General features: G+C 46.4%; 3 protein-coding genes across 5 annotated transcripts; 1 reads left to right on the forward strand and 2 right to left on the reverse strand.

Moving 5' to 3' along the window:
* The first annotated feature begins 1231 nt into the window (after positions 1–1231).
* On the forward strand, positions 1232–18923 carry LOC136588586 (uncharacterized). The gene is made up of 13 exons (XM_066587935.1): positions 1232–1346; positions 4835–5524; positions 6861–6974; positions 8957–9016; positions 9222–9354; positions 9432–9488; positions 11679–11741; positions 12942–12998; positions 13095–13157; positions 13430–13495; positions 17569–17625; positions 17705–17758; positions 18415–18923. Exons 2-13 carry the CDS (start codon positions 4844–4846, stop codon positions 18726–18728), a joined length of 1719 nt encoding a protein of 572 aa, XP_066444032.1. The 5' UTR covers positions 1232–1346; positions 4835–4843; the 3' UTR covers positions 18729–18923.
* Positions 18924–22652: 3729 nt separating this feature from the next.
* SPAG9 (sperm associated antigen 9) lies at positions 22653–102060 on the reverse strand. 3 transcript variants are annotated; one of them, XM_066586614.1, is made up of 30 exons: positions 101672–102060; positions 72493–72613; positions 70166–70236; positions 68268–68362; positions 55363–55510; positions 55031–55226; positions 50303–50399; positions 50001–50122; positions 49500–49557; positions 49195–49347; positions 48692–48743; positions 48454–48584; positions 48210–48266; positions 47869–48042; positions 46617–46758; positions 45360–45452; positions 44986–45153; positions 42066–42237; positions 41266–41487; positions 38543–38735; positions 37810–37935; positions 37621–37701; positions 31668–31735; positions 31210–31358; positions 30941–31112; positions 29538–29651; positions 28931–28969; positions 27100–27276; positions 26875–27018; positions 22653–26770 (listed from the first exon to the last, which is right to left on the reverse strand). In XM_066586614.1, the coding sequence occupies exons 1-30, from the start codon at positions 101978–101980 to the stop codon at positions 26652–26654; spliced, it is 3963 nt and encodes a 1320-aa protein (XP_066442711.1). In that variant the 5' UTR covers positions 101981–102060; the 3' UTR covers positions 22653–26651. The 3 variants fall into 3 exon arrangements, with proteins under 3 accessions (XP_066442711.1, XP_066442712.1, XP_066442713.1); XM_066586615.1 differs by lacking the exon at positions 28931–28969; XM_066586616.1 differs by lacking the exons at positions 68268–68362; positions 70166–70236; positions 72493–72613; positions 101672–102060 and adding an exon at positions 62140–62315.
* Positions 102061–109229: 7169 nt separating this feature from the next.
* LOC136587959 (E3 ubiquitin/ISG15 ligase TRIM25-like) lies at positions 109230–115156 on the reverse strand. Its single transcript, XM_066586815.1, has one exon. The coding sequence runs from the start codon at positions 114970–114972 to the stop codon at positions 113392–113394; it is 1581 nt and encodes a 526-aa protein (XP_066442912.1). The 5' UTR covers positions 114973–115156; the 3' UTR covers positions 109230–113391.
* Positions 115157–144179: the final 29023 nt, after the last annotated feature.

The raw sequence follows: 144179 nt of genomic DNA on the forward strand, positions 1-144179 counted from the left end.
TGTACCAGTGCCCTCTGCTGATCACTTGCAGCTATTTCAGTAAGTGTAGTACCAGCGCCCTCTGCTGATCACTTGCAGCTATTTCAGTAAGTGTCATACCAGCGCCCTCTGATGCTTACTTGCAGCTATTTCAGTGTCATACTGGCACCCTCTGCTGCTCACTTGCAACTATTTCAGCATGTATCATACCAACCCCTTCTGCTGCTCACTATGTGTCCAGCGCCCTCTGCTGACTTCCAGCTATTTCAGTAAGTGTCATACCAGCGCCCTCTGCTGCTCACTGACAGCTATTTCAGCATGTGTCATACCAACGCTTTCTGCTGCTCAGTGTGTCGTACCAGCGCCCTCTGCTGATCACTTGCAGCTATTTCCGTATGTGTCGTACCAGCGCCCTCTACTGATTACTTGCAGCTATTTCAATAGGTGTCATACTAGCGCCCTCTGCTGCCCACTTGCAGGTATTTCAGTAAGTGTTGTACCGGCATCGGCTGCTCACTTGCAACTATTTCAGCATGTGTCATACCAACCCCTTCTGCTGCTCACTATGTGTCCAGCGCCCTCTGCTGACTTCCAGCTATTTCAGTATGTGTTGTACCAGCGCCCTCTGCTGATCACTTGCAGCTACTTCAGTAGGTGTCGTACCAGCACCCTCTGCTGCTTACTTGCAGCTATTTCAGTATGTGTCGTACCAGCGCCCTCTGCTGCTCACTCTGAATATATAGTGTGTGCTTGTGCTAGCCACAGCTGTTGCTTATTGTGTCGTACCATCGCCCTCTGCTGTTGACTGGCAGCTATTTCAATCTGTCGTACTAGCGTCCTCTGCTGCTGGTTCACTCACACGTATATCGTTTGCTTGTGCTAACCGCATCTGTTGCTTATTGTATGTGCGCCGTGCATCAGCGCCCTCTGCTGGTCACTTCCGGCTATTTCAGTATGTGTTCAGCAGCGCCCTCTGCTGCTGGTTCACTCACTCACACGTATATTGTGTGCTTGCGCTAACTGCATCTGTTGCTTATTGTATGTGCGCCGTGCATCAGCGCCATCTGCTGTTCACTCTGAGTATAGTGGTTGCTTGTGCTAACAGCATCAGCGCCATCTGCTGTTCATTCTTTGGCCATTTTGCTGGAGACCAATCTCTCCTCACAGCGCGTCATGCGTTCTTTCCCCTGTTTTTTATTTCCGTCTTACCATGTGACTAGGGTTGTGCGCTCATTGGTTGGTTTTTGTCATGTGATGCGACTCCATTAGCTCGCAGCAAAGAAGCGAAGCTCACAGCCATCCTTGCGCCTTCTGCATCCCGCCAGCGCCGGGCATTTACCAACGGGGACATCGGCTCTTACGGTCAGGTCTGTGATCGTTATGTGTAACCCCCCCCCCCCCCGCTGTGCGATGGTGTGGCACCACAAGTTCCAGCATGCCTAGTGGGCGTTGGAAGCTCCATAATACACCTATGGGCTCAGAGCTGGACATTAAGCACTGCCATTCCGGTAATCCGGCACGTGTGGGATTCCAGATAGTTGGTTGCACGGTCTCTGGGATGTCACAGTATTCTGGAGCTAAGAGGCTGCGCAGAGCGGCACGGAAATTCCTGATAGCCCCCCGACAGTGAATGATAAGACCCCCGCACCAGCGGAGATGACAGCTGACGGGTATCAGAGGGCGCCTCTATTACTGTCCAGACCAATCAGTATAAGTGGGCGGTCCTGTGGATGAGTGATCACACTAATTGGAGGCGATCGGAAGAGACCTCCATTCCTGGGCGACAGTTGCCAGGCCGACTGTCGGGGCGCTTCTTGCCCCGTGGAGGTGCTTGCAGGCTCTTCACGCTCGTTCCGTCATAAATGCTGAAACAAATATTGCAGCACGCGAATGGCGCCCCCTGGGTGGAACCCCTCTAGCCGGGGGCTGCGGTCAGGTGCCTGCCCTAGAAGGAACCCCTCTTGTCGGGGGGCTACATTCAGGTGCTCCCCCTGGATAGAACCCCTCTAGCCTGGTGCTGCGGTCAGGTGCTCCCCCTGGATAGAACCCCTCTAGCCTGGTGCTGCGGTCAGGCGCCCCGCCTGGATGAAACCCCTCTAGCTGGGGGCTGCGTTCAGGTCCGCTCACCCACTGGATGGAACCCCTTAGTCGGGGGGCTGCATTCAGGTGCTCCCCCTGGATGGAACCCCTCTAGTCGGGGGCTGCGTTCAGGTGCTCCCCCTGGATGGAACCCCTCTAGTCGGGGGCTGCGTTCAGGTGCTCCCCCTGGATGGAACCCCTCTAGTCGGGGGCTGCGTTCAGGCGCTCCCCCTGGATGGAACCCCTCTAGTCGGGGGGCTGCGTTCAGGCGCTCCGCCTGGATGGAACCCCTCTAGTCGGGGGGCTGCGTTCAGGCGCTCCGCCTGGATGGAACCCCTCTAGTCGGGGGGGCTGCGTTCAGGCGCTCCCCCTGGATGGAACCCCTCTAGTCGGGGGGCTGCGTTCAGGCGCTCCCCCTGGATGGAACCCCTCTAGTCGGGGGGCTGCGTTCAGGCGCTCCCCCTGGATGGAACCCCTCTAGTCGGGGGGCTGCGTTCAGGCGCTCCCCCTGGATGGAACCCCTCTAGTCGGGGGGCTGCGTTCAGGCGCTCCCCCTGGATGGAACCCTTCTAGTCGGGGGGCTGCGTTCAGGCGCTCCCCCTGGATGGAACCCTTCTAGTCGGGGGCTGCGTTCAGGCGCTTCCCCTGGATGGAACCCCTCTAGTCGGGGGGCTGCGTTCAGGCGCTCCCCCTGGATGGAACCCCTCTGGTCGGTTGAACCCCTCTAGTCGGGGGGCTGCGTTCAGGCGCTCCCCCTGGATGGAACCCATCTAGTCGGGGGGCTGCGGTCAGGCGCCCCCCCCCCCCTGGATGGAACCCATCTAGTCGGGGGGCTGCGGTCAGGTGCCCCCCCCCCCCTGGATGGAATCCATCTAGTCGGGGGGGCTGCGGTCAGGCGCCCCCGCCCCCCCGGATGGAATCCATCTAGTCTGGGGCTGCGGTCAGGCGCTCCCCCTCGATGGAACCCCTCTAGTCGGGGGGGCTGCGGTCAGGTGCCTCCCCTTGAATGGAACCCCTCTAGTCGGTGGGCTGCGGTCAGGTGCTTCCCCTTGATGGAACCCCTCTAGTCGGGGGGCTGCGTTCAGGTGCTCCCTCTGGATGAAAACCCCTCTAGTCGTGGGCTGCGGTCTGGCGCCCCTCTGGATGAAAACCCCTCTAGTCGGGGGGCTGCGGTCTGGCGCCCCTCTGGATGAAAACCCCTCTAGTCGGGGGGCTGCGGTCTGGCGCCCCTCTGGATGAAAACCCCTCTAGTCGGGGGGCTGCGGTCTGGCGCCCCTCTGGATGAAAACCCCTCTAGCCGGGGGGCTGCGGTCTGGCGCCCCTCTGGATGAAAACCCCTCTAGTCGGGGGGGCTGCGGTCTGGCGCCCCTCTGGATGAAAACCCCTCTAGTCGGGGGGGCTGCGGTCTGGCGCCCCTCTGGATGAAAACCCCTCTAGTCGGGGGGGCTGCGGTCTGGCGCCCCTCTGGATGAAAACCCCTCTAGTCGGGGGGGCTGCGGTCTGGCGCCCCTCTGGATGAAAACCCCTCTAGTCGGGGGGGCTGCGGTCTGGCGCCCCTCTGGATGAAAACCCCTCTAGTCGGGGGGGCTGCGATCTGGCGCCCCCTTGGATGAAAACCCCTCTAGTCGGGGGGGCTGCGATCTGGCGCCCCCTTGGATGAAAACCCCTCTAGTCGGGGGGCTGCGGTCTGGCGCTCCCCCCTTGATGGAACCCCTCTAGTCGGGGGGCTGCGGTCAGGCACCCCCCTGGATGGAACCACTCTAGTCGGGGGGCTGCGGTCAGGCGCCCCCCTGGATGGAACCCCCTGAACTTATTCTGGAGGTCCCACAATGTCCCTCAGTGTCCTGTAAGAAGGCTACACACCTTACTTACTGATCTGTGAAGCTGGTTCAGGTGGGCGGCGGGGATGACTGTGCTGCACGCCCCGCTATTGTCTACAGCAGGGAACCCCTGTAGTACTGGCACCAGCCCCTACATCCGCTTGTCTCAGTAGTGCAGCCTCAGGCTTGGTTATTTCCAGAGACTAGCTCATAGTGTACAGCAGGGGGCACATCAGCCTTATGGTTGTCCTCAAAGGGCCAATTATAATTATAAGACTGTGTAGTAGTGGGGGGTCCCCCTGCAGCGGCTCGTGTAGTAGTGGGGGGGTCCCCCTGCGGCGGCTCGTGTAGTAGTGGGGGGGGGGGTCCCTGCGGCGGCCCGTGTAGTAGTGGGGGGGGGGGGGGGGGGGTCCCTGCGGCGGCCCGTGTAGTAGTGGGGGGGGGGGGGTCCCTGCGGCGGCCCGTGTAGTAGTGGGGGTCCCCCGGGGGGGGGGTCCCCCTGCGGCGGCTCCAGCCATATCAACCCCCTTCCCTGTTGGCCTCTGGCCGGGCAGCATCCCTACAGGCATTCCACTCATCTCATCTGCAGCTGTTGAGTCTATGACTACTTACCTCTCCCCTCAAGTCTGTTCTGCGGACCGGAGCAGCAGGCGGGCTTAGTGGATTGCCTGGGGGGGCCACATAGAATGGGGTGTGGGCCTTGTGTTTTTGGTGGATGCGGTATAGAAGGTGACTATAAGGGACATCTGGTTTATTTCTGATAATCCAGAAGCTTTCATCTTTTACAACCTCTTTTTGTGGCAGACGCCCCCCATAGTAGTGCCAGCTTGTAGGCCCACCATAGATAGTGTCTGTCTGTCTTCTCTCACCACTGATCTCTATCTGGCTCTGGAGCATTGGGTAGGATGGCGGTCTTTCTACCTCAGATCACTGACCGGTTCTTCTTGTTTCTCCAGGCGGGGGCAATGCCGAGCTGCATAGTAAAGGGCTGCACCCACTACACTGGCATGAAGGCCATCAACCCCATGCTCACCATGCACGTCTTCCCCCGGGAGCTCAGTCGCATTAAGCTCTGGCTGCAGCAGATCGGTCAGAACTTCGGGGACATCGACACTTTTGCTCTCAAAGTTTTGGACGCATCAAGAACGGGTAAATACCGCATATGCTCCGTCCACTTTGCACCCGGCAGTTACACCTCCCAGGGGAGCAGGGTTGTGCTGAAACATGACGCCATTCCCACCTTGTTCCCCGGGAAGTACCCCAAACCTCCGCCAGACAGGAAGCCGAATCCTGCGCAGGACAAAAAGCAGGAAACTACAGGTAAAAGGGACAATACGGACACACCGGCGCCAAAAACCGACACCCAGAAAAAGGAGGCTGGCCCGCCGGCCAATGTGGACTGTCATAAGAGGCTTCAGGAAGGAGTGCGCCGAACACAGGGTCCCAAGCAGAGCCAGACCCGGGGTGCCCCGCGGGAGCAGCTCTTAGATGTCAATGGCCGATATGCAGGTCCTGTATACAAGTCGCCTGGACAGAAGGAAACGAAAACCAAACCAGTGGAGCTAAGCGATAATTCGTCTTTACCGCCAGCAGTGGACAGCGCAGAAGAGAACAGACGCGCGTTATGGTCTCTGGAGAATGTAATGGTGAGTACAGAAAACCCGCTATAATCTGCGTTACTCTAGTTACATCCACAGCTGCATTCAGAGTCACTGGTTTTCTTGTGGAATTATTCTGCATGGAAGTTGCATATTTCCGCACCAAAATCAGCGCATATAAATACGGATTTTGATGTGGAATTGCTTGCAGGATTCTGCCATTTTTCATTCTGCATCAAAGTCTGCAGATTAGAGGAACAGATTTTGGTGCTGAATATTCTGGCAGAACGCAAATTCTGCAACATTCTTACAGAATAATTCTGCCTGGGTGAAAGCACTCCTGAAGTGACGCTCCATAGAGGTGTGACTGCAGCTCTGGATGTAACTGGAGTAGGCTCAGAATGTGTGCAAGATATTGGGACTTCTAGGCTGGGTTCACACAGGACCGAAATCTCATGGAAATACCGCAAGATTTTCGCGGTAGAAATGCAGCTTCAAAACCCACGCCTTTCGCCACAGATTTTGCAGCGGCTTCGCCGCCTGCATTCCACTACGGCCATCTCTCCCCTTAGACATGCTGCTGACTTTGAAACGTGCGGCATGTCAATTTTAGCACGGCTTAGTCGCAGCAGATCGGCCGCAGCGTGTGGACAAGATTTTTGAAAATCTCGTCTACTTTGCTGGCTATCCCGGGATAAAAAGCTGTGGGCGAAATGTCCGTGCAGTAAGTGCACACGGACATGCCGCGGCAATTACGCCCTGTGTCAACCCAGCCTTAAAGGGAACCTATCAGCAGTTATGAGCGCTAGAAAAAAAGTTATAGTGCTCGTACATCAGGTGTCCAGGGAGGTATTTCTTATACTTACCCAGCTCCTCGATCCAGCACAGTCACCCCAGAAAGTCAGCAGGAAACTGCAGCCGGACCGCTGTCTCCACACTGTGCGCATGCTTGCAGTGATTGCTATGGGAGAGCACAAAAACAAGTCATAGTCCCCACTGACTTTCTGGGGTGACTTCCCTAGGTAAGTATTAAAAAAAAATCCTCCCCAGACTCCTGGGTACCTGCCGTATGAGCACCATAACTTAGCTTATAGTGCCCATACCTGCTGACGGGTTCCCTTTAAAATCCTTTGCTTTACTTATTTAAATTGTGGGGTGATGCTGGGAGGAGTGACGGTCTAGTTAGTTGGAGTGTGAATGGTTACCCTCTGTCAAGATACTTTGGAGGACGCAGATTTAAGACGGTTGTATGAAGGGAGATAAGCTGCTGCCGGGTACCACTTATCTTTAAGCCAACAATAGGATTGAAATTGATCCCGATGGATCTGTCCCCTTCATGACATTAGGTAAATGCCTCTTCTCCTTTCTTCCCACATGTTTGTAGGTCTCGCTGCTGCAGCATCTGGCAGAAGCTCCACTCACCTCCCGATCACAAAAACAGAAGACCGGCCGGCTGCTGAACCAGACTGCTGAGATCATCTCTGTGCTGACCGGAGAGGTGAGCGCTCCAGTCACGGGGAGGACTGGTTCTAGTCGGTATTATTGTATCTTGACGCCACCGGAAGCTAGGGGTTTGACGCCCCTCTCACACCCCTAGCTTCTGATAGGGTCAAGGCTGGAAGGTCCTAGCAGCGCGTGCATCGATTACTGCCTGCCTGCAGCCTTAGGCTGACGGTTAGTTCGCTTCTTAGGCTTACATTATGAGTTGTAAATGCTGCCATGTTACCGCTGTAACATGGCAGCATAAACATCTAATAATATAAGGCTAAGAAGAGAAGTAACAGTCAGCTTAAGGCTGCAGGCAGGCAGTAATCGATGTACACGCTGCAGCGATCACTGTGAGCGGACCAGCTGTCCCCGCCTCTCGGCACTTCAGTGGTGCGTCCCGCAGCCGCCGCAGCCCCTGTGCTCCCTGATGGCCACTCACCGCGATGTTGCGGCTGGCCGCGCATGTGGTCCACAGCCAGCCGGCCGCCGCCTCAGTGCTGCGTCCCAGTGCTGCGTCCCAGTAGCCGCCGCAGCCTCTCTGCTCCTTGACGGGTGCTCCCCCGTGTACCTCTCCCAATCTTGCCACTGGCCTCGCATGTGCTCTGCTACCAAGACAGCCGGTCAGCCGCCCTCCGCCTCTCTCCCGGCTGTCAGATGCCTTCAGCCCACCGCCTCTGTAATGATGATGGCTGCTCACCGCTCCTAATGCTGCGGCACTCCGAGCTTGTGGTCCGGAGTTAGGAATCCTTAGTGGCCTTCCAGGACCAACAGGCCAACCAGATGTGCAGCCAATCACGTTCAGGGGCGTAACCCCCCCCCTGTCAATCTTGGCTCCACCAGGACTTCCTGGTGGCGTCAAGATACAATAATACCGTTCTAGTCTACAAGTGGCCAGCATCTGGCGCTGTGTGTGTATACTGGCCAGCCATGACATGAAGACTTAATGTTGTGTAGGATCCCTCGTGCCACCCACGCAGCTCTGACCAGCTCAGTCATGGACGAGACCTGTGGTATCTGGCGCCATGACATTACTGCATTCTCCATATCCTCTTAAATAGTTACTTTCTTTCCAACATACTTTGCACATGCCTCTTTCTCTATTTATCAAGCTGCTTCCCTTTTCGCACTCCCATCTAAACGACTCATTCACTCTGAAGAAACTGCTAAAATCTATTGTGGGGTTCGTTTAGACCTACTGATTTCTAGTTTAAATCCCCTTACTGAGTATTGTGAACAGTGCATCACCTGTCCCTGTATACTGGCTGTAAACAACCTCTCCCCCAAATGGTATGATTCAAAGTTTCCATGCAGACCATTGGCTTCCACCAGCTTGTCTTGCCCTAATGCATCCTAGTGCCACCTCTTCACTGTGACGCAAGCACCTGGCCATCAACATGATGTGAAAGAATAAGGGGCCACCACCTTCTGTTGTTCCATGGTTCAGTTCTGATGCTCATGTTCCCATTGTAGGTGCTATCAATTGTGGACAGGAGGCAGCATGGGCACTCGATCTATGGCAAGCTACGATGATCAACCTGTGCCAGTGCCACCCCATACATAGCAAGCTTTCTATCATAGCCGGCCATAACTCTTTCAGCAATCTGTGCTACTGCAGCTCTTCTCTGGGATAAGACCAATTTTTTTCCTCACGCACATCAGTGAGCCTTGGTCACCTGTGATTGTCCTTCCTTGGACCCTCTTGGTAGATGCTAACTACCAGGAACCTCCACAAGACCTGTTTTGGAGATCACAATTTGGCCCTTGACAAGGTTGATGAGATCTTCACACTTGACCATATTTCCTGCTTCCACAAATCAACTTCAAGAACTGACTGTTCACCTGCGGCCTCATATATCCTGACCTTTGACCAGTTCCATTGTCACTGTCATGGCTGATCTGTGTACATGTATCATGTTTGACTGTACATGTATTTGAGTGTTTTATACATTTGAATCAGCTGTAGCTGACCTGCTGTTTTCTTCCACTAAACAGGAGTGGACAGTTGTGAAGAAGAACTCGCACATCAGCAAGTTTTACAATATGATACGAGAGGTGGGTGGAAATGTTGGGTCAGGGGATGCGCCAGGTGTTGGGTGGGTCAGGGGATGCGCCAGGTGTTGGGTGGGTCAGGGGATGCGCCAGGTGTTGGGTGGGTCAGGGGATGCGCCAGGTGTTGGGTGGGGCAGGGGATGCGCCAGGTGTTGGGTGGGGCAGGTGACTGGTCATGTAACACGCCATGTTTCGGATTGAGTTTCAGGTTCCCATCAAGTGCGGCGATGTGGCCGTGTTCTTCTCCATGGATGAATGGGATTACATTGAGGACCATGAGGAGCATTATAAGCATGTGATGGTGGAAGAACCCAAGAGTTTAGAGTTAAACGGGAGCTCAGGTATGACAACTGTATAGTTGAATGCAGTCTGCAGGGGGCGTTGCCGGGTACTGACATCTCTTCCTATGTCATTATAGATGGAATGAAAACTGACTTTTTTCTGGAAACACAATGTGAGCCAAGGCCAAACTTTGGTAAGTGTGCAGCAGGTAACTCCCAATAATGCACACAAATCATGTAAAAAATCCCATCCCGTTCTATGTTCACAGCCCCTCTACCTCCAGAGTAACAGGCGACAAACCTGCTGTTCGATCCTGCAGGTTCCACTTGGGGGCGTTTAGGAGATCAATGGAGTTCAGTGAGCTGCAGACAGAATTCTATCACTAGGAGGCTCTGATCCCTATAAAGATATATTCCTGAATTGGTGTAGAATCTTGGATTCTTGGATGTGAAAGAAACAGTATTGGAAGTTGGGGGTAGAGCGGCGGACTGAACAGTCTTATAGGGTTATCCGGCCTTTCAAAAACCTCTAAATCAATCTAAGGCTACAAGCACACGGCGCGTCCGGATTCTGGTCGCATACCTGTCTTTTTCTTCTTTTATCTGTCTGACTGGCGCATATGCGCAGTACAGATTTTCCCATGCCGTTGCAAGGCAAAGATGTGCGTCCCGCGACCATTCTGAAATGGAGCATGTTGCGATTATTTATTTATTCCCTCTGAGAGCGGAAATTGCAATTGATTTCCGCTCATGTGCATGAAAAATCACCTTGCCATAGCATGCTATGGGCAGTACTTGCTGCGGAATTTGGATGTGGACGCCCGCTGCGGATTCCACAATTCAAATCTGCCCATGTGCATGAGGTCTAATACAGAAATATAGGAAACTAACTAATATACTTTGTACGATGGGCATGCGTAAATATGCAGGAAACCTACATATCCCCTGCGTATTTGCACACAAAATGTAATTATTTTTTACGCATATTAATACCCTGAATATTTATGCGACTAAAAACACTACCAATAATAAACACAAAGCAGCAGCGGATTTTGGTCCGCGAATACGCTGCTTGTCCACAGACTGAAATACGCATACATCCGTATGGGCAGCAGGCGTCAGTTATTGCTTTAGTCACCGGTAAATGCTGGGATCTGTGGTTCAGCGACGGGGCTGGAGTAAGGCTCTGCTCAGATTCCTGCTCAAAATGTCTTCTTCTGTTCCCTCGTGGATCCGTCAAATGCCGAAACCCATTGGGTGCCATCCAGTTTTCCTAACGGCTTCCATCATTTTACCAGGAAAGAATAGGGCAGTGTGCAGCGCTATTTTTTATGACAGAAAGCCAGGATGCAAAATGTGAAAAAGGCGAAGTTGAGCTACATTCGCAATATGCCTGTGAATATGACATGAATGCTCTAGCTCCATACGGTAATTCTGAGTTTTACTATGGGGCAATTGTAAGTTGTGCGGCTAATTAGCAGGTAGCTACTGTGGCTGGTGGTGGCTCCCTCCCACAATTCTGACAGCGGCATTTAAAAAATTAACCTCTCCGATGAGTGGTGCAGCTTATTGGAGCTATTGTAGGTGGGTGTCGGCTGTATGGAGCGGGATCAACCCGCGTTCTCCCTTCATACAAGCATTTATTTGGACATACGGACAGCTTCCTGGAGTGGAACCTGTCAGTAAGGGGGGAGGGGGGGACTTTCTGTATATTATTGTGGAATCTTGGCGTGCAATCCGCAGCTGAAATTCCGCAGCAATCCCGTGGTGTGGGAACTCATCCTTAACCATCCTGTCGGGTGCTGTGTGAAATGAACACAGTTCTTCGTATCTGCAGCGTGTCCATTCCTTGCGGTGGATATTTCCACTGAAATTCATGTCAAATCCATAAGAAAGCTTCGTGTAACTCTTGATTTTATCTTAGAATTGTGACACGATCTAAGTCCGGCTTCCCACGGCCGTGACGGGCTCCGCCACAGAGTTCCGCGGCGGAGCCCGTCACGGCGCCCCCCAGAGACCCCAATACTTACCTCCGGAACCGGCGTCCTCCGTCCCGCATGACGCTTCGGCGCACATGCGCAATAGAGTGCATGACGCGCTGCCCACGTCATGTGACGCGCTGGCCGCGATGGAATTCCGCACCGTGAGCATTGAGCTATTAGGTTCAATGGAACCTAATAGCTGTGGGCAAAGCGGCGGATTTTCGCTGCATATTACGCAGCGGAAATCCATCAGTGGGAAGGAGCCCTAAGATGTGGATATTCTACGTTTTGGCTGTAGCTTACCTGTTCTGAGCAGCGCTTGTTGTTAGGGGATGGAACAGGCCAAAGTCTTAGCGTGAAGCGCTCTCCCCATTAATACCAATGTTGCTGTTTATCTTACAGGGGATCTAGACTTTGGGGAACACCTGGACTTGTACCAAAACCCTGTGACTTTCCCACTGACAGGTGAGCCTTTCTGTTGCTACCATTCGGTTCTGGAAATAACCTGTTCTAAAAAATATGGGCTATTCTTACCTTTTTCAGGCAGCATTTTTAATATGTTGACATGCCAAAAATCATGGGATAGCTATATGCAAATTGATTAAGGTGATGGCTTGGGAATGTGAGGCGTTCTGTACTGAATGTGGTTGAACACTGGTCTGCATTCTCATGGCAATGCAACATGAATTATCGGAGGTCACATGAGGCATGATAATATTGGGTGTCAGGCAGATAGGACACTCCATTTCCCAATATGTATGGGTATTAAATATTCCCAATCCACAGTGTCACATGTTTATCGGGAATACATCATTGAAGATATTACAACCCACAGTGGCCGCCCATGTGTGCTTGGTGATCGCCACCGTCACTGTTTGTGCGAACAGAGAAGTGATTCTGGCAGAAATCGCCTCCACATTCAGTGCAGAAGGTCCCACACACGTATATCACGCAAGTCAGCGCAACATTCTGTAGCTTCCATGGGGTATGGGAGCAAAAGACCCAGCAGAGGCCTATGTTACCACGACGACACCGAACATAGCGCCCTACCTGGGCTCGTGAGGTTGCTAACTTGACCCTGAAAGTCTGCCAACAATATGGCGGGGTCCGATACTTTGCCGTACTAATTGTTTTGGGCTGATGGTAGATTTTATGTGCCATGGACCCCAGTTGTAAACAAGGCACTGTGCAGACTGGTGGTGGTTCCATACGTGTCCAACTAAATATGTCATTGCCCGCTGCACTTCATTGCTTGGTGGCCAGTTGCAGCCCATTATGGAGCTGTGCTGAATTGGTTCATGCTGCATTCTGGAGAGTTCCTACGAATGGTGTGGCCAACACTTATGCCGGGTATAAGCTCAGGGCAGAGGTCCTGCACCTACAAATACTATAGAGCTTTGGGTGGCCATCCAGACAGTATAGCTCAACATCCCTCCAGATGTCTTATGTAAACTTGTGGAATCGATGCCACGTTGAGTTGCTGCTTTTCACTGAGCTAGGGGAGGGCTCTACATGATGTTGGTTCCTGTCCCTTGACTTTTGGCATGTTAGTCTGTATTATATATATGGGTTTACATGAATCATTGCCAAATTAGTGGCTTCTACAATCTGCAAAAACGTCAGATTTTTCTTTCTTTTTTTTTTTTTTTTTTGTGGCTTTTTTAGATGAAGAAGAATTAATAAGAAAAGACATTGAAGTTCTTGATATGACTTGTTCCTCAGGTAAAGTATCTCAGATTTGCATAATAGAAATGTGGCAACGGGAATCGCTGTAAATCGTCAGACGTGTTATTAGCTGCCTAATGCTTTTCTATGCAGATGATGCTATTGAAGAACAGGCGCCTGATGTCCCTCAGAGTGAAAAAATAGATTCTTTTTCAGGTAAAATCCTATTCCAATCATTGGTTGTACCATTCCGTTGGTGGGCAGAGTACTGGTTGTGACACAGCTCCCCCTGGTAATACTACTATGTGATCCTTAATGCTCCGTTATCCTGACCTGATGGTGCCAACACAGGAGCACTGGCAAGTGGAAAAATACTTCTGGTTGATACCGAAGTGACAGTGGAATGAGCAACAGGACCCACAATCAGCCGAAAGAGGTGTTTGTAGCAGTCAACCTCGTTAATAACGGGCACTATGTCTATCTTGCAGGAGACAAGGACAGAGGGGATCACTTGGATGTTCCCCGGACCCCCATGTCATCCCCACCACTGAAAGGTAAGATGTGTGTCCCTATGTTATCTGCTTTGGTTATTAGAAATGCAGTGGAAATCGCAGTCGGGGCCTCAGCCTCCATATATAGGATTATAAGAAACCTGCGATGACGTAGATGCTGCTCAGGCTGCAGTCAGCAGGTTATATAGCGGAAGGAGCTGAGCAGATTAAGACTTCCAGTGTAACTTGTCATTTTTTTCGTGATTGATGCACAGTGATGCAGGGAAGGCTGTCAATCACTGAAAGGACCGACTCCTAGATTCAAGCCAGGATGAGCAGAGGTTTAGATCCGTATACTCTGTCAACAAAAATAAGTCCCTAGAAGGAGTTGTTTTGCTGCAAAACTCAGCACGCAGTTCCATCTCAGGCAGATATACAAATAGAGTTGTGATTAGATGAATGGTCTTGCCACCTGAGGCTCAAAGTGGTTCCCCGCTTGGCCTATAACAAGACTCTTGGGGGCTCCTTGTGTGTAGTGACCTCTTCTTCCGCTTGTGTAGAGGCGTCTAAGAGTTAACAAGCTCTATGAGGCAATCAGAGTTTTCGCCCAGTTAAGAGTTTGAGAGAGAGTGCGTTTTTGGAATGCGAAAAGCTATATGGCTATATCGACAAATTGCCCATTACCCGTTCCGTTCTGACCAGGCTGTTAGGAGGTGTTGGGACCAGTGGATATGTGAGGGACACACAAGGCGCCCTCCATAGACCACAAGTAGAGAGGATCGCCTGATTGTCCAACAAGCCCGATCAGCTCCAACTGCTTAATTGACCGCCGTGCAGAAACAGGTGGTGCCATCGTTACACCCCTGTGTCTGTTGGAATCATTTCCAGGCGCTTGGCCGAAGGACATTTGGTATCGTGGCACCCAATCTTTGTACGGCCTCTGACCCCCACTGTCTCTTCCGTTTGCACTTGTGATGCAAGCAATGAAACTAGACACTACAGAGTGGAACAAAGTTGTCTTCACCGATTAATCCAGGTTTAGTTTGCGCACTGACAGCAGCTGTGTTCATGTCTGGAGACATGGTTCTGAGCGCCTCAATCCTGCCTTTGCTGTGGAGTGGCACGCTGCCCCCTGCTGGTGTGATGGTCTGGGGGGACATCACATATGACAGTCGGTCCCCCCTAGAAGTGGTATGAGGTACAATGACTGACAGCTCAGTGATATGTTCAGGACATCCTGCAGCCACATGTGTTCCTCTCATGGCGGCTTCCAAGAGGCAGCAGGATAATACTCAGCCGCACACACAAGGGGGTCACAGGAGCCCCCCACAACATTGTCACACTTCTGTGGCTGCCCGGTCGCCAGATTTATCACCAGTAGAACATATATGGGACCATCTAGACCAACTTCCACAGCCTACAAGTTTGCAGGATCCAGAGCCTTAGTTACAGCAAATATGAAGCAATATGCTGCAGAATACCGTACAGAACCTGTATGATGTCTCCATGCCACCCGTATCACATCTTGTATACAGGCTAGAGGCAGTACAACAGGGTACTAGAGCCTCCATGCCACCCGTATCACATCTTGTATACAGGCTAGAGGCAGTACAACAGGGTACTAGAGCCTCCATGTCCGCCCGTATCACATCTTGCATCCAAGCTAGAGGAGGTACAACAGGGTACTAGAGCCTCCATGCCCGCCTGTATCACATCTTGTATCCAAGCTAGAGGAGGTACAACAGGGTACTAGAGCCTCCATGCCCGCCCGTATCACATCTTGTATACAGGCTAGAGGCAGTACAACAGGGTACGAGAGCCTCCATGCCTGCCCGTATCACATCTTGTATCCCAGCTAGAGGCGGTACAACAGGGTATTAGAGCCTCCATGCCCACCCGTATCACATCTTGTGTCCAAGCTAGAGGCGGTACAACAGGGTACTAGAGCCTCCATGCCCACCCATATCACATCTTGTATCCAAGCTAGAGGTGGTACAACAGGTACTAGAGCCTCCATGCCCACCTGTATCACATCTTGTATCCAAGCTACAGGTGGTACAAGAGGGTACTAGAGCCTCCCTGCCTGCCTGTATCACATCTTGTATCCAAGCTACAGGTGGTACAAGAGGGTACTAGAGCCTCCCTGCCTGCCTGTATCACATCTTGTATCCAAGCTAGAGGCGGTACAACAGGGTACTAGAGCCTCCATGCCTGCCCTTATCACATCTTGTATCCAAGCTAGAGGCGGTACAACAGGGTACTAGAGCCTCCATGCCCACCTGTATCACATCTTGTATCCAAGCTACAGGTGGTACAAGAGGGTACTAGAGCCTCCCTGCCTGCCTGTATCACATCTTGTATCCAAGCTAGAGGCGGTACAACAGGGTACTAGAGCCTCCATGCCTGCCCTTATCACATCTTGTATCCAAGCTAGAGGCGGTACAACAGGGTACTAGAGCCTCCATGCCTGCCCTTATCACATCTTGTATCCAAGCTAGAGGCGGTACAACAGGGTACTAGAGCCTCCATGCCCACCTGTATCACATCTTGTATCCAAGCTACAGGTGGTACAAGAGGGTACTAGAGCCTCCCTGCCTGCCTGTATCACATTTTGTATCCAAGCTAGAGGCGGTACAACAGGGTACTAGAGCCTCCATGCCTGCCCTTATCACATCTTGTATCCAAGCTAGAGGCGGTACAACAGGGTACTAGAGCCTCCATGCCCACCTGTATCACATCTTGTATCCAAGCTACAGGTGGTACAAGAGGGTACTAGAGCCTCCCTGCCTGCCTGTATCACATCTTGTATCCAAGCTAGAGGCGGTACAACAGGGTACTAGAGCCTCCCTGCCTGCCTGTATCACATCTTGTATCCAAGCTACAGGCGGTACAACAGGGTACTAGAGCCTCTATGCCCACCCGTATCACATCTTGTATCCAAGCTACAGGCGGTACAACAGGGTACTAGAGCCTCTATGCCTGCCCGTATCACATCTTGTATCTAAACTAGTGGTGATACAACAGGGTATTAGAGCCTTCCTTCAAGGGGTCAGTTTTCTGTAAAAGAAAAATGTCATTTTGCTTTAATATTGTAAACACCTAATTATAGGAATGTTACAATCACACCGAGTTTCTTTAGATTCCGACAACCGGAAGGCATTGTTTCTTTTTTACAATGAGTATATGACACGTTCTCAAATATTTCCAACAAACCTGGCTCTATCAATCCTCTGAGCTCCTGCTGCTCTCGAACATACCGCCTGCAGATTGCACTGCATTTTCAGTGTTACGGGTTCTCTTCAAAATAGAGCTGTAGCTTGTAGCAGTGGTGATTTAGGACGCTTCCACACAGGCAAGGCGATAACGGCGCGAGAAGATCGCAGCGATATTGCATCTGTGTTATGTGCAATGTCGTTGCGTTTTCTCGTGACGTTATTGTGCTTTTGCAGTACTCTTTTGCTGGGATTTTCAGGGGATGGGGGCTAAAAATATAAGCCCTACTCTGAAAATAAGCCCTGACTGCATTAAAAAAAAAAAAAATATATATATATATATCACCTAACACAGGCTTTTAGCTCCCCGCACATCTTCCCCGAAGCTCTGTCAGACTTGCTTAAAGGTATCCGGTAGAGCTTCCTGGTCAGGAGATTCAAAATCTACCCCTCCAGGACACTCTGCCTCTGATTGGCTGAGCCGCGGTGCTTGAGAACCAATCACAGTCATTCATTGAGGACCAATCAGAGCCAGTGCTCGATGAACCAAATCAGAGGCAGAGCTTACTGAAGGCGGGAATTTTCAAACTCTTGACCAGGAAGCTCTGCCGGAGAACTTCAAGCAAGTTCCGGGGAGCTGCAGAAGACGAAGCTGACAGCACCTCTTAGGTGACGTGTTTTTTTTTTTTTTTTTTTTTATGTAGCCAGGGATTATTTTAGGGCTTTTACTGTAGGATTTCCTACTGTAAAAGTTGCAATCTATTTAAAACCATGGGCTTCTTATACATGTGTTTTGTAGCACCGTTGAATTGCTACAATATCGTGCAATTTTGTAGCCTGTGCATGGATACAAAAATGGTGATGGCCTCACTCTGCTAAACATCTGACTACTTTTTGGGGTTTGTTTTTTTTGTTTTTTTTAAGATAAACCCAAAGCAAAGAGAAAAAAAGATGAAGTTCTGCCCGGCAATCACTCCACAGGTGAGACATCAGCGCTGCAGCCTGGAAAGCTTGACTGTTCTCAGGTCTCTTAGTAACTGTCTGATGCCTTTCTATCCAGATGTCATTGCAGATCTGGTACCCGACGCTCCCGCAAGAGTAGATGCATCCTCTGGTAAGGAGTTTTACTGTGGGGGGAGGTTATACTTCTGTATTAGCATAAGGTTAAAGGTCCATTTACATGGGCCGAATGTCAGGCAAACGATGCCTGACACTCATCCCTGTGTTTCAACGCTCCGATGCTCTTGCACGGGAGCTAGCAGAGCTGTCTCACTCGCAGGGAGGCCAGCAGGGGGGCTGTGCAGGAGATTTCTCTTCCCTCGCTCCCCCGCCCCTCTCCATTGAGATAACACAGTGGCCGTTCACTATTGAACAATGAGCTCATCGTTTATGTAGCATAAAAGATCAGCGATGAGCTCATCGTTCAGTGTAAATAGCGGCCGTTCAGTAGTGAACGGCCACTGTGTTAACTCAATGGAGAGGGGCGGGGGAGTGCGAGGAGAGAAATCTCCTGCACTGCCCCATCCCCCTACTGGCCCCTCCATGTGCGAGCCAGCTCTGCTAGCTACTCCATACTACAGATGCCTGTGGATTCTATGTATCACTTCCTGTGCTGGTTGGGTAGTTAATAGTGTAAAAGGAGCAGTGATACAGAAACTCTGCTGGAGTATTAGTGTTAATATAGGAGTACAGGCAGTCTGCTTCGTAGGGGTGCGACTAGCAGTCCCCAATATTGTAACTTCTCTCGTCTTATCTCTTTCCATGCAACAGTGCCCATTATAGATGAATCCCTCGAAAGTTCCAGCTCTGAGTTGTGGATCGCACAGGATGGTACAACTTCTTCTACGTGGATCCCACAAGATGATCCGAGGCCCAAAGGACGAAACTGCTCGAGATATGGTAAAAATGCTGCAAGAATCCAGTGTCCGGTCAGCCTGTCTGGTACCATGATCTGTATACCAGAGCAGCCCCTAACGAGAGCAGAGTCACTAGACCCCCATTGTGATCTCTGCGACCTTACCTTCTCCAGTATCTACGAACTGGATCTGCACCAAATAACACACAGTAAAAAGCCGCGGCTGTGACTGCATCTCACCCCAAGGGGAGCGCTGCCAATCCTATCACAGCAAGGTGGCAAACTAGTTGACTGACTGTGGCCACAGCTGCTGGACATTATAAGCATCAAGTGTAAAGATGGCAGCTTTATGTGAAAAGTTTGGTCTTTTATAAAGCGATTTCATGGTTCAAACCATTAATAAAATGTTTATGGGCAACAGTCACATTTTTCTCACTACAACTTGTCTGCTGTAGTTAAGTGACAACAACATGGAGAGGGGAGTGTGTCACTAATGACGTAGAATTGCCAATGTAAGCTTACCACTGTGGAAGGGATGCTAGTCGGCCAGATTAGTTATTACCCAACTTTAGTACACAAATTCTATTGTTGGTGGGAAAGCAAGGTGGCAACTAGTATGGCCTCCTCCAAAGCTCCGAGAAGGGTTGTCCGTGTTGCCTGAACTCCTACATGGCAGTACCCATAGAATGCTATATAACTATATGGATGTACATGGAGTGACAACAGGGGATGCTGTGAATGTAACCTTATTGGTTGCCACCCAATTTTCCTCTAAAAGATATAAGCAAGTAAAATGCTTAAAAACTTAAAACCTAAATAGTGTAATTTCTTAACTTTCTTTTTCCCCCTTAGTTTCGGCCAGTGACTATGCATGGGTTAGGGGTAACCTTATGGCTGCTTGCCACTGGTAGAGTCAAAAGATGACAATTCATAAAAACTGACCATGAAATGTCGATGCCTGCAGCTGCTGCATCCCCATGGCACTATGTCCATTGGAGAGGATGGGAGTCCTCAGCGCAGCCGGCTCTTGCCTGTCGTAGTTATCACATAGCTGTCCAGGGTACAGCAGAGGTTATAGGGGATAAGGAAGGAGAATGTCTTATTGGTGGTGGTTTGGTCCATTCTGCATCAACAGTGAGGTCATCAGCTCACTGGAATGCTTTCACTTCTAGATGGGTATGGGTACCAGCTGGGATCACAGTGCCAGACCTCATCCAACATTGAGGTTTCCTTGCATAGCTCCCACATTTGAACAAGGTCTGGCACGTTTAACACTATGCAGAAAAGTTAGAGGGTGCCTCTGTAGGGCACTGGAATACAGAGAGATTAGATATACATTTTATATAAAAGATATTTGTCTAATTTCTCTAAAACTATGATGCATTGATATACATATTTACAGGATTACAAATTATCTTCCCGATGTGAAACACTCTTAACACGCATTTAATTTCTAAGAAATTGCTAATAAAATCATGACCGTTCATCCTTATGTGTTTGAGTAATTCCAAGGAATCCACAATGCGCTCTCACCCAAAAGAAATAAGAGCTGGGGAGGATGTGGGTGGCAGGGAAATTGGATTGGGAAGGGTTAAACTACACGCAACCTTTGCAGAACAATGTAATAAGCGGTTATAGCTCCTGCTCTACTGCAGACTGAGCAGACCGCCATCTATGTGATAACAGAGCATCGAAATTAAGAGTTTGCCGCTTACCTTAGTCGCTCGGTCTATTGCAAGCACTTACTGTAACAACCGGCTGTTATATACACAAAATATTTCTTGGCCAATGAATTCAGGGACTTGATTACTCATTTAGGACATTGTGTAGAAGTACACAGCTGTCTAATCAGGGAGATGGATCTCTCCACACGGGTCTAAGCGTATTTGTACAACGAACAATGTTGGGTTTTTTTTTTCTTGCACATCAGTGCGTGTGACTGTACGTTATGCCCCCATAAGGCATGTTCATTTGATCACGGCAAACTAAGACACTCATTGAAATGTCTTAGTTCCAGATGTATCTTCTCAGTGCAATTACACAGTGTATCACACATCTCCTTGCGTATTGCGCACCCCTCATTGATTTCTATGGTAACCTGTAATGTGCAGATAAAGCATGGGCTGCCTTTTTTTATGCGCAACCAAAATGCATGTGCAAATTATGAAAATGTGAATGAACCCATTGCAATGAGTTCTAATCTTGGCATATTACGCACACAAATACACCCATGTGAAGCTTTTCTGAATTTGGGGTTAGTTAAACAAAACTGTTTACTGGGCAACAAGTGCAGCCTAAGCCACTACTACTCAAATTGTAGTTATTGATCGCCCCAATGGAATACATTTTTAAAATTTCAGTAGATAAGTGTGACCCACGCAGCCCCATATTTGTAGAAGTCATGCATTTGAATGAAAACATGATTGCCAGAATAAGTTGCAGCCATTCATAGTTTCTTAAAAGGAATAATTCAGATCCGGGTGTAGAAATTTATTAGCGGATGAATTTTTAAAGAGAACCTGTCAGCACCTACAAGCACTATAAACTAGTTTTCTTGTTCGTAGCATTGGGGGACACAGACTGTGGGTATAGGTACTGCCACTAGGAGGTGACACTAAGCATAAAAACTGTTACATCCTCCTGCTAGCTATATGCCTCCTCCAGGCACCAAACTAATCTGTTGTAGCCTAGTATCTGTAGGAGGCAGACGGTCTTCATCTACCAGCGGATTTAGGGACTACAGGGAGGCAGGACTCTCCCTATTAACCCACTGAGGAGAGCGAACAGACTGGAGTTGACAGTTCTGTTGTCTGCCTGTACTCATAAGATAAAGAGGCACATTCAGGCTCTAACCCAAATGTGACCCGCCAGCCATAGTGTGTCCCCCCACCTCCCCCTGCTCTTCTCCAATCATGGGACAGCACGTCAATTGCCCAGCTCTTCAATTGAACCCTCTGCTATACTGCTCAAATTCCTCCTCCCCCTTCTTGGTAGTGCTACCTGCCTTCATTTTCTTGTCATAATTTTGCTGGAACCTTACAAGCAAACAGGTTCAGACATTTTCTGCAGACTTTATTCCTTTGAGACTAGAGGCACCCCTCCCATCCAGCCCTCACTGCCTGCTGAGCCAAAATGGGCCTGCTCCTTGTCACAGGTGGTTTTGGACCATACCCAGGTGTCTAGAATTATCTTAGACAGGCTGGACCGCATTACTAGTCACCCTCCTCCGAATGTACCTGATGGAGATAGCCCTATTAGGAGAGACTCCTCTCGTGGTAGACCACAAAAGCGGAATAGGGCTTGCAGTACTCATCCAGATCGCTGGTTGCTGTGAGGGACATTTTCCAGCCCTCCAACCAGACACCCTCCACGTCAACAGCATCTTTTTCCTTTATATGTCGTAATCAGTCTCCAAAGATATTTTCTCCTCACAAGAACTTTGACAAGGTCTTAACCAGGGAATAGAACATTCCCCACAAACACTTTACTAGGCCTAAGCCTGAGTTAGTGGAAAAACCGCTCATTGACGCCTGCAGTCGACACACCTGTATCCCGTTTGACGAAACACACCACCCTACCTCTGGAAGGATGAAGCATCCGCCATGACTCCCGTGACGGAAAGATTGAATGAATAGCTCAATCCTCTTTCGAAGCAGTGGGTTCAGCCCTCAGGCCAGTGTTTGCCTCGACTACGGATTGGGCAAAGCAATTGTGCAGAGACATCCTCTCCAGATCTCCCCCAAAAGAACTGGCAGACATTGCTCATCAGATAGGTCAAGCAGGAAGGTTTATCCGTGAAGCTTCCCTAGACACTGCCAGATTTTTGGCATCAGTAGCCACATGCCAAACCCTGTGGCTTAAATCCTGGGATGCAGATACCTCCTCAAAAAGGTCATTAACTAAAATTCCTTTTGGTGGCTTACGACCCTTCGGCACCAACAGACGAGAAAGATTTTATGGTAAATACAAAATCTTCGTCTGATGCTCATAGTACAGATCCTTAGGGATCGAGCAATGGTTTTTTTTTAATACTTCCACAGGTGACAGCATAGAAGCAGGGTGCTGGGTAAGTCAGCACACAGACAGTGCTGCAAACTCATCAGTGAGGGTGCACAGACATCCACATCCAACAGCATTAAGGTAGGGAGCCAGGTAAGTATAAAGACACAGACATCTCTGCACAATTTATTGGTTGAAATCAAAGACTATACAAAAGTACATGTGATATAAAATAAATTCAGAATTAGTGGGTTGAACATGGCCAAACTGCAGCCATGCTATAGAGCAGGAAGACCTTAGCAGATTGATGTACTGAATCTTTCCCATAAAACTATATATAGCTTGTATTTTATTCATTTACATCTTTGCTTATTCTGAGCTGAACAGTCCAGTGGGCGGTCCCATCAGTGACTGACAGTTACTCCTGTATGTAGTCATACACAGCTGTCAACCTGATAGGACCGCCCACTGGACTGTTCAGCTCCAACTAATCAGAGATATACGTAAATAAAAACACAAGTTTTACAGAAATCTTTCCCCAAAAACTATATATCAGATTGCTCAGCTCCTCCTGCGCGATAACATGCTGCCTGCAGTTTGTGCTTTAAAGGGGATCTGTCAGCTTGAATTTGCTGTCCAAACAGACTTGGCCATTAAGGGGTTAATACATGTGGCCTTAAGGCCACTTTCTCAAGTCCAAATTTTGCATCAGTATTTGTAAGCCAAAACCAGAAGTTCCAAGAAGAAAAAAAAAAAAAAAGTTTCTAAACGCCTTGTCTACTTTCCACTGGTTTGGGGTTGCAAATACCACTGCGATGTGAAAGCTAACAGTTGTCTACTACTGATACAATCAGAACAGCTATGAGAAGCATTAGGTGAGGGAAGGCTTACAATGTCTGACTGTAGACTACACCATTCCCATTTAATGGCAGCAAGCAGATGTGCCTAAATTAATAAGCAAATGGGAAGATGGAACAATGCCTCTCTAGTGCCCCCTATTGGAAGGCAGCATTCCTGCAAGTCAGTGTAAGACATTTTAACAAGACTAGTTACAATGACTTAATATAAGCCAAAGCAAGAGAGTCTTCTCCAGAAGGAAGAGAGAACCATGTAGAGTGTTTTGGGGTTTTTTTTGTCCCTCATCAGTGTGCAATTGGTTGCTGGCTTGGCTTGCAAGAATGCTGCCTTCCAATAAGTGGCACAAATTTCCATATGTATAAGTTTCCCGGAGGAGCATACATGGCCTTATAAGTTTCCTCCCACCTTCTTGGTGCCCAACCCAAGGAGAAACTATACTCTCCCTGACTCAAGTCAAAGGTTTCTCACCTTGTCAAGCTAGGAATCTACGGCACACTGATGTGGGGCAAAAACCCCAAAAGTCTGTCTATGCCAAGTCCTCTTTTCCTTCTGGAAAAGCCTTAGCTTATAATTTGCAGTCATTGTTACAAGGCTTATTAAAAGATCTGTAATTGACTTGCAGGAATGCTGCCTTCTAATAGGATTGTTCAGTCCACATTTGCACCATTTTCCTAGGGGAGCATGCATGGCCTTATACACGTCTCCGAACACCTGCTAGGTGCTCTCCCATCCCACACCCTTCCTGACCCAATTAATAAGGCGTTGCAAAATATGAAATTCCAGATTTTTTCAATTAACAAATGAGACTAAAGAAAACATGACAGGCCTTGATGTGAATCATTTCATATACATATTTATAGATATATATATTTACACACATACATGTCATGTACAAAGCTACATTCTAAACCTCCATGGGCTCAACAATGGAAATAAATACTTAAATCCCTCCGTTACAAAATGATCGTTGCAGCTCACACAAGTTAATGCTTATTACAATGATGCCAGGCAGCTGCTGCACGAGTCAGTAATATCCACGGTTAAAAAGGAAAAGCCTAAAACAAGGAATTATAAAGAACAAAAACCAAAAAGAAATACACAAAACTGCACACAGAATTTTTGCAAGGCAACCGTGTCATCATGATATCATATTCTTACATTTAGTTATGTTGAAGAATAAAGTCCACAGCTGTGATGCTAGATCCTTTGGTACATTTGGAATTTCAGTGGAATAAATATCAAACTGCATGAATGCAATTTTTAATATTTGAGCAATGCCAATGTGGAGGCAAAATCCATTGTAATAAGCTGCAGATAGAAAGAGCAACGTCCAGCACAAACCAAACATATTGTTCATTGTATAAAATCCATGTATTGTGAGCAGAGAAGCAGGTCATATATATATTAACAAGTTAGTGTTACAGGAGATTTATTAGACTTGTATAAAATATTAGATAAATTTTATATATAAAATACAATTCAGCAATGCATGTTTAAAAAATGTGCATTGTAAATTCTGGTTAGAACCGGAATCATTCTTGGAAGAAAAAAGAAAAACAGACTTAAAAAAAAAATCCATTTATAACACTTGCAAACATGGATGAAAATGGATATATTAAAGTGTAACAAAGGAAATAGAACTAAGCTTGGGTAATAATATGCTATTCATTGAAATGCAGAGAGATCTAATACCACATGGCAGCAAATAAAGGTTGTGGTGAGCCTGTCCAAACAAGGAGGAACAGATGAAATTAGCAGAACACTAATTATTTGCTTGCCTTAATACATTAAAATATAAAGTGCTAGATAGTCATACAATACTTCTGTGGAGGGAAATGGTGAGATACTCTTCAGGTACTCCAGTACTAAATCACCGAGGGCCCAACTTCCGAAGACGATAGGTATTCTCTATGTAAAACTCTACTGATTTGTGAACGTTTTTGATGCAGTTTAACTCTAAGATGGAAATTGGCAATAAAAGTCCTCCAATACTAGAGGAAAAATACTATGGAAATTTTAAGTCGGGCGAAACAAAAAACAAGATGTAGAAATATTAGAGGAGAACTCTCATCATGTTTAAGCCCTGTAAACCACGTTATGGGGCTCAAAATTGAGGGAGCGGGGAGTCCAGAGAGCCGTGTGTCATACTCACCGGACGCCCTGTGTTCCTGCAAAGTTAGAGCACACCAGCAGTTTGACCCTTTCTGCACGTACATCTCCCATCGACATAAGTGGGAGACGCAAGCCGAGAAAGTCAAGCTGCTGGCACATGCCGACTTCGCCGCGACACAGAGCTGAAACAGGGTGGCCGCTGAGTATGAAACAGCCCTCCCTGGCCTCTTCACAGGCGCCACCTTTAAGATGTAGGATTGTGTGTGACTTCTTTCCATCCTGACATATGTACTACATGGACCTCTGTGCACAGATCTTCATCTACATCCATATATATATTTTTTAGAAGGGGGTAATTGTCCTATAAGACTGGTGACATCGGAGGTGTAAAATAAAAAAAGAAACGCAAAATGTGTTTTGCTACTTTTGTGTCATTCAAAATAAATAAATAATGAGAGCCAATCACCATCAAATACACGTCAAGAATAAGGAACAGCAAACGCATGGAATCCTAGTGTCACGCAGTCCCCTGAGCTTTACCTTACAGTCCCTAACGATTTCAGCTTATCACCTATCCACAGGATAGGGGATAAGTGTCAGATCGGTGGGTGGCCGACTGCTGGGACCCCCCCCCCACCAATCACGAGAACAGTGATCCCATGTTATCCTCTATTAATGGAGCAGCAGCCAAAGACGGCTTATCGCTCAATCAATCATTAAGTATGATCGAAGAAACGGCAAAAAAAATACAAAAATCATTAAAAAATATATATGATGCACTAAATTTCAGTTCGGTTAGAAACCACTTATAACTCAGGGTCGTATTGAGTTATGCTTCCTTCTGTCATCCTACAGGAGTGTTTAGAACATGGACAGTGGCTTTAATAGACATTTAGTGCCAAGATGTTAACAGAGGTTGATCATTTAGATGAGGGCCGTATATGTGTAGATTACACAGCAGTGCAAACTAAAGCCAGACCGCTTACTGGACTGTTCACATAGGTTATAGTGTTTGGAGAGAACCACAGTGCATGGTTCAAGGTGTTTTGCATTTTTGTGTTATTTTTTTATACAGTCATTTAAGTGTTAAAATATTGGATAAAAGAATATGAAGTAGAAAATAAAATAATGGCAGTAAATATATACATCATGCACAATGTTTCTGGGCTTCCGGGCCTCCACTTCAGTCGTTGCCATTAGACATAACTTGCCAGACTATGAGGTGACTCCTCTCCACTTTGGCCATGGAAGGTTCAAATTGTAAGGATTCATCTATTCCTTCAGATTCAGAACAATCGTCACCTGCAAAGACCAAAAGGAGCCGTTCTAGTTTACAAGAAGCCATTCTACTTTCTGGATGCAGGTCACTTGATTTTTGGGGCGTTATGACCACCTCCCATCCTTACCCATACGGAAGTCGATGTAACCCTCTCCACCACTCATCACTAACATGAACTTCTCACTCGGGCTGTTGGTTTCCTGCTGAGAGGCTGCGCTCTTGTCTCCAAACACATCTGGAGAGCTACCACTAGACGAGGGAATGACCTGACCTGAAGGAGAAGATCGCACCGTTGTTAGCAGATTTCTAAGGTACTAACCTTTCACTCCCCTAATTATTAAAAATAAGGCACCTGGCACTGCAACAAAGAATTTCACTGCATCTCGGTGGCCGTGGAAACACAACTGAGCGTGAGCCATAGAACAATACGGTATGAAAGTTCCCGGTGTAACTTTGTCGCTGTTCTCGTCACCATAGACACGGATCACGCTTCCTGGACGACTGCCAGAACCGGGCAGAGCTTTATTGGCTTAAGAATTTAAAAATAAAGGAAAAACAACAGGATAACTTTATACTTTGTAGGTGAATAGGAGGGGGGGGGGGGGGGGGGCACATATTAATGCTACGCATGGCACTGTCCTTTAAAAGCACAGCTAGAAGGGCAATAGCATTTAGTATTTCAAGACATGGCTTGAAATAATGAGAAGGGCATGCTCGGATTCTGAAGAAAGAAGGTAATGGAATGTGTTTGCTGTTCATCTAGCACTAGCCTAGAAGTCTACAAAATTACCTTGAAGAATCTAGAACACTTCTGTTCACACCACTGATGGTAGTCTAGAGCACACAATGGTAGCCAGAATGATTAATAGACAGTAAAGGCCCATTTACATGGAGCGATGATCGCTCGAACAGTTTGAGTGACAGCTTTGAGCAATCATTTTGCATAAACTATTAAGTAGCTACTTAAGAGCAATTAAGTGTGTAAATGAAGCCTTAGCTGAAAGCAGTTAATAGCCCGAGGCTCTTATCTGCTTTCAGTTATTTTGTTCTCAAGCAGGAAACAATGCTGTCAGCGCTACCCGCGGAGAACTGCTGATAAGGCTGAAGGACGATTTTTAGGTTGGACTGAATTTAACGATCATCTAGCAGTGCATTAAAAGTGCACGATGGCCGCACGTTTAGACGCAACAATTATCGCTCAAGCGATCGCTTTTTAGCGACTTTTGAGTGATCATTGCTCTATGTAAATAGGCCCCTAAGAAGAAAGGCACCAGTGCTTGGGTGACATTTTCAACTATTGGATGCGGAAAGAAAATCTATGCCCACCCAGGGCCTCCAATCTGAGACGGGGCACGAGAGTGGGGTTGCTAACGATTCTATACCTTGTATGTGTACTAAGCTTGGAAGAACTCTTGTAGACTTTTCTTCCTTAAACCCCCTGCTGGGTTTTGCTAACATTCCACCACTGTGATTTTCTAATACACATTAGGCAATTTTTTGCTGAAACTGAAAACTCCATCTGTCACCCATGTGCTGACAGATGGAGTTAGGAGTAACCTGTAGAAAATCCGTTACACAAAGTATATACTATGAATGTCCAACTGCACCTCATAATATTGATTCCTTTGGAAATGCCTTGATGTTTCTACCAAAGCTGCATTCATATGAAGGATTGGTGGAACATCTACAGTCCATTCAAGGTTAGAGATAAAGTTGTCACAGAAGACGGCTCAATCCACTTGACCATTTTCATTCAGACCATGGTGTATGAATGAGCCATTCATGTACTACGATCATTGCCAACACCATTCATCCACCATCAGTAACCCTATGTGCTGCAGGATTGCACTAGCTGAGCACATGCTAGATTGACAAGACACATCCATTAGAATGAGGTAACCATGAGAGGGAGAAGATCAGAAAAGAGCGGTGCGCAGGGATGAAAGCTCCAGAGCAGATGACTATGATGTGGTGACCAGTGGACAGAAAGCAACTACGGGATTAGCTGCGACACATGAGGACGCTAAACTGCCCAGCTGTTTAGTAATACGCAAGACTGCTGGGGAGGGGTAGACTTCAAGAGAAAAAGATGCTCAGGAACATACAAGGAGGGTGAATCTATACAGCTAGTGGCTACTCGGAGAAGCCTGAGGGAAGAGTCTTTGCTCTGTGCCATCACTTACCCCTTAACCCAAGTAACCGTCCCTGGTGCAGTATTACAGCTATAGTGAGACAGTAAGGGGAGGGGGTAATCGATAGGGAATAATTGTGAAGAACACGTTCTTGAGAACCTAACAGTAAAGATTCACTTGTAAAACTATGCTGGGGCTCTTCAGCCACCCCCCACCCCCCATAGTATGTCACAGATTAAAAAGCTGCATCAAGAAAGGGCCAACATTTTCAGTGCCTTCATACCTGCTAGCTGAATGTGGTGGAAGCATTAACGGAGCATGAAGAACATAGCAGAAGAAGCAACCACCACCAGGCTCAGAAGAGAAACACTGAGCAAGTTATGTGCCCCTTTCACAAACTTCAATTCCCTTCTATTATTGACTTGATCAAACTTAATTCGTATAATGAGCAATTCTGAATCTTTCTAATATAGTGTTTCAATTCCTCCTTGTTTTCAAAATCTTTGCTTGTTGTCAGTGAATCGATACATTCACAGTTTACATCCAAGAGGGTAATATAACCAATGGCCGACTTAACACGCACTACTTTCCTGAAAGCATAACATATCAAGGTCTGTGACATGCAAAGCAGTTGTTAATACCCCCATGGGGCACTTACTTTCAGTCAAGGGTATGGAAATAATGACACCATTGCCAGTCCCTACCCAGAGGCGGTTGCAGGACACCATCAACGCTGTTATTCTAACAAAAGAGAAGCCCAGTTTCCCGGTGCCTATGAAAAGAGAAAGTCATAGTAAAGTAATTAAAAAATATAAATCTTGGTATTTGTATGGCGCCAACTTATTCCACAGCACTTTCAGGTAGTTTATTACCCCCGACCAAGCTGGGTACTCATTTTTACAGACGTCGGAAGGATGGAAGGCTGAGCTAGCTACCTGAACCATGCGAAAGCTTAAAACTGCATTTCTGCTGCCTGAGCACTATGCAGCACATGAGGCTCTGTTCTCTATGGTTTCATACATAATTAACAGAGGTCACCACCACAGAGTCCCTGTAGCTTTTACTGTGCTTTCCACAGACTCTGAATGGCATATACATTTGGTATAAGCACAGGTTTAAAAAAATAAATAAATTTAAAAAAAAAAACACAAAACCAACAACACGCCCTCACTCGGTCTTGCTACTATTTAAAAAAAAAATCATGCCAGCTTCTTTGCAATATTCAAGCTGTTTTTTAAGCCCCAAACGCCACGTCCAGATGTTATCTGCAGGTCAGTAAAGAGTTGTGTAATGGACTTTAAACCAATTTATTGTGGCGGTCTTTCTGACCATTAGTGCATTTGTGTCCATGGTGTATTTTTTGAAAGTCATAGTATACTTTAGGTATGATGCTTTATATAATGTTTACTTATAGACTTTTCTATAGAAGAAAAAAAAGGCAAAAAAACCCCAATAAACTCACGTGACCAAAAAATGCCACCGGAAGAGACTGCATAAATTTCATTGCTTGTTTTGCACAAGCTGAACGTCAGAGGGTTAAAAAATAAAATAAAGTCTGCGAGGCTGGATTCACAAAGGCGAGCATATAATCAGTCCAAGAAACTCAGACCAGTGTCAAATTCTTAAACCTGCGATTGTGAGGCGTTTTGATAGGGGAAAAAAAAAAACACATTGCATCTATGTACATACGTTTTTCAAGTACATGAGAAAACAAAAAAAAAATTAATCGAATGTGCTTCCAATAGTTAAAATGGTAAAGATTGCACTCACATACAAAAGACATGGCATGTGAGTGGAATGCGATTTTTTTTGTGGCGAGACCATTGAAAATATTGAGCGATTATTCCGAGGAATCGTCAACCAATAGGACATGTAGCGCTCTATCTCAGATATTTGGTGTTTCATGTTAATATACAGGCTGTAATAGATACTTTTTATATGCGAGTTCATTCCATATTGCCATCGGAGAGAACTGGCACATGAAAAATCCATCTGAAGGAAGCCTACGGGTCGTGTCAGGCGAGGAATGATTGCAATGGTGCTGCAGGGCTTGGAACTCACCAAGCATTTTACTAACATATGGTTCAATGTCAACATCCTGCAAATGCTGATAGGTGTGTGCATGGTAGAGGCGCAAAGTGGAGTCCAGCCGGATAGAGACCCAAACTCCATCGCCAATCCAGGCGAGCTGTCTTACTTGACTCTCCTTTCTTGGATGAGCATCAAAAGATTTCTGGAGGAAAGGAAATATATAAATGCATAGAATATATTAACCACTTGTAATATGTCACCACTGCCACATTAGCCATGCAGGTGTCTGTGTCCTGTACCTCTATTTTCATGGTTTTAGGCTGTACAATGTAGATCTTGTTCCTGTACCCGCACCAAACTTTCTCATGTACCACCGTCATACATCGGATGGAATGGTGAGGACGGCCAAAGTCAAGCAAGTGGTAATTTGATAAATCCCACTGACCATCTGCAAGTCCAAGAAAATAAGTCCTCACAAATCACAGAACACAACAGTAAACAGCCAAATATCAAAAATAAATGACAAATCTGATACAATGCTCATCTGAGATGCCGCTGCGACCGTCATATCCCATGGGGTGACAATGTTACAGCCTAGGCCTGCAGGAGATAATGCAGACCTCTTCATACTTATGATAAAGGATGTGGTACCGGTCAGCATTGCAGCAGGATAAAAACTAGAGCCGTTCTATAAAGAGCAAATGTCCCTGCTGCTTTATCATATACATGCTGTTATCATCCGCCTCATCATACTTACCAACACCTCGATGGAAGATTACCAGTGTCCCATCAGCTAGAGCTACCAGCACGATGCCCTTCACATGCCTGAAAAATAGAAGAATGGATACAGGAATCAAGGGGTGGTAGCAGACAATATAATTTACATATCATATAAGAGAATATATTTTAGATATTACACACAGATATACAATTGCAAGAAAAAGTAAGTGAACCCTTTGGAATTACCTGGATTTATGCATTGATTACTAATAGAATGTGGTTTGACAGATGCAAGTTGCAATAATAAAACACAGTCTAAATAAACTAATGGGATACAGTTGTTGTCACCTGGTTCAGGTCATGTCCTGCACTACAGCCTGCCAGTGCCATCTCCTAGAACCGCCACAGAGCCCTTGGGCACAGTAGAAACTTCTAAACCTGAATGATCAGCTGGATTAAATACACTAAGCAGTCCCACTGACCTGTACTCTGGATAAGGAACCAGGCCTGCACCTAAACCATCGCACCCCACCTCTCCAACGCCATCTCCTCTTCATTCACCTACAGGGTCAAACACCCACAACACTGGGGAAAAAGCATTCAGGAAAGGGCTAGTTGTTCTGACACTTGTTCCCTCTCTGCTCCTTTGCCATAAGGAATCATCCCCAGTCTGTGCAGCCCTCTAGTTTATCATCATCCTCTGCTGCTACTCACAGACTCCGTTACCTTCCTCAGCCCCACTCTGCAACAACTCCCATTTATACTTTCCATGTATTGAGCACACAGACCAGAGAGAAAAAGGGAACCCCTTTAACAACATGTAGATTTTCCTTTAAAATCAATCACTTTTTTACTATAGCTGTAAATAAGTTCTGCACAATGTTGAGGAGGAATTTTGGACCATATTTATATGCAAATGTGTTTCAGTTCATCAATATTTCTGGGATGCCTTGCATACACAGCCATCTTCAGGTCATTCCACAGCATCTTTATATGGTTAACGTCTGACTAGGCCATTCCGTTACACAGATCTTTTTTCAACCATCCTCTGGTTGATTTAGTTGTGTACTTTGGGTAGTTATCTTGTTCAGTCACCCAAGCTTTCTTCAGCCTGGGGTCATGGGCTGCTGCCCTTCCATTCTCCTGTAAAATGTTTTCATCCGCTTTACAATTCATTGTTCGCGCAATGATTACAAGGCTTCCAGAGTCTTTCAGACAGCAAACCAGCAACAAACCAGGATACTAGTTGGGTGAAGTTTTGGTGTGGTGGCGTTTTCTACTCGAAACATAGTGTTTGACATTTATGCTAAAAATTCCACTTTTCATCTCATCTGTCCATAGATTGTTTTCCATAAGCAACTTGGAACATCCAGTTGGTCTAAGGCCCCTATTCATAACCGCACCCTTCAGTTCCGCTCCATTTCCGTTGTTCATCTCCGTCCTCTGAGCTGAACAAAAATACCAGAACAGATACGGCACATGCCGAAATGTTGCCAAATGGACCCCCACTGACTTAAGGGAGTTACCCAGCTTCCAGTATTCTGATTGGCATTTTCCCAGATGACATAGCGGGTCGTCCTGCCGGGATTTTGTGGCAGATCTGCACAAGTGTTTCTGAACTGAGCCTCTGACACAGATGTGAATGGGCCCGTAATAAATGTTTTTTTGGACATTAGTTTGCCTTGTGATGACCTTCCATGAACACCATGTTTTTTCAGTGATTTTCTAATATTGGACACAATTAGAGGTTTTAGCCCACTTAAGTCTTCAGTATGTCTTTTACTGTTACCCTTGGTGTTTTTTTTCTCGCCTCATTGTGCTCTTAACACAACACCACCTACTAGGGAGAGTAGTAACAATTCTGAATTTTCTGCATTTGTAGATAATTTGTCTGTGAACTAACATACAACCAGGTCTTTAGCAATGCTTTTCTAACCTTTATCAGCTTCATGTGTCACTAGAACACATCTGAGGTCTTCTAAAAGTTGTTTGCATGGAAAGGCCCATTTACACGTAAGGATTATTGCTCAAAATTAGTTTAAAAGGATGAATTTGAGCGATAATCGTGCAGTCTGAATGCAAAAAAAAAAATGCTCACTTTTCAGTCAGCTTAAAAAACATCATTGGTTCGCTTGCTTCTCGTTCAGTGTAAATGCTTCCTGCTCAGCACTTCATCCAGGAGGTGAAGCAATGAGCGAGAAACGGACTAGAAGTCCATGATCCAGCAGCAATTCTTTCTGTGTAAATGCTCTACACGAGTGCTGACGATCTTAGCAGTGACATCAGTGCTCATGCAGTCCTTTATTTAACGACTGTCAGCCTGTGTAAAAGGGACATAAGAAAGGTTGGTATGTGTGAACCATGGCTTATCAGTTTTGTCAACAACCAGGCTTTGTGTGTCTATATTTAATGGGGGGGGGAAACAACTGTAAGAAGCCGAAAGTTCCAATCTCATCTTCTTTATTGAAACATTTTTGGCCCATTAGCACTTGAAGTTAATTTGGGGTACATCCAACACAGGCCATAATTTCTACAGCAAAAAAGTCACTGAATTCTGATGTGGATCAACGACAAAATCCACATATATTACATGGTGATCTTGAGGTGGATTTCACTCATTTAAAGGGTTAAAATCCAGTAAAAATTTGCAGCATAAATGAACAGATTTTAAAACAGAAAGGCCATTTTATGATGTATTATTTCTGTAACATGTGAATATGTTTTTGAAACCTCATCCACATTGCTTGTATTGTAAGATGCAATGCCACTGAGTAAAGTCCTCAGCATTTGCTTGCGGACATACTGCAAGGTTTCAGGCAGTTTCACATTTGGCTTTTGCTGAAACTTCAATTCAAAAGGAATGAAAACAATGAGGAAGGTCTTATGGCCCTTTTTACACACAACGATTATCGCTCAAAACTTCAAATTGCCCAAAATGAGTGATAATAGTACTGTTTAAACATGGGCCGTTGTACACTATTCGTTTAATTGTTAGCCAAGGTTTTTAGGATGGCATGAAATCCTTTGTTTGGCCGCTGGAAATTCGTTCAGTTTGAATGCAGTTTATTCAGCCTTTGGAGTGGCTAAAGCCATGGCTTTGTTTGCTTTGCATATTCAATTAGTGCAGTATTTACTCTGCCACCAGGAGAACAATGGAATGTGCTGGCCAGATGTTTGCTCAGCTGGACAAAGTGCTTATGTGATAAGGATCGCCTAAACACACGCCCAGCTGAGCAAACAACTCGTAGAGGAAAACACAGATGATTAAAGCAATTAATTTGTTATTCAAAAATCTCAGCAGCTCGCTTGAAGTTCGTTCAGTCTTATGGTTATTTAAGCGATTATCTTAGCATGCAAAAGGGCCTTTAGTTCTTTATCCTGCTGGATCAAATTCTGGCTTAAGGCTCATTTAGACGGGACGAATGTCAGGCAAACGATGCCCAACACTCGTCCCCGCACACACTAGCTCTCGTATTGTTGGCTCACAGCAGGGAGGTTGCAGGAGATTTCTCTCCTCGTGCTCCCCCACCCCTCTCCATTGATTTAGTGGCCGTTCTATACTGCAAGGCTGCTAGTTACGCTGAATGATGATCGTTCAAGCTCATCGTCCATTGTTCATGCTGCATAAACAATGGACAATGAGCTGAACAATGATCGCTCGGTGAATTCAGCAGCTGTTCAGTATTGAACAGCTGCTAAGTCAATGGAGAAGGGCGGGGGAACACGAGGAGAGAGATCTCCTGCAAAATCCCCGCCCCCCTGCTGGCTGCTCTGTGAGCAATCCAGTGATACTAGCTCCTGTTCAACAGTACGGGAGCAAGTGTAAGGGAAAACGAGTGTCTGGCATCGTTTGCCCGACATTTGTCCCGTCTAAAAGGACCTTTAGTCTCAAATACTATAACTTTAGAAATAAAAAAAAACACTTTGGGCCCATTCACATGGAAGTATTTTTGTGACATGTGCTGTCTCTGTATTCTATGAACAGTACACACAGCCCTATAAAAGCCTGAGAATATTCAGACAACTAATTTTCCATGGACGTAAATAAGGGCATGCAGTGTATGGTGTTTACGAACATCACAGAGCACATGGATGGTGTCCGTGGGCTGTGCAATGTTTTTGTTACAGGCCCTTTTTGCACATGGTCATGTGACTACATCCTAACACTGAGGTTCAATTACACTTTCTCCCTGCCCTGTGGATGTTTACTCAACGTAGTGAATAAAAGACATGAGCAGTACAAGTGTTTGTGTATTACTAGTTTAGTTAGGTTTGCCTATAATCGTGTTATATGGATCAGATGCAATGAGAAAATAGTATATTATGGAATCATTACCAATCCCATTCTTTTAAGCTAGTCTTGTAACCCAGCAGTATGAGGGTCTCTGCCACTACAGGAAACCCCTACAAGCATTTCACTCATTTCAAATCTCTTCAGGGGTCTAAATTCCCTTCAATTGGTTCTATTGCAACTGGGTGTTTCACTCAAGCACAACCCAGTCATTTCGGGACAATGATATTTGACAAGAGTGGATACGGACACCCCTGCAGAACAATACACCCATGGCGGGAAATAGGACATGAGCCATTAACACTAAACTTCTGAAAAAGAGTACATTTCTACAAAAATTACGAGCCGACAAACGTTGTGCTTTAAGTGAAACCCCCTGCAGTAGCTTCTTTCGTTGCTCAGTCTTTAAAGCAATCCTCTGGGCCTGGAGAAACAAAGATGGAGGAGCCGCTGACTACCTGCTGCGCACTGTGCATGGTATGTATTGGTAGTTGTAGACACTACATGCTGATCTGACTGTCAGTGATGCTCACATGGGCCGCACTGGCCAATCAGAGCCGGTGTAGCGTCTTAGAATGATGCATAATAGTACACAATGTGCATCAGGCAGTCAGAGAAGCTGGTGTGGCCATCTTTGTTTCTCCAGGCCCGGACAGTCGCTTTAAGCATCATGCCCTGCCTCCGCTCCAAGCTCCTTTCTCTAGCAGTGAATTACTAAAAACCCAACTTTTCTCCTAACATGCAGTCCTAATTTAGCAGCAATTTCTAGTTATGACAGCACCCTTAAACCCCTTCAGTGGCAGAACTGGAAATTTTCCGGGACCCCTAAAAATAGCAAAACATTAAAAAAACTGTATAAACTTTGTATCGCCGGAATCGTGCTGACTCAGAGAATAACGTTAATCACACTATTTATTCTGCACGCTGAACGCCATAAACATGAAATCCAAAATACAAAATGGCAGAATTTATTTTTTCCCCCAATCTCCATACAAATTATTTTACAAAAGTTATGCAATAAATTATATATACCCAAAAAGTACAACTTGTCCTGCAAAAAACAAGCCCTCATATGGCCGTGTCAATAGAGAAATGAAAAAGTTATGGCTCTTGGAACGCGACTGGAAAATTAGTTGAAATTAAATGATTGGCCCATTTAAAAAACCTGCCCTGGTGGGTCTGACAGGGGGGTAAGAAACCCGTCACTGAAGGGGTTAAAGTGCCACAAAAATCTCTAAGTTTATGAGAAGGCGGCAGCTTCTCCATTTGATTCATTCAGTCTGATGTCACCAATAAAGATAAAATACGTCGTCATACTACGCTGTCTACCATTGCTCCACACATGGTCTCTGTTGGGGATCAGCCTCGCCATCTGGTTACAAGGAGGATCAGAGAGGATAGCACATTTTTATGCTGAGTCACCATTGCGTTACACCTCACTTGCATTTTATTTCAGGCAGGTAAAGTATATAACAGATTAGGATATCAGAATACAATAGACCAGACCCGTATACATAGCTAGTTCATCGCTATTGCCTTATTCATGCCAAGGCTCTAGTCAAGTCATACAAAGCAAACATTTTATTCATAACCAATGCAGAAATCCAGCTAATTCCAAAAGGGTTCACTTACTTTTTCTGGATCTACAAGTACATATACAGCTATAATATAAAAATTCTATGCATCACGCTGTACTCACACTATGCTGAGGATGGAGTCTTTCAGCTTGATCTGCAACAGACATTTCTTCCACTGGGTGACAGAGGAATGTACATAGAGGCTGGAAAGAAACCCCAGACAGAATTATATTAAGTAGACACCTACCTGCAATGGCCAGGATTGGCTAGACAAGCATACTGTTAACAGTAGAGGAAGCAGTGGTACTTACTGTCCATTCTGTGCACCCAGCCACATGGTGGGGAGTAGGCTGTTCATCTTCTGAGCCTCCTCTCTCATCAGATCCTGCTCAGTGGGCAGCGTTGCCACTCCGTCTTTATAGAGATCAGAATCGTTGCTGGGGAAAATGGATAACCTGCGGGTTATTCTAAGGGTATGTGCGCAAATAGCGGAACATTTCTGCATGTACTCCAAGTATACAGAGGACTTCACTGTGAGTTTTAGAGCCGAATGCCACTGTTGATTACACTCCTTGCAGAGCAATGAATAAAATCCATGGTAAGAATGTCGCTTTTCTGTGAAAGAGCACGTTGCAGATTTACAAATCCGTAGCAGGACTATTATCCGCTGTGAGTGAATGGCGTTTGTTCAAACCCTACTCTCTTGCTTCACACTGCACCTTGCTGAGGAATTTCGCCACCCAGCTACAGCCGAAATTCCACCCTGTGTGAACTCACCCTTCTACCCACAGCAGGGCTTTATGGTTTTATAATCACGTTTGCTTAGAATAAAAAGCTGTACAACTTTCCAATGCACCGTTTCAGTTCTTCACCATTTCCAAGATCTCTGCTTGCTGCCAGATAATGTAAATGTATATGCAGAACATTTCTATCTACAATAATATTTGCATAAACCCTTTTATGGAAGTACTGGGGGCAGTAAATCTGATAATCGTGCATCATGCCAGAATGTTCAGCTGTATAATGAAGTCACATAGCGCTTACCTGGCTTGGCAGTTGGTGTCGTTGGTTGTATTCTGTACACCTAGGGGGTCGGTGAACACATGTTCAGTATAGATTCCTGCCTGTGTGATGTCCGCCACATCGTCTGTAGGGCTGTCACCAGCTTCTGTAGCCTCAGTGGCCTCCTCTGCTGTGAGAACATTATCATCCAGCTCGGGACTGGTGGAGTCCGGATCTGTAACAACAAACATTGAGAATTAGGGATAAAGGCCCTTAACGATCAGCATTAAAAATTCTGCCATAAATTTTTGTTGTTTTTTTTATTTTTACAGCGTTATTAATGCGGCATAAATTACACAATCGATTTTTCTGCGGGTCAGTACGATTACAACGATACCAAAATTCTTATATTTTTTCCACTTTTCCGCAATAAAAATAATTTTTCCATGGATGGAGCTCTATGGGGTCTTTTCTTTGGAGAGATGAGGTGTAGTTTTCATTGGTACCGTTTTGGGATACATATGGCTTTTATCATCACTTTTATTGCCTTTTTTGGGAGGCAAAATACAAAAAAAATTAGCATTTTGCCTCACTTTTTTTAAAGGTGTTTTTTATGCTTTTTGCCGTGCAGGATAAAAAGTGTGTTTCACTTATTGTACGCGTTGGAATCCAAATATGTGGGGGTTTAATTTTTTTAAATTTTCTATGCCAATATGGGAAAAAGCACAAAGAAAAGGGTTTTTTTGGAAAATCTTTAATTTTTATATTATATATATATATATATATACATATATATATACACACACACACACACATACACACACGTACGTACACATACATACATACATACACACACACACACACACACACACACACACATTTTATGTCACCATACTAGCTTTAAACGCTATGATAAGGCATTGCAGGACTTCTGTCCTGCAATGCCTTATCACTTGTTAGAGCGATCACAGGCACTGGCAATACAGGTATCTGGCGTCCTGTTGCCATGGACATCTGTCAAGCTCTCTGCGATTATATTGCGAGAGTCCGATGACGTCACAGAGGGAGCGCTCCCTCTGTGTACCCTTCACATGCCACAACCTACATAGATCGCGGCAGGGAAGGGGTTAACAGCGGGGGTCGCTGCTCCGATGCACACTCCCTGTTGCAGCAGGAGGCTGGCTATCCATGACGGCCTGCTCCCACTGCCGGATAGCGCGGGATCTCTTATGATCGTGTGCTATCCCCAGGGCGTAACTGTACGCTCCGTTGCACCAAGTACCCCTCCGCCAGGATGTACAGTTACGCCCTGTGGCGGGAAGGGGTTAAAGAGGTATGGCCAGCAATTGAAAGTGAAAGTTATAAAACTTCATGCGATAACATGTAATTATGCAATATAATGTTATAACTTGGTTGACAAAGCTGCAGAGATATTGTTTACTTGTGGTCTCCCCCCTCCTTAATTCTTCATTGGTATCCAATAGTTACAACCTGTTACAGTTTGCGTTTTCATGTTACCCCACGTTTTGGGATGTACATGGTTACAATATGTATAGGGGCATGGAAAAATTACACATGTATAATCTCCAATTGTATTTGCATGCAAAATGTCCAAAAAGCTCTGCAGCAACAGGCATGGAGCGTAACTAACTTGTCACACAACTTATGCTTATTTATTAGCCTGTGCGTCCCCCTGATAAAATTATAATCCACTTATTTTTTTACAATAAAAACCCTTTTTTGAAAGTTTTTTTTTTGTATTTTGCATTCAAAAACTCAACCTATTTTTCTATAGACGGAGCTGTGTGAGGGCTCGTGTTCTGTATGACGAGCTGCAGTTTTCATTAGTACTACTTTGGGATACATGACTTTTGTAATCACTTTTACTGCACAGTTTGGAAGGCGAAATGAATGAAAAAGAATTTGGGCTTTTTTGTTATTCTAGTGTTTGCTATACTGGATAAAAATGGTTTTCAATTTATTGTAGAAATCTTTATGGATGCAGCAATACCAAACATGTTTGCAAAAAGTTTTATTTGTTTTACACACTTGTTTTTTTACAATATTTTTTTATTTATTTACGCCCCATTAGATGACTGAGATGACTTGGGACTTCTATGTTCTTTGCAGTCCTCATCCTTCCAGAAGTCAGAGCTTTTTTGGGGAGAATTTATAAAAAATCAGATGAAGTAGCAAAACTCCCCAATGCCTCTCAACTGTTCGCCTTATATAACAGCTTCTAGTGTTGAACCCATTAATGAAATTACTTTTCTTTCCATCTTGTTTTTCTGATTTACATCCTTCTCCTCTTGTGAACACTACCAAAAATTTAGATAAACCTTCCCCATAAATAATTACCGCCTGTGCTTCATAATAAGTTGTTGCTGTGCAGATACTCTTAAACTGATTGAATGATAGATACTGTTTTGTATCACACTGTGGTCATGTCGACTTTTATGGATTACACTGTAATCAGCAGGAAGTTGTCAGTAGCGCCCAATATTGCAAGACATTGAAAATGTTCTTTATGAAAACGCATCCTCAATTATTGGCCCTAGCTTGTTTCTAGGAGATCTTCACAGCGGTGCTCAGCAGACATGGGATATAATGGATTGTTAGAGTCTACATTGGGGTTGTACCCAGAACACCCCACCACCAGGTTAGTTCATACTTACATCTATACAATGTTACACTAAGGAGCACCCCACTCTTTACTCCTCTTTTGTCAGTTTGTTACCACTATATGTATTCCCCATCTTGCCCACCTGGATTACTCTCTGCTTCTGGGGACATAACACTTGGAGTCTGGCAAACGATTGGCTCTGTTTCTTCATTGGAAGCTGCAGTCACTCTCACACCAGCGATGCCATGGTCACCCGATGAACCACTGCTTACCAGGCTCTCTGATAAGGAGGACTTGTCTGTCTGAACAGAGTCTGTGTCTAGCTTTGAGGAATCTCCTGTTGGGTAGTCAGTTTCCATTACCCCTAGTTAAACAAATAATCATAATAAGTAATCAATTCTTGCAATAGACCTAGCCCTGCTGGCACAGTGAGTGTTTGCTGCAGCAATATCCAATCTAAACAAGCCTTTGTAAACTAAAGACCCTTTTACACGCAACGATTATAGCACAACTAAACGAACTGCTATTTTAGAATAAAATTACATATACAGATAATGGCTTTTAATCATTTGCATTTCCTCTACTGCTCAGCTGGGCGTGTGTTTATGTGATGGTTATCTGGCCAGCAGGATTCTATTGTTTTTCCCCAGCAGAGAAGATAATGACTAAACATTATACTCATTATGTATGTAAGGCAAACAAACCCCATCCTGCAGCCGATTAAACAATGGTTTTTGTGCCGACTAAAAACCAGCGCTAAACGAGAATTGAATGAATCGCGCGCGACTGCCCGCGTTTACATGTAATGATTATTGATAACGTTCGGGCGTTTGACCAAATTTTGAGCGATAATCGTGGCGTGTAAAAGGGCATTACCTGAAGCATTTTACAGGACAGGAAAGTGGTTTGTGTTGCTCATAGGATCACTACATAATGCCTCACCTGGCACACTTGCGATGCATAGCACATGGGAGTTGCAGACAATAAAGCTGTCCAGCATGTTTCCTGGGTCATTGGCATCCACAATAATGACCTTGGTTGATGAATGGGTACTGGTGCAAATCCACACCAGGCTGGATAACTCATCTTGATGTCTCAACTCCTTTTGTTGCACCTGCATATTTACAAAAAAAATTTCCTTTAACCCTTTTCAATCCAATTTCCCTGCCCCCCACAGACTCCCAAGCTCTTCTTTATTTTGGGTGGGAAAACGCATTCCTTAGAATTACTCAACAGAAACACATAAAAATGTCCTGTCGTGATGATTTTATTAGCAATTTTTATTAAATTTAATTCCAATCCAGCGTTGGCCCTTGCCCAACATTAAGATTTCCCTGCATAGCTCCTATGTCCAACGAGGGTTGACATGTTTCTAAAAGTATGCAGAACAGCTCTCTGATGTCAGATGCTGTTCTGCATATGTATGCTACAGTATGCAGGACAGTGCTCAGACATCAGAGAGATGTCCTGCATACTGTCAACCCTCGTCAAACATGTCAACCCTCGTCAAACATGTCAACCCTCGTCAAACATGTCAACCCTCGTCAAACATGTCAACCCTCGTCAAACATGTCAACCCTCGTCAAACATCGGAGCTATGCAGGGAAATCGTAATGTCGGATGAGGGCCAAAGCTGGTCAACCCTCGTCAAACATGTCAACCCTCGTCAAACATGTCAACCCTCGTCAAACATGTCAACCCTCGTCAAACATGTCAACCCTCGTCAAACATCGGAGCTATGCAGGGAAATCGTAATGTCGGATGAGGGCCAAAGCTGGTCAACCCTCGTCAAACATGTCAACCCTCGTCAAACATGTCAACCCTCGTCAAACATGTCAACCCTCGTCAAACATGTCAACCCTCGTCAAACATGTCAACCCTCGTCAAACATGTCAACCCTCGTCAAACATGTCAACCCTCGTCAAACATCGGAGCTATGCAGGGAAATCGTAATGTCGGATGAGGGCCAAAGCTGGTCAACCCTCGTCAAACATGTCAACCCTCGTCAAACATCGGAGCTATGCAGGGAAATCGTAATGTCGGATGAGGGCCAAAGCTGGTCAACCCTCGTCAAACATGTCAACCCTCGTCAAACATGTCAACCCTCGTCAAACATGTCAACCCTCGTCAAACATGTCAACCCTCGTCAAACATCGGAGCTATGCAGGGAAATCGTAATGTCGGATGAGGACCAAAGCTAGTCAACCCTCGTCAAACATGTCAACCCTCGTCAAACATGTCAACCCTCGTCAAACATGTCAACCCTCGTCAAACATCGGAGCTATGCAGGGAAATCGTAATGTCGGATGAGGGCCAAAGCTGGTCAACCCTCGTCAAACATGTCAACCCTCGTCAAACATCGGAGCTATGCAGGGAAATCGTAATGTCGGATGAGGGCCAAAGCTGGTCAACCCTCGTCAAACATGTCAACCCTCGTCAAACATCGGAGCTATGCAGGGAAATCGTAATGTCGGATGAGGGCCAAAGCTGGTCAACCCTCGTCAAACATGTCAACCCTCGTCAAACATGTCAACCCTCGTCAAACATGTCAACCCTCGTCAAACATGTCAACCCTCGTCAAACATGTCAACCCTCGTCAAACATGTCAACCCTCGTCAAACATCGGAGCTATGCAGGGAAATCGTAATGTCGGATGAGGGCCAAAGCTGGTCAACCCCCGTCAAACATGTCAACCCCCGTCAAACACGTCAACCCCCGTCAAACACGTCAACCCCCGTCAAACACGTCAACCCCCGTCAAACACGTCAACCCCCGTCAAACACGTCAACCCCCGTCAAACACGTCAACCCCCGTCAAACACGTCAACCCCCGTCAAACACGTCAACCCCCGTCAAACACGTCAACCCCCGTCAAACACGTCAACCCCCGTCAAACACGTCAACCCCCGTCAAACACGTCAACCCCCGTCAAACACGTCAACCCCCGTCAAACACGTCAACCCCCGTCAAACACGTCAACCCCCGTCAAACACGTCAACCCCCGTCAAACACGTCAACCCCCGTCAAACACGTCAACCCCCGTCAAACACGTCAACCCCCGTCAAACACGTCAACCCCCGTCAAACACGTCAACCCCCGTCAAACACGTCAACCCCCGTCAAACACGTCAACCCCCGTCAAACACGCCAACCCCCGTCAAACACGTCAACCCCCGTCAAACACGTCAACCCCCGTCAAACACGTCAACCCCCGTCAAACATCGGAGCTATGCAGGGAAATCGTAATGTCGGACGAGGGCCAAAGCTGGATTGGAAAGGATTAAGATTTGTTCCTGACAGAGTAACAATAAGAGTTCATTAAAGGCTCATTTACACGCAAAGATGATCGCTCAAATTCCGTTCAAAATATAGGGAGAATGACTGTTTGAGCAATCATTTTGCATAAGCTGCTAATGGGTACTAATGCCTATTAGCATCTTATTACCTTAATATGCATGTAAATTAGCCTCCGGAGCTGTATGCAGAGAACTGCAGTTGGTTTGTTCTCTGCATACAGTTCTTTTGTTCTGTTGTGGGGCTGCAAGCTGAATACAATGTAATCAGCACTCCCCATGGAGAATACAGCATGCTGTCCCTGGTATCAGTTCTCTGGCTGAATGATGGATTTAATGCTCAACTAAAAATCATTGTTCAGCCGAAGAGTGAAAGATGAGAGCATTTACACACAACGATCATCACTCAAATGATAGCTTTCGAGCGAATTTTAATAGTTGCATGTAAATGGGGTTTAACAGAAGAGTGCCTCCCAGGGGCCAGTGATAGAGCTGAGGTTCACACTCAGGTGTTGATACTTAGTTGTATTGTCACAGCAGAACAGCAACACAGATATAAGATAATCTATACCTTTAACTCTTGCTCTAGTTTATCTAGACTGCTCTGTGATTCACTTCTGGGTTTTTGGTTTTCTAACTCCGAGCCGGGGACATCGCTGTAGAAGACACTAGCTCCGATAATGGAGCCTCCGTCCCTGGTCTTTCCTCCAGAAAGGTTAACACCAACAGCACACCACAGCTGTAAAGGAAAGTACACAGTATAAAGCCACGGTGATCGATCTGAAACATGCTTCTTCTAATAAGGTTAATATAAAGCAAACAGAGTTGTAGATAGTGCAGCTCTAGATGTGACTCGAGTAAAAGTCATGATTATTTCATGCTTCCAATTTGAAGTCAAACTACTTCTCTTATATCAAGAACTCAAAATATGGGGTGCAACATTACCTTCATAGAAGTGTCCTTCTCATCCAGGGGCCTTAAATAAACAGGGACTGGTAAGTTCTTCATTTTGCCTTCACTCTGGCTGCCGTTTGTTGCCTGTTATGAAAATAATTACAGCCAAAATGTCAATGATGTATGCTCAGGATTTCATAACAGTCTAAGGCCTCATGTCCACGGGGAAAATCAGGCCCGCTACAGATTCTATATGGAGAATCTGCAGCGGGTCCCTCCTGCCCCGCGGACATGAGCGCTGAAAATAGGAATTTAAAAGAATTTACCCATCCGGAGTGGACCGGGAAGGTCTTCTCTTCCTCACGGCCGGATCTTCTTTTTCGGCCGGCGGATGAACTCGTCACGCCGGCGGCACGTCGCCGACGTGCCGCGCGCATGCGCCGGGCACATCCGCCGAGCCGAAGCAAGAAAGATCCGGCCGTGAGGAAGAGAAGACCTTCCCGGTCCGCTCCGGATGGGTAAATTCTTTTAAATTCCTATTCTAGGTCTCCCGCGGATCCGGACGGCTTCCATAGGCTTCAATAGAAGCCCGTGGGAGACCCGCACGAAAATGGTGCATGGTCCAGATTTTTTCATGCTCCATTTTTTTTAAAATCACTTTTATTGACCATCCGCGGGTATTTATCTACCCGCGGGTGGTCAATGCATCCCTATGGGGCGCGGATCCGCGCGCGGGAGAAGAGTTAAAATCCGCTGCGGATTTTAATTCTTCTTTTGCCCGTGAACATGAGGCCTAAGGCCGGCTGCACCCGGCCGTGACGGGCTCCGCCCCAGAATATTCCGCGGCGAAGCCCGTCACAGCACCCCCCAGAGACCCCATACATACCAGCGGATCTGTCGTCCTGGGTCCCGCATGACGCTTCGGCATGACGCGCCGCAGCGTCATGTGACACGCCAGCCACGTAACAAGACACGCCCACAGCGTCACATGAGGGGGCCGGCCGTGTCATATGACGCGGCGGTGGACGGAGAGGCGATTTCACGCTATCTTCCGCTGTGCTACAGCGGAAGATAGCGTGAGCGGACGGCTTCCATTGACTGCAATGGAAGCCGGCCGCCCGTACACCCGCGGCAAATAGAGCATGCCGCGGGTGAGGATGGGAGATTTCACGGTGCGGAATTCCGCAATGGAATTCCGCACCGTGAGCATTGAGCTATTAGGTTCAATAGAACCTAATAGCTGCGGGCAACGCGGAGGAAATCCGTCCGCGGGAAGGAGGCCTAAGTCATGTATGGGTCAGTCATTACCTGTTTATACTTCTGAGGAAGACTCCAGCCAAACGCCTGAACGCGACCATCCTCCTTCTGGACATGTGCCTTCATCTGCCGGTACTGCTCTCGCTTCTGTTCTCTTCTGGAAGCTAAGGAGCCTTCACTGCCACCCGAGAGACTAACAAAGAGAAGGTAACCTTATTTTAAGAACTCTCAAGCCTAGTCTACAGGAAGAGATTGAGCTGTAGTTACAATTCTGCTGGTTGTTACTGGCAACAGTTAGCACCCCTAACATCTTAACAGAGTTCCTATAATGTAGAAGACCGTTTTCCCCACATCAGACGACTTCATAACGCCTGGTGTAGAGCGAGCACTTCCCAAAATGCACTATTTAGCCTTAAATCTCTCGACATTTCCTGCTTGTTCAGTGTCTGTACAAAGCTTGTTCTGGCAATCTGCTAGATACTTACAAAGACTGATCTTTGATGTAGAAGACTTTTTTATGGGGCAGCACCGTGGCTCAGTGGTTAGCACTGTTGCCTTACAGTGCTGGTATCCTGAGATTAAAGGGGTTGTCCCGCGCCGAAACGGGGTTTTTTTTTTTTTTTAACCTCCCCCCCCCGTTCGGCGCGAGACAACCCCGATGCAGGGGTTAAAAAAACAACCAGCTCAGCGCTTACCTGAATCCCGGCGGTCCGGCGTCTTCATACTTATCTGCTGAAGATGGCCGCCGGGGTCTGCTCCCTCCGTGGACCGCAGCTCTTCTGTGCGGTCCATTGCCGATTCCAGCCTCCTGATTGGCTGGAATCGGCACGTGACGGGGCGGAGCTACACGGAGCCGGCATTCTGCACGAGCGGCTCCATTGAAGAGAGCAGAAGACCCGGACTGCGCAAGCGCGGCTAATTTGGCCATCGGAGGGCGAAAATTAGTCGGCTCCATGGGAACGAGGACGCCAGCAACGGAGCAGGTAAGTATAAAACTTTTTATAACTTCTGTATGGCTCATAATTAATGCACAATGTACATTACAAAGTGCATTAATATGGCCATACAGAAGTGTATAGACCCACTTGCTGCCGCGGGACAACCCCTTTAAATCTGACCAAGAACAACATCTGTATTGAGTTTGTATGTTCTCCCTGGGTTTGCATGGGTTTTCTTCAAGTACTCCAGTCCCCCCCCCCCCCCACACGCTATATAAGAATATGTCAAATAAAATATGGAATTATAAAATAGTTTATGTCTCGGCACACACAATTAGGGTTCAGTGTATTTCATGACTACTCACTCATCACTGAGGAAGTCAAAGGCTTTAGATTTGTCGCTGGGAAGTTTGGCTAGGGCACTGCTCTTCTTCTTGATGGAAGGGGTGATGTGCGAGGTTGGTGCATTGTACTTGACATTAACAGGAAGCTCTGGTTTCTTGGAAGCTGTGCCAGAGGAGCTGAAGAGGCGGCTGAAGCTAGGAGAAGACAACGAATCATGAGTTTCTGTCCCATGCATATTGGTACTTCCAAGTGATGACAGCCATGAGTGTCTTGGACAGATAGGTATACCTACTACCAAGATGCATTTCATATGTATATCAATATATAAAACATAAAATGCCCACCATGACCCAAAACTCACAATTGCCAGATGCTCGACTTTTTCTTCTCTTGCATAGCAGGATTTTCTCTTGATGCCCTAGAAAAAAAAACCCTCCACATTATTCCAGATTCTGTAACTCAGGCATTACTGGCCACCAAAGGTTTAAGTAAAATCATACACTAGCGTGAATACAGACTTAAAGGAGTGTCCATACAAGTGTATATTATAGGATCACCCCTTTACTTAATGATATCACTGTAGCCTGCAGTAACAGGTCCTGTACCTGATCATCTCAGTCCATCGCACCGCCTCCTGAAGCTCCATCAGCCTCTCTTTGTACTGGTTCCGTTCCATCAGTACTCGCGCCATCTCCACACGTGTGAACCTCTTCCTCTGAGCTGTGGGAACGTCACTCTAGACCGGGGATAAGGCAGTGACCGTCAATAACTGGCCAATTGGAACAGTGAATCTAAAATAATTTCTTCTAACCACAATGTTCAAACTAAGAATAAATCACTTACATCATCTTCATCTTTTGATTTCTGTCTTGCTTCCTCAGTCTCTGTGCGAGCCCTGAAAAACAAATTCAGACGATTTAACATCTCTTTTTTCTTTTCATAATGTAGAGATTGTTCAGCAGGTAGACCGCTGAGGGTGACCTATACTGCTGCGTAAAACAGGAATTATCAGTTGGCCAATTTGGCTGACAGTGGAAGCCATCAATGGGCTGCCTCTTTACTCATTAATTCATGCAAAGGCTCCCAGTGAGAGAACACCAAAAAACCAACCACTTAGAACCTTGTTCGCTACAATACCACACATCATCTAAAAGACGCCAATTTTCAGTGGGTCTAAATTAAAATTACTGAGCTCGAGTCTAAAGCAACCAAATAAAAGGCTTTCTTTACAAATTCTGATATAAAAAATATCCAATGTTCTAGAATTTACTGCACACCCTCTAAGTAAGCTGTTGAGTCATTTAACTAGAGCAGAATACATTTTATGGGGCAAACAAGGCACCTACTTCTTAAGCTCCTCCTCCAGCTCCTTGTTCTTTTCTTCCAGCTTCTGTTTGGCCTGTTTGACGGCATCCAGCTCGCCCTGCAGCACGTCTTTCTCGCACATCAGTTCATCCAGCTTTGCTATCAGGTCATTCTTCACCACATTCAGGGCATTCCTAGGTTTACAACAAAAAATGGTCATATTAGGGGAAAATAACTTCAAGACAATATAAACAAGACAGAAGAAGTAAATACAGTCTTGCTATATATGTTGACCCTAGATCTTGACAACCGTGAGGTCTGTAGAGTTAGTCTAAGGTTCACGTACTTGGTTTCTAGAAGCTGTGTGTTCTCCAGAATAAGGTTTTCAACCTCTCGCCCCATCCCTGCAACAGACGAAAATTAAGTGTTGAAGGTCTAGTATAAAATAAGAACCTGAAATGAAAGGGTAAAGCGATAATTACAACTCGGAACTAACGTGGGAAATATTAGCAGGCACTGGCCGGCTGGATGAAAGCCCACATTTAGAGGGAAAGCATTTCAGAAATCTTTTTTTTCCTGTTCAGAGTCAGAGATTTAAGTTCCAGCTTCAGTGCCAGTGTCCCCAAAACAACGCTTCCTGCTCCCTGGTTGTTCACGGTTATGCCTTGGACACTGGGCCTCATAGCAACGAATTAAAACTAATCATTTTCCTAATAAGGATAAGAAAATAAAAAGATATCTATAATGAGCTCTGGGTAATAATGTAGCGGTCCTCTGACTGGAAGCACATACTCCACCAGCTCACAGACACAGTGAATGAAAGGTGATAGGACTACATGATCATTACCCAATAAGTCTGCCCCTTCATCGACATCTCCAATAAGGTCCGTTCCAGCAGAGGACAGCTCCTCGAATAATGACTCTGTGTTACGGTCAAACGCTTTGTTTTCAATGCCTTTGGACGGAGTGCTAAAAATGAAATGAAGGACATTTTAGCACACTATGGCGGTAACCCTTAAGAGGTCTATATCATGCCCGACGTCAGCAGTCCTCAAACAAAAAAGGCGCTACCATAGCCTAAATCTTCCTCTAGCGCCATGTATGTGATCAACATACATTGTTATACATCACACACTTCCAGAATCTCACCTGGTCATCTGATATGCCCGTTCTTTGTCCATGTCCAGCTCCGGGGTGGACTCTATGATAGACTGAACCTCAGATTTGTCCTCATTATCATTGGTATCTAGAAAAAAAAATAAAACGTGAAATTTCCTTTCCTCCTGTGAGCAACTCTAATGGAAAGCATTGTCTATTTCTCGCAGGTCATACGGCAAGATGCGAAAACTGAAAAAGTAACATGTCACTTCTTTTTAGTTTCTGAATCAGAATTTTGCACCCGGGATTTAGCCCATTGACGGGGCAAATTCCATGTGCGGATCCACGCCAATAAGAGGAGGATTTTGACCTGTTTGGTTTTTTTTTTGCATAATTAGATTTTTATTAACAGTTTTTCATACAACATAAACATAATTGAAGGGCATAGGGAAGGGGAAAAAGAAAAAAGGGGGGGAGGGATTGGGGAAGAAAATTATATATAACAAACCAAACAAAACATCGGAGGTACGGTTCCATTTTTCGTCTACAGCATTGTCTTATATCTGTTGCTTACAAGTCAAACGTCATTGTGAGGAGAGTTGTGACAGGGGTTGTATGTTTGAGGGGGGATAGGTGGCTATGTGTGTGTAACTAGCTAGGGGATGGTTGAAGGGGTGTCTTCTTGCACCTAGGTTCGGACTACCTTATCTGTCTGAAGGGCTCTTGCTGCGCATCACCCCGCCTCCAGGGTTTCGATCACAGAGGATTGGATGTCGTGTAATCTAACCAAGCCGCCCAAAAAGATAGGCTAGGGGGTTTGGTAGCAAGTCTGCGCCTATAAGCCTCCTCTAAATGGAAGGTACGGTTCACGGAGTTCCTCACTTCCAGAATGGAGGGGGTCTCTTGATCTCCAATGTCTGGCGATTGTCAGGCGTGACGCCAGAATGATGTGCGAGGCAAGAGCCGAGTGGAAGGAGGACAGATTGCTAGTGTTCAAGAAACAAAGGGCCAATGCCGGGTCCGGGGATACAAACTGGTGTGTGACCGAATAAATAAAGTCAAATACAGTGTTCCAGAAAGATCGTACGACTGGGCACGACCACCACATGTGGAAATAGGTGCCCTTCGCACCACATTCTCTCCAACATGTCTCCGAGACCTTATTCATTCTAGATAGTCTTGCTGGGGTCAGGTACCAACGGAGGAAGATCTTTTGGGATGTCTCCCAATGTGCGATACCGGTGATATTTTTTTAGTCCAAGCGAGTGCACGGGACCATTCCTACAGGCTGAAATGTTGTTTAAGATAGATTTCCCAAAGCGACATATGGAATGACTTGGGTTGTATTATCTGCGAGAATGAGTTCTCGTAGAAGATTGATATGCCTCTGGGAGTACCCGCAGGGAGCGAGAAAAAAAATGAAGGCCGCCTTGGGAAACATTGGTTTACGGATGTCGAAGGACTGTAGTGCGTATCTTAATCTTAGAAATGAAAAACCCAGTTTGCTCGGGAGGTTAAATATTTTACTTAGTGTGGGGAAATCCATTATGGCTCCTTCGTCACAGAGGTCTCCTATTTTCCTGACCCCGCAAGACTCCCATTTTCCATATTCGAAATCTGGGAGAATGGAGGAGAGGAATCTCAGGGGAAGGGCCATAGCCAAGACCTTGTCTGAGGCCGAACAGGTCAGTTGGTTCAAAAACTGGGCCGATACCTGGAGACTTGGGAGCGCATGTGGCAGCAAAGCCGGTGGTCTGACTCCCAGCAGGGAGATCAAGGGGGGCGCCCAAGCTTGCAGTTTCTATAGCCGCCCATTTTTTGTGGGATGGTGTAGTCCACCACTGTTTAATCTGGTCTAGTATGACCGCATCGCAGTAAAGTCAGATGTCGGGAGCTCTCATACTGCCTAATTCGAATGGCTTCGCTAAGGTGGAGAATTTGATTCTAGCAGGTGATCCAGGTGATCCTCCCCAGATAAATCGGTTAATAAGGGCTTGGAGTTTAGACAAGAATTGCATAGTGATTGGGATCATTACTGTTCTGAAGACATACAAAATTTGTGGGAGGATCATCATTTTAACAGCTGCAATTCTACCCACCCAGGATATGAACGGTTTACGGAATTTATTTAGAATACGTGGGATCCGATTAAGGAGTGGCAGGTAGTTTTTGGAGAAGGTGAGGGAGCTTGGGTACGTTATATTAATGCCTAGATATGGGATAGATTGTTCACACCAAGTGTAGGGGAAGGAGTTTGAAATAGCTTGTGTTGTTTTGGCGTCCAGGCCGAGATTTAGCATTTGGGATTTTGTGTTATTAATCTTATTGACGTGTTTGTTTTAGGTGGACTTCATGCGGTAAATTCCACGGTGTGAACATAACCTAGGACATTTGGAGATAATAGGATGCTGATACAGATATTTTTAGTTTATGAGACCAATGTGATGTCTGAAGCGTGGCCCTTGCAGTAGGGGGAAGGAGATTACTACAAGTAGCTGTGCTCTGCTTATATTGGAGCACCGAGTCCTGGACGATCATTTGTGTATCGTTGGTCGAATTGTATAAAGTCTGTCCTGCACAAGTCACCAACACAACATTCTTCTTGCAGGACTGGAGCTTGAGGCCACCTCAACCTCCCGGCCTCGTAGAGGCAGCCTCAGTCCTGCAGATGGAATCGATTCTGTACAATCCATTAAAAGAGGGCATTAATAAATTAGCTGATAGAAGTATTAGGAAAGCCACAGAAGTGTACGCTCTCTATGACTCTGCTATAACCTTGAGGTGATCAATAGGATGAGAGCAAACAGCAATACTCTCAGACAGATCCTTTTCATCTTCACATTACATGAGAGTTTGCTACCAGCACAGGGCACCTTCAAAAGGGCATATACCACCTACAGCCTTTGTTTAAATCTAAGTACAAAGATGGCAGGGAGTACCCCTTCATATGTGGAAGGAACTTTTTTTGGACTTTGAATTTTTTGTCATTTTCGAATAGCTTTTTGTTATGAGCAAATGGATATTTACATTCAAAGACTGAAAAATTGACGTGGCCTAGTCCCGCTCCCACAGCTGATGGTGTGTTCCACGGTATCAGGGCAGGCAATAAGAGATTGATGCTGCAGTTGTACTTAGTTCATTAGTAAGATCTACCCTGACACACTGTAACAAATGCGTGTGAGCAGAACTAAATCCGGGTGGGGTTTTCAGTCTACAATATAAATTGCTTAAGTGGCGATTGCCCACAATCAGCTTATAAGTAATGTACAGAACAGTACAACGTTCCTTGGTGGATGAAGAGGATGTCTGCTTGCTGTGATTAACATGCCGTCAGCGACTACCTCACCTCTGCGCTAATCAGGCAGACAGGAGTGATTAGAATATCAATGAGGGTTGACAAAGGACAGAGCCCACAACGTACCAGTGACCTCAGTGCGGAGGCCCCAGTACATTCCAGAGTCAAACACTAGCAGACTCTGTACATACAGCACTGAACTCTGGGGTCGTTACAATGTACTAGCCGGGCAAGAAGGCCAAGACAGGAGAGATTAGTGCCGCCGTTGTGGTCTCCTTGCAAGGTAGTCTGCACTGAACATTGTAAATAATTAATGCTCCCATTCACTGACAGTAAGCAGATACCTTAACTATGGTGAGCAACTGTAACACAAACACTATTAGAAAGTTGAAGAACTTTTCATTATATAATGATTAAATGGTCAACATCACTTCAACAAACGGTATAAATCAATAGCATAGGAGAATGTAAGAAGCTTCCTAATATATCTCAGAAGAGAAAAATGCCCCTTTCACCAATTATTCTTTCCCTACCGCTCCTAAACAGATCATTTAGTGAGCTGAAAGCCTGTCTTGGAAGACCAAGATGACTTGGCATTTTTCAAATTATATGCTGCCAATAGAAGTCTATGGAAAGGAGAGGGAGAGGAGAAAAATGAGCAAAGTGAGACACACACAGGCGCTGCCTACAGAAGTCTATGGAGGGGCGAGGGGAAACTGCTGCAGATCATTGTGAATTTGCTATCGCAACTCAAGTGCTTTATTCACATCAATATTGTAAAGTACTTGTCTATATTGTATCATATGGTGCTGCTGATTCTGAGTGCTAGAGAGTTAAAGGGGTTGTCCAGTTGTAAATTACAACAGTAGATTAGGCAGGGTCTGCAGGCCGGGGTCTCTGTCGATCAGCTGCTGGCCAGGGCAGTGTGCTCCCGCACCAAGCCTATTTCTACAGGAAGTAGACAGCTCCATTCCCACTTCAGTGGCCTGACTTGGTATTGCAGGCACTGAAATGAATGGGAACGTAACCTGTAATACCAAAAAGGTAGCCATTGCGGTGGGTACTGAACTGTCTGTTTTCTGCATAAAGCTCATTGCACACTGGCCCAGCGAACAGCTGATCACTGAAAGTCCTAGGCGACAGAATTTCAATGATCTATTATTGATGGCCTATTCTATGGATAAGCCATCAATACCTTACAACCGGATTATCCCTGTAAGGAGCAGAATCTCTTATTTTCCCCATATGCAGTGTATAGAAGACATCATAGCAGTCAGTCTCCACCTACTAGCTCAAGGACAGCTGAAAATTAGAGGTGGAGTCTGCAGAGGGAAAAACTGGTGAGAAATGCAGGATACAAGTGATATTATGGCCAAAAATTTGCTACTTCTCATGCTCACACCAGTACCCTTTAAGCTTTACTCACATACAGACTACACAACCAGCCTTTTAAAAAGGTCCACGGTACTGTAGTACAGACAAACCTGTGGAAGCTGCGGTGGTCTCCTGGTTGACCTGGACATCTTCATTCCTCTTGTTGTTCTGGACATTGTTGTTTTTTAGGTTAGCCTTCATGATGGCCTCATCTTTTTGGTCTTTTGAAGCCACATGCACCATGTTGTTGGGGTCTTGGCCTGCAGGCTTTGCTTGGCTTGTTTGGCAGATATTGAACAGTTCGTCCTGCAATAGAATGGAGAAGGCAGCATCACATCTACTGCAGTGAGGGCCCTTATATAAACCCTGCTGACCAGTTTACAAGGGTTATTGACCACCGTTTAATAATATTGCACATATAGGCATGGTAATAAAGAATTACCTTTAGACTAGTATTGCAGCGAGCATGGTTTTGTTCCTGCAATTTCCAGGGTCCATTTCCGGGCGTCTCTGCACCGCGAGTATCTGGCAGAACCAGAGAGTCTCCAGGAGACAGTGGAAATATCCCCAAAGAGATCGGCCGCTCCTTCCTGTTCGATAAATTAGATTTCACACTGAGATATGTAACCAAACAGATCAGACGATTCAGGAAACTAGAAAAGCTGAGTAAGCAATCCTATGACAGCTATATTGGCTGACAAAACGTTTCTTTGAAGGCCCATTTACACGGAGCGATGATCGCTCAAACGACAGTTTGAGTGACAGCTTGGAGCGATCACTTTGCTTAAACTATTAAGTAGCTACTCAGCTACTTAATAGCTTATTAGCGTGTAAATGAAGCCTTTAGCTGAATGCAGTAAATAGCCGGAGGGCTCTTATCTGCTTTCAGAACCTTTGTTCTCCGATGGGAAACAATGCTATCAGCGCTACCCGCGGAGAACTGCTGATAAGGCTGAACGACGATTTTTAGGTTAGCCTGAATTTAACGTTCAGCTAGCAGTGCATGATGGCCACGCGTTTAGACGCAACGATTATCGCTCAAATGATCGCTTTTTAGCGATTTTTGAGCGAATATTGCTCCGTGCAAATGGGCCTTAACAGATCTATTGGTCATACTAGACATCAGTGATTATAAAACCAGTGCCAATTAGATGCTTATAGTACTTGAATAGTAATGGTGGCCCAGGCACGCTGTCCTGTGGATGTCCACCAATTACATGATGGGCCCTATTTAGAGATAAGCGCGCATACTCGCTAAGGCAAAATACTCGTGCGAGTAGTGCCTTCTGCGAGTACCTGCCCGCTCGTCCCTAAAGATCCGGGTGCCGGCGGGGGGTGGTGGGGAAATCTCTCTCTCACTCTCTCCCCCCTGCTCACTCCCGCAACTCACCGCTCTCCCCTGCCGGCACCCGAATCTTTAGAGACAAGTGGGCAGGTACTCGAATAAGGCACTACTCGCTCAAGTAGTTTCCCTTAGCGAGTACGCTCGCTCATCTCTAGTCCTATTCTTTTCAACATGTTGTAGGTGACATAAGAGAAGGTTTGTCCGTTTGCCGATGACACAACAGCGAGTATTAGAGTTGACATTCCGGGTGATGTCTGCAAAATGGAAATTAATTTAGCTTTAAAAGATTAAAACAATGGAATCTACAGTTCAATGTTTCCAAGTGTAAAATAATGCACTTGGAGAAAAAAATACTCAAACTGAGGATTCCAACAGCAATTCTGTGTTAAGGGCTTTTTACACAGCTTGATGATTGGACATGAATGTTCATAGGAATATTGGTTTGCCTGACTGGGTGAAGCTTCACACTGCCCAAACAGCTGACAAACAAGAAGGGCAAACATTCGTTCATTAGCTGATTGTATCTATAGTGCAGACTGTATGGTGGACAATCATAGGTACGATCGTTCATCTCCCATACGTTCTGCATCTGCCTGTGTGAAGGCCAGGTAAATAAGCGCATATCTCAATGATGGGCATTCATCATGACATCTTCCAGAGTAAAAGAACCCTTTGTCACAACTTCACAGTGGAAGAATTTAGAGGTAGAGATTCCTGACAGCATCAGGAGTCAACAGGGCAGTCAGGATATAGGGAAAGCAAGTAGTATGCTCAGCTGCATAGCTAGAAGTAGAACCAGTAGAAAGAGGGTGATTGTGATCCCACTGTATAGAGCTCTGGTGAGACCATATCTAGAATGCAGTGTTTAGCTCTGGGGACCTCACCCTACAGAAAGACATTGATAAAATAGAATGGATCCAAACATGGGCTGCAAAAGGTCTTAAGCAAAAAATCTTAACAGTAAAGACTTAAAGAACTTCTGGAGAACAGAACGGAGAGAAGGGGGAAGCATGATCAAAACCTCACATAAGAGAAGCGTAGGGGTTATATGAAGCAGGCTCAGGAGCCAAGCTAATTCCATACGCAAGGGATGTCTGCTGTCTGACAGGTGACGCCTGGCTGCAGTGCAAAGGATCAGAGAGAACTCAGAATCCCAGTCGTTAACCCTTCAGATGCCACAGATCCCAGCATTTAAATGGCCTGGAAAAGGGAGGGGTTCCCTGTGTCCTGAGCAGCCCCTCTGCAACAAGATTACAGGGTTGTAGAATCTAACTACCTGCCCTTTTCCAGGTTCGTTTATCACTTAAGACGAATCGGTCACTACAAATCTTTCAGATAGACATTCCTTGTCCGTCAATGAACAGATCTTTATTGTGGCCAATCACCCTCCTAGGAAGCAGCAAACTGTACATAAACATGTTGGATAGAGAGATCTCTGACGCTGGACACAACAGATCTACCTGAGTATAAAGAATATTCCCCCTCAGTGAATGCAAGCAGAGCTATTGAAAACAGTCAGGAAGTTGACACAAAGTATATTTGAAAGTTGCAGCCTTTCTTCATTAGACAATGATTAAGCTTCAATTACAGAAGAAAGAACGAGTTCGAGAGCGACGTTACGGAAGATGGTGAATGGTTCTTATACACCCATTGTCCAAAGAAACCAAACACTTAGGAGAGGTGTCTGTGTGATTGTAACGTTGATATAAGTAAGCGATTACAATATCAGAGCAAAAGGAGCATTTATGGTGGAGAACTAAACACTTGAACGGAGGCTCTAGTACCTTGCTGGTACCGCCTCTAGTTTGGATACAAGATGTGATACGGGCGGACATGGAGGCTCTAGTACCCTGCTGTACCACCTCTAGTTTGGATACAAGATGTGATACGGGCGGACATGTAGGCTCTAGTACCCTGCTGTACCACCTCTAGTTTGGATACAAGATGTGATACGGTCGGACATGGAGGCTCTAGTACCCTGCTGTACCACCTCTAGTTTGGATACAAGATGTGATACGCATGCAGGCTCTAGTACCCTGTTGTACCACCTCTAGCTTGGATACAAGATGTGATACGCATGGAGGCTCTAGTACCCTATTGTACAGCCTCTAGCTTGGATACAAGATGTGATACAGGTGGACATGGAGGCTCTAGTACCCTGCTGTACTGCCTCTAGCTTGGATACAAGATGTGATACGCATGCAGGCTCTAGTACCCTGTTGTACCGCCTCTAGCTTGGATACAAGAGGTGATACGCATGGAGGCTCTAGTACCCTGTTGTACCGCCTCTAGCTTGGATACAAGATGTGATACGCATGGAGGCTCTAGTACCCTGTTGTACCGCCTCTAGCTTGGCTACAAGAGGTGATACGGGCGGGCATGGAGGCTCTAGTACCCTGTTGTACCGCCTCTAACTTGGATACAAGATGTGATACGCATGGAGGCTTTACGGTAGTACCCTGTAGTACGGTAGTACCCTATAGTACCTCTAGTTTGGATACAAGATGTGATTGAGGAGGCATGGAGGCTCTAGTACCTGTTGTACCACCTCTAGCTCAGATACAAGATGGGATACAAATGGGCATGGAGGTTCTAGTTCCCTGTTGTACCGCCACTAGCTTTCATACAAGATGGGATACGGGCAGGCATGGAGGCTCTAGTACTCTGTTGTACCACCTCTAGTTAGGATACAAGATGTGATACAGGTGGGCATGGAGGCTCTAGTTCCCTGTAGCTTGGATGTAAGATGCGATACGGGTAGGCATGGAGCCTCTTGTACCCTGTTGTACCACCTCTAGCTTGGATGCAAGATGTGATACGGGCGGACATGGAGGCTCTAGTACCCTGTTGTACCACCTCTAGCTTGGATACAAAATGTGACATAGGGGGCATGGAGGCTCTTGTACCCTGTTGTATTTAAGCCAGAGATGATACAAGATATAATACGGGCGGGCATTGAGACATACAGGTTCTGTATGCTATCCTGTGGTATTTTGGTCCACATTTCATGCAGCTTAGCTTATACATTGTGCAAACTTGTAGGCTGCTGAAGTTGGCGTCCCAAATGGTCCCATACATGTTCTCTTGGGGATGCTTCTGACGACCGGGCAGGCCACAGAAGTGTGACAATGTTGTGGGGGCTCCTGTGACCCCCTTGTGTGTGCGGCTGAGCATTATACTGCTGAAGCCGCTATGAGAGGAACACATGTGGTTGCAGGATGTCCTGAACATATCGCTGAGCTGCGATTGTCCCTCCTACAACTACTAGGTGTGACTGTCATATGTGATGTCCCCCCAGACCATCACACCTGCAGGGGGCAGTGTGCTGCTCCACAGCAAAGGCAGGATTGAGGTGCGCACCCTGAGGTCTCCAGACAGGAACACGGTCATCGACCGTGCCCAAACTGAACTTGGATTAGTTGCTGAAGACAACCCGATTCCACTCTGTAGCCGGCTACTTCCGTTTGCAGTGGTGTCGTGAATGGAGATGACAGTGGGTGTCAAAGGCTGTACAGTTAATGGGCGCCGCAACCTGGAAATGGTTCCGACAGACACAGTAGCCTGTAACAATGGAGCCATCTGTCTCTAGATGATGGACAATGAAGTTGGAGCTGCTTGTGCTTATCGGACAATCTGATAATCCTCTACTTGTCTGTTGAGGGCGTCACAAGCCCAGTCACCTTGTGTACGTGCCATCCAGCTTCTCACATCCCAATAATGCGCCCCTCTCAGACTCTGGTAACGGGGTGAAATCTCTTCTCTGCATCATAGAGGCGTCTAGTGGTCAACAAGCTCTATACAAGTGGAAGAAGAGGCCACTACACACAAGGAGCCTCCGAGAGCCTTTTATAGGCCAAGGGGGGAACCACTATTAGGCTCAGGAGACAAAACCGTTCATCACAACTAATCATTTATGTAACTGCATGCCGAGTTTTGCAACAAAATGACAACTTCTTCTAGGGGCGGGATGACAAAGTACAACCGCACACAGAGAAGTCTACAGTGCTAAGCAGGGCTGTGCAGCAACATAAGGAATTTTACTATGTATTTCCAATCATTACATTACTAAAAACTACCCACTAATGATCTTACAAGACATCATATCACTCCCCCCAATGAGTGACAGTTCAACACTCCAAAAGAAGCTGCGACGGCCAGAGTGTGGGACAGAGAACGCCACATCTCATGCATAGCCTGCCCGTGCCGACCTCCTCCTCTGCTCATACTCCTCACCTTCAGCTCCCAGACAAGCCGCCTCCCTGCCGGATTTGCATCCAATACAAGCCAGGCCCTATGAAAAGTGTGAGTCGTCCTATTATGTCAAAAATTCCCCTATCCATTTCAGTTCTGACAGGATCCAAGTTAGAACAGGCAGATGACAACTAATATGGCATGAGCATTCCTTTCCTGGTGATCTACATCACTTTTCATCTCCAGAGCTGTATTTACAATTCTGCCAGTTGCTACTTGGAATCTGTCAGCAGTATGCTGACAGACCCGCCTCCAGCCACTTAGCTGAGATAAATCCTATTCATGCCCGGCTGTAGAACACCTACAGACTCTTTACTGGCCAGTGACATACCCTACAACGCACCACAGCAGACACGCTCCTGATACTTGGAGCGGAACAAAGAGGAGACGGCAGAGACATGCAACATCCAGCAGCCTGAGAGATAATAGGAAACCGGCAAAAATCTGAACTTCCTTCACAAAGGGCAATAATCACTTGTCTACGGGCAGCTTAAAGGGGCCATCCTATTTGAACACTCCATTTAATTGCCAGCTGATGAGAAGACCAACAGTTGTCTCTGCAGAAAGCATTATGGAGTCCTAAAAGGGCATTTGGGAAACATACGGAGGCAGGACATCCTCCAGAGCGGGAGCAGCGGCTATAATGGATGAGTCAGGAAGCCCTCCCATTACTGCCATAAAATTATTACAAAATATGTATAACAAAAGCATACAGAATTAAGCCTGACGTTAGAACAGAAGAAAAGCAAAAGGCTTACAGAGTAATTACAATATTGTATATGAACTGGAAAACAATATTCAAAAGTTAGTGCCCCTTTGGCGTTAACATAAGAGGCAGTGATCAGTAGAGCCGGCTCAGTGGGGTTCGTCATAGGGCTGTAGGCCTCACAGTCCCAGGACTTTCTAAAGCCCCTAGTGACCTGCAGGATGTCACCTCCTCCATTGCTGTATATGATGCAAGTCACCGACATGGAAAATGTACATATCCCTGCCATTTACTGAGCCCAAACAATGTGTCTACTGCTGGATACGCCACTAACGCACTCGTTACAAAGCACATTTTCACTGCATGCAGACTACGGCAGACGAACACCACAGATCACAGGAGACCAGAAACATCACCTCATCAACCATTCTGATGCTGCAAACATGTAACACTTGTCAAAACCATCACAAGAATACAACAAAAGAGTCACAACACTAACCTAAGCTTGTATGCAGAAAAGGAAAATCACAGCGCTTGTACTGCTGACCCCCACAGAAAACAATGGGAACTGAAAGAGCGCAAATGAAATAAAATAATAGGACCCATTCAACCAGGGATAGCCTAAAAAGCTGAAAACAGCCGAAAAATAGCAAGAGATCCACATCCGAATGATTGCAGAACACCGTGGCGAAAGCAAGATTAAAAGAAGACCAAGCACTTCGAATCCTATAAATGACAGTTTTACTATCGTGGGTTCATATAATCAGATCCCCCTGTGCTTGTACACAACACAATGCAGGAACCTGGCCGTCTACAGGTGTATGGTCAGACACGGCCAGCTATGGATGTCAGGTGGGTAGCTGGCAGTCGGAGGGTTAAGAAGAGGCAGACAGAAAGAAGCAGCAAGGCCCAAGTACCTGAGGATCCTTGGCAAGGTCTCCGTCAAGGCCGGCAAGCCCGTAGAGAAGGAAAAATGTACCAGCAGCAGAACGGAGAGAGAGACCAGGATGGCAGAATTAATAACCACCGCCCCGCCAACAAAGCCAAACACAAACAGAAGCATGCATCTGGGACTCATGGCTCTGCCCTGGCATGGTGGCACGTCGGTATCAAAGAAGCCGCCCAACAGACAAGGATGTAAGCGATCTCTTCCGAGGCTCTGTCATTCAGCTGATGCCACAAAAGCAATGCCATGGATAGCCGCTGTGTGAGCTTCTGCAGCAGACCCGAAGCGATGACATCACCCTCAGTAATAAATGAGGGGGGAATCCGCTCTTTACCAGGCTGCAGCCAATCGCTGCGCAGCAGCTCTCAGGGGACTTCACAGAGGGGGCAGCCACACACCAAGGTAACTGTCACCAATGCAGAGTGTCAGCGCACAACCGTCAGCATCCGGAGGCAGCAGAGGGCTGGGGGATGCTGGAGCTTGTAGTGCCAAAGACAGGCTGGCTACAATACACAGCAAGTCAGATATGGTATATAAATTATACCACAAAATAAACATAACAGCAACACTAATAGACACAAAGACAATCTACAGAGCAGAAAAACAGCAATGTCAAGACATACAAAACTACTACACAATACACTTATTGACTCAAAACAAACCGAAGCACTGGGTACAGTGCCGTGTAAAGGTTTACACCCCCTTGCCGTTTTTGTCTTGTTTTGCTGTATTGCACCCAGAAATAAAAATGGATTTTATTTCAGCTTTTCTGTAATGAACCTCAGAAAAAAGTCCAAGTTTTTACAGTGGAATAGAAAAAAAACAAACAAAAAAAACACGTTGTTTAACCCTTTAAAGTCCAGGCTGTTTTTTTTAACCTAAAACGATCAGACCCCTTTTTAAGGACTTTACCAGTTTTACTGATAGAGATATATATATATTTTTTATTTTTTAATTGGTAGAATTATGCTGAAATAAAATACAGGAACGAGTTCCTCATTTTGTTTTGGATGCTTTGATATATAATATGTATGGTTTTGGAGTACAGGGCACAGATGGTGACTGTTTTGGTTGGCATTGGTTTTGGGTCATTTTCGTTTTATGTATATATTTTTATTTTATTCTGTAATTTTGTTATATATTTTTGTAACCATTTATGTAACCCCATGATGTCATACAAGACCTCTGTGGGACATTGTCCCCCAGTAGCCAGGGCATCCATAGGAGCCCCAGTTACAGGGGACAACATCCCCCTGCAGGGACATCAGTCACTGGCAGAGCTGTGGGGACCTGGCGGTTGCATAGTGAAGGTTAATCTTCTACTTTCACTTTTTACCGTAGTTAGCATTCATAGAGTGCTATGTACCAGGAAAAGGAAAAGGCATAAGCGGTTTAAAAACGCTTCTCTCTTCTCTGGGTTCTCAGCTGTGACTAACAGCCGACAACCGGTCCTGCTCCTGCTTGATTGCAGCAGCAAGGCTTTAATCCTGCTCTGTATTTTTGCTATCGGCGGGGATTAACCCCTTGAGTGGCATGCCCGGAAATTTTCCGGGACGAGCCCCACTGCCGATAGTGATATAGCCCGGAAGATTTCCGGTCTATGTATCACTATGGGAGCTGCAGAGCACAATGCCACAAGCTGTGACAGTGTGCTCTGCCTGCACAGACCCACACAGAGCAGTGCAAGGGCTTTGAAAAACCAGCAGAAGATATTGCAGATATGCAGGCAATCTCCTGCTTTGTTTACAGGTTGCCATAGAGACCATCGGCTTGTCAGAAGCAAGCCGATGGTCTCTGTGGCAGGGAGAGCTGGTTGTTAGCTGTCAGAGGACAGCTAGGTACCAGCTCTTACAGCAGAGATCAGAGAAAACCTCCGATCTCTGCTGTGTTAACCCTTTACATGTGGCAGTCTATGTGACTGCAGCATGTAAAGGGCTGTCACCATCGGACCCCCGGAATGTGATCAGGGGGTCCTGATGGGTCCCTGTGGAAGTCCCCTAAAGGGACAAAAAAAATAAATTTTTTTAAAAAGTAAAAAAATTATTTAAAAAAATAAAAACACTTGTCTCCCTTTACTTTGTAAGAAATCAAAAATACAATCACACATGTGGTATCCATGCGTCGTAATGACCAAGAGAAGTTAATACATTATTTAACCCCTTAATGACATGGCCCCTTTTTTTCTTTTTTCCCCATTTCTTTTTTTCCTCCCCCCTGTTTAAAAAATCACAACTTGTCCCGCAAAAAACAAGCCCTCATATGGCCATGTCAATGGAAAAATGAAAAAGTTATGGCTTTTGAGACGCAACTGCAAAATTAGTTGAAATTCAATGATTAGACCATTTTAAAAAAACCTGCCCTGGTGGGCACGACAGGGTGGTAGGAAACCCGCCACTCAAGGGGTTCAAGCCCAGGACCAAGTGCAGTAAATTTACGGTGCTTGGTCTTTAAGGGGTTAAAAGAACAAATTATTACTGAAAAGTTGTGAGTGCAATGAAACTTCTTAATAAGGTCAGGTCAAACAAGGGAACTTCGCAAGTCACAATTAGTTGAATGTGGTTCCCCTGTGTACAAAGTGTCGCTGAAAGTCAGTATAAGGGCTCATGCCCACGGGCGTAGGCGTACAACACTGCGGGTCTCCCAGCAGCAATTTACCCATTTTGTAAACATATGCTCCGCCAGCATAGACCGCGGATGGCTACGTGAGCACATGCCTGCATATCACACGCACACGGTCATGCAGTGTGATTTTTTTTTATTCCCCGCCCGTTTCAGAGCAGGCCTGTGTATGAAAATGCTGCCCATACACAATGTATTGCATACGGACAGCGTATCGGACTCAGCCTATCCAAGTGTATTGGGCTCACGCTGCATGGTACACAGAGAAACAGAGCATGCTGGAATTATTTCATGTGTGTATCTTCAACAGTGTCTATACATACACGTGCATAGATCAAAGAAAGTCCATTGACTCCATTTACCGCGTATCACGCGTTCGTGCAACACACTAGTTACACTCGAAAATACAGTTGTGAACACGAGCCCAAAGGCTGCTCCCACATAGGTGTCTGTTAAAACGTGGCATTTTGACACGTCTGACAGTTTTTTTTATGCACCTCATCATTACAAACGGGGATGAGTTGCGTTTAAAAGCGCTGAAACGCACTAGAATAGAGCAGACAGAATTTGCAAGTCGCGGAGTTACAAACATTGACACCAGTGGAGGCGTTTTACAGCATTTAGTGCATCGTTTTAAATGCCACGGTCAACGCTGTAAAAACCTGTGTGTGCGAGAGTGGCCTAAGGCTGGTGGCACAGGGGCGAGCGCGGTATCGGACCCAAGAAACTCGTTTTACCCATCGATGCAAGCCGTTTTTCAGGCAAAGATGCCTTGCATCGCTTCTGTGACATTCTGATCTTCATGCGAAATGATCAGATAGAAGCGTTTAACATTGATTTCAATAGGAAACCTTGCATCGCATGGTATGGTATGCGAGTGCTGTGCAATGTATTTAGGGTCCCCATTGAAATGCAAAAAAAAATAAAATAGAACATGCAGCAATTTGTTTTCCCCTTGCAGCATCGGGGAAACATCGCTCATGTGCATGACTCAATTCAAAAGAATTCAAAACTCGTGCGAGATTCACACTTGTGTAAAAGTCGCCTACGGTTGGTTTCACATCGGCGCTGGAACCTGCGGCCAGAGGATCAGTCGCAGATGCAGCTGAGGATACCGGAAGAAAAAGCACTGCACGTTTTTTCAACCACAAACGCTCACTGGGCTCCGTGTTCCTGCACTGTGACTCTCTTCGGTCTGCTCTGTGCACGTCTTCTCCCTGGCATCTCTACGGCAGACCGAAGAGTGTCCAATCACCCCAAGACCACCATTTGCACAGTGAAACCTGGTGGTGGCAGCATCATGCTGTGGGGATGCTAATCATCTTGCAGGGACAAGGAGGGATGGTAGTAAATACAAGGAACACCTCTTTGTCCACCAGAGATTTGAGATTGGCACAGAGGTTCACCTTCCAGCAAGACAACGATCCTAAAGCTACACAGATTGCTTCATGGGGAAATATTGAGACGTCTTGGACTAAGCGCAGACCTCAATCCAATTGAGAATCAGAGGCATGACTCGAAGACTTCTAGACACAAATGCAACCCATCTGACTTGAAGGAATTGGAGCAGTTTTGTCTGGAAGTATGGGTAAAAATACCAGTGCCTAGCCGTGCTAACCTAATAAAAACATACCAAAGGAGACTTATGCCCCATTTACACGGGACGAGCTGTTGGGCAAAGGAAGCGTCCTAGTGAAGCTCCCTCCTGTGCCGTTCTACAGGAGTGAGTATCACTGGCATCTCTGTAACCGCTGCCGTCAGAGGCTGGGGGGCCGGGGAGCGCTTCCCCCCGCTGCCTCCATTCACTGTAAGCAGAGTTTCTGTGTGCAGAAACTAAACAACTCTCGCTCAGTCGCTGCGTGCGTTCATACGGGACGATTATCACTGCGGGAGTGTGAACAATTCTGAACGATAATTGCCCATGCGAATGGGCCATTAGGCTCCTTTAACACTGAGCAATTTATTGTTTGCACAAGCGAATGATGACGGAGTTCACCTGTGCAGCCCGATTACACAGGCAGATAACTCGTTCAGTCGTTCACATTCTCTGTACCGCTGAATGTGAACGACTAAAATCCCTTTTAGACAACGATTTTTGCTCAAAAAAATAAATAAATAAATAATTTAAAAAAAAAAAAAAAAAAAAAAAAAATCGCTCAAAGCCATCTTTTGAGCGATAATCTTTGTGTCTAACTGCACTGACATCGTGCTGAAAAGATCAGCATGAAAGATCAGCGATCAGTTATCAGGAATTCACAGCGGGATACAGATGATACTATTATTCCAGATATATCCCGCTCTCTGAAGACAGGTGGGGTATGAAGAACACAGCAGTCCAGCTGGGTTCTTCATACCCCACTCTGAGCGCTCCGCTGTATAACAGCCGGGCGCTTCGAGCAGGGAACAGCTCAATGCAGAAGACAAGCAGCCCCGCTTGTCTTCAGCATCCCCCGCTCGGAGCGCATGGTGATCGCTCCAACGTTGAGCGATCACCTTGTGCTATAAGAAAGCACACAACGATTATCACTCAATAAATTGCTCAAAAGATTTTTTGAGTGATAATCGTTGTGTCTAAACCAGCCTTAAATGATTGCCTTTTACACGCAATGATCTGTAAACAAGAGAACAATGATTTTTAAGCCTGCATAAAATGGACAAACAAGAAGTGAAAGACTTCTCAATCAATCGCTGGCCGTGCTTACACTGAACCAATATCCTTCAAATTCAAACAAGCCAACATTCTTTTTTTTAAGTTACTTCTTTTGTGTCCAAGGGCCCTCAGATGTGTAATTATTTTCAGGGAGGTGAATACATCTGCACAGTAAAGTTCTGTTTTTGTCGTAATTATTTGCACCACAAAAATATTTTTTACCTTTAAAATGGTCAGCATGACGCGCAAATGAGATAATCCCAATAATCCATGATAATTCCAGGATGTAACACAACAGGAAAAACCCAAGGAGGGCGAAGACTTTACAGGCACTTTATGCCAATTGAAGGGCCTGATACAGAGATTTAGGAAATACCAAACGGGGAACCCCAGTTGTAGGCTCTGCTTCCTCAGCCTGTATGCCAGACGCTTCGCCAGTTGTGCCCGCAGTGGTAGTTACCCTTTACGATTAAACCACCATGCATACTTTTATCATCAATGATACAGCGCCATCATATTTCACCGCCAAGCAGGCATTTCTATATTGGTGCCTGCATACATTAATATTAAACCATTATCCCCAGATCATAAGCCAGGCATCGTGGGGGGGGGGGGGGGGGGGGCAGGGTTGGCTGTATTTTCTGCACATTTCAGCTCTCCCCCCCTACTGAATTCCAATCATTCATCCAGCTTTTCTGAATCAGCCCAAGCATTGTTCCTGGATTTAAATACAATGGCGCCATTCTCCCCGACAGACAAAAGCCACTCTGGGGGCTGGGACGTCCCCTCCTCCCGGCACTTCCATTATGTTACAGCTACATAGATCTTACCTAATTTTACTGTGCATAGTAGATTCCAGTTGGTCAGTCCCTATGAGCTGCTGTAGTTTGGTACGTTCCAAGTGTTCCATATAATTGTGGATTATCTGTAGGAATAATCACCTGTTATTTGGTATAATAAATAAATATATATATATATATATATATATATATATATATATATATATATATATATATATATATATATATATATATATATATATATATATATATATAGCATTACACATATACACACACACACACACACACACACACACACACACACACACACACACATATATTGTGACCCTCATTTATAAGAGAAAGCAGAATACACTCCCCCAGGGGGAGAAAAAAAAACCCACTGCACTAGACAGACAATAAAAAGTCAACTCTCTTCTACCCAAGAAGACAACAAGAGCAGAGCTCGTCCGTGAACTTGGACCATTGCCATTTCCATACTAGGGGATACAGTAACAATCCATAAAGCATTTGAACCGCTGTTGAAGCTCAGTGGTAATTTAAACCCCCCAAAATGTATTCCACAAGAATTAGGGAAGCCCCTTCATTCATTTTTAGTTTAGGTGCAACTGTACTCAAAAAGGGGCCTATGCAACAGCACTATAAACTAAAGCCCCATTTAAATGCAAAGATGATCGCTCAAAATTTGTTCAAAAGATAGGGTGAATGACAGTTTGAGTGATCATTATGGATAAGCTGCTTATTAGCTTAATTTGCATGTAAACGAGCCTCCCTTCGCTCTATGCAGACAACAGCAGGTGGTCTGTTATCTGCATACAGCCCCATTGTTCTCCCACAGCACTGCAGCTGAATACAATGTTATCAGTGCTCCCCTGGAAAAATCACAGCATGCGGTCCCTGCTACCAGCTCTCCAGCCTAAAGATAGATTTTAAAAAATTTGCAACCATCATTCAAAAGACAAAATTTGAGCTCATTTTGAGTGATAATCGTTGTATGTAAATGGTGCTTTAAAGAGGTTGTCCGACTTAAAGCTCATTTACACGCAAAGACAATCTTTCAGACAATTGAAAGATTGACAGTTCTAGCAATCATTTTGAATAAAGTGCTAATAGACAGTAATGCCCATTCACACTTTATTAGCATGTAAATAAGCCTCCAGGAGCTGCTTGAAGAACACAGCAGGGGGTCTGAGCTCTGCAATCAGCTCCTTTGTTCTCGCATGAGCTGTCAGCTAAATACAATGTAATCAGCGCTCCCGTACAGAACACAGCCTGCAGTCTGTTATCTACTCTGGCTGAACAATGGATTGTAAGCTCATCGTTCAGCTGAAGAGGGAATGATGGTAGCATTTACACACAACGATTATCGCTCATATGCCATCGTTTGAACGAATTTTGAGCAATAATCGTTGCATGTAAATGCGGCTTTTTTCAACTATTATCTCCACAGGCTCCCAGTGTCTTAAAAAAACAAACAACAAAAAAAAAAAAACTGCTTATACTCACCTTTCCCAATTCCTCACTATGTCCAGCTCTCCCCTCTGCTGTAAGTAAGGATTACAGGCTGCAGCAGCCTGTAACACCCCGTTTGTTATTTTTAGACATGAAAAGCCTGTTGAAATAATATTTGCATAAACCAGACAACCCCTTTAAGAGGCGCATTGCTTCTTGCATTATTTCCTCACAGTCTTTCTTTTTTTTTTAGATTTTTCTGTCCACTGTGAGAAGAGATTCCGGTAATACTCTAATTAGGGAACAGCTATTCAAGCAATTCTCCACTAATGTTTCTCACAAAAGAGGATCTAGACTTCACTCAAATCAAACACTATAATTACAAATAAACGGTCAACCAATGTGAATCCCACCCATATAATGGCCCCCCATAATCATCCCGATGGGGATTATGTAGCTCGGAGTGCCTCCCGTACCTCTGAATGCCGCTGGTGAAGAGCGTTGTATTCTTTCTTCAGTTCTGCTTCTCTCTCCTCTAACCGACTGACTGAAAGATGAAAAGCCAGACGTTATATCCCATGAAAACAATGCGGTGTCATGTAAGTATGTTATACCTGGAGGAGGACACTGCAAGAGATCTTTACACAGAGCTAAGGCGGCATCTAGTTATCAGTCAGTGAGAGCTGTGTACAGCAATCTGTAAAAGCATGCATGTAATAATAATATGTATTTGTATAGCGCCAACTTATTCCGCAGCGCTTGCATGTATAGGTACACATCTGTAGGTTTGTATGTAATGGAGGGATACATATGTATGAATAGACAGGGGTGTGTATGGATAAGAGATCTAGATATAGAGACGTAATGTGTGTGTACAGTACAAGCGGCTGACAAGAAAGTAGTTTACAGTTTAGGCCCATTTACACGCAACGATTATCACTCAAAATTCATTCAAACGACCAAAATGAGTGATAATCGTTACGTGAAAACGCTGCCATCATGCACTTTTCGTCTGAACGACGATTTTAAGATGAGCTTAAAATCCATCATTCAGCCATAGAGAGATAAAGTATCTCTCAACAGACCACAGGCTGTGTTCTCTACAGGAGCCGGGAGACTACAATGTATTCTGCTGGCAGCCCCAACGAGAACAATGCAGCTGTGTGCAGAGCCCAGCGTGTGTTTTATCAAACGCTGGGCTCTTCAAACAGCTCCTGAAGGCCCATTTACATGCAAATGGAGATGATAAAGGTGTTAATGAACATTCTTGTCCATTAACACTAGTGTAAAATGATCGCTAAAACGTTCAATCGTTTGAAAGTGTATCTTTGCGTGTAAATGGGCCTTTAGAAAAACATGGCCGTTTTATTCCAGAAACAAGCACTGCACCCTTTCATCAGTTGTGTCTGGTATTGTACCTCAGTCCCCTTCACTTCAATAGAGCCAAGCAGCAATCCCAGACACAACCCCATAGACGGGTGCGGTACTATTTCTGGAAGAAAGCAGCCATGTTTTTCTAATCCTGAAGAATTGTAAAGGCAGGCTCACACTAGCGTAATTTAATCACATATTACACGCACATAATACACAGTGAATGGATCCAATGAAAGTACATTAATTGTCATAGATTCATTCACATTTGCGTATATACATTGCGTATTATACGCACGTAGGAAAAAACGCAGCATTTTCTATTTTACCGCGTATTACATGCGATAAATGGGCACGCAGTAAATGCTGTGCACTGCATATGTGCAACGTCGCTGAGTGACAGTGCGGAAAGTTTAAAGAAAAAAGGAAACCAAGACGACTGCTACCATCGTTCACTCTTCGGCTGAACGATGAGCTTACAATCCATTGTTCAGCCAGAGTAGATAACAGACTGCAGGCTGTGTTCTGTATGGGAGGCACTTACAATTACACTGTATTCAGCTGACAGCCCATTCGAGAACAAATGAGCTTATAGCAGAGCTCAGACCACCTGCTGTGTTCTGCAAGCAGCCCCTGGAGGCTCATTTACATGCAAATAAAGTTAAGTGCGAATGGGCATTACTGTCCATTTGCACTTTATTCAAGATGATCGCCAGAACTTCCAATCTTTCAATCATCTGAAAGATTGTATTTGCGTGTAAATGAGCTTTAAGTCGGACAACCTTTTTAAAGCACCATTTACATACAACGATTATCGCTCAAAAGGAGTGATAATTAGGTCTTATGAACAATAATTGTTGCGTGTAAATGGTACCATTGTTTGCTTTTCGTTCGAACGATAATTTTAGTTGAGTTTTTAAAATCTATCTTTCAGCTGGAGAGCTGATAGCAGGGACCGCATGCTGTGATTTTCCATGGGAGCACTGATAACATTGTATTCAGCTGCAGTCCCACAGGAGAACAAAGGGGCTATATGCAGATAACAGACCACCAGCGTGCGTGAAATACGCTGTAATGCACAGTAGAAAGTCTCCGCCATAAACATTATACAATTAAGGCCCTTTTACATGGCCGACAGGTCTTTTAAACGACTGCGCAAGCCTGACGACCTTAGCGGTAACATTAGCGCTCATGCAGAGCGTTTACACATAAAGACTTGCCGCTGACTTGAGGGCTTCTCGCTCAGCGCTTCACCTCCTATGCGAAGTGCTGAGCGGGGAGCGTTTACACGAACAACAAGCTTGCGATCCAGTGATATTTTATAAGAACGAATTTTGAGCAATAATCGTTCTGTGTAAAAGGGCCTTTACCATCGCAGGAAAAGCCTTTAAGATCAAACTGAATAAAATAAATACCGAAGATGGAATCTTACTTTGATCTGCATAATTCTTTGCTTTCAGCTCAAGTTGTCTGGTTTGAGATTCCAAAAATTCAACCCGAACCTGCAAATCCTTCTTATCCTGTTCTTGCAAATCTTCAAATTCAATGAATTTCTAAAGAAAAAAAAAAGTGTAATAGATTAATTAAGAAATCCTTCGGGCCTTCTTTCTCAGGTCGCCTCCCCCTATGTGTGTCATGTTGTAGCGAGTGGCTGCATTAGCAATTATTTTTTAAGAGACAATGCTAAAAAACAATTGAGACAAGACAGTAATCTGTAGCGACTTCCTGTATCATACTTTAACATGTACACTAGGTGGCGCACCACTATCATATACAATTCTGGAAACATTTCCTGCATCAGCAATGGTTAAAAACTGTAAGATTACCCAATTCATATTTAATGTAAAAAAGCTGATAAAAGGGGGAAAAAAAAAAACAAAAAAAAAACCACATGCCCCTTAGTCTTACTCTTCCATCAGAGTTAAAAATGACTTTCGGCTATTGGATACATCTCTGGTGACAATAAACCTGCCAGCAGTACAGGATCAGCACCAACCTTTCTCTGATAGAGGCGTGGTATAATCATTCAGGATTCTAAGAAAGCTGGGTGGCAATCTAATGGCAGCCATATGGGGCGTCACCCAGCCTTTCCATATAAATACAGCCAATAATGGGAATAACCCGTTCTCATGGTTGGCAGCGCTTCAAGGACAATTCTTACAAACAAAAATGTCCCTAGTTTATTTTTTCAGAGAACGTTCCCAAGCCAACATGACTCCTTCAGATAAATGCCCTTACAGAACTCCATCTGTTAGCAGGGCGGATGTACACCGCGGCTCCTGACCATCACAAGACACAGACCTTCTGATCATCACACCGGCCCTGTGGCCCACAATGCACTGGGACGAGGGTGCCAGATAACATCAAGCTCCCATGGTTACACGACTTCTCATCTGATTTCTCATAAAAAGTGCAGAGTCCAAGGCGCTGGCCAAGCCAGATATGTACTGAAGGGCTCTAGAACCCATAGACCGACGGCTGAGCCGATGCAACCACCTACTAGATATGGTCTTACAGATGGGGGGGGGGGAAAGGGGGGACAGTGATTTGGAGGAAAGGTGGGGGGGGGGGGGGAATTCCAGTAATTGGGCCCTTAGCGATCTTTAATCCAGAGAATAGGCGGTAGTGTTTCTAGTCGGAGTACTCCTTTTGGGTATGTTCACATGCAGCAGCAAGGGTGCGGATCCGCAGCAGACTTCACCCCTTCTATTGAAAGGATGAAATCAGTTGCATCAAAATCCGAGCCGATGTTTGGAATCTCATTCAGTTCGAGGTGGATTGTGGAGTCGGTGATACCCCCCATCTCTCATACACGCCCGTCTGGTCTGTTCACATGGCAGACTGCGAAAGTTTCAGGGCAAATGCTGCCTCATAAAACAGCGTCAAAATCCGCGTGCAGAATTCCAATGCAGAGACAAAGAAAGAAAAAGTCATCTTTTTAGTCTTCTCATCAGAATTCCGCATACAGATGTTGCCCAGTGGGAGGGAAAACTCTGCAAGAAGTTCTGTACTGAAATGCAGTGAATATTAACATGTTTTTTGTTTTTAGGTGAATTCCACTGTGTGCCCATACCCTCCCTTGGGGTATTTCACACGCAGCGTAATTGTGGCAGATTTTCAGCAATGGATAATCCACATCCATTTTCAAGTAAACACGGTGTAAATACCCGCACCATTGGTTGGATCTGCAGCAGATTTCACACTTCCATAAGCAGTCAGGTTCGCTCCAGATCCGCTACCACCGTGAAGATTTGGGGGATTTTGGTACAAGTTTTCCACACCATTTCCGCTACATATGAAGGTCCCTCGCACAAAACATAGCCAGACTACCTCGCCGTGTGTTTAATAGCCAATATCTGCAAAGTATATTAGAGAACTGCTTACACAAACTCCCTGCATAGAAGAGCGCCCAACATCACTTTCAGGTCGAAACCCCATGTCCTACAATGCATCGTCACAAAACCTGCTCACTTTAGACTGAACCAGCAGGGGGGGTGATGTGAGCTCCTGCAGACAGAACTAACAGAAACCCCGAACGAGACATAAAATTAAAGGGGTTGTCCCGCGCCGAAACGGCTTTTTTTTTTTTTTCAATAGGCCCCCCGTTTGGCGCAAGACAAACACAAGGGATGGGTTAAAGAAAAAAAAAAAGTTTAGTACTTACCCGAATCCCGGCTCTGCGGCGACTTCTTACTTACATTACCAAGATGGCCGCCGGGATCTTCACCCACGATGCACCGCGGGTCTTCTCCCATGGTGCACCGTGGGCTCTGTGCGGTCCATTGCCGATTCCAGCCTCCTGATTGGCTGGAATCGGCACACGTGACGGGGCGGAGCTACGCGATGACGCGTAGAAGGGGGCGGAGCCAGAACACAGCTCGTGCCGAGACCCAAGAGAAGGGAGAAGACCCTTCTGCGCAAGCGCGTCTAATCGGGAGATTAGACGCTGAAATTAGACGGCACCATGGAGACGGGGACGCCAGCAACGGAACAGGTAAGTGAATAACTTCTGTATGGCTCATATTTAATGCACGATGTATATTACAAAGTGCATTAATATGGCCATACAGAAGTGCTTACCCCCACTTGCTTTCTCGGGACAACCCCTTTAAGTGTACCCCCACTTTCAGATTACTCTGCCACGTGTGTACACCATCAATCGAATACGAACATGTTCCACAGCGCTTTACAAATCATGAGTAGTGGGATTGTTGGGCATTATAAGACTTGTTTCCTGCATTTATCATTAGTATTCCCTTCCGCAGGCTCTAATTCTCAATTGTCCTTTAGCTGGTGGGTGGAGATTAGCTGCCGTACCCCTACACTGCACAAATAGGAGAGCGGGATTTCTTTTCACTCTGCTGCACTCTATAAGTACCAGCAGCATGGACGACATTGTACTGCAGTACTGAGCAGTGTAGCTGCAATCTCAATAGCTGTGACACAGTAAAGACTTATTAGCAGCAGCATCTGTATGACTCTCCACTTTTCTCCCTCTTCCTCCTCCCCTTTCCAAAGACTTCTATGACCAGCATGAGATACCACCACACACATTTTTCCTATAATCTGTACTGATGTCTCTGTTACTAGAGACAGATGTCACATAACAGGCAGTAGACAGCAAGCTAGAAAGAAGTGTAGGTACTGTTGTATCTTGTTTCCACCAGAAGAATTGGTGGAGACCTGGGTTTGACGGCTTGACATTCAGGGGACGCCCACAGATTGCGATTGGCTGATGTAGCCTGTCGCTTACCCCGCTGCCCTGCCATCCCCGCTACTAACAGTGTGCGATATGCAGTGGCATGTACCCCTGGCGAGCACCCCGCAGCTGACCTGACAGTGTCCTATCTCCTCTCGTGTCTCTGCTGTTATCTGGGCTGCCCGTGACCCGGCCCCAGCCCTGGAACGGCTTGCCATGTCTCAGCTCACCTGCTCCCTGGCTACCAGCAAAGGATGCATGGATGGATTGCTTGGGGGGGAAACCAACACAACAGCTGCGCACCACCTTCGCTGCTGCCAGAAGCACCAGCCTGATGACATGCAGCCGGTCACTTTTTTCCCTGTAGGCCTCTGAACTGTGCTGGGCGCTGCGCTGTAACTCCGTCTGGCTCTGCAGTGTGGTCCCTGCTCCGCTGCGACAATGTTCCTTGGTCGGACATGCCGAAAGCACCGCGGCCGAACTTGCATCTTGGCTGCTCGCGGCACACTTGCTAGCCAGGCAGTGAGTCTTTTTGTTGCCCTCCACAATGTGCTGGCAACTGTAGTAAGTATGTTCTTGGCCGAAGTATCTTCCTTGCCGGACAGCAATGCTGTAGCCAAATTGGCAGCTTCCGGTGTCGACAAGATACAACAGCAGCGGAAGGGTGACCTCTAGTGGTCAGCAATTTAGAGATTTTTAAGCACAAAATCATTTAAAAAAGGTAAATAAAGGGATTTGCACTTTTGCTAGTTGTCACATAAGTACAAGTTTGTTCAAAGGGTAGTGACCAGTTAAAGGGAGTTGTGTCAGCAGTTTTGACAAGGCAAACAAAGCTGACATATCTAGGTAGGGGAAGGGGACAGTTTTGGTAAACATACTTGTGACGATAGAATTAGTAGCAGCACCATTGTAAAAACTAACTTTGATCCCAGCACAGGCTGCCCTGTAAGTGCCCTAGAGGCAAGTGCTCTGTGGTCTATGCACAGCTCCGAGTGATGGCTATAGCATCCAATCAGGAGACAGAACTGCAGGACATGTGAAGACCAGAGAGCACTTCAGGAGAAAAGCCTGCCTCAGGGATGCTGGTGGCCATAGTGTGCATGGTAGAATCACTTTACATTGCATGCTATGGACTGACATTGCTGTGGACCTCACAGCGGGCGAATTCTGCAGCAAGAATCTAGATTAATGCAGCCACTGGCAGCGCCATCTGAGGTAGGTATAAAATCTGTCTCCAGCCCCTCCCTAGAGCTGTGGTTTTGCAGCATCAAACTCCTTTTAAAATCAGTAAAACGTGATATGAAAAGTAAATAGAATTTAATAGAAAGTTATGTGAATCGTGCCCCCCACCATGGGCCACTGCTGACCATGAACCTGCGATGACCCCTGCAGAGGGCTCTAGAAAGTCCCAGGCCAGCAATCCCCGGCCTGAGCCGATCCATCCCCACCCTTTGTGATGTGAACTGACTGAGCTAAATCTCCCTGCCAGCATTGTCCACAGCACATACCCTCACTGCTGCGCCCCTCGCTGCTCTGGGTGACCAGCTCTTCCATCTGTCCCTCACTCGAAAAACAACATTTTCTCTATTTTCGTAGCCAGTCCTATAATTGTCCTCATTAACCTCCTGCGCATTCATCATCTCTGCCATCCAACAACTCCACAAGATGTCCCAACACGAGCACCAAAGTCACAGGACGGACCCAAAGCTGGAGGACTGCAGATAAGAGCCATAGGTGAGAGATTCAACTGTTATAGGGGAAGGGGGGATCTAAGTACAATGACTCCTCTCCAAAAGACCACCTCTTTGAGTAGACCATCCCTCTTATTCATGTGATAGACAATACATGTCATTAATGGTGGGGAGATATATAGGCTTCTGCAGTGCTTCACAGCAATGGGTTAATGTCCTGAGGGCTTGTTCTAACCACAGCTAGTTCTATTACAGTGACCTTCAACCAGTGGTGAAACTACAACTCCCAGCATGCCATACTTTTATATATACATACTTAAATGTACGAGTTCCGAGATATTTTTTTGTTATTTTTTTCCATATTATGGGGGAAACATTTCATTGTAATGAGAAAAAAAAGTTCTACAAGACAGGAAGCCTTTGCTGCACTGGGTGATTGTTATCTCATTAGTCTGCAGAACTGATAAAGCTTATTATTGGTTGGGGAGGGGGAGGGGTCTCTTTATTATGGACTTAAACTTTATTACCCTTCTTATTTTATGGCATATTAAAGTTGTATAATCACTCAACTCCCCCCCAAAAGATGTACAAATAAAATAATGGAAACGCACATTCAACAGGAAAGTACTCTATAAATTCACCACAACTTTATAGGGGACTGCTTAGCATTTTGCATCGGTGCCTTTCACGCAGGCGGAATATTTCTGCTGGGACACAGCGGCATTTGGTAATGCGGAATTCTGCATCACAATCTATAGGGCTTACTGCAGGCAAATATAAAACCATTTCCATTCTTCATCCATCCAGGGTCTCCCCGAGGACGGGGCCCTTTTTATAATTCTCGTTTTTTTTTCTTCTCCCTACTTCCAATGGAAGCTGTCTGTGGGAACAGCACAAAAATGGAGCATGCTGCGATTTGTTTTCCAGACCGCAAATCAAATCCGCATGTTTTAATGCATTTGCAGACGCCCATGCACCTCTATGGGTGGCTTAATTTGCGGATTCCACAAACCAAACTGGCCCGTGGACACTGGGCCTCCATGTGTCAGCCAGTGACCATTAATTGGGCGATATATGGGAAAAGTAGGTTATAACAATATTCAGATGGGGAGATGGAACAATAGCTCTTAAGCGCCACCTATTGGAAGGCAATATTCCTACAAGTCAATGTGAGGCTTTTTAACCTCTTCCCGCTCCATGACGTACCAGTATGTCATGGGAGCCTGGTACTTCCCGCAACATGAGGTACCGGTACGTCATCGGGATAGCGCGAGATCATGACTGACCTCGCGCTATCCCGCAGCGGGAGCCGTGTGTCAGTCATAGCCAGCCTCCCGCTGCAACAGCAGGGGGGCATCGGAGAGGCGCCCCCCGCGGTTAACCCCTTCCCTGTTATCGCGAGAGCCCGGCCTGTCGCCATGGCAACAGGACGCCAGACACTGGCGTCCTGTAGTGCCAATGCCTATGATCGCTGTATAAGCGATAAGGCATGGCAGGGCAGTAGCTCTGCCATGCCTTATCACAGCGATCATAGGTACAGTGCTGCAAGTCCCTCAGAGGGACTCAAATTGTGTAAAAAATAATTAAATTTAGATTAAAGAAATGTAAAAAAAAAAAAAGCAAAAAACCCCTTTTTTGTGCTTTTTTTAAATATTAGCATTAAAAGAAAAAAAAAAGGTAAAAAAAAAAAGTTTTAACCCCGTATATTTGGTATTTACGCATCCGTAACAACGTGTACAAAAAGTTGAACACGCTTTTTATTTTGTACGGCAAAAAGCGTTAAAAAAAAACCCTAAAAAAGAGGCAAAATGCTAATTTTTAGCATTTTGCCTCCCAAAAAAAATGCAATAAAAGTGATCAAAAAAGCCGTACATTCCCCAAAATGGTACCCATAAAAACTACAGCTCGTCTCGTAAAAATAAGCCCTCATAGAGCTCCGTCCATGGAAAAATACAAAAGTTACAGGACTCTGAATGCAGCTATAAAGAAACCCCCCCCCCATAAAAATAAATAAAATAAAAGGGGTTTTATTGCAAAAAAGTGTAAAAACCTAAAAAAAAAAAAAAAAAGAAAAGAATTTTGGTATCGTTGTAATCGTACCGACCCGCAGAAGAAATTTTGTGTGTCATTTATGCTGCATGATTAACGCTGTTAAAAAATAAAAAATCTATGGCAAAATTGATGCGTTTTCTCTCCCCGTTATCTTTAAAAAAAAAAAAATTATAAAAGTTTTACAATATAGTCTGTGTACCCAAAAGTGGCACCGATAAAAACTACAGTTCGCCATGCAAAAAACAAGCCTTTATACGGCCGCATCGACGGAAAAATAAAAAAAAGTTATGGCTTTTGAAAAATGGAGATGGAAAAATACCAAAAATCGCTTGGTCCTCAACGCCAAAATAGGCCATGTCATTAAGGGGTTAACATGCCCTGTAACAAAGATTGGGAATTGTGAGCCTAAAGCTAAGGAGAAACGATACCCTTCCTGACCCACGTCTGTAGACCTCTCGCTAGCCATACCAGAAGCCTACTGCACATTGACGTGGGGCAATCACCTCCCGAAACAGCTGTCTGTGTATGGTGGTCTTCTCTTTCTGGAGGAGATTCTGGCTTTGGATCACAATTCCCAGTCATTGTTCCAAATCTTGTTGAACCTTCTGACACTGACTTGTAGGAATGCTGCCTTCCAATATGTGGCGCTGTAGAGGTGATGTTCTAACTTTTTATTTGCGTATTTCCAGAGGAACATGAATGGCCTTATAAGTCTCCTCACACATTCTAGGTGCTCTCACTAAGGCCTAATGCACAGGGGCGGATTTTTGCTGCGAAATCCAGAGCGGGCGTTGGCCTCCCAACAATAATCCTTCCATAGCATGCAATGCAAAAAAGATTCTTCATGCACACGAGCGGAAATCAATTGCGGTTTGCACTCACGGATGAAAAATCTCAGCATACTCCATTTTCCTGCAATTCCTGTATGGACTGCTTGCATAAAGTTAATGGAAGCAGTTTGACCCGCGGCCCGTCTTCAATTAACATTGCGAACGGGCCGCGGATTCTTAAGGAAAAGCAGGAGTTTAAAAACAAAACAAAACAAAAAAAAAACTGTATTGCACATGTCCAACGGTGAGCCATGTGGACCATCTAATCCACATGGACGACGACGCCTACACACACAGGTACGCAGGATTCCCCACACAGAATCCATGCGTACCGTGTGCCTGAGGCCTAAGGCCGCCTGCACACAAATCCGACTCCGTGCCCGGCCAGCATTCGCGCGTACCTGACATTGTGTCTCTTCTATACTGTGGATGGTTCACACGGTTTGCTATCGGACATATGCAGTACAGTTGTTTCTCCGCATTGTCAAGGGCCGTGGATCACAGTTTCTATTGACTCAAATGGAAACCGTCCGCACGGAATCTGCACAAAAATAAAGCATGCTGCGATTTTCTGCAAGCGGAGGGGGAAAAATAAAAATAAAATTGCAGTTGCTGTCCGCTCGTGAGAGTGGACATGCGGATGCTCCATTCGTTTGAATTGGTATTGATCGTCCGTGCGGGAGTCGATCGCGAATTCCGCAAGTCTAAGCCAGTCGTGTGCAGGCAGCCTAAGGAGAGACAGTACCCTTCCTAACCAATATTTCAGCTAGTAGGGCACCATCAACACGACCCGGGGGATCACACAGGGTAGAGCTCAACTGCTGACCTCTCAGATCTGGATGTGGAGATTTCCTGTAGCTACAGGAGCTTCATGTGGATGTTCTACAGACGTCAGCGGCGGTCCCGGACATGTGGTTATATCACATCCTCAGGCCACTGCATGACATCTGCCAACCATAAGGCAGGAAGCCACAGCAGAGGAAGCGGGACCCCTCCCAGGACTACCATTTCAGCTCATCCAGCCAGCAGATAAAGGGTTTATGAATGTTATTTATGTATTAGATCACATGAAGGGTGAAGACTTACAAACCTCTATATTGTGTCTCTAATTCATGAAAAACAAACATCTAAGTAACTTTACAAACACAAAGGTCCCTCATCTAGAATACCAACTGCTTCCAGGAGGAACATTGGATACAGAAACCAGAACCTTATGGAAAACGGATTGCAAAGCCCCAAAATACGAGGGGCTGCTGATAAGTCTTTGGCTTTACCCAGAACAGACTCGAGATAGGAAGATGAAGCTTTACATTTCCTCCACATACTCTCCACTGATGTCAACACACTTCTTACATCAGTATTCCAAGTTCTGTAAGCCTTGCAAAAAGGAGGATTTCGGTTGTGCCTCAAACCAGTCATCCGTAGCAGCCATAGCATCAGAAATGGTGTGAAATTTGGTACCCTTGAGGTGTTTCTTCAGGTTTGGAAACAGATGATAGTCGGAGGGAGCTAGATCTGGTGAATACGGTGGGTGTGACGTCAACCAGCTGGAAGCCTAGCTCCACCAGTTCTGCCGTGGTCGCTTGTGCAGTGTGAGCGGAGGTGTTGCATTGCAGGAAGGAGATTCCTTTGGACAGCTTACCGCACCTTTTGGCCTTCAGAGCTGCCTTCAATTGGTCCAAAAGTTCAATGTAATACCTTGCATTGATGGTGGAACCATTTTGAAGGTAGTCCACTAGCAGCACGCCCTCCTTATCCCAGAACACAGACGCCATCACCTTAGTGGCTGAACTTCTTTGGGTGAGGAGAACCACTGTGCCTCCACTCTTCTGACTGCTCCTTGGTTTCAGGGTCATACAAATAAATCCAGGTCTCATCCATGGTGACCAGCCGATCCAGGAAGTTCTTATCAGTTCGGAAACGCTGACAAATGGACCGGGAAGTTCTCACTCGCATGCTTTTCTGATCTGTTGTCAGACATTTGGGGACCCACTCTGCAGATCGCTTCTTCATGTTCAAATGTTCATGGATAATGATACAAACACGTTCACCAGAAATCCCCATGATGTCCGCTATTCCTGCAGCTGAAATTGGTCGATTCTCCAGTATGAGGCTGTGCACAGCATCGACGATCTCCGGAACAACAACCTCTCTCGGTCGTCCAGGACGTTCCTCATCGTTGGTGCTGAAGTGGCCCGTCAGTTCTTAACTGTAGAATATGAAGGGCATTGATCCCCCAATGTCTGCCACATATCACCATGAATATCCTTCGCCGACTTTCCTTGCAGAAACCCGAATTTTATCACTCCTCTGCTCTCATTTGCTGTGAATATCGCCTTAGACTCCGCCATTTAGTTTTCCCGCGTGCCTAGATCACTGTTGCCATAAGCTACAAACACATATATTAGACACATAAGGCTATCATGTGATGTAACATGTTACCATAGAAACAAGAAAAGAACACAAAGCCAAAGACTTATCAGCAGCCCCTCGTAGCAGCATTAAGCCGATAACTATTACATAAAACAATCCCGCCCTACAAGAAGTTGGCATTTTGCTGCAAAACTCGGCATGCAGTTCCATCTCAGACAGATGGAAAGAGTTGTGGTGTGATTAGATGGATGGTCTTGCCACCTGGGCCGTTCCAACCAGACTGTTAGAACGAAATGGGACCACAAGATGACCGGGCTCAGGACGCCCTTGACAGACCACTAGTAGAGAGGAGCGTCTGATCATCCAACAAGCACCAGCCGCTCCAACTGTCTGCCATCTAGAGATAGGTGGCGCCGTTTCCAGGAGCACGGCGCCCATTATATGTACGGCCTTTGACACCCCCCTACTGTGGCCTCCGTTTGCAGTGGTGATGTTAATGATGAAATTGGACGCTACGGAGTGGAACCGGGTGTCTTCAGCGACTAATCCATATATAATTTGGGCACTGACAGCAGCCGTGTTCATGTCTGGAGACCTCGGGGGTGGGGTGTGGGGAGCCTCAATCCTGCCTTTGCTGTGGAGCGGCACACTGCCCCCGGCTGGTGTGATGGTCTGGGAGGCATCGCATACAACAGTCAGTCACCCCTAATAATGGTATGACGGACAATGACAGCTCAGAACATGTATGGGACCATCTGAGATGCCTATGAGTTTGCATGATCTAGAGAAGTGTTTCCCAAACACCAATCCTCATGATCCCCCACAAGTAATGAATCACATCTTCTATTCAAGCTAGAGGCGGTACAAGAGGGTACTAGATCCTCCTTGCCCACCCGTATCACATCTTGTATCCAAGCTAGAGGTGGTAGAGCAGGACACTAGAGCCTCCATGCCCACCTGTATCACATCTTGTATCCAAGCTAGAGGCAGTACAACAGTGTACTAGAGCCTCCATGTCCGCCCGTATCACATCTTGTATCCAAACTAGAGGCAGTACAACAGGGTACTAGAGCCTCCATGCCCACCGGTCTCACATCTTGTATCCAAACTAGAGGCGGTACAACAGGGTACTAGAGCCTCCATGCCCACCGGTCTCACATCTTGTATCCAAACTAGAGGTGGTACAACAGGGTACTAGAGCCTCCATGCCCCCCTGTATGACATTTTGCATCCAAGCTAGAGGTGGTAGAACAGGATACTAGAGCCTCCATGCCCGGTCATATCACATCTTGTATCCAAGCTAGAGGCAGTACAACAGGGTACATAGAGCCTCCATGCCCGGCCATATCACATCTTGTATCCAAGCTAGAGGCGGTACAATAGGGTACTAGAGCCTCCATGTCCGCTCGTATCACATCCTGTATCCAAGCTAGAGGCGGTACAACAGGGTACTAGAGCCTCCATGCTTGCTCGTATCACATCTTATATCCAAGCTAGACTGGTCTGCGCGAGCACGCCGGAGCAGCCCCATTCAACGGGACAGAAGAGCAGACTGCGCAAGCGCATCTAATCGGGGAAAAGAAGGCTTCGGTCGGCGCCATGGAGACGGGGACGCCAACACCGGAGGGGGTAAGTGTATAACTTCTGTATGGCCAATATTTAATGCACGATGTATATTACAAAGTGCATTAATATGGCCATACAGAAGTGCTTAACACCACTTGCTTTCGCGGGACAACCCCTTTAAGAGCAGTTCTAGTACTGCAGTGCACTATAGAGGCCAGTCAGTGCATGCACTTTAATAATGTAAGAGGCTTTAAGGTTTTATTGTGTAAAAGTCTAAAGAAAATATATACATACATATATATACACACACACACACACACACACACACACACACACACACACACACACACACACACACACACACACTTGGTATTGACGTAATTAAAATAAGGTAAATTTATACAGAAAGGTGAAGGCACACAGGAAAAAAAAGTGTCAGAGTTGCATTCTTTTTTTCCCGTACATTTCTGTTCACAATACATGCAATGAAAAGCTGTAAGTTACCCGTGCCCCTAAATGGTACCAAGGACAGTGCAAGCCCTCACACAGCACTGGAGGGGAGCATGAAGTGACCAGATCTATTTAACACCCCAACAGTTTAGGACAGCTCTGTTAGTTCTACAGGAAGAGGACATTATGGGGCCCTCTATTTTTTTTCCTTTCTTTTCCCCCCACTTTCACATTATGTTGCGCGCCAAAGTCTGTAAAACAAGTGTCAGAATTTCTCTTCCCCCCAAGCCCCCTAAAAATATAAAAAAGTTATACAATAACATTATTTGTACCCATAAATGATGCCCTTAAAAAATAAAACACAACTTGTCCTGGAAAAAAAAAACCCTCATACGGCTGTCAACAAAAAAAAAAAAAAAAAAAAAAAGATAAAAAATTTTAAAAACGCTTATAGCTCCTGAAAGGCAACGGAAAGAAAAAAAAACTGAAAAAGGCTAACTTCACACGGGCGATCACAATATCAGTCTGAATCACGCCACGATTTTGCGCTCGCCAACATGCATTTTAATCTCAAAACGGCCTTGCATCACTTCGGGAAAGTGGCGATTCTCCACCTCGGGTGTCGGCGGCAGAGGTTTGCAGAGTTTCTCCCACTGTTTTCTATTGGAGAGCTCGCATCGCGTGCACCTTGCACGCAGCCCACTGCTGCCGCCGGCCCCATTGAAGTCAATACAAAATTAAATGTGATCGCACGCACGCACGCCATGCTGCGATATGTTTCCCACATCGTACCGCGGTGCGGGAAAAATAAATAAATCACTCGTGTATGGCCCCTTCTAGAGAATGGGGTTCATATTAGTGCGAGATTTGTGCGTCTCGCCCGTGTGAAGGCGGCCTAAGTATCTGGTCTTTAAGGCGCAAACAGGCTTTGTAATTAAGGGGATTAATAAACATTTTTTAATACATTTAAGGCTAGTGCCCACGGCCGTAACAGGCTCCGCAAGCGGAATACCGCAGCGGAGTCTGTCACAGCGCCCCCATACTTACCTCCGGATCCGCCGTGTGAAGTCCCGCATGACGCTCCAGCGCGCATGCACAGTAGTGCGTGTGACACGCCGGCCACGTCACATGACGCGGGGGCAGGTGGGCAGGGAAGCATTTTCACGCTACCTACAGCGGAAGAAGCCGTCCATGCGTACGCCTATGGCAAATAGTACATGCCGCGGGTGATTACGAGTGAATTCACTGAGCGGAATTCCGCACTGTGAGCATTGCGCTATTAGGTTCAATAGAACTTGGGAATTAGGCCTTACTTAACCCCTTCCCGCTCCAAGACGTAAGGGTCATGGAGCGTCGGGGTATGTATGAAGAGAGCTCGTCCCGCGACCTCTCTTCATATAGCGCGGGTGTCAGCTGTTTATTACAGCTGACACCCGCAGGCAATGTTCAGCCAATCGCGGCTATTAACCCTTTAAATGCTGCGGTGAGATCGGAGGAGCCGTGCAGGTGTCATGGCAGCCGGGGGCCTTCTGAAAGGCCCCAGGACTGCCTCAACAGACTGCCTATCAAGCCATCCTCGTGGGGTGGCTTGATAGACTGCCTGTCAAATGGCAGTATGACATAATGCTATAGCATTACGTCATACTGCTGGAGTGATCAATGCATCGCTAGTTGTAGTCCTCTAAGAGGATTAAAAAAAAAAAAAAAAAAAAAAAGTGTAAAAATAAGATCAATAAAGTTTTATTAATTGTAAAAAAAAAAGTTATAAAAGTTTAAGTTACCCCCCTTTGCCATATCTATTAAAAAATCTAAATCATAAAATAAAAATACATGTTTGGTACCGCCACGTCCGTAAAAGTCCGATCTATCAAAGTAGCACCTTATTTTTCCCGCACGGTGAACGTCGTCCGAAAAAAAAAAAAAAGAACGCCAGAAATACACTTTTTTAATTACTCTGTCTCCCAGAAAAACGCAATAAAAAGCGATCAAAAAGTCATATGCATTCCAAATTGGTACTATCGGAAACTACAGGACATCCCGCAAAAAATGAGCCCTTGCTCAACTACGTTGACGAAAAAATAAAAGTTATTGCGCGCAGAAGATGACCGCAGAAAATAATTGAAAAAAATTAAATGTCTGAGAAATTTAAAAAAAAACCAAAAACATTAGTACAGTAAAAAAAAAAACCTATACAAGTTTGGTCTCGTAGCAATCGTACAGACCCATAGAATCAAGTTATCATGTCGTTTTTGTTGCAGTTTGTGCGCCGTAGAAACAAGACGCACTGAAAGATGAAGAAATGTCGTTTTTTTCTTCAGAATTTTTTTAACGTTTTTCAGTACATTATATGATACATTAAATAGCACCATTGAACAATACAACTCGTCCCGCAAAAAACAAGCCCTCATACAGCGACGTCGATGAATAAATAAAGGAGTTACCATTTATTTTTAAGGACGGGGGGGAAAAAACGAAAATGGAAAAAGAAAAAGGGGCCGCGTCATTAAGGGGTTAAAAGATTCATATAAAAACTAGAATTTGTCCTACAGAATAAAAGTGGTTATATAGCTACATTTACAAAAAAAAAAAAAGAAAAAGTTATGACCACTGAACAGAAAAGAGATGCGATTTACTGACGCTTAAGGCCAAAATTAGTTTAGTCACTATGGGATTAAAAATGCACTTAAGGCAACTAAGTTATGTGCCAAATATACTGTATTTCCCCCAAAATAAGCTCTAGCTGGATTTTTGGGAGTTTTGAAATATAAGCCCAACCCCAAAAATAAGCCCTAGTTACACTAATGTATTCCTTTAAAAAAAAAAAAAAAAAAATCTAGCAGTCCAAGTCTAGGTTCCTCCCGCTCCTCTCCATATTTCCAGCATGTGCTTCTCGCAGTTCTCGACGCCCATACATCACTTCCTAGTTACAGCATTTATAAATCCCGCCTCCAGGAAGCAATGGCTGTGAATGGTTCAACGACTGCTACTCAGCCAATCAAAGCTGCGCCACATAAACCAACATGATGGCTGTTATTGGTTCTTCGACTGCTGCTTTTCCAATTTCAACCTGACTGTTGGGGGAGGGGGGGGGGGGGAATTGGTGGTTAAAAAGTATTTTGTTTCGTTTTCGTGCAAAAGTAGAAAAATGTTCTAAAACCACATAAATTGGGCATTACCATGGTTTTTATTGAGCCGCAAAATAAAATTAAACATGTCGCACGGATAGCATTCTCTCCAAACTGTACACTGCCACCCACTACTTCCCTCCTCTAGGCACCAGCTGAAGCCCGTGCTGGGCCATAGTTCCCATATGGTGCTGTCAAGATGGAATATTTCCTGTCATACCAGCTTAGGATCAGGGGGCCCCAAGCCTTCCTGCTGCCCGAGATACTGTGTGAAATGTTGGGGAACCGAGCTCAGCACCTCACACACCGCATATAAAAAGTCACATGCCATGTTTTTGTTAGGTTTAAAAAAAAAATAAATAAAAAAAAATCTGAAAAAGTTTAATAATTTCCGACTCATTTCCACGCTCAATGTGACCCATCATCTGTACAATTCCATTAACAAACTTTTAGGGTGGAAAAATGTAAAAAGCAAACTAAAATAACGTGGTTGCTTAAATTTGCGCACCCTAAAACTAACACTTTGTAATGTACCCTTTGGCTTTATGACAGCATTCTGTCTTTTTGGGTAGAAGTCTATCAGCATGGCACAGCTTGACTTGGTAAACTTTACTTTACCCACACTTCCTTGCAAAAGCTCCCCAAATCTGCCAGATTGCGACGGCATCTCGTGTGTAGCGGCTTCTTCAATTCAACCCACAGATGTTCAATGGGATTTGGGTCTGGGCTCTGGCTGGACCGTTCCAAAACTTTGATCTTCTGGTGAAGCCATTTGTCTGTTGATTTGGAACTCTGCTTTGGGTCGTCGCGCTGAAAGGCGAAATGCCTTGTTCACCATCAGCTCATTACCAGGCCTGAAGGTTGTGTGTCGAAATGGGCCGATATTTGGAATCATTCATAATTCCCTGCACCTTGACTAATATATAATGCCGCCTCCGCCATCTTCACTGCGGGTACGGTGTTCTCGTGGTGATGTAGAATGCCGCCTCCGCCATCTTCACTGCGGGTACGGTGTTCTCGTGGTGATGTAGAATGCCGCCTCCGCCATCTTCACTGCGGGTACGGTGTTCTCTTGGTGATGTAGAATGCCGCCTGCCATCTTCACTGCGGGTACGGTGTTCTCTTGGTGATGTAGAATGCCGCCTGCCATCTTCACTGCGGGTACGGTGTTCTCTTGGTGATGTAGAATGCCGCCTGCCATCTTCACTGCGGGTACGCTGTTCTCTTGGTGATGTAGAATGCTGCCTGCCATCTTCACTGCGGGTACAGTGTTCTCTTGGTGATGTAGAATGCTGTCTGCCATCTTCACTTGGATCGATGCGCAGTGTTGGCTTTGTGCCAAACATACCTTTTGGAATTATGACCAACAAGTTCCCTCTCGGTCTCATCAGACATAACACGTTCTACTGCACTCTTCTGGCCGGCTTGGATGTTTCTTAGGCTGCCTGCAGACGGCCAGGTCAGATCCGGCTGCGAGAATTCTCGCAGCGGGACCGGACACGGGCGCCTGCAGAGAGCAGCGCGGGCACTCACTTGTCCCACGGCTCTGGCTTTTATGTGCCGGCTAGCCGGCGCATGCACAGAGCGTGGCCGGTGAGGGACGTTTCTGTGCGGGGCTCTGCGGCAGCTTCTAGGGGCGGAAATTCCACGGGACCGGCCTTTAAGTAAATGTCAGGTAAATCCTCCTAGAAGAGCTGAACTTTATGTGGGGGAAAGCAGAATAATGCTGACTACTATTTATCATGGAGTTTAAATGTGATTAGCCAATTATGTACACAACTAAATATAACAGGGGGTTCACACTTATACAACCAGGTCAGTCCCTGTATGCATGCATGCACCCGGAGGGAACTGAGGAGAGTCCCTGCATGCCTGCACACGGGGGGCGGCGGGGACGAAAAGAGTCCCTGCATACATGCTTGCACCCAGGGGGACCGAGAAGAGTCCCTGCATACATGCGAGTCCCTGCATACATGCTTGCACCCAGGGGGACCGAGAAGAGTCCCTGCATACATGCTTGCACCCAGGGGGACCGAGAAGAGTCCCTGCATACATGCTTGCACCCAGGGGGACCGAGAAGAGTCCCTGCATACATGCTTGCACCCAGGGGGACCGAGAAGAGTCCCTGCATACATGCTTGCACCCAGGGGGACCGAGAAGAGTCCCTGCATACATGCTTGCACCCAGGGGGACCGAGAAGAGTCCCTGCATACATGCTTGCACCCAGGGGGACCGAGAAGAGTCCCTGCATACATGCTTGCACCCAGGGGGACCGAGAAGAGTCCCTACATACATGCTTTCACCCAGGGGGACCGAGAAGAGTCCCGGCATATATGCATAAATCTGGGGGAACTGAGCTCAGTGCTGTCAGTGGCAATTGTTCTCCACTGAGTTTTCTGTTACCTCTGAATATGCAAGAAAAAAAAAAAGTTAGTGAGTGTGCCGCTGTACTGTCACCGACGCTGTACTGTCACCGACGCACACACTGCGACACTACATGCAAACAAACAGCCAGGGAACTGAGCTTAGTGTATACATCTATAGTGGAGGAGAACCGAGCTCAGCACATATCAGTGACCTTTAGGACCGCTGTGTTTACATAGAGGGAAAACTCTGCTTGAATATAAATTGTTGAGCTGGTTCTTTCAGCTCCTCCACCGTCCCACTTGAGTTTATACAACTGTCCAATAATCTGGCATCCATCAGCCAGGAAGCTTCTGATCCGATGCAGAAGTGAGAAGGATCCCTGTCACCAGCTACATAGACATCAGCAGCACAAGGAGTCACATGCACAGCACAGGAGGACCAGGGTGAGGTCTCTGGGAGGGGTGACTGGTCAGTAGACATGCCACACTCCCACATGACTCACAGACACCAACAGTGTAAAATAGTCCTGTTAGAATTTCACAGCGAGTTTAGTTACATCACACTTAAAGGGCCGGTGTCACGGCTTCTGTCAATTACAAAACATCATTATATAATAATCTATTCCTATTTCACAAACATTCAGCAGCCCATTACAAGTCGGAGGGAACAGACAAAAATCACATACAGTATAATCAAACGCTCAGCAATCTCCCATCTACAGGTCAAGATCTCTGCTTGCTGTCCATTAATGGGAACATTCTTCTTCAGATGCAGAGGCTAAAACCACCCCCTGACCTCATGTTCTGTACATAGCTGAGGGTTTGTTATGTTGTATAAGGGTGCAATCACACAGGCGAACGTGATACTAGTCCCAGGAAGTCGGACCAATACAGCGGTGCCTTGGGTTAAGAGTTTAATTCGTTCAGTGACAGAGCTCTTAACCCCAAACACTCGTAAGTCAAATCAATTTTCCTCATTGAAATGAATGTAAAAGCCATTAATCCGTTCCGGATCATGAAGCTCTTCCACTGAATGGGGATGGCGTTGCCCCATTAAAAGCAACAGAATGCCAGGACCCCCGCAGTGATATATATATATATCTCTCACACACACACACCTGTCCATTGCTGCCAGGCACGTCTAGTCGCCGCTTTTTCTCCCTGCACTGCTCTGAAGCTTTTCAGCAGGCGGGGATTAAAAATGTAACGAGAACAAGCAGCGGCTAGATACGCCTGAGCCCCGGCAGCAGCAGACAGGTGAGTTTATATTTTTTACCACAGCTTGGGGTGATTTTCAGGGAAGGGCTTATATTTAAAGCCCTTCCCCAAAAAATACTGAAGGGGTTGTCGGCAGGCCATTGCTTTCAATGGGGCCACCGGAAGCAGCAGCCCCATTGAGAGCAAGGCTCTTAACTAAGGATGAGCGAGTATACTCACTAAGGCACTACTTGTCCGAGTAATGTGCCTTAGACGAGTATCTCCCTGCTCGTCCCTGAAGATTCGGCTGACAGGTGAGTCGCGGCGGGGAGCAGGGGAGAGCGGGTGGGAGAGAGGGAGAGAGAGATCTCCCCTCCGTTCCTCCCCGCTCTCCCCCGCAGCTCCCTGCCGGCCCCCGAATCTTTAAGGACGAGCAGGGAGATACTCGGCTAAGGCACATTACTCGGACAAGTAGTGCCTTAGTGAGTATACTCGCTCATCCTTACTCTTAACCCAAGACTTTGCTCTTAAATCAGAGCCAAAATTCGGGAGAGAGCCTGCTCTCAAGTCAAACAGCTTGTAAGCGGAGGCACTCTTAACTCAAGGTATCACTGTATTATGCTTGGAAAATTGTGATTCTGAATGTTTTTCATGCCCATTTTTCACTTAAAGGAGTAAAATGGTAAAAATTAGTAAAAGGAATGTAATACTTTAAAAAATATATTAAAAAAATAATAAAAGTTTTGTTTAAATAAAAACAAAAACTTTTTTTCCCACATTTCTAATATAAAAAAAAAATTTTGCATTATTGCGGCCGTTAAAGTCCGAACTATCAGAGTAACGCATTCGTATCCCACACAGTGACGGGCGGTCAGGAGAAAAAACACAAGGTCAGGATTGCACTATTTTGACTCCAGGAAAAGATTTAATAGGAAGCGATCAAAGAGTCGTATGTCCCCCAAAATCGGTACCAGCTACAGGGAAAAATAAGCCCTCAAACAGAGAAATAAAACAGCTATGGCCGTCAGAAAACATCATAACTTCATGTTTTTCCAAAGACATTTATGTTTTTTACAGCAGTACAGCGAAAAGAAAAACAGTAAAAGATAAAAAAAATCTATCATAGTAACCGGACTGAGCCACCGAGTAAAGCGGTCGTGTCACTACTGCTACAGTGTGTACCCCGTAGAAACAAGACCCCCAAACACCGAGTAAAGCGGTCGTGTCACTACTGCTGCAGTGTGTACCCCGTAGAAACAAGACCCCCAAACACCGAGTAAAGCGGTCGTGTCACTACTGCTGCAGTGTGTACCCCGTAGAAACAAGACCCCCAAACACCGAGTAAAGCGGTCGTGTCACTACTGCTGCAGTGTGTACCCCGTAGAAACAAGACCCCCAAACACCGAGTAAAGCGGTCGTGTCACTACTGCTACAGTGTGTACCCCGTAGAAACAAGACCCCCAAACACCGAGTAAAGCGGTCGTGTCACTACTGCTACAGTGTGTACCCCGTAGAAACAAGACCCCCAAACACCGAGTAAAGCGGTCGTGTCACTACTGCTACAGTGTGTACCCCGTAGAAACAAGACCCCCAAACACTGAGTAAAGCGGTCGTGTCACTACTGCTGCAGTGTGTACCCCGTAGAAACAAGACCCCCAAACACCGAGTAAAGCGGTCGTGTCACTACTGCTGCGGTGTGTACCCCGTAGAAACAAGACCCCCAAACACCGAGTAAAGCGGTCGTGTCACTACTGCTGCGGTGTGTACCCTGTAGAAACAAGACCCCCAAACACCGAGTAAAGCGGTCGTGTCACTACTGCTGCGGTGTGTACCCTGTAGAAACAAGACGCCCAAACACTGAGTAAAGCGGTCGTGTCACTACTGCTGCGGTGTGTACCCTGTAGAAACAAGACCCCCAAACACCGAGTAAAGATGGTGTCACTACTGCTGCAGTGTGTACCCCGTAGAAACAAGACCCCCAAACACTGAGTAAAGCGGTCGTGTCACTACTGCTGCGGTGTGTACCCCGTAGAAACAAGACCCCCAAACACCGAGTAAAGCGGTCGTGTCACTACTGCTGCAGTGTGTACCCTGTAGAAACAAGACCCCCAAACACCGAGTAAAGATGGTGTCACTACTGCTGCAGTGTGTACCCCGTAGAAACAAGACCCCCAAACACTGAGTAAAGATGGTGTCACTACTGCTGCAGTGTGTACCCCGTAGAAACAAGACCCCTAAACACCGAGTAAAGCGGTCGTGTCACTACTGCTGCAGTGTGTACCCTGTAGAAACAAGACCCCCAAACACCGAGTAAAGCGGTCGTGTCACTACTGCTGCAGTGTGTACCCCGTAGAAACAAGACCCCCAAACACTGAGTAAAGATGGTGTCACTACTGCTGCAGTGTGTACCCTGTAGAAACAAGACCCCCAAACACCGAGTAAAGATGGTGTCACTACTGCTGCAGTGTGTACCCCGTAGAAACAAGACCCCCAAACACTGAGTAAAGCGGTCGTGTCACTACTGCTGCAGTGTGTACCCTGTAGAAACAAGACCCCCAAACACCGAGTAAAGCGGTCGTGTCACTACTGCTGCAGTGTGTACCCCGTAGAAACAAGACCCCCAAACACAGAGTAAAGATGGTGTCACTACTGCTGCAGTGTGTACCCCGTAGAAACAAGACCCCCAAACACTGAGTAAAGATGGTGTCACTACTGCTGCAGTGTGTACCCTGTAGAAACAAGACCCCCAAACACCGAGTAAAGCGGTCGTGTCACTACTGCTGCAGTGTGTACCCTGTAGAAACAAGACCCCCAAACACCGAGTAAAGCGGTCGTGTCACTACTGCTGCAGTGTGTACCCCGTAGAAACAAGACCCCCAAACACAGAGTAAAGATGGTGTCACTACTGCTGCAGTGTGTACCCCGTAGAAACAAGACCCCCAAACACTGAGTAAAGATGGTGTCACTACTGCTGCAGTGTGTACCCTGTAGAAACAAGACCCCCAAACACCGAGTAAAGATGGTGTCACTACTGCTGCAGTGTGTACCCCGTAGAAACAAGACCCCCAAACACTGAGTAAAGCGGTCGTGTCACTACTGCTGCGGTGTGTACCCCGTAGAAACAAGACCCCCAAACACCGAGTAAAGCGGTCGTGTCACTACTGCTGCAGTGTGTACCCCGTAGAAACAAGACCCCCAAACACCGAGTAAAGCGGTCGTGTCACTACTGCTACAGTGTGTACCCCGTAGAAACAAGACCCCCAAACACTGAGTAAAGCGGTCGTGTCACTACTGCTGCAGTGTGTACCCCGTAGAAACAAGACCCCCAAACACCGAGTAAAGCGGTCGTGTCACTACTGCTGCAGTGTGTACCCCGTAGAAACAAGACCCCCAAACACCGAGTAAAGCGGTCGTGTCACTACTACTGCAGTGTGTACCCCGTAGAAACAAGACCCCCAAACACCGAGTAAAGCGGTCGTGTCACTACTGCTGCAGTGTGTACCCTGTAGAAACAAGACCCCCAAACACCGAGTAAAGCTGTCGTGTCACTACTGCTACAGTGTGTACCCCGTTGAAACAAGACCCCCAAACACTGAGTAAAACGGTCGTGTCACTACTGCTGCAGTGTGTACCCTGTAGAAACAAGACCCCCAAACACCGAGTAAAGCGGTCGTGTCACTACTGCTGCAGTGTGTACCCCGTAGAAACAAGACCCCCAAACACTGAGTAAAGATGGTGTCACTACTGCTGCAGTGTGTACCCTGTAGAAACAAGACCCCCAAACACCGAGTAAAGCGGTCGTGTGACTACTGCTGCAGTGTGTACCCTGTAGAAACAAGACCCCCAAACACCGAGTAAAGCGGTCGTGTCACTACTGCTGCAGTGTGTACCCTGTAGAAACAAGACCCCCAAACACCGAGTAAAGCGGTCGTGTCACTACTGCTGCAGTGTGTACCCTGTAGAAACAAGACCCCCAAACACCGAGTAAAGCGGTCGTGTCACTACTGCTGCAGTGTGTACCCCGTAGAAACAAGACCCCCAAACACTGAGTAAAGCGGTCGTGTCACTACTGCTGCAGTGTGTACCCCGTAGAAACAAGACCCCCAAACACCGAGTAAAGCGGTCGTGTCACTACTGCTGCAGTGTGTACCCCGTAGAAACAAGACCCCCAAACACAGAGTAAAGATGGTGTCACTACTGCTGCAGTGTGTACCCCGTAGAAACAAGACCCCCAAACACTGAGTAAAGATGGTGTCACTACTGCTGCAGTGTGTACCCTGTAGAAACAAGACCCCCAAACACCGAGTAAAGCGGTCGTGTCACTACTGCTGCAGTGTGTACCCTGTAGAAACAAGACCCCCAAACACCGAGTAAAGCGGTCGTGTCACTACTGCTGCAGTGTGTACCCCGTAGAAACAAGACCCCCAAACACTGAGTAAAGATGGTGTCACTACTGCTGCAGTGTGTACCCTGTAGAAACAAGACCCCCAAACACCGAGTAAAGATGGTGTCACTACTGCTGCAGTGTGTACCCCGTAGAAACAAGACCCCCAAACACTGAGTAAAGCGGTCGTGTCACTACTGCTGCGGTGTGTACCCCGTAGAAACAAGACCCCCAAACACCGAGTAAAGCGGTCGTGTCACTACTGCTGCAGTGTGTACCCCGTAGAAACAAGACCCCCAAACACCGAGTAAAGCGGTCGTGTCACTACTGCTACAGTGTGTACCCCGTAGAAACAAGACCCCCAAACACCGAGTAAAGCGGTCGTGTCACTACTGCTGCAGTGTGTACCCTGTAGAAACAAGACCCCCAAACACCGAGTAAAGCTGTCGTGTCACTACTGCTACAGTGTGTACCCCGTTGAAACAAGACCCCCAAACACTGAGTAAAACGGTCGTGTCACTACTGCTGCAGTGTGTACCCTGTAGAAACAAGACCCCCAAACACCGAGTAAAGCGGTCGTGTCACTACTGCTGCAGTGTGTACCCCGTAGAAACAAGACCCCCAAACACTGAGTAAAGATGGTGTCACTACTGCTGCAGTGTGTACCCTGTAGAAACAAGACCCCCAAACACCGAGTAAAGCGGTCGTGTCACTACTGCTGCAGTGTGTACCCTGTAGAAACAAGACCCCCAAACACCGAGTAAAGCGGTCGTGTCACTACTGCTGCAGTGTGTACCCTGTAGAAACAAGACCCCCAAACACCGAGTAAAGCGGTCGTGTCACTACTGCTGCAGTGTGTACCCTGTAGAAACAAGACCCCCAAACACCGAGTAAAGCGGTCGTGTCACTACTGCTGCAGTGTGTACCCTGTAGAAACAAGACCCCCAAAGTTGACGGATTTGCATCCCTTTTCATTCAGTTTCTCTCCACTCAGAAATTTTTAAAACTGTTTCAGTCCATTAAATAGTAGGATCGAACTCGTCCCCCAAGATAGCGCTCCGCAGAAAGGGACATCGAAAACTAAAAAAAAAGTTATGATGTTTTGAAAGTGGGGTAGAAAATACTAATATTGGGGGGGGGGGGGGGGCGCCGCATTCTTAAGGGGTTAAAGCATTTGCTTAAATAAAGTGACCCCCGCAGCCTGCAATCCCTTCATTTGCTGTGCAGTTGATGTAAATCTATTGCCCCCTGTTATCAGCAACTTCAGGCAAAGGAGCATGGGGGGGTTGGGGACCAGCTGGCACTTCCTGTTCCAGGGGTTGGGGACCAGCTGGCACTTCCTGTTCCAGGGGTTGGGGACCAGCTGGCACTTCCTGTTCCAGGGGTTGGGGACCCGGGAACGTGGAGTGCTTTGGAATTTCCTTGGCAAGTCCTTCCAGAGCGCCCGTCAGTGGGGGTTGTGTTTCCTGTAGAGGCCCTTGAATTATAACAATGGCCTGAGACCAAGACACCCAATATTAGTGGTGCCCCCCATAAGAGTATGGCCACCGACTAACAACCCTTGTTCTGTCACCACAGCTGCTCAGAAGACGACCATCAGTCATGTGACTGAACGGCTGCGACACAACAAGAGGGCGTCAAGAATACAACATCCATGCCGCAAGTGAGATACACCCAAGACCGGGGGACGACCTAAACCCCAGACAGGAGCACCGAGGACCTCACAGAGGGGTCTCCTGTAATATCCAGGGCACAGCTCCGACCCCCAACACTTCTGCAGAGAGCCAGGCGAGTGACCCCGGCAGATCTAAGCCCCACAGACACCCCCTGCAGGTCAGCAAGGGCCTAGCGTACTCAGAAAACAGAGCCCTGGGACTGACCACAAACAGGAATTCATTTAGCAGCGGCAGAAAGTAATCGCCCCAACTCTTCCTCCGGCCGCTCACACGCCTCCACAATACCGCGTTCAAAATCGCGGCGCCTTACCGTGATTTCAAGCAGTGTTTTTGAGCCCACTGTAGAGTATTTTTTAACGGCCCCATCATTGTGATGGGTGATGAGCTGCGGTAACTAAAAGCGTGAAGATAGAGCAGACAGCGCTCAGAAATCACGGCAAAGCCCCACTGAAATCAATGGAAGCATTGTACCGCGAGTGGCGAAACGCTTGAAACGCCGCGCTAATCGTGGTAATAAGCGAGCTGTGAGAGCGGACTGCAAAGGATGAGATCCAAGGGCACAGTCCATCCGATAGCGACATGGACGGCGCTCACGCGTGTTGTAACAACTGCTTTCTACGTGTTTATTCACAGGAGCGATTTTTTTCACGCGGCGATGCTGTAGGACTAAGGAGTCGCGGCACGGACGGATTTAGGGCGACTCCTCACAAGGAGGAATCCTTACAAGCACGCAGATGTGATGCGATTTTCAAGCACAAACACCCGGTCCTCGCACCCAGAACCTGACGGGCGCGATACCAGTCCACGCTTCTCAGGCCGACATGGCGCTCACCCGTGTGAGTACCCTGAGGGCGCGCTCCAACGAGCAAGACGCAAGAAGCCACAACTCATTGTGTACATGGGAAAGGTTCCCCTAACAGCGACACTGCGAGAAGCGGGGTGCGATGCCAGGCACGGGGGGCCTGTGTACGATGCCAGGCGCACTAAAGAGTCGGGCCCAACTCACTCTGGTCTTGTGGAAGCACCCCAAGTGGCCCCTGAGTGAAAGAATCAGGGGGTGAACACTCATACGGCGAAGGGCGAAAGGCTCCGGGGGAAGGGGACAGGACACAGCGAGGGGCGACAGGCCTCGGGATGGGGGGGGATGCGGCGAGGGGCGGCAGGCTCCAGGGGGACGTGGCGAGGGGCGACAGGCTCTGCGGGGACACAGGCTCCAGGGATAGGGGGGACGCGGCAAGGGCGACAGGCTCCGTGGGAGGTGAGGGAGGTGCGGCGAGGAGTGACAGGCTCCGTGGGAGGAAGGGGGGGGGGGGGGTGAGGGAGGTGCAGTGAGGAGCGACAGGCTCCCGGGGGAAGGTGGGGGGACGCAGCGAGGGCAACAGGCTCCGGAGGAGTGAGTACTCGGGGAGGGGGAAGGGGGGGGGGGGACAATACCAGGGGGACACACTGTGGGATGACAGTACTCAGCGGGACACATTGTGGGGTGACAGGCTCTGGGGGTGACGACAGTACTTGGTGGGGGAAGGGGGGGTGACAGCACTCAATAGGGGGTTAACGGGCCCTGGGGGTGAAAGGCTCTGGGGGAAGGTTGACAATACTCGGGGTGGGGGTAACGGGCTCTTAGGGTGATAGTACTGGGGGGGTGGGGTGGGGAGTGTGACAGGCTCTGGGGGGGGGGGTGACAGTACTCGGGGGGGGGGGGTCGGTCAGGCTCTGGGGGTGACAGTACTCGGGGGGGGGGGGTCGGTCAGGCTCTGGGGGTGACAGTACTCGGGGGGGGGTCAGGCTCTGGGGGTGACAGTACTCGGGGGGGGGGGGGGTCAGGCTCTGGGGGTGACAGTACTGGGGCGGGGGGCGGTCAGGCTCCGGGGGTGACAGTACTGGGGCGGGGGGCGGTCAGGCTCCGGGGGTGACAGTACTGGGGCGGGGGGCGGTCAGGCTCCGGGGGTGACAGTACTGGGGCGGGGGGCGGTCAGGCTCCGGGGGTGACAGTACTGGGGCGGGGGGCGGTCAGGCTCCGGGGGTGACAGTACTGGGGCGGGGGGCGGTCAGGCTCCGGGGGTGACAGTACTGGGGCGGGGGGCGGTCAGGCTCCGGGGGTGACAGTACTGGGGCGGGGGGCGGTCAGGCTCCGGGGGTGACAGTACTGGGGCGGGGGGCGGTCAGGCTCCGGGGGTGACAGTACTGGGGCGGGGGGCGGTCAGGCTCCGGGGGTGACAGTACTGGGGCGGGGGGCGGTCAGGCTCCGGGGGTGACAGTACTGGGGCGGGGGGCGGTCAGGCTCCGGGGGTGACAGTACTGGGGCGGGGGGCGGTCAGGCTCCGGGGGTGACAGTACTGGGGCGGGGGGCGGTCAGGCTCCGGGGGTGACAGTACTGGGGCGGGGGGCGGTCAGGCTCCGGGGGTGACAGTACTGGGGCGGGGGGCGGTCAGGCTCCGGGGGTGACAGTACTGGGGCGGGGGGCGGTCAGGCTCCGGGGGTGACAGTACTGGGGCGGGGGGCGGTCAGGCTCCGGGGGTGACAGTACTGGGGCGGGGGGCGGTCAGGCTCCGGGGGTGACAGTACTGGGGCGGGGGGCGGTCAGGCTCCGGGGGTGACAGTACTGGGGCGGGGGGCGGTCAGGCTCCGGGGGTGACAGTACTGGGGCGGGGGGCGGTCAGGCTCCGGGGGTGACAGTACTGGGGCGGGGGGCGGTCAGGCTCCGGGGGTGACAGTACTGGGGCGGGGGGCGGTCAGGCTCCGGGGGTGACAGTACTGGGGCGGGGGGCGGTCAGGCTCCGGGGGTGACAGTACTGGGGCGGGGGGCGGTCAGGCTCCGGGGGTGACAGTACTGGGGCGGGGGGCGGTCAGGCTCCGGGGGTGACAGTACTGGGGCGGGGGTCGGTCAGGCTCCGGGGGTGACAGTACTGGGGGGGGTCGGTCAGGCTCCGGGGGTGACAGTACTGGGGGGGGGGGGGTCGGTCAGGCTCTGGGGGTGACAGTACTGGGGGGGGGTCGGTCAGGCTCTGGGGGTGACAGTACTGGGGGGGGGGTCGGTCAGGCTCTGGGGGTGACAGTAACCGGGGGGGGGGGGTCGGTCAGGCTCTGGGGGTGACAGTAACCGGGGGGGGGGGTCGGTCAGACTCTGGGGGTGACAGTAACCGGGGGGGGGGGGTCGGTCAGACTCTGGGGGTGACAGTAACCGGGGGGGGTCGGTCAGACTCTGGGGGTGACAGTAACCGGGGGGGGGGGGGTCGGTCAGACTCTGGGGGTGACAGTAACCGGGGGGGGGGGGGTCGGTCAGACTCTGGGGGTGACAGTAACCGGGGGGGGGGGGTCGGTCAGACTCTGGGGGTGACAGTAACCGGGGGGGGGGGTCGGTCAGACTCTGGGGGTGACAGTAACCGGGGGGGGGGGGTCGGTCAGACTCTGGGGGTGACAGTAACCGGGGGGGGGGGTCGGTCAGACTCTGGGGGTGACAGTAACCGGGGGGGGGGGGGTCGGTCAGACTCTGGGGGTGACAGTAACCGGGGGGGGGGGGGTCGGTCAGACTCCGGGGGTGACAGTAACCGGGGGGGGGGGGGGGGTCGGTCAGACTCCGGGGGTGACAGTAACCGGGGGGGGGGGGGGGTCGGTCAGACTCCAGGGGTGACAGTAACCGGGGGGGGGGGGGGGGTCGGTCAGGCTCTGGGGGTGACAGTAACCGGGGGGGGGGGGGTCAGTCAGGCTCTGGGGGTGACAGTAGTAACCGGGGGGGGGGGGGGGTCGGTCAGGCTCTGGGGGTGACAGTAATCGGGGGGGGGGGGGGTCGGTCAGGCTCTGGGGGTGACAGTAACCGGGGGGGGGGGGGCGGTCAGGCTCTGGGGGTGACAGTAACCGGGGGGGGGGGCGGTCAGGCTCTGGGGGTGACAGTAACCGGGGGGGGGGGCGGTCAGGCTCTGGAGGGTGACAGTAACCGGGGGGGGGGGGGGCGGTCAGGCTCTGGGGGTGACAGTAACCGGGGGGGGGGGGGAGGGCGTTCAGGCTCGGGGGGTGACAGTACTGGGGGGGGGGGGCGGTCAGGCTCTGAGGGGTGACAGTACTCAGGGGGGGGGGGCGGTCAGGCTCTGGGGGTGACAGTACTCGGGGGGGGGGGGGGGCGGTCAGGCTCTGAGGGGTGACAGTACTGGGGAGGGGGGGGGGTCAGGCTCTGAGGGGGACAGTACTGGGCTGCAGCACCTCACCTCCTCGGCGTGTTTCCTCAGCGCCTTCTCCCGCTCGTACTGGGTGAGGAGCTGCTCGTTGTCCTCCCGCAGCAGCTCCAGCTCCACCTCATGCTCCTGGTTCTCGGCACACACGGCTTCCAGGTTCTCCAGCACCGCCACCACCAGTGGCATCAGCTGCTTCACCGCGTCCTCCTCATAGCGGCCGATCAGCCGCTCCAGCTCCCGGTAGATGGAGGCGGCCAGGCCAGACACCCGGTCAGACATGACGGCCCCGGCGGCGCCGCCAGCTTCCTCCTGGTACACCAGGCCGCCCTCCTCCAGCTCCATGGCCACGGCTGACTGTTACCCAGGCCCCGGACCGACACCGCCGCTACTGGGGGACAGACTGACGTCAGCGCTGGGCGGAGCCTGAGGTACGACAGCCCCTCTCTCCCTCAGCCCTTCCCATAACTAGGGGCCCCTCCTCCTTCCTGCATCGCTCCCTCCTCTCCCGCAGTGCAGACTCCTCCTGCTTCTTCCGGAAATCCCCACATTCTCCTCCTCCATCCACGTTCGGTCATTTGCACCTCCTTCATCTCCTCCCCACAAGTAGACCTCTGCACCTCCTTCATCTCCTCCCCACAAGTAGACCTCTGCACCTCCTTCATCTCCTCCTTACAGACAGACCTCTGCACCTCCTTCATCTCCTCCTCACAAGTAGACCTCTGCACCTCCTTCATCTCCTCCTCACAAGTAGACCTCTGCACCTCCTTCATCTCCTCCCCACAAGTAGACCTCTGCACCTCCTTCATCTCCTCCTCACAAATAGACCTCTGCGCCTCCTTCATCTCCTCCTCACAAATAGACCTCTGCGCCTCCTTCATCTCCTCCTCACAAATAGACCTCTGCGCCTCCTTCATCTCCTCCCCACAAGTAGACCTCTGCACCTCCTTCATCTACTCCTCACAAGTAGACCTCTGCACCTCCTTCATCTACTCCTCACAGACAGACCTCTGCACCTCCTTCATCTCCTCCCCACAAGTAGACCTCTGCACCTCCTTCATCTACTCCTCACAAGTAGACCTCTGCACCTCCTTCATCTACTCCTCACAGACAGACCTCTGCACCTCCTTCATCTCCTCCTCACAGACAGACCTCTGCACCTCCTTCATCTCCTTCTCACAAGTAGACCTCTGCACCTCCTTCATCTCCTCCCCACAAGTAGACCTCTGCACCTCCTTCATCTACTCCTCACAAGTAGACCTCTGCACCTCCTTCATCTACTCCTCACAGACAGACCTCTGCACCTCCTTCATCTCCTCCTCACAGACAGACCTCTGCACCTCCTTCATCTCCTTCTCACAAGTAGACCTCTGCGCCTCCTTCATCTCCTCCTCACAAGTAGACCTCTGCGCCTCCTTCATCTCCTCCTCACAAGTAGACCTCTGCGCCTCCTTCATCTCCTCCTCACAAGTAGACCTCTGCGCCTCCTTCATCTCCTCCTCACAAGTAGACCTCTGCGCCTCCTTCATCTCCTCCTCACAAGTAGACCTCTGCGCCTCCTTCATCTCCTCCTCACAAGTAGACCTCTGCGCCTCCTTCATCTCCTCCTCACAAGTAGACCTCTGCGCCTCCTTCATCTCCTCCTCACAAGTAGACCTCTGCGCCTCCTTCATCTCCTCCTCACAAGTAGACCTCTGCGCCTCCTTCATCTCCTCCTCACAAGTAGACCTCTGCGCCTCCTTCATCTCCTCCTCACAAGTAGACCTCTGCGCCTCCTTCATCTCCTCCTCACAAGTAGACCTCTGCGCCTCCTTCATCTCCTCCTCACAAGTAGACCTCTGCGCCTCCTTCATCTCCTCCTCACAAGTAGACCTCTGCGCCTCCTTCATCTCCTCCTCACAAGTAGACCTCTGCGCCTCCTTCATCTCCTCCTCACAAGTAGACCTCTGCGCCTCCTTCATCTCCTCCTCACAAGTAGACCTCTGCGCCTCCTTCATCTCCTCCTCACAAGTAGACCTCTGCGCCTCCTTCATCTCCTCCTCACAAGTAGACCTCTGCGCCTCCTTCATCTCCTCCTCACAAGTAGACCTCTGCGCCTCCTTCATCTCCTCCTCACAAGTAGACCTCTGCGCCTCCTTCATCTCCTCCTCACAAGTAGACCTCTGCGCCTCCTTCATCTCCTCCTCACAAGTAGACCTCTGCGCCTCCTTCATCTCCTCCTCACAAGTAGACCTCTGCGCCTCCTTCATCTCCTCCTCACAAGTAGACCTCTGCGCCTCCTTCATCTCCTCCTCACAAGTAGACCTCTGCGCCTCCTTCATCTCCTCCTCACAAGTAGACCTCTGCGCCTCCTTCATCTCCTCCTCACAAGTAGACCTCTGCGCCTCCTTCATCTCCTCCTCACAAGTAGACCTCTGCGCCTCCTTCATCTCCTCCTCACAAGTAGACCTCTGCGCCTCCTTCATCTCCTCCTCACAAGTAGACCTCTGCGCCTCCTTCATCTCCTCCTCACAAGTAGACCTCTGCGCCTCCTTCATCTCCTCCTAACAAGTAGACCTCTGCGCCTCCTTCATCTCCTCCTCACAAGTAGACCTCTGCGCCTCCTTCATCTCCTCCTCACAAGTAGACCTCTGCGCCTCCTTCACCTCCTCCTCACAAGTAGACCTCTGCGCCTCCTTCATCTCCTCCTCACAAGTAGACCTCTGCACCTCCTTCATCTCCTCCTAACAAGTAGACCTCTGCGCCTCCTTCATCTCCTTCTCACAGACAGACCTCTGCACCTCCTTCATCTCCTCCTCACAAGTAGACCTCTGCACCTCCTTCATCTCCTCCTCACAAGTAGACCTCTGCACCTCCTTCATCTCCTCCTTACAGACAGACCTCTGCACCTCCTTCTTCTCCTCCTCACAAGTAGACCTCTGCACCTCCTTCATCTCCTCCTCACAAGTAGACCTCTGCACCTCCTTCATCTACTCCTCACAGACAGACCTCTGCGCCTCCTTCATCTCCTCCTCACAAGTAGACCTCTGCGCCTCCTTCATCTCCTCCTCACAAGTAGACCCCTGCGCCTCCTTCATCTCCTCCTCACAAGTAGACCCCTGCCCCTCCTTCATCTCCTCCTCACAAGTAGACCCCTGCGCCTCCTTCATCTCCTCCTCACAGATAGACCTCTGCACCTCCATCATCTCCTCCTCACAAGTAGAACTCTGCATCTCCTTAATTTGCCCCTCACAGATAGATCTCTGCAGCTCCTTCATCTCCATATTCTCCTCCTTATGTGGAGACCCGCACACTGGACCTCACTTCTTGCACTGATCCTCTTTTACTCTTATCTCCTCAATCACCCACCTCATTCCTCTAGAGCTACCTCTAATCCTTGTCCATCCCCCTCAGACATGCACATCTCTTCCTCCCTTCAATTGCTCCACAACTCCATCTTCAGGTCATTCAATCTTCCATGGACATCTCATACATAAACCTAACTACCTCCATGTCTTCTCATCCATAGATTACTTTGGTATTTCCGTGTCCTCATTTACTCCTCCTTCTGTGGTTGTTCTTCTCCATAACATTTCCTCCTGTCATCCTCCCGGTTTTCTTCTCCTTCAGCCTCATTAGTCTCGTCACCTCCTTCCTCTTACATGAAACTCCCTTTCCCTCCCTCCTTCTGTGTTTATCTCCTGTTCTTCATCTCCGCCTCCTCTTTCCTTATAGTCACCACATCATTCTGCTCATGTTTGCATCTTCTCTTATCCTTTCCAGAACTTCTGGTTTATCTACATGATCTCCGAGTTCCTTTCCAATGCCGCCTCTTTATTTATTATAAAACGTCTTCCATCCAGTCCAACTCTCCTCATCTCCATGTTTCCTTGTGGCTACCACATCCAGTCCACCCTCTGCCATAGACCACTCTTCCTTCTTCCAGACTCTCTTTCTTGCCTTCTTCTTCCTATGGGATTTTAGGAAAATTCTTTCTTAGATCTAATCTAAAAACGCCTTGGGGCTTTTTCTTGCACCACAATTTGACCCCTTTGCGTGACTTTTGGTGGATGATTTTGGTGTCATTATATTTGTGACCTCCTCACCAGCGCCATAAAGTCAGAAAATTTGAGTTTGATACATTGAGTGACCTGTCAGGCCAGATTAAAGTTCCTATGTTTAGTCTAGCAACGTGGTTATGTTTCAGCCAACAGTGCCGCTAGGAAGAGTCAAGCGTTGCTGAGCGACGTTCATATCAAGTTGATTACAAGAGTAGTGCTAACCAGTTTGACTGTTGCCATGTCCCCAAAACGTGGAAGATCAAGCCGTAGACAGTTTAAGCCAAATCCATTGTAGAGCCGATAATCGCAAGCAAATGCGTCTCTCCAGTAGGTCAACATCACGCCATACTAAAAACTTGACAACCATTTTTCCAAACGTTTTATGTTCGCATAGCAAACATCGGGTCAATCTAGAATGTCCCAGTGCTTGCTTGACTCATCTTTTTCTCATGACCCTTTGAACAATTCCAGAGTACCTATAGAGTCTATATCCCTAGACAGGTAGTCACCATTCATTAAAATAAGAGATGTGACCAACCTGGGCTAGTCCCCCTCTCTCCAGAGGCCCCACAGCAACCGCACATCCTGCTCTTATGGTACATACAACCTTGGTTGTATAGGTGGTCCAGTGGTTTATCAGAAGATCTGTACACATGGGTGCTGCAGACTGCTAAAGTTGCACGAAGGTGGAAATAGTCTTTGAGGTCACCTATCCATAGGTGTGAGGGGAGGATTGAATGGAGCAGCAGTCATGTAAGCGCAGTGTTGCACCATTCAACTTTAATAGACCTGACAGAGATAGCCGAGTCTTGCACTTGGCTTTTTCCATCAGCCCATTGAAACGGGGAATTGGTTAAAAGTACATTTACACGGGGCTAGAAACAGTGATTTCTGGCAATAGTGAACCAGTGTACAAGCTGCCACCAATGGCACTGAGCAAGAAATCGGTTACTTGTTGAGGTCGCTTCTTTGCTAGCTCACCTAAAAGCCAAGTGACTATCAGTTTCTATAAACACGCAGTCATTTATCTATGAATGGCTGCCTGTCTGCAGTGAATGGAGTCAGGTGGTGTTTGGTTGTGCTATTGCGACCTGTAGTTCAATGGGAGCACACTGCCACAAGTGTGGGATTTTTGAGCTGGCTGGGTGTGGAGTTCTCCAGCCAGCCAATCGCCACTGGTCTGCTGCACAGAAAGGCCAGTCCCTCTGGCTTGAGAGTGCTGATTTCCTCAATTCCCTCCCAGTACCCTTGTGTTTGCATCCATGCATGGGTTTCCGTAGATGTAAAGAGCAACGTGTTCTGTGTGTCTGTGAAGGTGGCTGGACATGAGATGAACAGTCCTGTTCAGGGTGTATTGGTGTGACCCGTGACATGTCTGTGCAGGTGGCCAGACATGTGATGTGAAGATTCCTGTTACATGTGGTATGCATTCCCTTGTGTGTTGGTGTGAACTGTGTCATGTTCTGCTTGGATTATTTTCCATCTAGGGCGAGCCAGGTCCCTATTGGGACGATCTCTCCACTTGCAGGCAGGACTCATGGGGTAGTTGTCTCGTTAGCATAGGGACCCATGAGACAACAAGGACCCTTGTCGCGGGTTCGTGGGCTTAAGTATATTAGCCAAAATATGTACCAATACCTTGTACTGTAGCAAGTCCATCTGTCTATTCATGCATGTATGCTTGGTGTGTGTTTTCGGTGTTTCTCAGTCTTTCTCTGGCTTTGGGTGAAGTCAGAGCTTGGAGACGAATGTCCTGTTTGCCTGAGTCTTCCCAAAGCTAAGTACAGCAGTTATTATCTTTTCATCTAGTTTGCTGTGGTTTTCTCCTATCCCACGTTGGGTCAGCTAGTGACCAAGATATGTGGTGAGGTTCGCCCTTCTCAGGGCAGGTTACCTGTTTATAGGCAGGTCCCTTTCCTAGGTTAGGTTACTTAGGGACAGTTTTTTCCTTGTTGCGGTAGGCTGTAGTGTTTACCACTGTTTTGTGTGTATTTGTGTGAGTATTTCAGGTTACGAATCCAGCGTGTCCTGCTTGGACATGGTGGCCTGAAGAGATCTCTGGTGCGTTCCGGCTCTATTCTCTGAATGACTATTGCTCCTTAGTGAAAGCACAGGAGCAATAGTCTGTAGGACAGCTGTTAGGCACTTATGCGCTCAACAGTCGTCCTATATAAAGGTACCTGAACTGTTCATGGAAAGGGGATGCAGGATAAAACAAACACTAGGCTCTTCTGTCCTGAGTGAAAAAACCCAGCAACATAATGGGGCATATTTAGATTCTATATGGCTCCCTTTCTTCTATGTACACTCACCCCACCGTCTGTGTGCATCTTGGATTGGCTGAAGGCATCTCCAATAGCTTTTACACAATCCTTTAAATTTAGAATCAGCAATAAGGCTACCGGGATCTGAGTTCGCACATGTGTCCAAATTAATTAATGATAATTATTAGAGAAAGAACAAGAGACATCAACTGTGTGAAGTCACCACTGCCCTCTTTTTGAGGAGCTAATTCAGTGTTAACTTTATTGATAGTGGAAAGTAAAACAAAGAAGTGTGTAGTGGTCCAATCACAGGAGAGAACACCCTAAGTTGCACCTTATTGCAGTAAAAAAGTAGCAAATCATTACAAAGTTTAGTACTGGCAAATGAATACATAATGTGACATTAACTACATTTAATAAGAGTCAGAAATGCAGATACAGTGATTAAGTATGGTGTACAGAAAATGCTAAAGTCCCCGTTACCAAAGACACTTTGCATTCACGAGTTTTAGACTAAACTGTATTAACCCCTGAATAACAAGTGTAACACAGGTCATCTTAATACTCTCATAATTGCAATACTGGAAGTCCTTAGGCCTCTTTCACACAACTGTATGCGTTTTTACGTACGGCCATATGTGCTACCAAAAAATTGCATAAATGAAGAATAGCCCCAATCAAGTCCCTATACGGGCAAAAACTAAAAAGATCCCGCGCCGTGAAAGAACCAATTTTCCTTTTAATGTAATCAAGTCCCAATCTTTAAATCTTTAGCCACGTATTTTCTGCAGTTCACACAGGCGGCAGCAGTGTATCTGCAAAAAAATACGCTGCAGCGTGGAAACCCCTTGATTGGCTTAAAAGAAGACAGCTGTCATCTTTTCCCGGTGTTGCACACAGCTAAACTCCCTCATTCTCCATTTTTTCCAGCTCCATATGAGTCTATGGAAGCTTCCAGCATATCTTGGCCAAAGATAGGGCAAAACCTATTTTTGGGTCAGAGTTAGAGATGAGCGAACGTACTCGTTTAGGGCAATTACTCGATCGAGCATGGCTTTTTTCAAGTAACTGCCTAATCGGGTGAAAAGATTCGGGGGGCGGCGGGGGTGGGTGGGGGGTTGCAGAGGGGAGTGGGGGGGGGAGAGAGCTCCCCCCTGTTCCCCACTGCTACCCCTCGCTCCACCCCCCCCCCCCCCCCGGCGCCCCCTGAATCTTTTCACCCGAGTAGACAGTTACTCGAAAAAAGTGATGCTCGATCGAGTAATTGCCCTAGACAAGTACGTTCGCTCATCTCTAGTCAGAGTATAAAATAGGCTACCGAAAACGGTCACTGATGTTCTATTTTTGACACAGGGCTTAATAGCTGTGTATATACGGTCGTGTGAATAAGGCCTGTGGGTGAACAAGGGGGTAATGTGCTGCAGGGAAGAAGCAGAAAGGAAACCCTCCCAAGGACCATTTTGTTATAGCATTTTGGAGTTGTAGTTCCCTTTACAGTAGATGGTTGGGAACGCCATGTTGGAGGGAACAACAATACTTCCCAACTTCAAAAAGTGGGGAGAGGGACATATTAGAAGGTGTGCTGGGGTCAATTTTTTGTTAGGCTACACCACCTAGCCCTCCCAGTTCCCTCCTTCAAATAACACAAGTATATTCCTAAGGTTACATTGAAATGCATGTGCATGTATTGTGCCTATAAAAACCGGGTGCAGAAAACATTGGAGAGCAACAGAATGGCCATGTAGTGCACTTCAAATCTGCAGCATGCGCAGTTTTTTATGTAGAAAATTTTCACTACGTACGGATGAAGTTTTCAAAACCCCATTCACATGAAATGTGCAGCAGATTTACGGTGTAGAAGTTGTAGCACAAATCCGCCATGTGTGAACTTTTCTGAATACATAAATACCATATACAAACATAGTGCTGCTATACCGTACAGGTATATAAAACTGAAGCCTATAGTACCGCTATATTGTACACACATACATATATCTCACACACATCCAAGTCTTCTGTCATGCAGGAGCCTGGGTAGGTGGGGAGGACACATTACCTTTCTGCCCCATTCCAGCACAGCAGAGAGGGAGGGGGTAGGGGTCATTACTTATTGTTTTCTTTAGAAAGGATCTTCTGTAGGGGCACTCCACCCAGCTGCGGCCCTGCCACTGGTAAGTGATGCCAGAGCACAGAAAGTGGTAGGAGGTGTGGCAACGGGGAGCATGGAGCCTGTGGCACAGAGGGACATAGCGGAACTTGCAGCACACCACCCGCAACAGCGGTTTAAAACCAGGACTGTCCCACTGGATCCGTAACACTTGGGGACTAAAGAACAACTGTAAAGCAACTGAAGCATTTAATAGGTTGTCTGACTATTTCAAAAATTCTTTTCATCATTTGGAAACCCCCTTAATTCTGTTGATAAAAGGGGAACACTGCACTCAGACCCACATCCATTAAGAAGTGATGGTATATCATAGGAATATGCAGCACGTATTATTTAAGAAGGGGCTGTGACCTGTCTGCTCATGACGGTGTTGGGGAAGTTAGCTATATATAATCGGGATAGCAGTGTCATGGTGGGAGGAAGAGAATGGAGGCAAGTGGAAGGTCATAGACTGAGATAGTGGACGGAGTAGGGACTACCAGCAGCAAAGGAGAAGCTTTTACAGCAATGCTTTGGTGTCGTATTCATCTGTGCACAAATAAAACACAGTAAAGACCAGACTCTGTATTATTTATATCAGGAATTTACTTACAAAGATTTCATGATCTTTTCTATGACACTTCACCTTATACATCATGTCTCATTGTAGACTTAGGCCTCTTTCACACGAACATCATTTCAACTCAGAGTAGACGCGTCTAAAAGAACCAGTGGGTTCCTTTAGGCAAATGATTTTGTAACGCACTAAAAAAAAATCGCACGTCAAAAGGTAGCACAATAGGCACATGTTTTTTTCACGCCGATGTTTTTCCACCTCAAAAGATAGGACGTGTCCTATCTTTTGACTGCCCAATGTAGGATACTCCATAGACTCCTATGGAATCTATAGAAGCCAGCCGGCAATGGGAGGCGGCGGGAGTTTAGCAGCGGCGAGCGCGGCTAAACAATGACAAGTGCCTCTAGTTGAGGCATTTAAAAGTCATTTAAAGTTGTTTTGCCAACCGAGGAATTTCGGGGTTGCTCCGTTATTTCACCGCTGACAGGTATGTTAATGGACGATAAAATAGTGAAGACTAGCAGCGACCAAGTCAGGGCTATTCTTTGTTTATGCGATTTGCGGCTCCGATAGGCGCAATTTTTTAGCACGGGTATTGAAGCATTAAAATGACGTTCATGTGAAAGGGTATGGACATCTTCGGGGGCAATATACACTCTTTATCAACTTATTTATGACGACAATGAAGATAAACATATTTGTAGTCAGCTAATAGGAATGTTCGGGAGAAGATGGAGCAGAGGGAAACTAAGGCCGCTCTCACACAGGCATTTGTAAAAACGCAGTATTTTTACATGTTGCATTTTGCAGCGTTTTGGAAAAGGGTTTTTTACCACATTTGACAGTGTTTTTAATGCACCCATCATTGCAATCATCGTTAAAAAATGCACTTAACACACGAAAATAGAAATATAACGTTCGTTTTAGCGCGCGTTAAAAACGCTTGTCTGAAAAGTCCCATTGAAATGAATGGAGGTTCAGTACAGTGTTTTTAGCAGGCATTACAAATGCCCGCCAAACCTCTGCAAAAAAACGCCTGTGTGAGAGTTGCCTAAAGGCCTTTCCTATGCTTTTACGCAGAATGATCATCGCAAAGTGAATGGAGGTGGACTGACCGGGGATCATTTCGGTCCACCGGCATTCACAGTAAACAGGCAGTGGTTCATAGATGAATCACTGCCTGTTTACATGGGCCAATCATTGTTCAGTTTTAATGTATGCATAAACTGAACGCCGAATGATAAGAAAATGAATTACCATTCGCCGTTCTGACGGGGCATGCATTTAGACTGAACAATAATCATTCAGATTCTCGCTGGATGCCAAAACCTGAACGATTTATCAGCCTTTTTAAAAGGGCCCTAAGCCATCAGTCCATCTTCACGGACAGATCTCCTACTGAGACATAGACTGCAGTGTCAATATACAGTGCTATATAAAAGCTGCAGAATACAAGCGGTGCTAAATTTTTAATGACACCCTACTGCCAAAATAATGGTCAACCCAAAATACATGCATTTAAGTGAAAAAATTCCCCAAAGGTGCCCAAAGCCTTTAAAGCGGCAGCAAAATGCAGAAAAAACAAGCAGATGCCTGGGCCACCATGTTCTTTCACCAAGTAGACACCATACTATCTCAATGTTCTTCCTATACCAAAAAGCTGCCTAGTCTCATTGCGTATGATGTCTAAAATTGGTGATCATTGTCCACATCCTTAATTGAGTTATACTGAAGTTGTAAATCATGGCTGCTTTCTTCCACAAGCAGCACCACAACCTGACCACTGCTTGAGTGTGGTAGCAGCTCGGCCCCATTCACTGCATAGATCTCTGCTACAGTGAAGGTACAGATGCCACATGCCCATTTGATTAAAGTGGACGGTGAGATATAAAATATATGAAGAGGAGGAAAAAAGCAATAGAAACCAGATATACAGCCCAAATATGAATACTACTAAGGCCAAGTCAGTGATATCCCTCAATCTATGGCAAAATACAGATACACAGGTTGGTGCAAACAGGCAAAATAGAGCAAAACAGAACATCTCACGATACAACCAAAGAAATTGTAAATATATGGTCAAAATTATTTCCTGTGATGTTTATGCTGGAGGCAAAAATCTTCGAGGACTGAAGAGGGTACGGTTCTGTCATTCTCTACCTCCTCCCCAATGTCTATGTCATGTGACTCCTCTATGCCATATACATACAACACCTAGCAAAACCATGTTGGCACTGCGATGCCATGTGATAATGTGAAATCACATGACACAGACCCTTATAGATGTGGAACCTTCCTTAAAGAAATCAAGCTTCATACTTTTCCACCTATTAGAAATGAATGACTGGTCAGTACTTTCAGTTTAGAAAGTTGAAATATCCTTCACCAGCAACCAAGATCCTTCAGTGGTGTCTTCAAAGCCTCAACCCACCCTCAGCGTTCTTAGTTGGCACCAAGTGGTGGATTCCATCCATCCTCTGCTACATCTATATTGAAGGCCTTATTAGAAACATGTTTTATTAACTGGTGATGGTACTACTGGTAAGTGATGGAATAAATCGCCTTATATCAATGCCTTATTAGGTAAGTATTCTGCTATCTGGGGGTGACACTAATTATGGAATCACTCTATTCTCTACAATCTGTTGCTTTAGCATTTTTTAACTATTCATAAATTCCTAAATATGAGCACCCGCACATAAATAGGATGGGAACCACCAGTAAATTCTTTAGCTCTTAATTCTTACCCAGTCACCCCAAACATAAAACACAGCATGAAGGGGCTCAGTGAAGATGGCAGAGAATGTGTGCAGGTGCCTAGTTGACCCTTGTAACTCATAAAAAGACAACTGTCCAGCTTCATAATCCAGATATATTCTGAAACTCTGAGCGGACACATAGTGAGATATCTGACTAACGTCACTGGAATGTATCACTGAATACTCATTATTAAATTTACATAAACCCCAGGACTTGTTGTTGTTTCCAATATAGGACTGAACACCTTTCCTGTCTATACTGGGGTAACACACCCCAATCATCCAGTCTCCTGATTCACTGGTCTCCACTTCCCAGTAATGACGTCCTGATGCAAACCTCCTGGTGCTCAATACCTGACAATATTGAAATCTCTCTGGGGTTTCAGGACGGCACTGATTTAGTTCTGTCCAGGACACAGTTTTCAGATCCCCTGATATCGCTACATAATTGCCAGCTGTGTTTAGATCTAGCAATATATCCAAAGACTCGGATGCATAAATCCCTCTTTTCACACCAGTCATAATGTCAGCTAATCCGGCATGTAAGGCGGCTAAAATCAGGCCTTCATCTAAATCTCCAGCCTCATGGACCTTTTTATCTTCTCTCTCTCTATCTTCTTCATCCCCCTCTTGACAGTCATAAAATTCATCTGTTATGGATCCCCTTCCTTGTAAAACAGTCACAGGATCACTTATGTGACACAATTCCTCTATGTCGAACATCTTCCTGGACAACTCATCCTTCTTAATCTCCAGCTGCTGGATCAAGTTAGAAACTGTGTGTGACACCTGCTCTTCCCAGTTGTAAATTTCACTGAGGACTTTCTTCTCCAGAAGGTCCAACTGTTCTCGAATGTCCATAAAGAGGACATTGACCTGCTTTGTCACATCTGCTGCTTTTTCTTGCACGTCTGTTCTTTGTTTTTGTAAGGTCTTGACTCGTTTCTCCGTTTTCTTTTTCTTTATGGTTAACCTTTCCAGAAAATGTATTAGTGTGTCTTTTTTCTTTTCAAAGGCTACATTGATGGGCTCCACAAAGTGTCCTTTATGTTCTCCAAAAGCAATGCATGATACACAGATGCAAACAGCGTCCTTGGAGCAGTAATATTCAAGGATCTTCTTGTGAGTGGAGCATTTTCTCTTGCCAAAAGAAGTGGTGGGTTCTGATAAGATGTGTTCTGAGGATTTGCTATGGACTTTCATGTGACTTTCACACAAAGAAGCTTCACACAACAGGCAAGATTTAACGGCAGGTACAATAGAATTAATGCAATAAGTACAGAATATCCCCAACGCTCCATGGTCTTCATGAAACATGGATGAACACTCCGCTGTGTGGCACAGATTGATGTTCCTCTGCAATGTTGGTCTCTGTTGAAACCTCTTTCTGCATTCAGGACAGGTGTAAACTCCAGACTCTTGCTGTGTGTCCAGCTCAGGATCAATGCAGCCTCGGCAGAAGATGTGTCCACATCTTAGAGTAACTGGATCTGTGTACGTGTTGAGGCAGATGGAGCAGTTCTGTTCATATCTGAAGTCAGCAGATGCCATAATTGCAATCAGGAAGTGTCTCTTTATGTGGTAAATCCAGTTTTAATAGTCAGAATTGCTCCACTCACCAGGAAAAGTCTCAATTATTCCCTTGCTGTAACTTTGTTTTGGCAAATTAGATGGCTTTGGGCTAATACAGCATGTTTTTCGCCTTGATTATGCCCTCAATGCACAGACGTACCTTTTTTCCTGTGTCTTTCTCTGTGAGAACGGAACACCAGACCGTCAGCTGTGTTGAAAATTACACCGTTGCCAGCAAATTTCGCCATCTTGTGGAGAGAAAGCAGAAGACACCGAGACTGCTTAGTTTATTAAATAGGCGGTAGAAGAAAGCAGAATAGGCCACTGCTATGTGGAATCACCTGGAGCTAGCCAGTTTTTTACAGAAATTGCTGATTCACGAAACTCCCAGTCTTTTTTGTTTACAAACTGTAGGTAATAATGTAAATTTGGTGTGATGTTACGTGACTGCGTCAGCAAATGACGTTGCCAATAAAAGCTCATCACTGTAAAAAACATTGCTCCATATAGCCGTCACATCAGTACATCTAATGTGGAAGCAAGAGGAAAGTGAATCAGTGACATGGAAGCAGCCCAGAAACAGTAACAAAGTATATTGCCATTTTTGGGGTTAAAAAGTTAAAGTAATCATGTAGATATGATACCTTTCAATGTGTAACAAAAAAGAAAAATGTTACAGTAAGCTTATGAATCTACACTACTTAAAATTTATCATTGGGCTTCTAACAAGACAGATTAAAAGAATCATATCTACATGCCCATAAAAGGACAGAGACATAAATGTGATAAATTGCATTTGGAAAAATAACAAAACAGGATGGGGGAGGAGAGAAGTCCTTAATTCAAGACTCCTTTACACTGAGTGATATTGTTCATATTCACACTGGATCACAGGAATCTGACAAAAGTTGTTCAGCGTAAGTGGCGGCACGATCTGAACGATGAACGATCATTTATTTGTTGTTCAGATCATGCAGGAATAAAAACCACAACAATCTGCCCATGTAAACAGGCAATCTGTCACATCTGTGCAGGGGAAAACCATGAAGCCCAACACAGGGGTCACTAGACAGGACTAAAACAGAACTAAACAGGACAAGGATGGACTAAACCGAACAGACAAAACCAGGACAGATACAAACCTGGAAATACTTTCCCTAAATAAACCAGGATATTGGTGGGCCCCTGCCTGAAAGCAGGGCAATTACCCCAATAAGGACGGCCCCACTTCTTGTACCTACTGGGCCTAGTCTATCCCTGGATGACAATTGGGGGACAACAGGACACACATACAAGTCATACTGGGAACACTGCCACACTAAGCACACAAAACAAGATTCAGGCATCCGCACACCTTTGGATGGAGGGGCTTTGGATGTCCACATACCTATGGAAGGAATGGATGAACAGGACAAGGCTCTAGTGTCCGCCTACCAACAGATGAAGGGAAAGTAATAGGACAAAGCTTGGGCATCTGCCCACCAACAGACAGGTAGGATAAACAAACATGGACCAGGCATCTGACTACCAATTAAATGGGTGGATCAGACATACAAACAAACAGACTGACAGACAAGCAAACAGGGAAAATAAGAGACAGACAGACAAACTGACAAAACACAGCCTAGCATGCATGCGTCAACATGATAGGCAAACTGGATCGAGACAAACGGAGCTCAAAACAAACAGACAGAACAAGAACCTGACAGACTGAGCTGTGTACATCACAGCAGACATAGGCAAAATGGCCAGTGCTCACGGCAGGATTATATAACATAATGATATTTCTGATTGGTTAACCAGTGGTACCACCTCCCAGACAACCAATCAGAACATGCACTGCAGTGAATGATGCAGCAGATAAGAGAATAGGGGAAACCTGAGGTATTCCCAACAGTCGACACAAGGAACCTGTCACGTTGTGCTCCTGTACTTCCAGAAGCACACTGCTGCAGGTGTGACTGGCTGGCTGATGGTGTGGAGTTCTCCAGCTGCCAGTCACCACTGGTTTGTACATATAAATTCCAGCCCCTCTTGCTAGAGGATGCTGGTTATTATCCATATCTATCATTCCTTCTCAGAACCTTGGTGTTTGGAGTCATGCATGCAGTAAAGATGGTTTGTGTCGTTCTCCCACACACTCCCTGAAGATGGTCTGGACACCTGATTTTCCTGTTTGGATGTTCTGCAGACTCCTGCTCCCTTAGCCTTCTGTCAGGTGTGGTTACAGACATCAGATCTCCTTTATGCTGTCAGATGGGTAATGTCTGAAACGTTGTCCCTTCTCCATCAGATGGGTGATGTCCAACAAGCTGCCTCTTGCATGTGTGGGTGTGGACGTTTAATCTGTTTTGGTGTATGTATGCAGTTCTGGGTGGGATTCCCCTGTGTCTGCAGGTGTGAGGACACCTGGTGTGAACAATGTCTTATTCAGTGTCTGTCTGTTGGTGTGCAGACATCTGGTGTGAACAATGTCTTGTTCAGTGTTTGTTAATTGGTGTGTATATACCATATTTTTCCATATATAAGACGCACCCCCTACTTTCCCACCCAAAATTTAGAAAAAAAGATTTTAAACATAAAACAGTACATAGTACTGTTCTATGTTTAAATCCCACTATAGGTCCCTGTTAAAAAATAACATTTGCAACAAAAAACAGCCCTAGCTAGGCTACATGTAAAAAAAGCCAAAACAATACTCACCTACCAGACAGTGTTTGGGTCACTCACGATAGCCTGTGGAGAAGCTGCAGGCTGCCATGTCCTCCTTCACACCGACAGAACAGTTCTCCTTGAAAAGGGGCTTGAATACCCCGCCTCCAACAAGCTAATGCTCTAATTGGTTAATCCAGTGCCGTGTTAGCCAATGAAAGCTAGTGCTGGACTTAACAATCACAGCCATTCAATGATGTCATTGAATGGCTTAGACACCCCCTGAGCCAGACCCCCATGTATAAAATGCAGGTTGACTTTTAACCCAAAAAAAGGGGGGGAAACATCTTTTACACAGAAAAATACGGTACTTGGTGTCCCTGGCTATACCTATCTAGGTCAACACAGGGGGTCCCTAGGTTCCAGCATGGGGTCATCCTTATTGGGACGATCCCTCTGCTTTTAGGCAGGGTTCCCTTTCCTGTAGTTAGTGTAGGGACTCACACAATAACAAGGACCCTTGATGTGGGCTTGTGATCTTGTGTACTTTGGGCAAAATACTAACTAATATCTCGTACTTATTTATATTTCCATCTGCCTTGTTGTGTTAGTACATTGGTAAGTATCTGGTCACCTGGTGTTGGTGGACGGTCTGTGTCCCTGTTGTCACGTGTCCTTCTTCTGTGAACTCAGGAACTGCAAACGGGGAGCTGGACTCATGGCCAGACATAAAACATGACTGATAGGTGCTCAAAACATGAACCAAATATAGCTCCACGCATAGCCAGATGAAATAACTATAGAATGTACGAGGAATTAGTTTGTGTCTTGGCCAAGATACTTAAGCCTGTGAGCCCACATCACGGGTCCTCGTTGTCTCGCTGGGCTGTTCAATCTGTTTCACCTGCTCAGAACGTGCTCTACAGTATTCCTGAAAATAAACACTCAGCACTGTTCACACCACAGTACCCGAAATGCAAACAATATGTGGTAATGAGAAAACAAGATGAAGAGAACTTCATTGCAACGGAGGCCCCATGGGGTTTGTAGGGGATGTAGTCCGCCCGTAATCTGCACAGGGATGAAGGACCTGTGATGACGTCCCCATCATGTGATCAGGGCCAGAACATGTAACTTACTCACGAACGAATAGGTGGTCGTCCATATTTTGACTATCAGTTGCTAGAGCTCCAAAAGTTCTCTTCATCTTATTTTCTCGTTACGACTTATTGTTTGCTTTTTGGGGACTGTGGTATGAACTCACTCTGGAAGAATGATCTATAATGTCACTTTCATGTCCTTAGGGTAGGATTGCCACCTTTGTTACGAAAAGATACCGACCATGGTAAAAAAAAGGCATGATGGGGTGTGACTTGGGGGCGTGGCTTATCACAGCATTTTTTTCCTCCTTTGCAGCTAACTCCTGCACCCAACATGGCACCGGACCATGTGCGCCTGGCTCCCACTACAACCAGCGGCGGTGGCGGCAGCGGAGAGGAGCAACGGGCAGATGAGGACTCTGGAGCCCCTGTAAGCAAGGATCCAGATAAGTGCAACAGCACATGCACCCACAGTGAGCATACACAGCATGGTGGGGGTGATGGCTCCCCTGCCCGGGCTGCCTCTGATCATGGTGCAGACCTGCCCACAGCCCATGAAGCACACCTAAGTGCTCCAGCCAGCCCCTATGCCCTAAATAGTACAGCAGAGCCACAGGCCTCTGGAGGTGATCTGGCAGAGAGCCAGATCCCTCTGAATGGGAGACAATCAAAAAGCTGGTCAGCCACACAGGAGGAGGAGTGGTAGTCCCCCACACAGACACCAGAGGAGGGAGGGGGCAGCAGCAGCTACCACATCAGTTTGTTCTCCATCTTCAAATGACTCTTCCTCGATGAAGAATGGGATTGGAAGAAACATTTGAGATCTCTCCCGACAAAAAGGGATTTCCAGCGGCTGGAAACCTCTCATAAGGAAGCTTTATCCCTTATACAACAAGAACTTAAGCATGTCGGGAACCGCTTAAATACGGTGGAAGGGTCCCAGGATAAGGTCCTCTCTACACTTGATGTCCATAGCCAAGTTATTAACGCGCACGCCTTGCAACATTTTGTTGCACCTCGATGACCTTGAAAATCACCATAGGCTCAACAACTTGCGACTGCACAGGTTATCAGAGGAAGTGACACCACCTCAGTTGAAGGACTGGGCTCGCAATTTTTTCAGTTCCCTGCTGCAGCGAGGCCCGGAGCAACCAGTCGAAATAGATTGCATCCATAGAACCCTAGGGCCCAAGCCAGATGACCCAGGCAGACCATGAGATGTATTATGCCATATTTATTTCTTCAAGGACAAAGAGCAATACTAAAAAGTGCAAGATATAGGAGAGAAGCCTTAACACACAATGGCACTCCTATTGCAGTCTTGCTGGACTTGGCTAGGCGTACCTTACAATTGCAAAAAGCGGTTCGACCAATCCTCGATGTTCTCAAAGCCAATAACATACTATACAGATGGGGTTAACCCTTCCAACTTACTACTTCTAAAAATGGCAGATCAGCGACCTTTAGATCACCAGCAGAGCTCCCTAAGTTCCTGGGTACATTGGAGCTCCCGATGGTGGCATTGCCAGATTGGCCACAAATCCCAGCCTTGCCCATTTTAGCCCCTAGGGAGACTTGGCAGGAGGTGGGATCCCGAGGACCTGGAGGCAGACACCAACTCAGCAAATCAAGGCCAAAGCGTTGATCAAGAGCGGTTGACATAATAGTCACTACTATGTGGGGACAATTGCTATAACGCTGCAAGTGTACCGCTATTATATTACGAATTAAGTTGATCCGTTACCGTGAAATTAAGACCTCGCTGCGACAGTTGAGTTTACCTCGGTTGGTCATTGACGGAGCCAGTTTTATGATGCTGTATAGTTTAATAGTTAATTTTAATTACCTGCAGGGGTTAATTAGAGTCATGTATTTGACTTGCATTTAGAGTTTACTCTCTTTTCATGTTCAACTGGTGGGGGTGGCCCGGATAGCTTGGATACCCTCAATCTCCTTCTCCACCGGGTAGACTCCACTTGGTGCCGTCGGTAGCTGACGTTCGGTCAGTTTCCCACTTTGTGAGATTGGGACACTTCACCCCGATTGGCAAAATGCATGCCTTCTGTCTCTACACACTCACCTCAGTTCTACTTTATTTATCTCTATCTTCCTTCTCTCTCTTAATTTCTCTAGTGCCTTGTGCCCGGGATGCCAGAGCAGCTCGTCCCAGAGTCTATAGATCGACACCATGACCAGCCTCTCCTTTTGTACATACAACACCAAAGGTCTGAATTGCCCCGCTAAAAGGGGACAGATTCTGGCCCATATGCACAAAAAACGGATACTCATAGCGCTTTTTCAGGAGACGCATTATCGAATGGGCCACATACCCAAATGTACCAATAAACATTACAAAAATTGGTACCATAGTGTGCATCCTGAGACGAAGGCTGGTGGTGTATCTGTAGCTATACACAAAAGTCTCCCGCATAAGCTCCATGCCTCCAAAGAGGACAAGGAGGGCAGATATATATTTTTAAAGTTGGAGCTAGGACATCACATAATTACAGCGGCTAATATTTACTCTCCCAATACAGGTCAGGCCTCATTTGGAAACCGCATATTAGGAGAACTGGCACAGTTCGCTTCCGGCACCAATGTCATCCTAGGAGGGGATTTCAACCTCTGTCTGGAGCCAAGCCTGGACTCATCTTCGGGTAAGTCCAGCTCTTCCCTGGTGGCCCTGCGCAGGCTGCGGAGACGATTGTCTGAGCTGCAACTCGTTGACCTCTGGAGGACTTTACATCCGGGGGTCAGGGATTACAGCTACCACTCCTCCTCACATAATAGTTATGGGAGGCTGGACTATATCTTTATCTCCAAAACCCAGTAGAGATCGAAAGAGCATTTGGTCAATTCTACAGGACCCTTTACACTAAAGAACGATTCCCACAGCAAATGTGTCAGAAATTGCTTGAAAAGGTCCTTCCTAGGTTGACACCAGAACATAGGGATATCCTCGAGGGGGAGGTGACAGTGGAGGAGGCCTGGAGAGCAGTAAAAATCACTTAAACCTTCCAGGGCTCCTGGCCCAGATGGTTTTTCAAATATTTACTATAAGAAATTTTTCACACCCCTGGGCGGTCCCATGGTTGGGTTTTTCAATTCCCTTCTACAAACTCCATGTTTATCCCCTACAGCAAACAAAGCATTTATTCACGTAATCCCCAAACCTAACAAAGATCACTCTATTTGCAAAAAAATTATCGTTCAATTTCCCTAATTAATAATGACCTAAAGATTCTTTCTAAAATTATGTCCACCAGACTTAATTTATTCATCAATCAGTATATTCACCCAGACCAGGTTGGATTCATCCTGGGTCGGCAAGCCACCGATCAAACTAGAAGGGCGTTTGACATTATCTCGGCTGTACGATCAGGTTGGGACGGGGAGACAAACAGGCGAGGACTTCTCCTTAGCCTAGATTTACGCAAGGCCTTTGATTCAGTCTCTTGGCAACATTAATTTTTTATTCTTGAGGGCATGGGTTTCAGAACGAAATTCAGAACCCTAATCCAGGCCCTGTACTCATTTCCTTCCGCCTCGGTCCGGATTCGGGGGTTTGAGTCTGACACAATAGCTATTGAAAAAGGGATGAGGTAGGGATGCCCATTATTGCCTCTTCTATTTGCATTAGCAATCGAACTGTTGGCCTCTATGCTTAGAGGCAATGAGAGTGTTAGAGGCATCCACGTAGGGGGACATAAACACAAATGCACCTTATATGCAGATGACGTGCTGTTGTTCATCTCCTCTCCCCTCACCTCTCTTCCCAATATATATCAAACTCTGGATAAATTTGGAGCGATTTCAGGTCTCAGAGTTAATGATACCAAATCGCAGGCTCTAAACCTAAACTTACACCCTTCCATAATTAAGCTATTGAAACTTAATTTTAATTTTCATTGGGTCACAAAAGTCTTCCTTATCTGGGGATACGCCTCACTGAAGCTTTTGATACATTATATCGAGCTAACTTTCCCCCTCGATTAACAATCTAGAACAAGACCCAAATACGTGGACCTCCTACAATCTATCATGGTTAGGCAGAATCCATTCTATTAAAATGACATGGCTTCCAAAAATTCTATATCTTTGCCATGCTTTGCCCATTCTCATCCCAGTAGCAGACTTGAAACGTTTACAATCCAAATTGTTGACATTTATCTGGTTGAACAAATCAAGGTGTATCCAACAGTCTACCTTATATGCACCTCGAAGTGCGGTAGGCTTAGGGGTCCCTAATATCACTAAATATTACCATGCAGCTCAACTAGCACAATTAACCTCCATTTTCTCCCGTCATGATAAACCTCAATGGGTATCTATTGAGACACAGGCAGTTTTCCCCCAATCTTTGGAAGATCTATTTTGGCACAGAGTGGAATTTAAAAAAGCAATCCTGAATCCGACCCTGTCTTCTTCCTTGGCACTTTGGGATATATTATCCAAAAGATATGGCCTGATATCTATACATCTCCCCATATCCAGTATATTTGGTAATCTGGCCTTCCTCCCTGGTATGAATAAAACTGACTTTGGATGGTGGATAGCCAGAGATCTTACCAGAATGATTGATTTTGTGGATATATTAGGCTTCAGACAATCTGAGTTCTTTTGAGCTATTCACTTCATTCCAAACGAAGGATTTTTTGTCTACAGCAAATTAAGCATTATGTATTGACTCGTACCGAAAATAGACAAAATCTGGCTGAATTATCTATCTTTGAAAGCCTCTGTAACACAAATGCCGGGGGCCCTGGCATAATTGCCAAATTATACTCCAACTTTATAACACCCAAGGACAAACTCCCCTACATGAGGAGATGGGAAGGGGAACTAGACGAGGAACTGCCAATTTCTGAGTAGCATAAAATAGCAACATCAACTGCAAAACTCTCTATTAACATATCAATAACAGAAGCGGATTATAAACTTCTTATGTGTTGGTATCTTGTTCCTAAGAGAATCTCCAGCATGGTTCCAGGGAAGACAGACCTATGTTTTAGGGGATGCGGAGGTGAGGGAACCTTTCTACATATCTGGTGGAACTGCCCTAGGCTCCGCAGGTTCTGTATTCACCCTTCATACACCCTTATATATTTCATTGCTAATATTTTGTTACAAAAATCATCCTGGGAAGCTTTACTGGGCAAACGTATTCCTAATATCCCCAAACACACTCCTAAATGGATATCTTATTGTTTCATAGCTGCACATATAGCAATCGCTTACTCCTGGAGGAAAACATCAGTTAGTGTTGATTTGGTAAAAATAAAACTGTCATGGATTATGGTTAATGAGCAGCTGGCGGCTATTCTGGCAGACCGTGAAGCAGCATATAACAAAGAATCTGGTCACCTTGGTACCAATACTCGCTCACTATGCGTCTATGAGACCCAACAGCTAGATCTGTAACCCTCCCAGGGGTCTCTAGCTCACCTTCAAGTATATCCTCTACTCCCTCAATAAATATATGAGTTATATATTTATGGAGCTAAATCAACAGAAGAGTTTTTTGTACCCTTTAAACTCAGGTGCACCGTTATGACAAGCTACAAGCATAGCCCAACACCCCACCACCACCCCTTGATCCTCTCCTTACGTGTTTTCCCTACTGTCTTTATTCTTGTTTCTCCCTTAATGTTACTCTTGGTTCAGGTCTCTTCAGACCGATTATATTTTGTTTCAGTAGGGGTTTATCTAATAAAGGAATAAAACTTTGAATTTTATTTTATTCCACTCAGTAAGAAGTAATACCTGAGATGTAATTTAGGGCATTTTGCCCAACTTTGTAACCCTCTGACTATTTTAATGAATGTAATATTGAAAGTCATGTTTAATATGTTTTGACCTTTCCAAAAAACTACTAAAAACTTTGTTAACCAAAGAAGAGAGGTAATACACTGCAATACAAAAGTATTGCAGTATATCAGAAAAGCAAAAATAGTGTTGCCAAAGCCCTCCACAGGAACATAGGAAAATAGGTACAAAGAAACAACTAAAAAAATATTGAAATAAAAAATATAATTTAAAAATACCTTTTTTTGTAAAAAAAAAAATTGACCTAAAAAATTAGATATATCCTGGGTGGGAAGGATTCATGCAGTAAAAATGAATTTATTACCATGTATATTATATCTATTTTGGATGCTACCTACGCTAATCCCTAGAGCAGTATTAGCAAATTTTCAACGAATCATATTCAGATTTATCTGGGCCAATAAGCTCCCTCATGCATTACCATAAAAGTAAAGGGGGTCTCTCTGTCCCTAATTTGAAAAGATAGCCTCCTGACACAGTCGAAAGGTTCCCTGCTGAGCTTCTTCATCCTGGCAATGCGCCTGATAATCCCCAAAAAATGGAAATCATCTACCCCTCCCTCCAGACTAATGTGGCTAGAAGAGTTAGACCACATAAAATATATGGAGGAACTTTGTGCCAGAGACGAGATGAAACTCGACAAACACCAAGCCACTTGGATGTCGTGGAATCAGTTCCGTTTCTCTCACGACTTGGACCCATGGCTCGAAAGCGGGTTACTCCCGAACGCAAACACAGTCAATAACCTCCCTGACACAACTAGTCCCTGAAACCGCAGCCGTCCGCTCAAGGTACAAAACGACCCCCTCCCCCTCCCTCCCCCCTTTTTCCCTACCCCAGACCAACCCTCTCTGCCCTCCTCTACTCTTAACATCCCAACCCTCCTTACCCCCCTCTCTACTTCCATAATTCTCTTTATAGGAAGTTATCATATAAGACCGGTTAAATTTTGTTCCTAATCTTATCATATTCAATCAGTAACTGGAACCAGAGATTTCAGAAATCTACTTGAGAGTTACAAGCTATAAATGTTGATAGTATTACAGTTAATGTTAATGCCTAAATAGTCTGTTTAAGAGAACAAGAAAGTAGACCAGACAAAGAAAGACAATCTCGGTTATCATAGAAATGTTTATTTGATGAAAATGATACTACAATTTTGTAACTTTCATATATACAAAACAGACAAAATAAAAAACTTTTGAACCATAATTTGAAAAGATACTATACTGCGGTAAGATTGGCTCAATGGATAGAGACCTTGGGAGGCACCACAGCCCCGTTATGAGTAGACATAGAGGCAGCCAGAATAGCCTCTAATACATTCCCAAACCTGATGTGGACGAACGGCCCTATGGTCCCCAATGTATGCGAAACTTGACCGTTTACGTATTATTCGATGCAGGTTTGGAGGAACAACCGCTTCTGATACCATCTGTCTTCCAAACCCTCACGGATGCTGCTCATAATTTCTAACTAGAGATGAGCGAGCGTACTCGGCCACTCCCCTTTTTCGCCCGAGTACCGTGATTTTCGAGTACTTCCGTACTCGGACGAAAAGATTCAGGGGGCGCCGTGGGTGAGTGGGGGGTTGCAGCGGGGAGTGGGGGGGAGAGGGAGAGAGAGAGGGCTCCCCCTGTTCCCCGCTGCTACCCCCCGCGCCACCACGCCTCTCCCCGCCCCCCCGGCGCCCCCCGAATCTTTTCACCCGAGTACTGAAGTACTCGAAAATCGTGGTGCTCGATCGAGTAATTACTCGAAACGAGTATGTTCGCTCATCTGTATTTCTAACACAAAATTCCCACCGAGTCAGGAATTGGTTCACTTCCAGTGGTGGAAGAATAATGAGGTGACAGATCTGGCCCATTTTATAGAGGGATCCCATCTTTTATCACTTGCTCAATTTCAGGCCAAATTTAACGCTCCTGCGGCTGAGAACTATTGGATCAATCAGGTCTTTCATTTCTTGCACTCGCTGGGATTGCCTCTAGAAATTCCTGACCTGACGATGTTTGATAGACTATGCAGACGCGATCCCATGAGAAAGGGTACCCTGTCCCTGATCTATAATACCCTGAAAAGTCCAGCCGTAGGAGGTAAGCTTCAGTTTATGCTCCGCTGGGAGACTGATTTACAAATTAGCTTGTCGGAGGACAGGTGGCACCACTGTTGTGAAACAATCACCAGGTGAGCTTAATAGAGACATCTATAAATATCCTACACCGCACCTATTTAGTACTGGTGAGAATTAATACATTTTATCCATCCACGTCACCCCTAAATATCAAGCTCACAAACTCATACAGACCTTATGTATGGCGACCAGCATTCATATAGCGGCCAGATGGAAACAGCCCCGCCTGTCCTTCAGGGAAGTGCTGGACAGAATTTCACAAATGACCCTATTTGAAAGGCTACACGCCATACAGTCGGATACGTTGAAAAGATTTGGTGAAGTGTGGGAACCTTGGATTACCCTGGTCGATAACCCAGGTTTTAGACACAATTTGCTTTCAATTTATAGCACTCCCGTTGACCTATATATTTGAGAAACTTTAGTCGCAAACCTACTGAGTTTGAGAAGCAAAAAAGAAGCAGAATGACCAAAAGTTAAAGGGGTTGTCCCACGGCGAAATCCAAAATTCTTTTTTTCAACTTACCCCCGCATTCTGCCCTGCTAAAATCAATTCCGTTTGTTATTTTTTTTTTTTTAAATCGCTTACCTGCATCCCCGTTCGCGCAGCATCTTCTTTTCTTCTTTTAAAGATGGCCGCCGGTCCTTTCCCAATGTTGCACCGCGGTTTTCTCCCATGGTGCACCGCGGATCTTCTCCTTCCTTGCGTTCCACTGCCGATACAGCCACCTCATTGGCTGATCGGCACCATGTGACGGAGGCGGAGCTACGATGACGACGCGCAGACCAGCTCTCCGGCGCGAGCGTGCCGGAGCGGCCCCATTCACCAGGCAGAAGACCGCACAGCGCAAGCGCGTCTAAAGCAGCCAGAAGACACAGAAATTAGACGGAGCCATGGAGACGGGGACGCCAGCAACGGAGTGGGTAAGTGAATAACTTCTGTATGGCTCATATTTAATGCACGATGTACATTACAAAGTGCATTAATATGGCCATACAGAAGTGTATAACCCCACTTGCTGCCGCGGGACAACCCCTTTAAGGTTTGAATAAGTTTTACTGTTTTAGTTTAAAAACTCTCATATAAAGTGGCAAACTGTATAATTTGTGATAACCCATGAAAAATTTAAGATTGAATCTCTACCCTGAGTACAAGAATGTTATCTTTTATTTTTGCTCTTTTGCTATGTACGCCCCTGCGTGGGAAAAAATGATTGCATAAATTGCATCTATTTCAGTTTGTGCTACTTTAATAAAAACCGTTTGAAACTAAAAAATTAGATATTCAATATTGTCACATCCATAACAACTCATATAATTACTCAAGCACATTTTTTATCCTACAGGGTGAGCATTGTGAAAAGAAAGCAGAAAAAGCCAAACTGTTGTTATGTTTATTTTGGCTCACAACCAATGCAGTAAAAGTAATCAAATAGGTTGTATAAACCCAAATTTGAATCAATGAAAACTACAGCTTGGCATGCGAAAAACAAGCAATCATACAGCTTAGTTGATAGAAAAATAAAAAATAAAATTCTGTGTTTTTGAATGCAGAAATGTCAAAAATGAGGAAAAATGTTAAAGAAAATATAGAATTTTGGTAGCATCGTATAAAAAGTTACAATATAATTTATACCGCATATGGCATAATTGATGTGGGTTTTTCACCTGATCCCCTCAAAAAATGTATAAAAGTTATACAATATATGAAATCTACCCCAAAATTGTACCAATACAAATTACAGTTCACCCCGCAAGGAACAAGCCTTCATATGGCTAGGTAGATAGAAAAAGTTATGGCTCTTAAAAAATGGAGATTAAACTCAAAAAAACGTCATGCTCTAAAAAGGGCATTTTTGCATGCCTATCCCCCTCACCTGATTGCCTGTCACACTCTGGAGATCTCTATGTAGGGAAGCCACTTTCATGCACTGCAGCCCTCTGCTTGATGTTGTAAGCCACCATCTTAAGGCCACCTGCAGACGGGCGGGTCGGATCCGGCGGCGAGGATTCTTGCCGCGGGACCCGACCTGAGCGCCTGCAGGGACCAGCGCGTACTCACCTGTGCCCGACGGCTCCAGCTGTTTTTTTATGTGCCGGCTTGCCGGGCAGCTGGCGCATGCGCAGACCGCAGCCGGCGGCGGGTGAGTGTCATTTCTGAAATAGAGCATGCCCCGATTTGCTTGCCGCGCGATATTTTGCGCGGCCAAATCGCGGCCGTCTGCATAGGATTGCGTTTGTTAACGCAATCCTATGCAGGCTTCCAGCGGCGGAAATTCCACGGGAAATCCCGCCGCGGAATTTCCGCTCGTGTGCAGGCGGCCTTAGGCTGAGATTTTTTTAACTTTTAGTTTCACATCTATCCCATGATGCATCAGCACAGCATCAGCTGACGCTATACCATTTCTGCTTGCTGGGAACAGTTTAATTATCATTATCTTTTATATTCACCTAAATTAGCTTTAGAATATTGGCCCGAAGTCTATATATCTGGCCACTTCATAATTGTCATACATGTCACATCTTCAGTGTGGATGCACTTTGCAAATTGTCTTGTCTTTAGTTACAGTAGAACCTTTAACTAACGTCATTAACCCGTCCGGAAACAATGGACTTTAGTAGAAATCAATGTTATTTGAGGACATTATTTCAATAGGAATTAATGTAAATCCAATTAATTGGTTCTAGATGTTCCAAAAAACACACCAAACCCCATTTAATAGAGAATAACTCTAGTCTTTAATACCAAAAACAATAACAATACTGAATGAATATAAAACACAACTGTAAAAAATAAATCAACATTTAACAGGTTTTTGGACATTTAGCATACAGTGCTTTGACATAGGACCCCAGGGACATCATTATAGCAGTACGTATCACTGTGTTATCTGTGCTTTGACATAGGACTGCAGGGACATCATTATAGCAGTACGTATCACTGTGTTATTTGTGCTTTGACATAGGACTGCAGGGACATTATTAGCAGTATGTATCACTGTGTTATCTGTGCTTTGACATAGGACTGCAGTATTTATTTGCACACGTTTCTTTACTGTACTGTGCTCATCTGTTCAGTACTTACATTTAGCAGTGCAGTGGGGATTCAGGAGGCAGGCAGCGTTCAGCCGGCACTTTGGGGATTCAGCTGCTGTACTGTGTCAAAAGGCAGGCAGACACAGCAACGTTCAGCTGGCACTGTGCACTGTGGAGAGGAGAGAGGGAGGAGTAGGAGCGCGCTGATGCAGGAGAAGCAGGAAGTGACCGGCATCAGCTGCGCGCCGGCTCACTGAGCGGCACCCGGGGTCATGGATCGGTTGGCGCCCTTATCTGAGGAATGCAACTTTATTTGAGGGACTGCCGCTGCCCTAACACATCGACTTAAGTTGAAAACAGTGTTACTTAAGAGCAATGTGACTCAAGAATTTACTGTATGTGTAGTGAACAGCTGCAGCATGTAAGAGGTTAATGTCTGAAAGTCGCTGGGATATGTCTGGAAAATGTAACAATTTGTCTTGTCATGTGAGCATGCAAGGATATATATATGGGTGAAAGGTGAGACTGAGTGGAGTCCATTTTCTTCAATGGTTCAGTGCAGAGGGAGAGTGCCAGCCACATGGGGGTACCTTCAACCCTCATGTGGTGAAGAGATGGAAGCTGAGGAGAGGTATCTTGATGTCCATATTTCCAGGATCCCCAACTAGAGAGTGAATGGAAAGAGGAGCCGCCGTGCAGCGTCCAAGCTACTAATTTCAAGTGAGTGTCTGCAGAGTGTTGTGTCCCCCTCCGGTGTTTTCCTATATCCCGGAGTGTGTGTGTCCAGGAGTGGAGTCATACAGAAAACTTAAATGTAGGCCCAATGTCATCATGTGTTTTCTTCCCTGACCGTCTTCTAAATTGTTCTTCCTGCACTGGCATTTGAAGTTGTATTTTACAAGCAAGAAGTAAAAGTTCCAGTCACTTTCCATTCCCGGTGATTGAGTTATTCAAAGTTAACTGTGTGTGGACTCTCTTATTTATCTGCTGGATAATCAACGGTGTGAAGGAACGGTGGTGCCACGAGTGACAACTTCTTCAGTCCACTAAACCCATATAAAGGGTAACCGCTGTCCCAGCATTGCCTAGAAGAGGCCTAGCGGTGCCTTGGCTGAGGTTGCATGCGTCCCTCCGGGGAGGAGTTTGGTAGAGCCACCGTGACAAGTGCCATCTTGTTTGCTGTGATATGTTACAACAGCCCATAAGTATACAGTCAGGAAGATGAATAGTGATCTCCTCTATTATAACTGTGTGACAAAAGCTGTGGGTTCCTCATCAGTAACTGTGACCAGATTCTATGTCTGAGCTGGTCGGAAATGAGATCACATGACCATCTGAGGAGAAAGAGGCCAGGAGATTCAGACAGAAAGAAAAAACTGGGTGGTTTCACACCTGCATTAGAGCTCAGTTCTGTTATAGTAATAATATATGTATATATGTATATATATATATATATATATAGAGAGAGAGAGAGAGAGAGAGAGAGAGAGAAAGAAATCGGTATATCTTCCTGCTTAGTGAATAGCTAGCATATAAATGGTTAACGTGTTCCTGTTATACACTGGTATGTATTGGATGCAGGCTCATACTCCTACATATCCTTTCCTGGCTTAGAAATGTCCTGAGATATCGGGTTCTAACCCCCTTCCTTCGGAGAAGAGCTATTAGAACAACGAATATAGAATGAGCCTATTCTCCCCCTTAAGTATCACTTCTTAAGAGTCAGGTGTTTTAGTAGCTGCATACACCTTTAGGCGTTAGCATATGTTAATCACTAGAGTCATTACAAAGCAAACCAATTGTGTAGATAGTCTGTCTTGTAATAAAGGCAGAAGAGCTTGATTGTCATATGATACTGGCTAGTGAAATGTGTCAGTGATTTGTGTACACAACTTCTCAGATACAATCCGGAGCAGACAATGAAATACTCTATGAAATCCCTTTGATGATTTCCCCTAACAGTTCAGGGTTTCTGTCTCTTTGCTCAGTCTTTGGAGGATGTAAAAATCAGTTTTTTCCCCATTGATTTCAATGAGTGATCAAAAAAATTGAGCAGAGAAATGGAAACCCTGAATGGAGCCATAATGCAGGTGTGAAAAAACCCTAAGCAAGGCAACACTAGCTCACTTACATATACTGGGGGAAAAGCTGCATAAGGATTGAGTAAAAAAAACACCGGACTGGCCCTTTAAGTACCAAACTAGGCTACATTCTTAAAGAGTTAAAAGCCATTGTGTGCACCAGTTTGTGTAAACACTCATCTTTTCCCTTAATGGGGCAACCCAACGACCTGTTTAGTTTAAGCTACATTTACAGAACAAAAGACTCAGGAGAAGAGACTTAGCCATTTCTAGTGTTTCCCATTTTAATCTGTAGAAATAAAAGCAGAGGCAAATTGGCCATTTGTTGCAGTGGGAAACTTCCTAGTGGGCCTAGTGCTCTGAGGGCCGGCTGTGGTACTTTATTATTCGCTGCTTTTTCAGTTGCTTACTGTGCCCCCATTGGTTTGCTGCTCCGACTAGCTCAAGCAGTCTCACTTCCAGGCCATGCTGACTGTGTGATGCGCTAGCGGCCTGAGGGCTCAGGACCTACTCAGCGGAGCAGAGAGGTACTTGTTCGCTCCACCTCTCCCCTCTCTGAGAGTCTCATCAAATTCACTCAGTAGCTGCAGCACTAGCAGCAGCAAGTCACACAGCAAGTAACCAGCAGCCAGCCACAGCCACTCCATCTCCCCCTGCTGCGACTGCCTGACACACAGGTACTCTAGTAGCAGGATTTGGTCTTCTCATTTCAGTACTGCGTGCCTGCCTTCTCTGCGCCTCAGTTGGATTTGAAAATAGTCTGACTAAGTTGACCAGACATCCCGATTTATGTGGGACAGTCCCACTTCGGGACCCTGTGCTCCTCTTTCCCCAGGGACCCCTAAGTGAGACAGCCTTTTGTCCCGCTTTTGGGAGATCTGGTAACCATGAAGGTGATTGCCAGGCTGGGTACCGCAGCTCACCGGCTGGTATTCTCTCAGTGGCGCTGCTGCGGGATGCACACACTGACAGCAGTATGTGCACCCAAGATCCTCCTAGCCTGACCTCTCCTCCTTGGTTTCTCAGGATGAAAGAGAAGGGAGGAGGCATCAGAGCGCACACACTTCCACCCGCAGAACCGCTGAGCAGATCAGCAGCGGTGCTTTGAAGACAAAGAGGAGGTAAGTATATCGGTCACAGAAGGGCTACTGTGGGGGTCACTATTAATACTGGGGCCGATATAGGGGACACTATTAGTAATAGTGTCCCCTATATCAGCCCCAGTAGTAATAGTATTACTACGGAGGCCACTGTGGGGGTCACTATTGCTACTGGGGATAATATAGGGGACATTATTACTACTGAGGCCACTGTGGGGATCGCTATTATTACTGGGGGCATTGTGGGGGTCACTATTTCTTCTGGGGCTAATATAGGAGACACTATTACTACCGAGGCCACTGTGGGGGTCACTATTACTACTGGGGCTAATAATTGGGACACTATTACTACTATGGCCACTGTGGAGCTCACTATTACTACTGAGGCTTCTCTGGGGATCACTATTACTACTGAAGCTACTGTAGGGATCACTTTTACTACTGGGGGCATTGTAGGGCATCACTATTACTACTGAGGCCACTGTGGGGGGCACTATGACTACTGCGGCCAATATAAGGGACACTATCACTACTGAGGCCACTGTTGGGGTCACTATTACTACTAGAAGCAATATAGGGACTCTATTACTACTGAGGCCACTCTGTACATGGCAGCATACCTCAAGGTGACTTAGGGTATGTTTACAAGTGGCAGAAATGCTGCGGAATGTCCACAGTGGAAATTTCCAAACAAATTTTGTAGCATTTCCGCTTCCAAAAAACAGTCAAAATCAGTACCTTCGGTGCGGATTTTGACTGGAAATACTATGAGGCGCTCCCCCTCACCTTCTCCAAAGGCTTACTGCTGTCAGCACTCCCTGGCTTCCGGTTCCCATGGATTTTGACAGTTTTTTGGACGCATAAATGCTACATAATTTGCTCCCTGTCTTTTTTGAAACGGCCCTGTACTTTTTATAACGATGAAGGTAAAATCATATGTTGTGATAAGCCCCACCCCCTGACCACGCCTCTCTGTCCCGCTTTGACCATGGGAAAATCTGGTCACTCTAGTCTAACTAAACTCCAGACTAACTGTTAGGGTATGTCTAAGTGAGGATGTGAGAGGGTGTTAGTGAGAGGGTGTGAGTGTGTGTGTGAGTAGATGTAAGTGAGTGGGTGTAAATGAGTGGATGTAAGTGGGTTGGTGTAAGTGAGGCCAATCAGTGTGACTGAGAATAAGCAGGCAGTGGGAGCGTGATAGCAATTAAAAAAAAAAATTAAGGCGCGAACAGGCGCAGGCACATGAGTGGTTGCGAACAGGCGGAGGCACATGAGTGGTTGAGAATGGGCGGGGGCACGTGAGTGGTTTTGAATGGGCCAAGGTACGTGAGTGGTTGTGAATGGGTGTAGGCACGTGACTGGTTGCAAACGAGTGGCGGCACGTGAGGAATGTGAACTAGTTGATTTTGGTTAATACAGTAAGTAAATTTGTAGTTCCCCACTAGAATGTGCTCCATGCTTGACAATGCCGTCCAGTGTGCTACTTGTGCAATGTATGCAGTACTTGATCAGCCGATCGAGGGTGAATACTGTTACGCAAGATGCGTGCATGTCACACATTTGGAAACCTAGATCCTGGATCTAAATGAGCGGCTGACAAAACTGGGATACATTGACAATATGGAAAGGAGTTTGCTGCTCACTGAGCAGACACTGGCTGGGGTAGATGTGGGGGTGGATGGTAGTTCAGGAGAGCAGGACGAGCAGGCAGCTCGAAGGGGAAAAGGCACACCCAAGAAAGTTTGCAGAGTTGGCAGATGAGGGGGATGCCATTACATAATTAGCAATGCTGAAACACGATATGCTTTCTGACTGCCAGGAAGATGACTGCTCCAGTAAGAAGGGGAAGGTGAGCACAGGGCAGGCTAGACAGGTCCTAGTGGTAGGGGGGCTCAAATATAAGGAGGGTAGGGCAATCTGCCATAAAGACCAGGATCATTGAACGGTGTGTTGTCTTCCTGGCGCTGGAGTTCGACACATCGCAGATCGGGTTGACAGATTACTGGGAGGGGCTGGTGAGGATCCAGTGGTCATTGTGCACATTCGCATCAATGACAAAGTTAGAGGTCAATGGAGGATCCTCAAAAATGATTTCAGGGACCTAGGATCTAAGCTAAGGGCAAGGACCTCCAAGGCAGTTTTCTCAGAAATACTACCTGTACCACTAGCCACACCAGAAAGGTAGCATCAGATGGTACTGTTGTATCTTGTCGAAACCGGAAGTGGTGAGTGTCGACAAGGCTAAGGCTGTTTGACAGCCAAGTGACGCCACCTGTTACTGATTAGCTGCACTCGACCTCTCATGTCCTGCAACTACTCAGCACTGCGGTCTCCCCATGCGAACCCTCCCCCGGGGACTGTGACAGTTGAGCCACTAGCGGAAATGCGACATGGCCAGGGACTTTAAGAAGGTTGGAGAAGTGTTTAAACTAGGGACTCGGGGGGAGGGTAACAAGAGCAATAGGGGGAAAGACAGTGTAGACAGTGACCTGGGACCAAGTAATGGGAATGGGGGTCGAGCAGGGGGAGGGCTTAGTACAGTTAGAACTGATAGAAGAGCTAATAGGACCACAAGTAGCATAATGAATATAAATAATAACCCCAACCGTATAAGTTGTATGGCAACAAATGCAAGAAGTCTGATCAGTAAAGTAGATGAGCTTGAAGCGAGAATGTCTGAAGAAAATTATGATATAGTAGGAATACCGGAAACATGGCTTAATGATAAGTGTTATTGGGTGGTGAATTTACAAGGTTACAATCTCTTCAGGAAGGGGGAAGGATATGTCTGTATATTAAATCCTACTTAATGCTGAGGCTATGAGAAGATATAGGTGTAGGAGATGAACACGTGAAATCTCTGTGGGTAGAAGTGAAGGTAGGGAAAAATAGCTAAATCCTGATAGGGTTTTTCTGTAGGCCAACAAAAATAACAGAAGAAACTGAAAACTTATTACTAAGACAAATAGAAAAGGTGTCAAATCGCAATGAAGTAATTATTATGGGAGACTTTAATTATCTGGATACAATATGGAAAGACGAAATCTGCGAATCTCATAAAGGTGATAAGTTCTTAAGATCAATGAAAGTTAACTACGTTACCCAACTTGTGTGAGAGCCAACTAGAGGGAGGGCCACTCTGGACTTATTATTAACCAAAAAACTGGACAGAATCACGGGGGTGCAGGTTAAGGACTTCTTCACACAGGCGCTGCTATTTACAGCCGCCTGCATCACGAAAATCGCATGAACAAGAGGCAGCTGTGACCAAGTCATGGCTGCATCTTCAGTTTTGTTGCCAGTTCAGACGGTCAGGGCTTTGGAATGTTCACAGGTTTAAATGTTGCAGTATAAGTTCTGCTATTTTGTACATTTACTGACGTTTTCTTATTCTACGTGTTTGCATTGTTCAGCAAAATTGCAATAGCTTACTACTTGCATGGAAATAATTAGACTAACTCCAATCCCTTTCACTAGAAACTACATTAGAAAGTGGCACCACCAGAAACACGGGTACTATAAATAATAGTAAGAACTAGTAACTTTAAATAGACCAATTACATAAGTCAACAGGAAGAGGCATGGAGAAGGTGGTGAACATGTAAAGCTGTTTAATATGGTTACACAACACATAGAACAATTGCCCAGTCTCATAGTCCAGATTGATCGTGAATCTGGTACTGGAAATATCTTAAGCTAATAAGATATTTTTGTCATCAAGAATCATTGAGTATTTATAACCTCTATACTTCTTCAAAGCTCCAGGGCTTACTATGACTAAAGTATGTATGGTCCCCTTTTCTGTCCATACTTAAGTAACACAACCCTATACAAGCCAGCAAAGTTAGTGATCTCCAAATCCCAGTAATGATGTCCAGAGCTAATATGTGCAATACTTGAAGACATATAACGTTTATATCTCTGTAATGTTTTCGCATAATTTTGATTGATTTAATCAGATGCAATGATCGAGGACGGACATACTGTCTGTGCAGCCAGGCCCAGGAAAAGGGGGACTCTAGGTGGAAGGGTGGAAGGGAGTTGGGTAAAATAAAATAAAGAGCATTCTTACCTGTCGTGCTTCCACCACTACTGCTGTCCGCTCCACTCCCGCCCCCCGCTGACTTTCAGTTATCACCATCACATGACAAGCACACCTGATCGCTGCAGCTCATCCCCTGCCTGACCAATGCTGAGATACGTATAGTTTCCTTTTTATTTTACTGCAAATCAGTGGGCATTATTACGGAATAAAGGCCTAAGGGTTCATTATAGCTAAGTGGAAGCATAAGAGAGGGCATTATTAGTGAGTGGAGGGATAAGGGGGTTATTATGACTGAGTAAGGGCATAGAAGGAGGCTTTATTACTGAGTTGGGGCATTTTTACTGTGTGTGTTTGTGGGAGAGGGGAGGGGGAATGACATATTTGTGCTTTGCTGTTTGCCACACAATTCCTAAAGCCCCATTTACACTGAAAGATGATCGCTCCAAAATCACTCAAACAACAGTTTAAGTGACAGTTTTGAGTGATTATCTTTGCATAAACTCTTAAGTAGCTAATTAGCTACTTAAGAGTTAAATGAAGGTGGAGCGAGACACCACTGACAGCTCCGAGAACAGCAGCTGCTTTGTATATGCAAACAGCTGCTTTGTTCTCGGAGCTTTCAGCTAGTATCCCACTGAGAAGTCTGAGCGGGATACCAGCTGAAAGAATGCTATCAGCGGTATCCCACTGAGAACTCAGCGCGCGGCACTGATAAGAGTCATCACTGACTTTCAACTTGCTAAAAATTAGCGATGAACGAAAAGTGCACAATGGCAGCATGTTTAGACGCAACAGTTATTGCTCAAAAGCTGGCTTTTGAGTGATAATTGTTGTGTCTAAATGGGCCTTAAGCCTATAAAGGTAAGGGCACAGCTAGTGGCCTAGATTTTTTTAAATATGACACAGCAGGAAAGTATCCTTACTATTATATTAGGCTGGTAAATGTTCATTCTCAAAGGGGAGGTGCCCATTTAGAATTTTGCTATGGAGACCACCTTTTATACTTACGTTTAGAAATTAGAAAATTTTTTAGGGGAGAAGAAGGGCAGGGATATTGCTTGCACAAGGGCCCTCGGCACACTGTGTCCATCCCTGGTAATAATATTATTGACTGCTGAATTTATGTCTATTAATGCATGTGTAGGTGCTAGCATTTAGAATCCCATGTATTGTCGGAGTTCCCATTGGGTAGGTGGATTAAGTGACCGACAACACCTTGCCGTGACAAGAGCTGTCTTTACTTGGCAGCTGAAATAGAAGTACATTCTCTTTAACTTGGCACACAGTTTCAGTGCCTGGGATTGCTGACTTCAGGACCCAGGGATTCAGTCTCAGCCCATGTGGGATCAATTCTCAGGCTCTTCAAAACATACCTGAATTTTCAAAAAATTTTCAAAAGCAGTCTGGGTCCTTATTAGCCACAGCTCTGCTGCTGCTTGCACCCAGTTTGAACTTTTCCATGTAGTTTCTCCTATTTTTCTGCTACCCTGCTGTTTGCATACCACTTAGGTGGTGGCCGTGTTGTAAGCCAGCCATTCTGCCACTACTGTACTGGCCAAAATCTCCTCTCTCACACTTCCCATGCTGTCTTACATAACTGTGCTCCAATCAGCTGTGTGAGTCGGACATTCAGCAAAGCAACAGCAGAAATTATAAGTGATATTTTATATGTCATAAGGTCATACATACGGGTCTGCAGAACGCTATTATTTTTTATAAATTCTTTAATTAAAGCTTTTTCTTTTTTTCCCCAAAACAAACAAACAAAAAAATATACCGCTAAGATGACAACACGATTATCAACATTTCAAACGAACCAAAGAATGCCGATCATGGTATGTTCTGTTCAGGAAGGGAGAGAAGAAAGCAAAGAAAAGCAGGCATATTTCTCTAGGCGTACTGTCTGCAGTCTGTAGTTATGACATTTGGATTAAATTTACTGTATAAGGCCCAATGTCCACTTGCACGCAGGGAATCCCACACGGAATCTGCCCGTGCCCGCAGCCATGGACAGTTGTTTTTACCTGTCAGGAGCTAGTGCAGGTCTCCTCCGTCCACGGCCAGATCTTCTTTCTTCTGCACCACGGATGCGCTGGGCCCGCAGGGAGGCATGCCGCGCACATGTGCAGCACATTATTTTTTTTAACTCTTGCTTTCCCGTGGATCCGCGACACGTCCACAGTGACAGCTGCGATCAGACAACTTCCATTGACTTCAATGAAAGCCGTCCATGCAGGAATCTGCAGAAAATTGAGCATGCTGTGATTTTTATCCCATGTGTGCGATCTGCTCGCCAGGATAAAATGACATCCTCAGATATTTAATTACTTCAATGGAAGCCATCCCAGTGGGATCCACAGTAAAATGGAGCATGCTGCGATCTGCATGCCGGGGAAAAAGAAAAATCACATCCGCATGCTTTTTTTTTTTTACTGTCCTGCGGACACCAATGCATCCCTATGGGCGGCTTGATTTGCGGATCAAATCCGCCTGTAGACATTGAGCCTAACTCCAAGTGTTTTAAGAGATAGACTAAGCTTACACAATTATGTATGTGTTTAAGTTAATGAAGAGCACCCCTGATCAGCAATGTAAACATTGTAAACCTATAAACGGAATAAAACACTGTCTCAAAAAGGGACAGTATTTATAGGACAAAGCTGAGTGCGAGGGGTGGGGGAAAGAGGAGAAGACAAAAAGGAGGGAGGAAGGGGTTGGGTCGGTTTCTTAGTGGAAACCCATTGACCACACCAAGTGTGCCCGCACATAGTTTCTCTGTTACTTATCTCTCCTCACCTCTATCATCCCTTTCAACTGACATTCTAAATGGAGCCCAGGATTACTCAATATTCTTGTGTGTTTTGGAAACTAACCCAAGGGGCCCAGGTATGACACCAGGAGTCATATTTGTCATATAAAGAGGCTGTGAGTTCCTCCACCTTGGGGGTCCAAAGAGCCAGGGAAGTTGGTGAAATGGACTTCCAAAGAGCTGGGATACACGAGCAAGCCGCATTAAGAAGCGGTCTAACCCCTTAGTGACGAAGTCTGTTTGCGCCTTAGTGATGAAGCCAGATTTTTTAAATCTGACATGTGTCACTTTACCATAGAATAACTCCGTAAAGGTTTTGCATAACTAAGTGATTCTGACATAGTTTTTTCGCCACATATTATACTTCATTTAAGTGGTAAAAATAGACCGATAGAATTTGTGTATATTTATTAAAAGAGACAGTCTTCTAACTACGTAATGCACACTATGCGTGGCTTTCAGATTGGCCAGCACTGATCACATAAGCAGTGCTGGCCAATAAGAGAGCAGGTATACTGTTTCAAGGCATCTAATTTGGGTAAGCAGGCCATACGATAATTGTAAATGTTTTGAACCGCTGTGGCACCAAGTTTAATAAAGATGCCCCTTATGTAGCACTTTTGGGCTTGATAGATATTGAGAGGAAATTGCTAAATTGATTGGTATTTGTCTGAAAAAAAAATTGTTCAAGTTCTGAAGAGATTTTTTTGGAGATCACCAGGTTTTCAAATAGATTAATTTAATCACTATGAGCCTCTCAGGTAAAAAGGGTCCTTCAATGAGAATGCAAGTGAGACAGGAGAATGGTTAGAAATATGTGAGGTCTCTATCACTATCCTGTACTTGTGATGTATGACTAAAAAGAAATTCTAGTCTATAGAGAGTGGAAAGGGGAATACAAGGAACAGTCCCTTCCTTTTAGGCATAAGATGCGCCAGGCATCAAGAATTGGGGAGGTGAAAGAGTCATTTCAAGATGAAATAGGGAATGTTGTGCCCTTTGTGGTGTCAATGGAATTGCCTTATGTAGGATGTGAGAACACAGTGACCAGTCCAGAAGATCATGGTTTAGCAGCTTACAGTGGTCTCCTTAGTGGTGGAATTTGTGGTGAGTGTTGGATGCCACCACAATCAAGTCAGGGGTCTCCAAGAGGGGTATTTGCAGAGTAATTAGGCTGGATAGGTTAACCGGTTCATAGACTGGCATAGTAGTTTCATTTGTACGAACATAAACATGAAAGGGGTGGCTCCAGCTGTAGGATGCCCCTGCTTCTCCGATCTTCTCCAAGAGAGGATAAAGGAGTTTCGTCATTATGAATGTTCCGTTGGAGAAGTCTGGTAGGAGGTGAATTTCAGGCACATCAATGTGAAATGGACCCATTTCCAGGCCTTGTGCATTATTCCTTGATAATGTAGCAGTGTGATTAGCAAACTATAACACGTGGGCAGGCTCCACCTGTACGTCATGGTCTCAAAGTACAGTGCTCTTTGAACATTTCTAAAGGTTCAGTTGAAGATCCACCCAGAAAGGTATTAAAGATGCCTACTAACATGGCATTTAAGTTGAATTGTGAGGATTCAGGAACACTCCTGACACAAAAATTGTTGCTATTTTTGGTATAGAAGTCAGGCTCACAGTCCTGTAGTTCCCTGGGTCCACCTTCTTACCTTTTTTGAAGATAGGGACACATTTGCCCTTCCATAATCTTCTGGGACTTCTCTTGTTCCCCAGGAATTTTCAAAGATTATGGCCAGTGGTTCTGCTGCTTCCTTTAGTACCCTAGGATATAATTCAACTGGACCTGGAGACTGGAATTCATTAGAGTTAGCTAAGTGTTCCTTCACCATCTCTCTGCTTATAGATAGCCTGCATTTTTTTGTTTCTTCAATAGCACAGGGAAGATCAGTTGATGAACATGGAAGATCACTAGATCTAGGAGGCAATTTTTTTAAGGTGACGCTGGACTTGAACCTTCTTGTGACGGGAGATGATATGTATGGGAGATTAGTAGGAGAGAGAGGGGGAAAAAAGAGGGGGGTAAGCGGGATGGAAGAAGAGAAGGCGGAGAAAGAATGTTAGTAGAGATAGGTGAGAAACTAGTGGGGGAGGAAAAGGAGAGAGTAAACTAACATTAAGTGTTACAAATCAAGAGATAAACCAGTCGGTTTGATGTAATATCCACAAATTGGAAAAAGAACTCTTGAGAGAGCAACATGCCCTGTATAGCAAGATAGTACCAATTCACCATGGGTACTGGGTATGTGACTTTACTTTTTTCTGCCACATGGAGCTACCCAGCACACAGCACAATGATACCAAAATAAACTAGGCATCCTGGCGAGCATGGCATTCAACCATACAAATAATATTCACACTAGGCAGGACTTAATAACCCAAATATGAACTACATGTATAAAATTAGGGTAAGGAAAAGAGTGAACCAGTACACCTTATGATAAATGTGTTAGGATATGCAGTGGGAAGTCCTCTTAATCACAGGGTTATCTTAGTTAGATACAAGGATTGCCCATATAGGTCAATAGACGTAAACAGTCAGTAGTGTGCAAAATGTGGAGAGAGACCTATGCTGGTACTAAGTGACATAGACAAATTCAAACAGGTCTAGTGGACAAGGAGGCGGCTAGGTACTCACAGCATTGTAGCATCACTCAGAGGTCTTCTAGACAAGAAGGAGGTCCATGGGTCTTCTGCGGGTTTGGCTGCAGTACTTGGGGGAGAGCTGGAGAAGTAAGTGGGCTCACAAAACAGTGAGAATGTAGTCAAACATTGTCCTCGATGACAGATGAGAGAGAAGTTGCTACCAAGGCTCCGACCTATGCTAGTAGGTTCAATGCTGCCTCTGCATCCTTCGACGATTGCAAAACAGTAAGGGAGCCATAATTGTAGAATACTTTTAAGTACCGCTGGATTCTGGAGCTGGAACCAAGCTTTCTTTTTATACAGGGTGGTACAAATGCTGCTGAATACTCTCTGGCCACTTATGTTGAAAAGTCCTCAAACAAAAGAACTTTATGGTCCCTAATATGTAAGGGCCGGTCCCTGTCCAAGAAAGCCCACAGTAAGCATGTTTTATCATAAAGTCAAGCAACCTAATTATAACTGGATGCGGTCTCTGAGGGTGCAGCTTTCCTTTGGAAAGCTTGGAGGATCTTGATAGTTCTGGCCCACTACTTTGCAGTAGTAAAATCGCAGTGCACCAAACAATGCCTTCTCACATATGCGCAACAATTTTTTCGGTTTCACTGACTCCGCTAGTCCCATCAACTGCAGGTTGTTGCATCATGACCTGTTTTACAAGTCCTCCAGGTTTCCTTATCCGTTTTGAGTTTGTGGACTGACTGTTCTAACTCGTCAACTCGGCTCACAGTGGCTATGAGCTCTATATGTAGGTGTGTTAGAGAGGCCTGTAAAGCAAGCTCCAACGACTTCTGGATGTCTGGGGTAATATGCTGGGCAATCTCGATGCTTTATTGCTGGTAATCAATGTTGTGTCTCATAAGTAATTCCCAGCTGTCTGCCTGCAGCAAGAGCAGAGTACACTCCATTTCACCAGCATCAGATGATTGGCGATCCGGCACCATTTTGGCTAGCTGCTTAGTGGTTGCAGAACTCTGAGAACATGCAGAGGTTTTCTGGCCACCTTGTAACAAGTAGCGGTCCATGGACAGCAGGAACCGACGTCCCAAAGACGTCCTCAGTTGGCAATAAGCAAGTACCAGGGTGCCAATACACCGAACTGCTAGATAGGGCCATGGTAAAGTATGAGCTCCCTCAAACGCATCTTTACATGGTAGTGCCGGAACCAGAAGTCCAAAAAAAATCTGGAGACTTATGATGCCAGTTCAATACATCATCCAGTTGGAGGGAGGCTGAGAATTTTTTCGTCTATTTGGTTTAAGACTTCCTTAGATTCCTGGGAGCCCTCAACAATCCAAAGAGGCTATGCGCTAAATTTGAGAGAACGTCTTCGAGAAAAGGTCTTCATAAATCATGCAAGTCCTATGCTCTTTCACCTACTCCTAGAAAGATGGGTATCTTGGAGGAAATTTCAATTCATCAGAGATCCCATAAAGCATAGTCTACAGTTTTCCAGTCGCAAAGCACGCCAAGAAGTTATACTCAACTGTAAACTTGACTTACCTCAACAAATTTCTGGTCAAAATGAAATTCAAAACTGCAACAGTCTGCTCTGTCCTGACCTTTCTTCAAATCCAAAACTTCATGGTAACAATAGATTTAAGAAATACAATTTCTCGGTATCATTCTTAATTGTTACCATATGTCTCTCACACAATCATCTTATTTCAGTATGCAAAGATACTGTTGGTATGGCAATGAGGATTCTGTGGCTATTGACTTTAGCTATCAATGTAGTACTATGA

Source organism: Eleutherodactylus coqui, chromosome 13 (assembly GCF_035609145.1).
Source record: "Eleutherodactylus coqui strain aEleCoq1 chromosome 13, aEleCoq1.hap1, whole genome shotgun sequence".
Classification (NCBI taxonomy): Eukaryota; Metazoa; Chordata; class Amphibia; order Anura; family Eleutherodactylidae; genus Eleutherodactylus; species Eleutherodactylus coqui.

Excerpts from the sequence above, each read along its gene's own strand:
- LOC136588586 (XM_066587935.1), top strand. The coding sequence starts at position 4,844 with ATGCCGAGCTGCATAGTAAAGGGCTGCACCCACTACACTGGCATGAAG. Across the intron at positions 9,355-9,431 it reads AGAGTTAAACGGGAGCTCAG|ATGGAATGAAAACTGACTTT; the intron begins GTATGACAACTG and ends ATGTCATTATAG. Across the intron at positions 17,626-17,704 it reads GCCCGGCAATCACTCCACAG|ATGTCATTGCAGATCTGGTA; the intron begins GTGAGACATCAG and ends CTTTCTATCCAG.
- SPAG9 (XM_066586614.1), bottom strand. The coding sequence starts at position 101,980 with ATGGAGCTGGAGGAGGGCGGCCTGGTGTACCAGGAGGAAGCTGGCGGC. Across the intron at positions 48,585-48,691 it reads AATCAAAAGATGAAGATGAT|AGTGACGTTCCCACAGCTCA; the intron begins GTAAGTGATTTA and ends TCCCCGGTCTAG. Across the intron at positions 41,488-42,065 it reads ATGCATCGCAAGTGTGCCAG|GGGTAATGGAAACTGACTAC; the intron begins GTGAGGCATTAT and ends TTGTTTAACTAG.
- LOC136587959 (XM_066586815.1), bottom strand. The coding sequence starts at position 114,972 with ATGGCATCTGCTGACTTCAGATATGAACAGAACTGCTCCATCTGCCTC.